General features: G+C 32.4%; 6 protein-coding genes, 2 long non-coding RNA genes and 1 other non-coding gene across 14 annotated transcripts; 6 read left to right on the top strand and 3 right to left on the bottom strand.

The window, feature by feature from the left end:
- The first annotated feature begins 2,604 nt into the window (after positions 1-2,604).
- Positions 2,605-3,617, top strand: LOC121118323 (heat shock protein homolog). Of its 2 annotated transcripts, none has more exons than XM_040712901.2 (3): positions 2,605-2,712; positions 2,779-3,073; positions 3,134-3,617. In XM_040712901.2, exons 2-3 carry the CDS (start codon positions 2,780-2,782, stop codon positions 3,422-3,424), a joined length of 585 nt encoding a protein of 194 aa, XP_040568835.1. In that variant the 5' UTR covers positions 2,605-2,712; position 2,779; the 3' UTR covers positions 3,425-3,617. The 2 variants fall into 2 exon arrangements, with proteins under 2 accessions (XP_040568835.1, XP_040568834.1); XM_040712900.2 differs by having other exon boundaries at positions 2,605-2,718.
- A 20,699-nt stretch (positions 3,618-24,316) lies between these two features.
- LOC121118045 (uncharacterized) lies at positions 24,317-29,110 on the top strand. Of its 2 annotated transcripts, none has more exons than XM_071888971.1 (13): positions 24,317-25,665; positions 25,990-26,073; positions 26,187-26,432; positions 26,502-26,701; positions 26,765-26,948; positions 27,003-27,189; positions 27,253-27,365; positions 27,427-27,529; positions 27,604-27,853; positions 27,919-28,163; positions 28,238-28,508; positions 28,572-28,728; positions 28,941-29,110. In XM_071888971.1, exons 3-13 carry the CDS (start codon positions 26,406-26,408, stop codon positions 28,950-28,952), a joined length of 1,749 nt encoding a protein of 582 aa, XP_071745072.1. In that variant the 5' UTR covers positions 24,317-25,665; positions 25,990-26,073; positions 26,187-26,405; the 3' UTR covers positions 28,953-29,110. The 2 variants fall into 2 exon arrangements, with proteins under 2 accessions (XP_071745072.1, XP_071745071.1); XM_071888970.1 differs by having other exon boundaries at positions 24,342-25,665; positions 28,572-28,724; positions 28,786-29,110.
- pAbp (poly(A) binding protein) lies at positions 29,107-32,968 on the bottom strand. 2 transcript variants are annotated; one of them, XM_040712582.2, is made up of 4 exons: positions 32,338-32,968; positions 31,681-32,256; positions 30,671-31,201; positions 29,107-30,502 (listed from the first exon to the last, which is right to left on the bottom strand). In XM_040712582.2, the coding sequence occupies exons 1-4, from the start codon at positions 32,503-32,505 to the stop codon at positions 29,789-29,791; spliced, it is 1,989 nt and encodes a 662-aa protein (XP_040568516.1). In that variant the 5' UTR covers positions 32,506-32,968; the 3' UTR covers positions 29,107-29,788. The 2 variants fall into 2 exon arrangements, with proteins under 2 accessions (XP_040568516.1, XP_071745070.1); XM_071888969.1 differs by having other exon boundaries at positions 31,681-32,272; positions 32,338-32,714.
- A 643-nt stretch (positions 32,969-33,611) lies between these two features.
- On the top strand, positions 33,612-35,587 carry LOC121118046 (uncharacterized). Of its 2 annotated transcripts, XR_011780440.1 has the most exons (4): positions 33,612-33,763; positions 33,857-33,925; positions 33,989-34,138; positions 34,211-34,863. It is a non-coding gene; the product is annotated as an uncharacterized lncRNA (long non-coding RNA). The 2 variants fall into 2 exon arrangements; XR_005864316.2 differs by lacking the exon at positions 33,612-33,763 and having other exon boundaries at positions 33,920-34,138; positions 34,211-35,587.
- Positions 35,588-41,789: 6,202 nt separating this feature from the next.
- Positions 41,790-43,401, top strand: LOC121118444 (uncharacterized). Of its 2 annotated transcripts, none has more exons than XR_011780379.1 (5): positions 41,790-42,455; positions 42,507-42,646; positions 42,709-42,861; positions 42,924-43,013; positions 43,216-43,401. It is a non-coding gene; the product is annotated as an uncharacterized lncRNA (long non-coding RNA). The 2 variants fall into 2 exon arrangements; XR_005864453.2 differs by lacking the exon at positions 43,216-43,401 and adding an exon at positions 43,073-43,206.
- Positions 43,402-47,151: 3,750 nt separating this feature from the next.
- Positions 47,152-52,110, top strand: nwk (nervous wreck). Its single transcript, XM_040712741.2, is given in 7 exon segments — positions 47,152-47,590; positions 47,685-47,959; positions 48,076-48,558; positions 48,956-49,155; positions 49,221-49,719; positions 49,882-50,676; positions 50,679-52,110. Coding segments are annotated over 6 exon segments (3,522 nt in total). The 5' UTR covers positions 47,152-47,590; positions 47,685-47,698; the 3' UTR covers positions 51,963-52,110.
- Positions 52,111-54,048: 1,938 nt separating this feature from the next.
- On the top strand, positions 54,049-60,601 carry CYLD (ubiquitin carboxyl-terminal hydrolase CYLD). The gene is made up of 9 exons (XM_040712579.2): positions 54,049-54,991; positions 55,051-55,327; positions 56,026-56,138; positions 57,295-57,709; positions 57,971-58,553; positions 58,629-58,825; positions 59,008-59,307; positions 59,361-59,681; positions 59,738-60,601. Exons 1-9 carry the CDS (start codon positions 54,602-54,604, stop codon positions 59,908-59,910), a joined length of 2,769 nt encoding a protein of 922 aa, XP_040568513.1. The 5' UTR covers positions 54,049-54,601; the 3' UTR covers positions 59,911-60,601.
- A 20,158-nt stretch (positions 60,602-80,759) lies between these two features.
- Positions 80,760-81,979, bottom strand: LOC121118038 (uncharacterized). The gene is made up of 3 exons (XR_011779943.1): positions 81,741-81,979; positions 81,479-81,670; positions 80,760-81,396 (listed from the first exon to the last, which is right to left on the bottom strand). It is a non-coding gene; the product is annotated as an uncharacterized protein (transcript).
- Positions 81,980-88,780: 6,801 nt separating this feature from the next.
- On the bottom strand, positions 88,781-90,670 carry LOC121118652 (uncharacterized). The gene is made up of 3 exons (XM_071888122.1): positions 90,665-90,670; positions 89,485-89,624; positions 88,781-89,360 (listed from the first exon to the last, which is right to left on the bottom strand). Exons 1-3 carry the CDS (start codon positions 90,668-90,670, stop codon positions 89,006-89,008), a joined length of 501 nt encoding a protein of 166 aa, XP_071744223.1. The 3' UTR covers positions 88,781-89,005.
- Positions 90,671-121,896: the final 31,226 nt, after the last annotated feature.

Raw genomic sequence — 121,896 nt, 5'->3', positions numbered from 1 at the left:
GTTTACGAAATGTTTAAGTTTACGCTCGAAGAAAATTGGGAAATACTGAAGACTTACTTCCAAATTGGAAGTCTTCAAACAAAACTGCAAGAAAATAATTACAATGGTCGAAATAAAGCGCCTTCCAGGCAGTTTGTGGATAAATTTGTGAAGCGTGTGCGCGAAATTGGTTCTTTAAAGGATAAAACAACGTGTTCCCGTGTTCGTCCAGTGCGCTCAATTGAAAACATTGCTGCTGTTGCCGAAAGCGAAAAAACGAGCAAGGAGCTGCCGTTACGGTCAATAGTGAGCACTATCGGACCATGTTGGAAGATTTTTTGTTTCCCCAAATGGAAAAGGAAGACATCGACGACATTTGGTTCCAACAAGATGACGCTACGTGCCACACAGCCAACGTTACAGTGGACCTTTGGCGCACTGCCTTCGACAATCTCATCATAAGACGAAACGGCAACGTCAACTGGCCACCTCGTAGCTACGATTTGACTCCATTGGACTATTTTTTGCGGGGAACCGTCAAAGATAAATGTTACGCCAACCATCCAGAGACAATTGACGATTTGAAACACGAAATTGGAGTCGCGATTGCAGCTATTGAAACTCACACAATGAAAAATGTATTTAAAAATTGGGTCGACAGAATTGACTACTGTAAAGCCAGCGACAACGGCCAATATGAATAAAGTGGTGTTCCATTATTAACCGGAATGTTGACACTTCCAAATAATAAAAAAATTATTGAAAAATATCTATCCGGCTTTTTTTTAAAGTGATATAAAAACAAAAAAGTTTCGTGGGCAACTCTTTACGACATACGTTTGACTTTTAATATTGACGTCATAGTAGATGAGTGGTTGCGTGTTTTGTCAAAATCTGTTTTTCCTCCCAAGTAGCCGGTACGATGCATTAAATTGAAAATTCTAGTAATAGTGACGTCTTAGACTATGAGTGGTTGCATGGTTTGTCCAGCAGTCGGTAAAATAAATTAGATTGAAAATTCCAGCAAGCCCGATTACATGTTGGTCTATGTTTGTATTACTTTTAACCTTAATAAAACCTTTGTACTAATATCGAGGTTGTGTGTTTCCGATTTCATAAAATTTTCCGTTGATATAATATTATATAGTATAAAAAATATATAAAAAATCTGCATTTTTCTCCGAAACGATGTATGAATGAATGGGTACTCAACATATGCTTATTAAAACACCATGTGTTTAATGAAGCATATTAAACATTGAAAGAAGAAAAAAATAATTTCTTTGAATAATGCACTTGAAACAACGTCAATAGTATTATTTTTGTTATCGCAAAATGTCTTCAAGACTTTTTAGGGCAAAAGATTTATAATAAAATTATATTTAAACAGAACTTATGTAGCCATGCTTCGTGCATCGTTATTGAAAGTGACCAATAACTAATTTTAGAGAAAAAAATTGCTGCTTTATGCTGGGTGACCAACCGTTCTCATTTCCTCATTTTATATCCTGCCCAAAGCGTCCTAGGGAATTTTGTATAAATTAATAAAGTGTACGATTTTTTATAAATTAAGTCCATTTTCATGGTGTAAAGAAAGAGAGCATATTCGTAGAAAAGAGATCCGTTGGTCTCCCTAATTTAATATACAATAGGGATTATCTGTCCAAAAGTAAGTTTACAAATAAAAAAAGATCATAATTTAACCTCATATTTTATTAATTTCAAAATTATAAATTATATACTTTCCACCTTGAAACGAACATTAATTAATTGTGCTACGTGTCAAAATATGGATGCCCTAGCTAGAAGATAATTGTAAATTCTTAAAAAGTGGTGTGGCCATGAGTCCTTCCCTACTCCTATTGCGTGGGGCCTTGACAGCGGAAGAATATTGAATTTTCCAGAACTTAATATTAGAAAACTATACCATTGATATCATTTCACCTATTCCACATAGCATAGTGTTTCGAATAGAATTAAGGACTTAACATTATGACGTCAGTTTGTATATTTATGATATGAACAAATGTTCCTTTTATAGCACATAGAAACATTTTTGTTTCTAGTATCACAATTACAAGGATCAAAGTGTTTGTATTCATTGATAGCTGATGACCATGAAGAGTAGAATTTTTTTGAAGTACCACGAGTTTATCGGAATGATACAAAAAATTTCTAGTCGTTTTTACAAAATTTAAAAAACTTTTTTAATAAAGTATATATATAAAAGAATATACTATTTATATTGATGGTTTCCTACGCCTATGCTGAGGATCAATTTCTTTTCTCGTCATTTTTTAAGTCCTATTCTAATAGAGAAATATTATCCAAGATACATTGGCTGTATTATATGAACTCTCATAATCATATTATATGTACATAGGTGTCATACATATATTGTCAAAATTTTAGAGTTTATAAGTAGAACACATCTTTAGAAATATATGATCTATAAGAATATAAAAAATACATTTGATTAGAGAAGGAGTCTTTAAAGAATTTTGCCGTGTAGGCATATTTAAAAAAAAGAAAAAAGACAGTTTTCAACAGTCCAATACTAAGTGTTTAAGGTAAGCCAAAAAGCGTATTATTGATGATGTATTCTATTCATTCTTTAATTTGCAGATTTGCAAGAGGAATCGTACTCTGACTGACTTACTCACTAACTGCCTTTGTCTATACATACTGCATAGGAAAGAGAACAGCTCCGAGTCTGACCCTCGTTTCATCCAGGTACAGGTAAAATTGTATACTTGTGTAATTAATTTGTGACTCAACAGTTGAGTTAATTGATAATAGAATGTCAAGGGATATGGTTCCAATTAATGTTCGAGATCCTTTTTGGAAGGATCCATTCTTTAGTTCGACATGGGATGAATTTGAAAGAATGAGAACGGATATGATGAACTCATCTAAAGATTTTTGGGGAAGAGTAGATGATGATTTCAAAAACTTCGATGATTCCGTCAGGAAAACTCATGAAGAAATGGATAGGCAAATGGCTCCTCTAAGGCCACAACTGCCAAACTGGGCAATTCCTGAAAAATCTAGAGATTCTTGGGCTCCAATGATTGCTCATAGTAAAGACGATCAGGTGAGAATTGACTACATTTCTATATCATTATATATAGGGTATATATTTACTATTGTGTAGGTTATTAAAATCAAGGATGAGAATGAAAAATTCGAGATTGCAATGGACGTTTCTCAATATCGTCCTGAGGAATTAAAGGTGACTACTTTCAGTGATACAATCTCTGTAGAAGGAAAGCAAGAACAAAAGACTGGTGATGGAGTGAATGAATCCTATGTAACAAAACAGTTTTCTAGGAAGTGGAGCCTTCCTCCCCAATGTAAATCTGATTCCGTTATTTCAAATCTCAGTTCTGACGGTGTTCTCATCATTACTGCCCCTAAAATATCTGCTGATAGAGCTCTCAAATAAATAATTTATGAATAAACTATGTAGATTATAAATATCCAAATATTGATTATGGATTTGCATGCAATAATTAATTAATTGTTACCTTTTGTTTTTCGATGTTTTTTCTCGGCTACCTTAATTGATGAGGGTCTCTTCTCATTGTTCATATTTTGTCTATGAAGGAGATAATAATAAAAGAAAGTTAATTATAGAACATATTATTAATTTTATATTTGTTTAATATTATATACAAAATACAGTATTACTACCTATCATTGTTTAAGATATCAGATTATACGCTTGTTTCAACAGTAAAAAAAAAATTATTCATTCATTAAAATCCGTAGTTGAATCTTTCAACGCAAACCTTTAATAAACATTGATAAATATGTTGTCTTCTTTAAATTCATACGTAGTCTCATCTAGTAATTATTGTCGCAAAGGAATTGGGAGATTAGTTAAATATTTGATAAAACATGTAAAAAATTACAAAATGTAAAAGCAGTTTTACAGAAAATTCAAAATAAGACGCAACATTTCTTTATGGAGAGTTCAACACAACCTTTTTCGTAAAAATTTATTACAGGAGTTAAACATGGATTTGTCAACTACTGGAATATCCAGACATCCAATATCCATGGATTTTGAAAAAAAAAATAATATTCAAAATTTCATTTTTGAATTTTTTTTCCAAAAAATTTAATATTTAAAATTTAATTTCTGAATTTTTTAATCGAAAAATTTAATTTTTTGTGAATAGCTATGGATTTTTTAAATTTTTTTCCAGAATATCAATATTTCAAATTTTGTTTCTAAATTTTTTTCCAAGAATGTAGTTTTCTGTAAATAGCTATGGACTTTTTGAAAAAAAAATTGAATTTGTTTTTCAAAAGATTAGATTAGAAGCCATAGATTTTTGAAATTTTTTTCACTTTAATTTCATAGTTCATCATTTTTAAAGGATGCTGAATTCTTCATCATTACATCAAAAAATGTATCCCCAATTCTAATTCTGTAAGCATAGTCTGAAAAATAGTTTGAGGAGACAGACTTGATAAACAATGTCAAGACTCAAGAGATAATTTTGTCTCAAAAATTTCATGCTTAAAGTTGAAACTGCGAAAAAGACAAGATGAACTAAATCTGAATGATAAAGCAGTCCTTTTCTAGAAACAACATCAATATTTTTCGATTTATTCTAAAAATTGTCATCTGTTAGGTCATTCAAAATTGATTTTTGGTTCATTTTTAAAAGTGATATACAATCATGACATACTAGATTTATTTGACAAGAAGTGATGGACTCATTGCATATTTACAACTTAAAGTCAAAGTAGATATATAAATATGCTAAAGGTGTTTCTATATATATATTTTTTTTTTTTAACTATTGAATTAATTATTTAAATGGATGAATTTGCCCTTCAAAAATAAAATATCAGCCTCAGTTCGTGTTTGTACAAGATCATTATTTAGTCCGTTTCATTCATATAATTAATTAATATAAAATATTATTCATCGATTGATTTTTCAATCATAATATGCAAATTTATAAAGTCGGTAGAGTCGATTGTGTTTGGACACAAAGTCAAATGGATTTGGAATCGCATAATTCAAATATGTTGGATTATCACTAAATATTATTCCAAACTAAAAATTTATTCTTAAATGTGTGTAGTTTTAATTAAATGGTTTATTAATTATGTAAGGGAACGATAATTTAAATTTAATTTCTAAGGTATGATTCGTACAGTATCTTGCGTTTGGATTTATAATATTTAGAGATCCGGCTCTGAATCTAACTATTTGAAAATTTGGGACTCTAAATCATAGATAAATATACTTATTCTCTATGTTTTAAATCCATTCGACTCCGTATGTAAATACCCGTGACTTTGCTTACTCCAAGATCACTCATACTTCATGAGAATAAGATGTTACTAATTACTAAAAATTAATTTAATTTGATCTTTTTGAGCTGCTCGTGAATGCTTACAATTGCTTCCATTTCGGTACGAAACATAAGAACCTTGTTCATCCGAATGATTTAGTTACATTATCAATAAAACATTAATGGAAGAGTATTTCGAGGGGGAAAAAAGTGACCAACTGGAAAAAATGGCAAAATTCTTATAAACGGATATTTAAAATCACCAATTATTATCTCTAATATTATATATATTAAGATAAAAGATAAGATATTATAATTGATAACGGAGATAAAAGTGATTATCACTTATTACATTCGAACTGCTGTCGTTTTCGTTTATTTTTCTTTTATCGTAATATATGTATATTATATTGGTGATGGGTATAAAAGTTTAAAAGCATTTTGTCGTTTTTCCACTTGGTCACTTGGACATTTTTTTCTTGTGGCATTTTTCCCGGACACCATTTAATTTAAAACTTATTCTAATTCCAAATCCATTCAACTCCATATGTAAATGTATGTGATTTTAATATATCCCGACTCAATTAAATTTAATTACTTCAAATTACAGGAAATAAAATGTATTGCAGAAGAAGGGATTCCTTGGTGCAGGCCTCTTTTGTTATAAAATAAGCATTTTTGGGTTTCATATTTGATCCACGTTCTAGTTATGGATAGGATAACGCCAACCATTTGAATAATATAGTCTCCAAACCCCTGTCTATAAAGCCCCTGGGTTATATATTTGTGAGATAAGGTATCAAAAGCTTTAGCGAAATCAATTGCCAATTTAATAGGCTTGATAAACACTACATTGTCCATTTTTTTCCATTTAAACTATACTAAGCCTATTAGCAAGGACATACATACATATTACATTGTTAAAGACACAAGTTGTCTAAATATGTACAATCTTTATTTGGTTTTGGAGTAGAAACAATATTTCTGTCAGATGCAAAACTAGGAGAATATCCAGTTGACCTAAACTTTTCATAAAAACAAAGAAGAATTGGAATCAATTGGTTTGAATATTTCTTAATAAATTCATAAGTAAATCAGGAGGCGTCAGGTGGTTTATTTAACTTAGCATTATTGACAATAACATAACATAACAATAACACCCATATATAGAATTGGATGGGTCCTATGACTCATTTTATAATCAGTTTTCATTTTCAGTCCGATCTTTTTTACCATGCATCGGTCCTAAGGTTACATACATCGGTCTTTCAGTCTTAAGGTCCTAGCTATCTTCTTATATTTTTCACTTCTAGCTAGAATTGAATAATATAAAAAACTAAGAAAATAATGCATGATAGCTAGAACGTATAATAATACGTTCTAGTTACACACTCCCTACTTTTAATTAACTTCAGATATATTTTCTCTCCATGAAATAGGTTATGAATTATGAGGAAACTTCACTGACTCAATAGATTCGCTAAAGTTTTATTATAATTCGTAGTAACTACGTAATTTCACCTATTTTAGTTTCTATAAAAGACCGATAAGACCAGTCCTAGGACTGACAAATTTTATTAGGACCAAACTGATAGGACCGCAGTCTCGTTAGTTTTTTGTAGACCCATCCAACTCTACACATTAAATGATAATGCAATTTTCACCGAGTTTTTTAGCCCATAACTTTTTTGATTTTGAATAAATTTTGAAAGTGTATTAATTCGTATAATTTTTATTTGAGACGTCGGTCGCTTTTTTATTTATAAATCAACCCCCTATTTAGTCTCCTTGACCTCCAAAAAACAATTTTCATGTTTTAGGTATGTAATAAGCCAGCCTTATATGACCCCCTCCCCCCAAATTCGGCACCCCATCTTAGCCGGACCAGTTTCAAAAGAAGCAACATTGCAAAGTTATGGCCTTACAGATTTGTAAGAGATAGAGTTCTATCAAATATGACCTCGAAAGTGTGGGAAACTGTTTCTAGTAGCAATCTGAATTTGTTGCCTTTTTTTCCAAAGCTGTTATAATTATTCTTGATGAAAGAATATCTACTTATAAAATAATCATTAGTGCATGGAAAAAGAGGATTACCACTGAGTATTGGTTGCAGAGTTAATAAGTGGAGACTCAGAGTAGATTTGAGGATTGAGATCGGAGTAATTCCAACATATTTCTTGTCTAGATACAGAGTAGGATTTATTTTTATTTCCTCCATCTTGTAACTGCTTACAGCTGATTTAATAAAACGTTATGACAGCTAAGCTACTCTCCTGCAAAATTTTCTTCAAATTGTCAGGATTACCACGTTAATTTTCGCTTTCTTTTTTACCATACCGGTGGATCATATTTTATTCAACTCTAAGCATCGGATATTGATGAAAGAAATATTTTTTTTTAGAAAAAAAACAATATATATCTCTTTTGTGATACAAATTGTATCACAAAAGAGATATATATTAGTTTTAAAAGATAATTGTATCATCTTTAAAAAAATTTGATAGCAAATATCTCAAAACTAATTCCTCGTAGATTTAAAAAAAAATAAAAATCATTTATTAAGTTCTAAAATTAACCTAATAATTTTGCCGGGGGAACATTTTTAAAATTCACTTTGAAACATTTTAATATATTTTGATTCTTGTTTTATTATTTAATAAATTTTGATTCTTGTTTTATTATTTAATAAATTTTGATTCTTGTTTTATTATTTAATAAATTTTGATTCTTGTTTTATTATTTAATAAATTTTGATTCTTGTTTGATTATTTAATAAATTTTGATTCTTGTTTTATTATTTAATAAATTTTGATTCTTGTTATATATTTAATAAATTTTGATTCTTGTTTGATTATTTAATAAATTTTGATTCTTGTTTTATTATTTAATAAATTTTGATTCTTGTTTTATTATTTAACAAATTTTGTTTATTGAATTTTTTATATTTTTAATTTTAATTGTAATCAATTTGAACATGACTTCACCGGGCTTGGATATTGATTGGAATATGAGCGTCCTTCATTTTTAACATCTTAAAACCTCTACAAAAATTAGTTAAACAATTAACAGAACAAATATTTAAAACAGTATTAATTTATTTCATCCTTTAATATTATTTTCCAAAGCTATTCTGTAACCCAGGACCAAAGCTAAAACCAAGTTCAAAGCAGATCAATGTTTGTTCAAATTTAATTGGGTACAAAAATATTTTTATTATTTTATAATATGATCATGAATCACACTATAACTAAGGACACAACCTCCACTCTTGAAAAGTGAAAAAAATGCATACGTTGCGACAGAAAATGAAAACATGAGTCATTTGTCACGTCAACATGATGACAAAAGGGATAACATGCGAGGAAAATGTATTTTTTCGTAGCCAACTATATTTAGATCAAAATTGATGGCGGGATATTTGTTTTGTTTAAAAAAACGGAAATAAATTAATGATTCAGCCCCTCAAAGAAAATTTTGCAGAAATGAACTAGAAAAGTCCAAGCCTAGACTTTTCCACAAAAATCGGGGATTTCAAGAATTTTTAAAAAAAGTCCCAAGACGTCCTGGGCAGGATATAAAAAGAGGATATGCCCGGGGCAGTGATTATAAAGATTATCAAAAATACATGCAATGTATGCTTTAATAAGAAAGTATACTCCTAAAGCGAAGTTTCTCTACAGCAGATAAATAGTTCTTTTAGAGAGATAAAATGAAAGCTCAAACATATATTATGTAATATTGATCTTGACAAACGAAAAGGACAGTTTTTCTTCAGTCTCTTATTTGTTTAATTAAAGATAAAGTTATTTGCCATTAAATCCTGCGACATATTAATACCCTCAAAAAAAAAAAACCTCATCAAGGCTCTGTATAGACTTATTTCCATAATGATGGACTTACTATTAAATAAATACATAGATAAAAATAAATGAGAAAGGCCTTTCTTAAAATGAAGCATTATAAAGTATATCACGTGGACATATTGATTTGAGAACATTCGGAGTTTCTGATCTTACATAACATAAGAAAATAAACTCTCTGTAATTCCCAAATAATAATATGTAGGAAAACAAAATTAACAAGTAGATGAGTTTGTTGAAGCATGAATATGTAGTTTAGAGAGGTAATCCTAGCATATTATATATCTAGCACGTCTTTACTTTTATTGAATCACGCAACCTTTTTTCTAAAAAGAAAGAGAGAAAAAAGGCCAAAAATCCTCTGGTAGTTAGCCAAGTAAGTCAACTATAACGTCTGCTATTTCTTCACAATTTTTAAAATGAATTACATATATACATTTCATAATATTATTATTCGATACTGTATTATAATATTACTTAGTAATATTTTTTTTTAAAGTGTAGCTATACATTTTCATTTGTGTATGATAGTCAAAATTTCTCAACAGAAATAATAAAATAGCCAATATATATGCTATGGACAATATGTAAAATTCCCGGGCAATCTATAAAATTTATAATAGAGTGGTAAATGGTAATTTTAACTTAATTTACATATTCTGGTATAATGAATGTTATATTAAAAGGTTAGACATTCCTAATGTTGGATGTATTATACTAGTGGGGTGTATTATAAGATAGTAAAGTGGGTCGTTGATGCTCAAAGAAGCGGTTGTAGTAGGTAATAATACACCTTTTGGACCAGAGATTCACTTATACAATATATGGGCCGAAGTGTATCAAAAGATATTAGAAAGGTGCTTGATACCCAGGATAGCGGCGGCGATGAATTTTGATCTCCCTTGTGGACAAGCGGTTAAATTGCATAACCCTTGGGCTGGGGTTTATTATAATATATTTGGAAGGGTCCTTGATACTTAGAATAGTGGTGGCGATAGAAATGGAGTCTCTTGTAACGATTTCTTATTATACTTTAATTTGATTGTCTGAATAGAATATCCATTTCAATATATACATACTAGATCAGGGATGCCTATAATTATAATATAATGGGCCTCATGCCACTTTAAATATTTTAGTGGTCTGCTGTACTTGTTAAGTTAAATTTCTTGGAAAATGGCTATATAAAACAAAACTATTAAATACAAATTTATTTCAATTTTAAACTAAATATAAACAAAGGCCAAATTTAATTTTTCAAGTCCAAACTGCTTTAAAAAAGGTAAACTGCCAACCAAGGATACAACAATATACCGTCAAACATTTTTCAATGATTATATGTATTATGATCCTTCTACTTGTTTTGACGATATCGCGACAATTTTGGTAAAAAATATTATTTGAAGTGAGAATGAGTAGTGGGCCGCGATCCACAGGTTTGATATCCCTCCAATAGATCCACTAGTATCTTAATCAAATCCATAATGATCAAATTGCTTGCAATGAATTGTTTGATAATCAAATTACTCACAATCATTTTACTCGACAATGTAAATGAAGTTAAAATTACCATTGACCACTGGAAATTTTATATACTGCCTGGGCATTTTGTACATTTTCTGGCTCTGGCGGGTATTTTGCAAAATGTACGATTTTCCACATTGCCCGTAACAAATATATTATATAAACGACTAGGGATCAAGAAGAAATTGTATCCTTGCCTCCTTTTGGGAACGGAACAAAAGTATAGAATAACTTATTACTTTGTTTATTGATCAAAAAGAATTTATTATGAAGTAGCCATGACGTATCAAGGGAAAAGAGGGAATCAACAGCTGACAACAAAATACTTGCGGTATTTTTGTGTAACGCCGTGCTAGGTATGTATTGGAAGAGATTCCCTACTGAGTTTATTTAGAACAATAAAACATAAAAACTAGGATTGTATCGGTCTTTTATATGGAACTTAAAATCATCTCAGCTTCGTCTTGGCCCTGTTATAAGTTCTCACAAATTGTTCCAAATTTGAAACCTCCCTCTACAAGGCATAATTACCTCCCCCCAACGAAATTCAACTGAGTTTATATTTTTTTATAAATTTAAATGTAAGAAAATCCTCTTACCGCTTGATATGCTAAAATATGTAGAAAATATCGGTTTGATTAGTTTTCTTTGGAGGTATTTTAATTTGTTTTTTTGTATCAAATGTTTATATTGTATTTACAGAAATTTAGATAATTAGAATAAAGTTGTTGTACTTCTGTACAAAAAAAAGGACCGACAGTTAAGGACCAGTCCCAATGATAGACAGTCCTAAGGACCAATAGGTCTGGTCTTAAGACCGGACTGTACAGGACCGACACAACACTACCCGCTTGTGTCTAGAGTTATTAGGGGTCGACGAACAGACAACCTTTGGTATAATATTATAAAAGATAACTTCTCAATAAATGCTTAGTGTTACTCACCTTTTTTTCATGAGGACGCTCATACGTGGTTGCCTAATAATAACAGCTTGAGAATTTTAGTTTTAGTTTTTAATATGACGTGATGATCTGGGAAGTATTTTAGTCTAGAGACTAAAGTACTACTAAACCCTTACGAGATTTCCAGAATTTACGTTTCGTATACAAATATACATGTATACAAACTTTCCTATACGATTATTCTGATATCATAGAATAAATAAATCAGGCTAAAAATATATTTGAATTCTGTAAGATATTCATTCCGCTATTTTCCTGCTCTTTAAAAAACTCACCATTAGTTTTACCAACTAAGGGCTTCAAAAAGAAAGATAAAATGTATGCATCTTTCATATATCTATAGATTATTCCTGGGATGGCTATAGATACCCAGGAATGTTAGCTATAATCTGCAAGGTGGACTGTAGAAAAATGTAAAACTCATAGAGGTTTAGAAATATCATTGTAAAAAAAAATCGTGATACATTACTTAATTATTGATGAATTGTCAATAAAAGTTGCATAACACATTTTTGGTGATATTTTACTCACAAAAGAAAAGAGGGTTTTTGTATCAAGTTTTTATGCTGATGCGAAATTTATCAGACAAAAAATATCAGGCTTTTGCCACAAAAAGAAGTGATTCTCCTCGTAGAATCTACTGAAAGCAAAAACCAGAGTCCGGGACAGTATAGGGTACCATCAGCAGGTCCAGTAATGCGTTCGTTATCTTGATAACTGTATTAAGTAACTAAGTATCTTCTTCGAGAAATGTTTCTTGCAAATGCAAATGCATATGCAAATTCCCACTACATAGAAGAAGCTTAGACCTTTCAACAAGATGCTGCTTCGGAATTTGGTCAATTTTGGAGGAAAGAGCCTGCAAGAAATCCCACCCAAACTTGTACAGGGTTTAGAAGCAAAACGTGGACTGAATGACTGATTTTAGAAAAATGTCAATAATTTTATTTTTTGATAAATAATTTTGAAATTTTTTTAACAAAACTTTGCGACAAGACCTTTATGAGCATGTTCACACAATATAGCCTCCCTCAGCAGCAATCACAGCCTCCACGCAGTGGTGGAAAGCCTTGCAGGAGTTGATGATGAACTTCACAGACAAGTTGTTCCACTCCTTCACAATGGCGGCCTTCAGGGAGTCCATGTTCGATTGAGATGTCCAGTTAGTCTCCTTCTCCAAAGTGCTCCACACAGCAAAGTCCAACAGGCTCAAATCCGGCGAAAATGATAGCCACATGTCGTTATATCAAAAATCAGCCTTGTTGTCGGCGCAGAACTTCTGGCATTTGGCCAATGTGTGTGAGTACCCTTGCATCATCTTGGGTCCGCACATAGTTGCCCTCTGGGTATGTGGCCTTGAGCCATGGCAGTATGGTGAAGCTCAGCACCTTGTAGTAGGGTTCCTGGCCAATTTTTTCCGCAAGCCTTAAAAAAGAAGGGAGGCATTTTCTTGCCGTCGGACACCACGAACCCCCAGGACCATTGTTTGGGCCGGATGTGTTGTACAAAACACCCCTTTGACTTCCTCTGGTGATCCCTCAAGCCAACAGTTGTTCTGACGGTTGTAGACCTGGTCTACTGTGAAAATCTTATCGTCAGATAATTTTTTTTTTTTTACATTTGCCTTGATCCACGACTAAATTTCTTGCACCTCTGCAGTCTCCTTTCCTTGAGAGTGTCCGTCAATAGGTGTTGTGGGATCCTTGTGTAAGAGGACAACCTCAAGTCCTCCTTTACAGCCCTCCTGATTGTCCCCTCGTCGACGTCAAACTTGTTAGAGAAGCGTTAATGGATTTTGTGGGATCCTCCTTGATCTTCTTCTTCAGGTCTCCCATAAACTCAGAATCCCTTTTCAAGTTGTGTCCCCCACTTCCTTCTTTCCTTGAGAGGTATTTTCCATTCTTTTTCATATTGGCCACCTTGAAAATTAGGCTTCTGGAGCACTTCACATTGTCCATAATCTCTGCCACCTCAATTTTGGCATCCAGAAAGTCTGAGATCCTTTGCCTTTTTGCTTCTAGCTGACTCATGATGAAAGATTTGAAATTTTATTATTATTGTTTACTTATAAAAAAAAGAACAAGAGATTCGGAAAATGCAGGGAAAATTACACAACCTGACTATTTTAATTACATAATTAGCATTTCTTAACAGTCCACGTTTTGCTTCCAAACCCTGTATGCACGCGAAGCCTCTCTAATTAGATAATTGGAGAGTATTATTGTTGAGGTTATTCGACGCCTACTTCGACGTCTACCCAAACAGACTCATACCTATTGTTTCTGCAAAAGAGGACAATTTTAAATAAATTTTATGTCAGGTATTGATATGATAACAAGGTGTAATCATACACAATTTTAGATTTCTAATAATAGAAATTATAAACTTATGTACGATTATTCAGGATCCACCTTGTAGAAGAAAAGGGTCAAAATTTGGGAAGCAAAGACCACTTATATATTTTGTAAGCTACTCAGTAAAATACTTCCATATATTTATATTTTAGTTATATATTTATTATATATATACCCCGAATACGATATCAGAAAGCCAACATTCTACACTCCCCACTCTACTCCACACCATCATAAAAAATGCCTAGCTGTACAACAATGTAAGTTGCGAGATTACTAATTATGTTTTCAACAATGCATACTGTCAAACTTTTTCCGATTTTTTGTCTGGGAACTACGGAGCACTCAGTACAGGTGTTTTTTATTTGCAAAATCTAATGTTCACTCATTGATTTTTTTTTTTTTTTTGCGTTCCACTTTTCATCAGCCTCCTTTTAGGTCAAGTATCATTTTGATCTCATTTAAAAACAAATTGTCACGCATTTTATTTGTTAGCCCGATTAGATGGGTGGGATGATTATCCAGGTTTCAGATTTTTCTTGTTTTATAAGTGTACTTAGTTTTATTCGTGTTTATACGTACGTAATCTTTTTATCTTTTAGTACTAAATTACTTTTATCTCGAGAATATACCCTATTTCTACATAATCCTTCACGACTCACGTTTTATTCATAAATTGGCGACGATCTATTTTACGATCCACCTCAATACATAACACAAATTAATGAAAGCATGTATCATATGATACCTCAATTGGAATTACCGTCAATCAAAAATAACTACATAATAAAGGATCATACCATTACTAATTAATCTAATAACATCAGTGGTTTTAAATTAACAACCAATAGCAACAATAAAGGTCAACATGTTGATATATTAATATCAAGTCTTCCGATATAGAATATTCAATTTACTTCCTCACTTCGTGTATGCCTACTTTGAATCTAGAGATAGGCTCTCCTATTATGCCCGAGGATCCTAAACCCTCAAACAACATAATGTGACTTCCCATTGGAAGCTTTTAGATATTAGAACAGATCAAATTGACATTAATCCATAATTGGAACAAAATATGCAATATTTTGATTAGGTTTTGGTAACTATGTGTCGTTAAATGGATACAACTATACTTTAGGTTATCGATATTGTAAATTAGTGCATTCCTTTATGTGTTAAAGTCAACCGAAATAAGGGGAAATTTTCATTGCGCTGAATACATCAGTACGGTAAATAAGCTGAGCTGAAAAAACTGCGTCGAAAATAGCCCTGCTGACAAGAATCTATTGGAAATAAATGAAGGCTGACAAATATATTAGAAAATAAGCGAAATTATAACTATAAGGGGGATACACCATATCATAGAAAAACCCTGAACAGATTTTTCTCTACCCCACGCTCTACTCTTTTCAAACATGTGTATTTCTTTTTTAAAAACCTTATGGAAAACTATGGTTGTCCGACAGAAGGAACTTTAATACTTCAAATTAGAGGCGTGCATCTAAAATAATAATAAAACTTTAGTTAGGAATCTGCATTACTCACTCAATCAAGAGGTTTCACTCATTAGCCGTGCCTAAAGGATTAAACCAAGTAGTTCATCGAGGACTGTTAGTCTGAGGAAATAGTATGGTCAATATTTGTCATAATATATTCCCAAGATATCGCTTTTTATGACGTCAATCATTTTTTTATTGTACGTACTACGTAGTATTAAAGCTTTAAACCATGTAGCGAAACGAGGACCCACGAGATCAATAGCTGAAAAATGTATTGGTGGACGGAAACTTTTTTCTTCGCTAGAGGTACTGTTTAGTTATTATTTGGAGATATAAGTAAGAGTTATGATGTTATCTGATATGTTTTACTTTTTAAAATATTGTCTTGGATATACTTTGTCTCTAAATATCTTGTCTATACTTGGGGCCAATTTAATGGGTCACTTGTTCCAGGCCTCACTCTTCTTTATGGCCCTGCATGAAAAACAAAACAAAAACCGTCCACAAATGAAGTATGAACATAAATTAATAAAAAAGGCCAAAGAAGGCTTGGCCTATTCTAAAAATTTAAAGGAATATTATTCTTCTTAGATGATTGCAAATCAAACAGTAATGGAGTGGAATGCAGGGCTCTAAAGTCTCATTGATTTCCATCTAATATTACGCTCTCATATCATACACTGTTTATATCCCACATGTCATCAATCTATTTAATTTAAAATGGTTGATTAAGAACTATAATGTGTAACACAGATCCGTTGTAAAAGGCTCAAAACAAGCCAAAAATGTCGTTTAATGTTTAATCTAAAGTCAATATATATATTGAATGGCATATATGATTCTTCAAAACTTATTTAAAAACTTGATAGCACAGTTGAATTAGATCAGTACACTAATGACGTCATGTAATGAGGTTCAAATTTAATTTTAAAACTTGAGAACTCCACATTTATCATTTTTGACTTTCGGACATTTTATCCAAAAATTACTAATCATGACCGATTTGAGTAAATTCAAAAGAATGTTGTTAGTGCCGGATTACAGGGTCTCACAGATATATTCTGACTTAATCAATACTGAAAATAACATGATCAAGGTCTACGACCTTTATTTAACAATATATGATATTAATTACATTTTATTCGTTTTGGCCGCCGTCAGCCACAACTAAGCGTTTGATACTGTACCTGAAGCTGGAACAGGCGTTTTGACGTGTGCAGGATCCAGTTTCTTGGCCTCATGCACCTTACTGAACTTCATGACCTTCAGGGAGGAGTAAGACTTGGCCAAGTCCCTGACCTCCAACTTCCCCTAAACCTAATAGAACTCCAAGGAGATCATGTCGTGGGATCTGGAGACAAGTCCAAGAAAACTGAAACTTTGGCTTGGAGCCAATCTTGGACAAATTTGATGCTGTGTACACTGCAGTCCTATTGGACAATACGGGACTTTGCTCATCCACAGGACGATAGTGTTATTGAAGAAGACTAATAACTATTTTAAATAGTCAAAAACTATTTATTTCCACAAAATGAAGCAAATTGTTTATTTGATGAATAAAAATGTAAATTTTAACATTCTTAATAAATAAATTATTTAGAGTAGTGATGTGCTGATTACTTTAATCACAAGCCTTAGTCTTGTTAACCTTTGGAGGCACTTAGTAGAATAATATACACCATTTGTGTTACTCGTTTATAAATGATTAAAAATCTACAACAAAAGGTTTACTATCGATATTTAATTTCACTGCTCAAGAGAAAATTGAAAGAATCCTGAAGAATTTTCATAATTTATCAATAAAAATTGAATTGGATCCTGACTTTCTCTGGAGCACTGTTTATTCACGCTGTACTCAATCATAGGACTGCCATACAAGGACCTCATGTCCCTTTCGTTCATTTCCTAAGGGATAAAACGAACTACGAATAGGAGACATAAACAAAAAATTAATTCTCAAGCAAATACACTTCTTGGATATTATGGACTTTCACATGTTACGGAGGAATCTCAACTTTTCCAGAAAGGAAAATTCTTCTAAAGTAATATCTTAGTTGTGGAAAATGCAAATCTCAGAAGAAGTATTCTTCATTTTTTCTAATATTTTCTCTTTTCAGATGCAAAAAAATTGATTTCCTAAGGAATTTTTGATTCGTCTATAATTTTGTCGAGAGATTCGTTTGCGTATAAATTTGACAAATAAAAATTTATATTTGACTGAAATATTTATCATTTTCTGAATAATTTTTCAGTTTCTTTTGTTCGAACGTAACTTTTTAAGAAGAAATGCCACAAAACGATCCATTTTGGAGACAAAATGGAAAACTTTGACTATAAATGAGAGTATTTTCAATTTCTGGAACATTTTTTACATAAATTGACATAAATTTTTGATATATTTTCAAAAACAAATCTCCTATCGAGCGTTATTTTTTCGACGACATTATTGTCCGTAACTTTTTTGTTTTTTCAAGTTAAAAAAAAATCAAGGTATTCCTCATTACAATGCAAATCAATACTATTCTCTTCTCGTTGCAAAATTAGTAATTTAAAAAAATTTGCCATTTTTCTTTGCCAATTTTTTAACAAAAATAAAAAAATTTCCAGGCATATATGACGGTATGTTATTTGAAGCATATAAAACAATTATTTGATTTAAATTCATAATAATAAATTTAATACAGGTGCAATATTATATATAAACCGAAGGGAACCTCAACATTAAGAAGAAATCACATGAGCATTGTCATGTGATTTTTTTCTCCCTCTGTGACCCTTTGCTAGTACTTCATAAAAATTAAAAGGTTCCATTAAGTATAAACAAAAATTGGTCAGGGAAAACCCGTTCACAACAACACTGGAAATTATACTTTTGTCTACATACTTATACAACATAAGATTTATATCTTCAAAAAATAACTCTACTCTGTTTGTTTCGGATTCAATCAATCAATGTTTTTCTATTGCATGGTTCGTCATTTCCACACACCTTTATGTAGTATTCAAATACACTATTATCATGTAAAACGAATACATTAATATTACGTAGTTCAAACAATCCAGAACAGTCTGGTATAGCCATAAAACCACCCATTACCCAAACTATTCGGAATAATGATAGACATACTACTAGAAATGTAGTTCTTGGGATCCAATAATAAAGTTTTTGGTCTTATCCTAGTTTCGACCCTTAAAAGGTCTTATCTTGTTACTGAGACATTAAAATTTTGTTTTTCCAAGAAGAAAAAATGAGGTTTTTCTTTGTATTTTCTTCGTCTTGACAAAAGATATAAGGCAAGTGGCAAAACGAAGACCTCGTGATGAATATTAATCGAAATATAGTTTGCTACGCGACTACTTTTTTGTTTGGGGTTCCATGAATATGACTCTATAATTACCTACACAACCTCCAAGAATTCATCATTTTAATTGAATTAACAAGATACATTTTGCAAAAGGAAGACTAGTAGCATAAAACAGGAGACAAATGATAAAGAATTTTTCTCACACAGCTAAAAAAATCTTCTAACCCTAACAGGTGCGTTAGTATCGATCAAAAAACTACTTTCTTCGCCTCTTTTGAAAATCCTCAGTCCAATCCATTTGATTTTTTTATGCTATACCCTCTATTCAACAAATATTTAAGCTATCAAAAAACTTTTACCAGGGGTATTCGTAGGATTAAAGTTTTAAAAAAATTCTTACAAAGCAATGATTTTTCTTGATCAAGACAAAATTTAATGATGCACCTGTTTACAGGGTGCGTGGACAAAATCTGTCGCTTCAAAAAACAACAACTACAAGCTTATTTTATAATATTTATTGATACAATAAAAACAAATATCTTTATTAGGATATAGAGCAGCTATCTATTCAATGTAGCTTCCGTCTGCGGCCAAACCCCACTCAATGCAGCTACGACACCGAGAATAGGCATTTTGGATCTGCACTGCTTCTATCTCACTGAATTTATCCTTGATGCAGGGGATGAGAGACTGCTTGGTGTTATGAGAGGAGCGGTTGGTCATATTCTCCGCGTAGGACCAGACAAAGTATTCCAACGGGTTCAAATCCGTTGATGAGGGAGGCCAAGAGGAGAAGTGTACGAACGTAAAAGCATTGCTTTTCAGCCATTCTTGCGTCTGCTTAGATTTTTGGGCCGGAGCCGAGTCCTACTGCCACCTCCACGGCCTGTCGCTGCCAACAGACTTGATCCACGAAGATGTGGGGCAGCATGACCTGACCCTCACTTGACACGACTCCAAAGACCATAACAGTGGCCGGAAACTTGGTCTTCATGACCCTGGGGACGTCTTTGTTGTTCACAGCAATCCAGCGATGGTTCTGGGAGTTGTGGATTTGATCCGGAACAAAATTATTCTCATCAGAGAAGAACCAAAGCATGTTCGGCGAATTTGGGTTCTTCAAGATGTTCAGCAGCCTGAAGCTTTTGAGCAGCCGCAACCCTTGAGTCTTTTCAGTCAGAAGTTGGGCTGTCTGACGCCTGTAGGACTTGCACCTTAAGTTCTCCTTCACACAAGCCCTCACGGTCCACTCGGACACTCCCAGGTCCCTCGCCATGGCTCTCATGGAACGCTGGGGGTCCTCGTCGATGATGATCCTGACCTTTTTGATGAAGGAGACGTCCCAGACAATCCTGGTGCTCTTCTCCTCCTTCTTCCTCCTATCAACAACGTCCATCGGGTCCGATGACTCCTCCAGCTGCTCCCTGAGACTTCTGACCGTTCTAACTGGCATTGACAGAAGGCCAGAGATGTCAGCATTGCTTAATTTCATGTGATCACTAAGCATAATCTGAATAGCAGTGCACCTACGATCTCTCTCATTGAACATAATCACTTTTCTTGGGCACTTAAAATGATGCCATCGCTACAAGTGGTAAACAATAACTGAAGCCTATGACCCGGGAAAAATTTTAACACCAAAAACAGACGGATCAGACATCAGCTGATGGAGTAATACCGTCTTTAAAATGTAGCAGATTTTGTCCACGCGCCCTGTACCTATAGTTAGTTTAAAATATTAGGAGTGCGAAATGGTGGAAGTGTATTTCTGCATGGCTAAAAATATCTAAGACCACGTTTAACGCATGGGCTAAAATGTCCCAGCCTTGACCAAAAAAACGGGTTTTTTCTTTTAAAGTTGGTTTTTTAAGTTATTATTGTTATTATTATTTTGCTTTATGAAACAGAGTCCCCATACCACTTTTCAGCTCATTCAAATCCATCAAAAAGCAATCTAAAATTAAAAGACGAAATAGTTTTTGATCCATTGTTTTATAAATAAAAAAAGTAGCGTCACAATTAGCAATTCTCTTGAAATTTGGACAGTTGTAATATGTACATTGGTATTTAAAAAAAAATAATGTCATATATGTGTGAAGCTCGATAATTTTCAGCCCATGTGTTACATACAAAGAAATTACTTTTATTGATTAATTATACTCGTATAATTACTTATTATATATTACTTCACTTAATCTGTCATTAAGTTTTTATATAAAATGTCTTAATCCGATCAGAAGAAGAGCAACAAAAAGTTAAATACAGATACTATATCATTTTGAGGGGATATAAGCTTATGTTTGATATATTGTAATGTAAGAGTCTTGGGTTGTTCTATAAACAAAAAAAAAACAGTCTTAAATTATAAATTATCTGTGAACCAGATAATAAATAATATTAGTGAAGAGTAAGTTATGATTGTAAATTCAACAAAGCACAGCTAGCGCGTTCATATTTACATACTTTATTATTTTTAATGTGGCAAGACTATGTATATTTTTAAGTAAGTTTATTCTGAGACACCAGACTTTAAATAGTTAATCAATGATTTGAACAAAATGATAATACAGAATATGTGGTAGAATTTAGTTTTTGAAGGGTAGGACTGTATTTTAATTCACAAATATGCATTTAAATGTAAAAATTTGGCAGTTTGAGTGTAGAATTAAGGGGATTTCAAAAATAAGTAATGTAAAATAAAGTTAATGAATATCTTTTATTCTAAGTAATATTTCCACAGAGTAATATATAATAAGTAACTGATTACTCAACTAAATAATATTACCCCAAAACTGCTCATTTTTAATAATATAACATGTTATTAGGCCCTCGTAGTTAACCTATAGACAAAAAATTAAGAAATATCTTACCAGGCTAAAATATCCAACAGGGATGATCAAATGTTCAATACACTAAATGAGTTTTTCTAAAGTACCTTTAGAAGGAGATGATACAATCATAATAGAAAGGAAACTACTTAGTACTCATATGGCAGGAAAATGTGAGGCTTTCACTTCTAAAAAGTCCCTTACCTGTTTTTATATACATGAAAGGTAAAGAACAATTGAACATTATTATTAAAGAGCACTTAACTTCAGACTATTTACATATATTTGAGCAATTCTGGCGTGTATAAGAAACTAAATCCACACATTGGATCAGTCAAAACGTGACTGACTACATAAATAAATAATGTTAAAATATATCTAAATGAAATTCGTATTGATTTCTTCAGAATAAAATTTAAAAAAAGATTAAGCAATTTGTGTGACTTTTTTAAGCATACATTTCTAGACATGCAATGTAATTTGGAAACGAGTAAACTAGTATTATCTTCCATATTAAATTATATTGTATATAAATATGTGATGAAATAACTCTTGAATAACGTTATGTCAATCTTTTCGGAGAACAAGATCTATTCTCGTTGTTTACATGACATTTTCCACCATATAACCATTTTTATTACATGTCTAAATATTTTTCATTCTCCACAAAGAGAATGAAAAAAAATTAAAAACTAACTAATAGCAGGTAGTTAATAACGTGTCACTCTGTCCAATTGCTTTACTATTCTTGTACGGAAATACCTAGCTGACACAAAAGTTTACACTCTGTTGTTTTGTTGCGAGATACAATATAGTTAATGACGTATTTCCTTAAGATTTTCACAGCTTAACAATATTGAATTCGAATTGAATAAATTAATGTATAGAACAGTAATTAGGAACTAGAGGCGACAACTCAACAGCTGACAAAAATAGATAGGATTTGCTGTTGTTTTAGAGATACCATTTGTCAGCACGACCATCAGTGCCAGTTTTAGGAGGCACGTTGGGTGCATTTTACCTTAAGCCCCACGCTTGATATGCCTATTGTACATAACATTGTTAATAAAATATTTTTTTTTCAAATTGATGTTGTCAATTTTTATTATTTTTGACAAAAAAGAAAGAAAAAATGTGGCTTTTATAAAAAGAAAGCCATCAAATAAAAAAAACAACATTTTGTATTGAAACAAAAGAAAAGTCATTGAAAGTTTATTCTGAAAATCAAACAAAAAATTTCAGCTCAATAAAATAAATGCACCCCAAAGAAAAATCCTAGTTACAAATCTGAAAGAAGTCATAAGTATGTCTCGGTAAAACCGACCACTAGCATAAAAATAAATACTGCATTTTTTTCAGCTACCAATTTTTCTACATATCTTCCCCTTATTAGTGTTACTAATCATGTTTATTGGTTAAATTTCCTAGAAAAAATAAAACAAAAATTAATATTTTTGAAAAAAAAAATTGAAAAATTACATTTTTTGGAAAAAAAAATCAAAAATCTACAGCTATTCACAAAACAATAAATTTTTTGAAAAAAAAAATCAAAAATCCGTAGCGATTCTTCAAAAATTTCAAAAGTCCACATATATTCACAAATAATTAAATTTTATGTAAAGAAATTTCAAAAATTACATTTTGCTGGCATAAAAATTGAAAAATTAATTTCTTTTGGAAAAAAAAATGAAAAATAAATAGCTATTTTCGAAAAAAATTTCAAAATTCAGAGTTGTTCACAAAAATGAAATTTTTTGGAAAAAATTTCAAATATTAAATTTTTTGAAAAAAAACTTAAAACATTAAATTTTTTGAAAAAAAACTTAAAACATTAAATTTTGTGGGAGAATAATTTTAAAAATCCATTGCTACTCACAGAAAATCCAATTTTTTGGAAAAAAATTTGAAAAATTTCAATTATTATATTTAAAAAAAAAAAATCTTAAATATTTTACTAAGAATTAAAAAATCCTTAATTTGGGCTACAGCCCCTTCAGCGTTCCCCTGTGAACGCCCCTGTAAGTTTATGATTCCCCCTTGCTAATTATCACCAGATTCGGAACCATTTATTTAATATTCTACAGTTAAGAAGAATTGGCTTACTACCAAGTGATTTTGAGCCTTTTTTCTCTTTATTTTCGGAAAAAGGTTACAAGATACAATATAGGTAACGACGTGTTGAATTCAACTTATATATTATGTCAGTAATTGCCATGAAGGTAAACAAATAAATCTGACACACTATGTAATACGCTATTGTTACAATGAAATCATTTGTAAGCTAATTCATAAGTATATAGAACCATTTATGTGCGTCCGAACCCATCCCTTGCATAAAAATTATTACAAATAACCAATCCACCGGTTGATTAACCTTCTATATAATATTATATTTATAGTATAGGGTCGGAATCATTATCATAATCATCATGTAAAAGAGAGGTGGAAGACAGAAAATAGATGCCAACCCCTATGTTCATCTACTGGCAAATGTGGCTCCCTTTCCCTTTTAGTTAAATAATGATAACTGTATGTAGTAGTATATAGAGGAGAAAGCAACTAAGAAGAGCTGTGGTGGAAGAATAGGGAAGAGGGGGAGGGGGATTTTCTCTCTCTCTCTCTCTCTCTCTCTCTCTGCTATTGAGTGTGTCTGTAAAGCGCTCTCTCTCTCTCCCTCAAAACACACGCACATACACTCGTTGGTTTATAAACAACAACGACCGTTTTGTTGTTTTTGTTGTAGCAGCAAGTATGAGGACTAAGTAGTGAGACAACTAGGAGTAGTAGTTATTAATAAGCTCCTAGGTTGTGGAGATACACTGCAAGAGATCTATTCCCCAAGTTTTATTTTTATATTTTATAATATTATTTGCAATGCTTGTTATATTATCTTCTTTGTTGTTGACATATTATTCTACGATTTTTGTTCTTCCTACAACTACTTTTTCTGGACATAAAGTTCGTCATTCCAGTTGTTCATAAGTTTTTCCCCCTCTGCCTTTACTCTTTGATATGTGTATTTATTTGAGAATACATACTATTTAATTAGTATATTAATTATATTTTTTTGCTCAAAAGATTATATGTTTTATGAGGATAGCATCTACAATTATCATATACTACAGTGTCTGGTCAGAATGTAGATACATTCGTTTTTATTCTAAAAAAGTTTTAATTGAGTGTTGGTGACTTAAAATTAATATAATATATTATATATTAATGGATTGACTCTAATAATTAATTAGTAGAATTTATTCTATAAAAACTAAGTTGTTACATCGAATCGGCCAAATGTTGTGAGTCAAGAACAAACCATGAAGAACTACTCCAAACTATCTGCATTCTCATCCCTATTCTTTTTTTATTCTTGTGACACATTCCATAACAGAAATATGCTCACTCCATCCCCCCCAAGCAAGAGTTAGACGATAGAAAAAGGATCAAATTCGGTCCCATACGTAGTCCGTTTGTCACAGACCTTGAAGGAAATAATAAAATAGCGAAACGACAACTACAACAAAACGAGGAGGCGGAGGGGATTGGAGATGACGGAGAAGAAGAAGAAAATGATGATATCCAAAGATCAAGGACAAATGTCCTTTATTTCTTTATTTCCTCCTTTGCAAATGCATCTGATAATCTCAAAACACTTGTTAATTTTTTGCTCACGTCGAATCAACTCATCCTTGTGGGATGGATTGTATTCATCATATCCATTTTTGTGCTCTCATATCTCATCACTATTAATCCCATTGGGAACTCGAGTTACACAAGTCCTTCTCTCCCTAGTTCTGTTTGTAAGGATGAGTGTGAGGAGGAAGTGGTTGAAGACATAAAAAGGGAGAAGAGTCACGAAATCCACCCTCATACCTTGCATCATGTATCTTCACAACAACCAGAGCTACGGTTACACTCAAAGTCTTTTGAATCCACTCTGACACGCCTAAATAAATCCTTGAAAAATATATTTGGATCACAAGGGTTTAGAGAGCGATTGGACAGGGCTCTCTATGAACTTATATCATCGCAGACTCAATTGGTAAGAGTTTACTTCATTTGTTACATAAATAATTATGAAGGGATCGTCGTATATGTATGTAAATGAACTCTCAAGCATTTAAAAGATATATGTAATTAAAATAATAGATTTACCTGCATATAATTTCCCCTGTAACTTTAATAGAAGAATCCTTACAAATAAAAGAAGGGAAGAAGTCTCCCATTAAGCTATATGAATATAACTACATGGGTAGAACAAACGATAACTAAATGATAATGTGTGTTTATGCAATTAACTCATTGAAAGTACTATTATAATTAATCAAACATTATATAACATTCATTTCATCTCTTCGTTTGTTAGAATGTCAAGATCTTAGAAAAGGAAAACGTAGTTGCAAATTTCAATGAGCTGTCTATCGATTATTTGTTGCCAGAGCAAAATGTGGTGAGATATATTTTGAATATGAATAAAAATGAATGATTTTAATGTACCTCAATTGAGATCATATCACAAGAGTGTTAAAAATATTAATGTAGATATATAAATGATGATCTTAGGTAATCAATGCGGAGGCTCAAGATTTTGAACGACATTTCCTTTTTGAGAACCATGAGACATGTACCATAAAAGGTATTAAATTTACTATTGAATCAATAAACGGCTGCCTTTGGCATTACGCATTCAAAGTACCATATGGTGGAATTGAGTTAAGCATTCATAATCGCGTTGGAACTATAGTTCAATCCACTCCACTTCACATTGATATTTCAGAAGAAATGGAAGTGTACTATACATGTCCCTACGTAAGCTAAAGTCCCATGCCTTACGAGAAGATAGACGATAAGATTTTATTTTTTTTCATTTCTTTTCAGAGACAGAAATCATTGCTTACCCGTAACAACAGGGATTTACTTACAATAGATGTTCTCAAGCTTACTAAGAGTCAATCAGAGTCAGAATCCCTCAATATATCATTACAATTAGATGAGCCTTCCCCACAGATCCTTCTGACAAATGTGTCTCCCTTTAAAACAACAGACTCAGACTTCATTTGGAATTCTCAATTTATTTTGTAAGTGTTTGTTGATTAATTAATGGATCAAAAAACTAATATATACTCATATCTATATTTTAGTGCAATCAACCCATCCAAAAGTAAACAACTTTTGATTGAGGTTAGAAAGGAGATTGAGGGGGAGGTCATTGGCATTTCTAGCATATGTACATCTGATCTTCATTTAATACCTAGTCAAAATCACGTTATACCTTTACTTCATCCTCAAAAATCATCTCCAAATCAAAGTTTTCTTTCAGTTCAAGTAGTTTTTACTTTTATCTACTTCTAAAGAGAAAATAAACATACTTATTTATAGCTTTCCTTCAATTCTTCTTCCACACTATCAAAGTCTATTCAAAATGCTCAAGAAGAGGGATTTTACGTTCATAAAATGCTTGAAACTACTTTAGCCGCGTATCAATTTACATGTAAGACTTCGTATCAACGACGACGAATAAAAATAAAAGGCCACTCAGTTTTATCGAATTCCGTCGAGGAAGGAAGTAATTACTCATTCTTTTTCATCAAATATTGATGGTTTTATTTACTAATACCTATTCTTATAGGTAAGGCATCTATGATAGTCAATGCTGCTCTATATAATTTACTTGGAATTACTTCCTGTGAGGCTAAAAACATTCCATTTAGAAGTACTATGCTTATAACTTCAGTGCAAAAAGTACAGCACATTGGTCACTCGTCATCCAACGTCTAACATGTTTTTATTTTTTCTTCAACAGTTTCCATCAAATAGAGTCACTGAAATCCCTGATATTCCGAGCCAAATACCTACAGTTTCACCACAAAATTCCAACTTGAATGGTTTTGAAGAAGATGCATCTAGTTAGTGTTTTAAAAAATATTTCGACTCTTAATTTTTATGAAATATAATTATCTAACTTCAATTAATTATTTAGAAACTAAATATTCAGAGAAGGAAAATGACGAAGAGCCTCCTAGTGAAACGGAGTTGTCTATTGAATCTATTTCTTCATCGCCTGTTTCAGAGAAGAAAAAGAGGGTCAAACCAAGTTCTTCAAAGAGCAACCACTCCAATCTTTTTACAATACCTAGTCCAATTAAAAAATCCAAGGAAAATTTCATTTCATCCCTTAAACGTATTATCTCAGGACCTAGTTTATACTCTCTCGATGTGTACTCCCCAAGGTACTTGATTTATTATGTAAAGTGCTCTTTTCATTTTTTATTATTATTTAATATTCTAATTTTAGACCAAGGGGAAGATTATATTCAAGTCCATCACGTTTAGGGAAGAAAATACTCATATCATCTTCATCTCAGTCATTAAAATCATTGAATCGTGATGTTACCAATTCAAAATTTGATCTAAGGTACAAGCATGGGAATAATAGCAGTGATAATGGCTATTCGAGTCATAGTGATAGTGAATTTAGTCTAGAACTGAAATCGGTTTGGAAAGGACCACGATCACTAAGTTGGGAATCTTGGGACTCTGGTTCGTTTTTTTAACTAAATATTTTAAATATACATTTAATTGATTCCAACATTATATTGTTATCCTCTTTTTAGGTGCGTCCTACCTCTTACTTCCTGGAGAAGGCGATGGATCATCTATGAGTGACGTTTCGGGCATTAGTGCAGCTTCATTTGCAACTGGAAGTAATGGAAACGCTATTAAAAAAGGTGGGAGGTCCCTTTTAATTTTCGAGACTAGGGAATATGGTCTTTTGAGACATTACCTTATCCCTCACAAAAAGGGAGGAACTCGGCTTGGTAAAAGACAAGGCTCTAAAATTCACGTTTTCAACAACCATTTATTTATCGCTAAGCATATTAAAGGGTATTCAATAACATGTACATATCATGTCTTCATAATGTTTGAGAAAAACCATATTATTTTTAGGGGTACAATTTGTTCCGTCTGTAAAAAAAGGATAATAATGAGACTAGGAAAGCAAGGATATGTTTGTCGGGACTGTGGAAAGATTTGTCATAAGCGTTGTCATGAAAAAGCTGAAGAAATATGTATTAAGTCAACATTCCCCTCGATGGAACTGTACGTATTATTAATTCCTACTTACATTTAACGAAATAACATGCGTATTTTTATTTTACAGATTTAGAGGTAAAAATAAAATTGAAGTTCGAATGGTCAGTCAGTGCCTTCTCACATTAGTATTATAGATCAAAATTCTAATAAGGCGATCGCCTATGTTACATGAACATGTTCGTTCATATCAATTAACTCTTCTTTTCCATCTTACCATTTCAGGTAGCACTATAATGAAGAAAAAGGATAAGTGATATAATTGCACCCAACAACGAAGGTCTGTGTGTTGGTAGGCCGCGAATTGAACCTAGTCATCATTCCAGAAATAAATTAGCACGGCTCATCATAAATTTTATCATAATAAACCAATAAAAAGACGGGATACATATAAATTTTAGATTGTGTTTATTTTTTTATTCCTGATAATTTTTTAATTTGGTGTTCATGTTATAAAAAAATTTTTCACTTTTTTCTGCGACATCAAACATTCAAGATATGACTCAAGATGCACACAGAAAAAATAAGTTTTATAATTTTTTTGAATATTTTGATGGATGATATTTTCACTAAATTCAACAATACGAAAAAGACGAATATAAGGAAAATATACATTATACTTTCTTATTTTTTTAAAAAATATTTTTGATGGTTTTTGAATAGGAGTACAGAGAGCGAAAAATCGAAAGATGTATGGATATATATATATCAATAAAATCAAATAATGATATATGCATATGTATACACCTCTTTCAGTAAGGTTTAACAAAAGTAAATAAAAAAAAAGTTTCATTTATTTTTATAGTAGATTTTTCGATTTTTTTTTCATAGTTTTTTATGTTTTTTAACAAACGCACCTCAAGGTTTGAACTAATATATAAATGATGTAAAAAGAAAAGAAAAAAAAGATGCTGGACTTTAATAATTTTTTTCACCTCATTCTGTCTTTATGTTTACTAAAATCTCCTTGCAAAAAAAATGGGGGAGAGAAACAAGCAACTTCTTTTATTTTTTTTGGTTATTTTTTATAATAAATTTTTCGATTTTTTTTTGATTTTTTAAAAATTAGTATTTCATGGTTCCTCTGGCTGGGACTCTTGAGCCTGGTGTAAACGAAGAACAGTTATAGCTTCATCAGCCTTTGACTTGAGTGACTCTTGACACTCAAGAAGATGGATAAGTTCAGAATTATCCATTTCAAGCAACATTCCAGTAATTTTACCGACAAGATCTGGGTAAATTCTCATGATCAAGGGGTATAATCTTTCACCAAGCATTTGCTTTTGCTCTTCAAGGGTTGCCGTTGTTAACATATTTACTGTAAGGGGCTCTTGACCTTGGATGAGCACAGCTTGTTCTTGTTGTTGATGCTGAATTGGCATAGGTTGTGCAACAGGTGCAACTTGTGGGGAATTTCTAACATTAGAAGCATATTTGAAGCCTTGAGGGCGAGCTGTCGATCCTGCAGCTGGCATTTGTTGAACGGCAGCGGCGGCTGCTGCTACTGCATTGCCAGGAGCCATTCCAGGTCTTGTAGTTATCATGGGAATCATTTGTTGTCCACCCATTGGTCTTTGGACACCATGTTGCATTCTCGGAGCACCTCCTGGACGAGCAGAACGGTATTGATGTTGTACGACACCGGCTTGTCCAGGAACTCCTCTGGGTTGTTGAGGCCAACGTGGTTGACCTGCTCCTCTAATAGGCGTTTGTCCAGGACTAAAGAATCTTTGTGGTTGTGCTGCCATCGCGGGCATGAAGAATCCTCCTTGTTGAGGGAAACTCATCTATAAGTAAAGGAAACAATTGTAACACAACGAACTTAAAAATTGCATACTAATCCGAAACTACATGATTCAGATTAAAGTTTAATCAAGTAATTTCAGGTGAAACACGGATAAAGTTTTGATCATCATATCTACTAACCGTATGTATAACAACAAAATTTCACTTACCGGTCCCATAGGAGGCATTCTCATTCCAGTAACTCTGTGAATATACTGAGATGCCAATTGAGCTTTCCGTTCTTCTTTTCTCTGGGCTAGAGCAACATATAACGGTTTGGCCACTATGATTCTTCCATTCATTTCAGTTACAGCTTTGGTTGCTTCATCAGCAGAGGAAAAACAGACAAATCCGAACCCTTTACTTCTTCCACTTCCTTCTTCCGTCATGACTTTGGCAGAGGTGATAGTTCCATACAATGAAAACTCTTGTCTGAGCTTCTCATCATCAATTGAATCGTCTAAGTTCTTGACGTATAGATTGACACCTTGGAATCTGCTCATTCTTTCGATCTTCATCTGCTCAAATTTCTTTTTCAACTCCATTTGACGTTCAGCCTTCTTTTGAGCTCTTCCAACGTAAATAGTTTTTGTGTGAAATTCGGTGCCATTAAGACAATCACAGGCTGACTCTGCTGCTTCAGGAGTCTCGAAAGAAACAAATCCAAATCCCTTACTCTTTCCATCTTCTCCTTTCATAATCTAAAGATAAATGAGGTTCATTGTATTGATTGTAAGTTATTTCATCTTTTTTTTTTATATATGAGGCACGGGCACTAGTATATAGAAGCAGCATGATTCAGAATAAAGTTTAATCAAGTATTTTCAGGTGAAACACGGATAAGTTTTAATCATCATATCAGCTAACTTCTTATATATGGATAGAAGAGGACTGCTCAAAGAGCAGTGAATTCATTTGAAGTGCGAGTTGAAGAAGTAATTTTATCATGCCACAAAAAAAACACTTGCGCCTTCTCTCTTATCAAGGTCGTCGCAATAGGCGTTGCCATAAAAGGCGCAGCAATGGCAACTCGAGAGAAGAACAAAGGTAAGAACCAATGTCAATGCACTCAAAAATGAACAAAGACGACAAGTAAGATTATGAGCGAGTGCACCAAGTCACAAGATGAGACAAAGGCATACATACATATAGCCCAAGTCAATAATAAATAAAATATTACCGTAAGAGAGGAAATTTTGCCATATTTGGAGAAGAGTTCACGGAGAACTTCTTCATTCACATCTTCTGAGATATTCTTGATATAAACATTGGTAAACTTTTTGGCCTTTTCTCCAAGTTCCACTTCACGTTCCTTGCGAGGAATGAAACGACCCACAAACACTTTTTTTCCGTTGAGTAACATACCATTAACCTTAGCAATGGACTGTGTGGCAGCTTCTTCCGTTTCAAAGTGTACGAATCCGTATCCCTTGGAGTCTCCCGTGGGATCTTGAGCCACTTTGCAGGAGAGAATGTTTCCAAAAGCGGAGAATGTGTCGTACATGGCCTTGTTATCAATGCTTTTATCCAGGTTCTTGATGAAGACATTGCCTACACCAGAACGTCGAAGACTGGGATCTCTTTGACTCCACATGATACGAATAGGGCGGCCCTTGAGAACGTCGAAGTTCATAGTATCCAGGGCTCGCTCAGCATCTGCTGGCTGTTGAAAGTTGACGTATGCGTATCCCAGAGACCTTCTCGTCACCATGTCCCTGCAGACTCGGATCGAGAGCACGGGGCCCGCTGATGAAAACTAAACGAGACAAAATCTTTCCTTCAGTTAAGCGAGAAACAGCAAACTAGAAATGGGTTCCGCCAAGGGGCAGCACCTTACCTTTTCAAACAGCATCGCCTCGCTCACATCAGAGGCCAAGTCTCCAACATATAAGGAGGCCATGGGATAGTTGGTCTGCTGAGCGGATTGGGACACAGCGCTGGCTCCCTGAGGAGCTGCTCCATTTCCTGTCTGGCTAGATGGTCCACTTGGGGCTGCTGCTTGCATTATGAGTGTCGGATGATGAGGATCTCAGTTAAGTTGATGGAAATACGAGGGGACGAAAGAAACAAGGGGATAGAAAATAAACCTTTTCTAATTTTTTTTTTTATGAATTTTATAAGTTTTTGTATTTTTTTGGTTTTTTTTGGTTTTTTAGAGAGACGTTCACTGAGCAACGCGACAGAAGGAGGTGAAAGGAAATGGGATGTGACTCCTCTTTTTATATACGCTCTGCCCAACAGCCCGCTTCCTTCTTCTTCCCCTCTTTTCTTTTCCTCGTTTTTTCACAGTTTTTTAGTATTTTTGACTACAATTTCTCATTCTCACCCCTTTTTAATTAAATTTCTCATTTATTTTCCTATATAAACTTTAGCACTACTACATTTTATCACGTTTTGTTCCATTAATTTATACAATTGCGCAGTTTGATATGATCATTTCCGGTTCTGCCCAAAGTTTGTCGCCATCTACAATAGAGATGCTACCTTTTTTCTAAACACAAATCGAGCCATAAAACACGTGGATAACTCAGAAAAGCCCTAATATAATCATTTAACATATATTTTATGCATCCTTATAGAAAAAAGTAGGTTTTCATTCATTAAGTATTTTGTATCCAGTATTACAGTCATTTTGTCATTTTTATCACAAAAGCCTTGAATACTGATCCTTTTTAAGGATAATAATATTACCTTCGATATCCGTTTGAGTATTAATTCAAGGACTTAAAGTATACCTTGCCCAAGGATTCATATAAATTAGTCCAAATACCTCATATTAATATATTTATCTACATGTTTGACTTCATATTCATGATAAAATAAGCCTAAAATACTTGATAAACCATGGCTCCAATATCAGCTATTGTTTTTTTATGATTAAATTGTGTTCAAAATCTGTAATTGTGGAGTGAGTCTTCACTTATTAAAGATTTTATATTGTAAAGCAAAAAAAAACTGTTACTAATATAGTAAATTAATATTAGAGGTGGGGGCATGGACTTGACAAAAATATTCAAGGGCTCTAGTCGTGCTCGATTAAATTAATCAAGGACTTGAATTCCAGAGTAAGGACTTTTCCTAACTCTGATTAATACTCAAAATTGAGATCATAGAGTTACTTTCCATATAAATGTATAACGTGTCATTTTCATCATATTATCTTTAAATAGTAAAATGATTCATTGTCAAAATGTGACACGCTCAATCCACCAAGAGCTGTTAGAGCTATGAAATTGCATGGTTTTATCATAAATCAATATTAGGTATACGTAAATTAATAAGTCAAATCACAGTAAAAATTCACGCTACAAATATTTTTTTTTATTATATTTTAATATAGCATTTATTTTCTTCAGATCTCCCGCGTTTTACAGAAACAAAATCACCATTTCTTTACATGTGTATCGTATTACAACGACACACGAGTACGTAGATTTTTTGTTAGTCATAGTTTTTTGAGTTGTCTACATTAATTATAATTTCATAAGCATTGGAGGGACTATCTACGTATAATATCTTGACAAACTGGATGCAGAAATGACAACAAAACGTTTTATTTGTAAATCTATATCTTTAACCAAATCAATGTGTTGTCCCACAAATTAGAAGTTGTTATAGCCCGAAACCCAATAACTATAGTATGGCTATCTGAATTTTTATTATGATTAATAATTATATATCTTCTAATAACTTTTTTATAATTCCTAAAGGTAAAAATTGCGCCTGGAAGATCGATATTTTCGTCAAATGAAGATACTATCCACACATTTATCAACAATGCTGCCTATTTCAGGGCCCTTGGAATAAAAGGCACCTCCAATAATGCAAACAATTCACTATTTCAGATAAAATATTGGGTTTTTATATTCTATACCCCTTCAGGAATGAGTATTGTTCCTCCACTGTAGAAGGGGGGAGTTTCCACATTTATCCTACGTGTTATTAAACGTTAATAACGTGCATAATTTTGGAACGGACAATTTATGATAATACTTTTCTAAGAACTTTTCATATGATAATCCTCAAAACTCAACAATAATCCCTTTCAAAATGAAGGAGTTCTAAGAATTACATTGTTTCTTTATGTGGGAGTGAAAATGTTTTTCCCAAATTTTGTCTGAGCCCCAGAAATTATGAGCTCCGTATTATAATTACTGACATAAATAGGTTAAATTGTATACATCTACATATGCAAGGTTAATAGAAATATTTATTGTTTATTTATTATAACCTTGTACGTATAGTTTAAAAAAAAGGGTTAGCAACGCCACTGTACGTAAGATAGATGTAGAAGCCCACCGTAAGGCATATACAAATTCTCGTTTATTTCGATGGGTTAAACTTAAAGCAGTCATTCCCAACCTTTTCATTAGTGCAGAGTCATATTGCATCTTATGGCATATAAAATATGGGGAATCAAATGTTTTATTTATTATGTAATCTCACACGTAGTACAAGGGCTTCAAGAAACTCCGACTGAGAATCATTGGGATAAAGAGTGGAATCATTGTTGGAAGTGAAGTATTTCAAGGAGACTGAAGTGAAAATAAATTTAAAATGTCTGGAATCATTGTTAGTTCGGAAATTTTTCAAAATACCTTCGTGCCCATTACAGTCACATATCAGGAACAAAATTACCGATTCTACTAATTGAGAATATTGTATCTAGTTTTGATGAAATACAATCTAGAATGAATATGGGAAGTGCAAAATGTGAGATTTGAGCAAATCTGTTTAGTCTTTCTTGCACCATTTAAGACATAAATTATTTTGAAGTTTAGAAAGTTATTACTCTGATTATGTCTTCAAATTCATTTTAAAACTGTTTAAAGTATATTTAAGTAGTTGAAAGTCTTATTGCAAAAGATCGGGATCATCATGATAGCCTTTAAATCTCCAACATCCATTATTGATTGTACATATATTTGTGTTTGAATCCATTTATTATATTCCAGAGTTTTATATCGTAAATATGAAATGTTTTGCAAATGACTAAAACAAAACTAATTTCGTTTAATGGATTAATTTTATCTATAATTGGGAGTACGTAGTAATAAATAGAAGTCACGACTTGAACATGATCACCACTCTTGACTTGATTTGGATTCGAAAGTTAATTTTTCCCTGGATATAAAGTACTCTTTAAAGTATCTTTTATTTTCTGAGGACGAGAAAATATTCCAAATATTACTTTTATTTAATTCAAATATCAGTTTGTATCATTGTCATCCATTAGCATTAAATAGCAGTGTTAAGTATATAGATTTCGTTAAGCTTTATTTGAATTTCGTAAAGATATCAACTTGGAGACCCCAAGATGGCGTCTCCTTCCATTATGATGCAATTTAGGATGCCAGTGAAGCACTCTATACTTTAACTAACATATTATATTATATATTATGATTTAATTATGTGTTATTTAATTATATATACAAGGAAAAATGTGCATAAAAGTTTTCATTGACGTCATAAATTGCTTCGTAATTGAAGGAGATGTCATCTTAGCAGCTCAAAGTTTATATTTTTACTACATAAAATGGACAAATTTCCTACAAATCTTGATTGAACTCCATCAAATGGCTTTAAAAATCAAGAGACTTAACATCTTGATTGAATTCTACTTTATGCCAAACAGTGGTATTTGAATTATGTCAAAGTAATATGTACTGAAAATCCTGATGAAATTTCTAAATGTGTACTGTGCTTTGATTTTGATCGATTAGGGGCGAGATAAGTTGAATAATTATCAACCATCCTGATGTCACATGAAAACGCTCTATAGTCTGAATAATGTAAATAATAATTATAGTTATCTCAAGATGGGTAACATCTTTGCTTATGATTTAACTTGTGTATTGATGTATCAAATTGTATCAGTAGGCTGACCTATTTGGATTCTTTCTTTCTGTTGTCATCCTAGATGATTACTTAGTTCATTAATTCAGGAAGTGCCCATTAACAGAGTTTGTGGTAGACCCAGGAGATTAGACTTCTTCTGATCCTCATGATTTATTATATTAAAAAAAACTTATTATAGTTAAAGTAATTAGGCCCCTTAGTATTAGTTTGATTTAAATCCAATTGATTCAAATGGAAAAATATATTAATATTTATGACGCTGACATATAAATATGTAATATCGACAAATATGCGCAAATAAGTTTGATTTTGACTATCACTTTGAAATTCGAAAAGGTATATGATTTTTACATTCATTTTGGAATGATCCGTTTTATAAATTTATGTCTCTTCCTATTATGGGACAACTTTGTTAAAAAAGATTGAATAAATATTAATAACTGAGATGTATAGGAAAGAGAGATTGTGTGTGTGTAGATGTCCTTTATACATTTCCACACCATTGAACCTAGGAGGCTGAAATTTTGCATGGGTCCATCTTTTGAGCTTGGACAGGTTAAGACGGGGCTGTTGATTTTTGGGGAGGTCATATAAGGGGGGCTTATGCTAAACCCAAAAGCTGTTCTTTTGCAGCTCAAGGAGACTAGATTGGGGGGTTGAGTTATTTATTAATAAGTGATTGGTATTTCAAAATAACAACTATACGAGTAACTATATTTTCTAAATTTATTCAAAATCAAAAAAGTTATGGGCTAAAAAAGAGATTGGTGAAAATTGCAATTTAGTTTATTTCAGTTGCAAAAAAATGAACTTCCATTAGAATATAGGATTATTAAATGGAATAAAGTGTGTAGACATTTGTCTGGAGATTCGTTTACATATAAATTTACCAAATAAAAATTGATGTTTAACTGGAATATCTGTCATTTTCTGAATAATTGTTTAATTTTTTCTTTTTTCTCTTTTTCTCCCCATTTTTTCATCATAGGTCAATTTTCAGTTTTTTAAGAAGAAATGCCCTAAAACGATGTTTTTTTGCGCAAAAAATGCCGACGCAACAACTCATATGTTGTATTTTCAATTTCCAGAACATTTCATTATATAAATTTTGCAATATTTGCAAAAATGGACCAGTTATCGAGTGTTATTTTTTCAACATCATTATTCTTCATAACTTTTTTGTTTTTGCAAGTACGAAATAAATATTGGTAGGTTTGTGTTTCTTTTACAATTCCAATAAATGTTTTTAGCTATTTTTTGCAATTTTCTTCACAAATTTCGATTTGGTAATTTTTCGAAGTAAATAAAAAATGTACTTCTCATCTAGACAATTTTTTAGAGTTAATACATTATTTTTTTCATATTCATGCATTCCATGTCAAGTGTACACACCCTTCTACCATCACCATCACCGAATTCGATCAATTTTGGTCAGGATGTTTAGCCCATCAAAGAAACAATATGTCTAAAATTTTAGACTTGTGGAGGTGCGAGGGCCCGTTCGGGAGTCCCTCAAAGTTTGGCCCCCTTCGAAAAACCTTAGTACTTTTGTGCAAAAAATTGGAGTAAGATCTCAATGGAATCACCTTCAGCAAGGTCTATATCTGGAAAAGGTCATAATCGCCAAAATAGTAAATTCCGTCTTTTAAAAAAAACAACATATTTGACCTGTTTTATTCTTCCTTTCTATCCCCTCTAACTTTTAAATATTAATATTCTTGTCATATATGTAATTGCTTCATGTATCATATTCTCAAAAATATTTTTAGCGAAAAAAAAAATGAAATCGATATATTCTAAATGGAGTTAAGGCTTACTCAAGTTCCAATGTCTTTTGAAGGGGGCCAAATTTTGACATGTTGTTTCATTGACAGGATAAAAATCCTCACCAAAATTGATAAAAATCGGTCGTGAACTTGTAAAAAAGTGTGTACACTTGACATGGAATGCCCCTAAGGTTATAAGTGGCATTAATAACAGTATTTTTTTTTTTGGTGGGGGGAGTTGCGATGATGAGAATTTGTAGATTATCTTACTTAACAGGATTGAAATAGTGCGAAGAATTCAAGAGAATTAGAATTAGCAGGATCTTTTTCGATAACAACGAAACAATTTTCAATGTGATTTCTCTCTCCCTTCTTATCCCGAGCAACGCCGGGTAATCTTAGCTAGTGTATAATATCTTTTAAAGAGTAAGTAAATTGACTATATAGTCTTTAATGGCTGATAATTTAGGTAAAAATATATTGAGATCAGGAGTCTTCTAGCACGTCGTTACCTTTATTGTATCACACAACCTTCCATTCGAAAAGAAACAAAAAATGAAGGTCCAAAATCATATCGTAGTTAGCCAAATAAGTCAATCACACCAACTGCTATATATTTCTTATGTACTGCCAGGCCCTGACCGTCATATATTATTTCTTCACCACTTTCAAAATATATTTTGTAATATTTAAATCTACATTGTATTTAATTTAATAGATTATTACTATGTAATACTATAATAATTTATCAAAAGCGTTGCTATTAATTTATATTACTATATGATAGCCAAAATTTCTTCATATAAATAATAAAATAGCCAATATATATCCTATAAAGGGTGAGGGCTCGGCGTCATCTCGCACAAAAATACCCTATTTAATTTTTTGTCTGCTGTCGATTCCCTCTTCCCCCTTGATACGTCATGGCTATTTCATTATTTATTTTTTTCCATCAAAACACAAAGTAATAAGTTATTTTTTACTTATGCTCCGTTTCCAAAAGAACAGGAATACAATTTCTTGTAAATCCCTTGTTGCTTATATAGTATATATATAGCCATTTTATTATTTCTATGAGGAATTTTTGGCTATGATACACAAATACAAATGTATAACTTTTATTTTAATGAAATATTACAAGGTAATATTATAATCCAAATAAAGTTATTTTTCTTGATAAATAAATATTTCATATATGAAATAGCCATGACGTATCAAGCGAAAGGAGGGTATCGACAGCTGACAACTAAATACATAGGGTATTTTTGTGTTAGCGGGGTAACTACGTACTAGAGTTTTCACATCCCGTTTTTGTAATCATGGGATAAAGGGAGTGAATAAGTTTAAAGTAGAACATCACATTAAAAACCAAATTCAAGAGAGGAATTTGGAAATCTATACATTTCGCATAAATAATTCCAATACCCATATTTCCAATTTTACTATTTATATAAGGGTAATTCCAGCTTTATGGATGTGACATTAGAAACTAAGCTAAGCCTTTGGGATTTTGAGAGAAGTGACAAAATACCCAGCGTTATGGATGCTACGGAAATGGACAAGCTTTTTGAACTCACTGAAGAACACATGATACAAACTCAGTGAATTTATCTTTCAAACATGTTTAATATCATTTAGTACAAACCTTTTTTTTCTGTAAAAAAGAATCACAAAACATTGTCGTTATGGATGTAACATTTTTGCATTATGGATGTTACACGTTTGAAATATGTTGGCAAAAACACAATCATAAATAGGGATTTAACCATATACGTTCAACTTCATTGGCCCATTTAACCAATTGGACCAATTCCACAACTGCCAGTTTGATCTGTTGGTTCTGAAATTCACGATTAGACAATCCCCTGTTTTATCAGACATGGGTCCTTTGGTATAGTAGCCATTTAGAAAGTAATACAATTTGTTCACTCAAAAGTAAATGTTTACAGTATTGTGTCTCCTTATTGTAGTGAGAAAAACAAGTATTTGCATGGATATTGTGATCAAATGTATTTTGTACTTCAAAATACCTGAATGATACATTTCAATTAGGTTTTGTTATGAATATGGGTACTTTATTTTTTCATGGTGACGTTGACATTTGCATGAAATTTCCATAATCAAGAGTCTTGTCTCTTGCAATATTCCACTCTATTTAGAGAAACATCCAAATTTTGTTAAGTTTGCATTAGAGGAAACTACAGAATCGACAACGATCCATGACTGCAGTCGTAGTTGATTCTTTAGATTGCCATTTTTTGGGTCTTCCTTATCTCATTAATTTGGAAAGTATACAAAGATTACAAGTGTTACTCTAATAAGCATAAAAATGTATTAGTGTAAGGGAAGGGAACTTGGCATAGTAAAGCTTAGGAAACTCCGGCTTAAGAAATATTATAGGGTCCCGACAAGCATAGTAGCGGGCATGGATCCATAATCTATCCCACCCCTTCCCTCTTTTATTTACACCGTCTGGTGCCTAAAACCACTTTTTCAGATTCATAAGAAGCCTTTGGCTATTTTGAACTCAGATACAACTGTATCAACCTGGTGACATAAAAAAAATCATTGGAAAACTCTGCAATTGCACGAAAGAAAAATCAGAAAATTGACTTATTGATTAAAGTTAATTTATTTTTTATAATATACATTGTATTTTCTTTATATATTTTATATAGGAACAAAGGCACAAGAACCGAGACCCATAAGCAATAGGTCTCGGCTCGACTTTATCGGCCCGGTTCTAGCAGTTCAAGAACCGAAACCACTTGAACCGCTATACTGATGAGGACACAATCTTGCTAGTATGAATTGACGGTATGGAGTAATAGGTTTTCCATATATATATTAAATAAATCCAAACGAAGCAGTGTCGTTACTAAAGTTGATAATATTGTAGAGAAAAACGCGTGCAAGGAGAACGGGGGAAAAATACATATGGTATCATTGTTTAAAATACTGATGTGATTATCATCTGCCTACTTTATTATGATTTTTGAGGGTACAACGAAAGTATTTATTAGCAAAATGTTTAATGAAGATATACTACGTATAATTGACTTCGACGTTTTTTATCCGTTACAGTAGATTTGAAAACGTCACACTCCATGAAATTGTAATTCATTATGAACCTTATTCTCAGAATAATAGCTAATGAAACGACAAAGTAGAGTATTTCGAAATATATTTGAAGTTCCAGATTTAAAAAAGAAGGCTTTAATTAAATATAATCTAGATAATAAAAAATATACCATCATACAGTTATGTTAAATATACAAAATTAAACAATTGGAATCATATGACTAATAACAATAAATTATATATAAGGGTGATAATTTTGGTAAGAATACAAAAGCGTGCGATGAGAAAAGAAAAAATACGCATGGCATCATTGATTGAATAATATAACTAAAATATTCTTCTATCAAAAACGTTATCATTCCCGCCATTGTTATTCAATATTAATATATAATAGTCGATAGAGAACTGAATAAAATGGCTAAAATAACGTCGCCTTCTGTCTGGATTTCTGAAAATGGTCGCCCAGGAATTTGGAAATACTTATCGGCCGAGAAACAGATGGCTTGTCGGATTTGTCGATATAAATGTGCCTTTAGTCACCTGTCTAGAATTCCACGCCACTATTATATTTTATTTTATTACGGATGGAGCTTCTAACGTTGCTGAACTTGCTCGTAAAGAGTTCCCTAGAACAAATGAATTAATATCCGAAATCAAAAAAATATTTTTGAACGCTGGACTAAGAAAACGTAGATTCGCTGCTTCTTACCAAATTCCCTTACCCCCAGCTCCAGTCATTACACGTTAGGGAACTTGGTTAAAAGCAGCAGATTACTATTTCAAGCACTTCATAGTAATCAGGGAATATTTAAGTAGCCTCCATGAAAAAATGCCTTCTATAATTAAAGCAAAGGAGATTATTACTGACGAATATATATTTGAAGAGTTGACCACTATTCATAATAATCTCAATCAAATTTCTGGGGCCATCACAGCTTTAGAAGGACGATTACCCTTACTTGTCAGCATTACCATCGTTGAACTGCTACGAAATGATATTAAGCTAGAGCCATTCCGATCTAAATTGACCAATTTCCTATCAGAAAATCCAGCTTACAATGAATTACGAGACCTAGCCTGTGTTGAAGATTCAATTTATAGAAATACCCCCATTGTAAATTGTGAAGTTGAGAGAATTTTCAGCATGTTTAAGAGTCATCCACACCAAATTACGATCAAAGTTATCAGTAAAAAGTATAAAATATTTACTAATTTCGAAATGGAACTCTGAATTTTGTACCATCTAACAGTAAGTATTCATTTTTTTTAAATATAACCATAAAATATGATTCTATTTTAGCTAAAAATATCAAGAATGATAATACACAACTCATTAAATGACAAAAACAAGTGCTTAAATGGTCACAACAACGGGAGTTGTAGCTTTGGATGGTTCGCAACTAGTTTTTCTGACACTAGTTTCTTCACTTAAAGACTTTGGTATGATCGTTAGGTTTTCCAATATTACATAGTCTATAAATATTACTTTTTTGTCACTTAAGGATTAGCTATGGTTCATAAGCTCCAAGAAATGATGTTCAAAAAACTCATAAAAAGCAAAACAACGGCTTAAATGGTCACAACTACGGGGGTAGTAGCTTTGGATGGTTTGCAACTAGTTTTTCTGACACTAGTTTCTTCACTTAAAGACTTTGGTATGATCGTTAGGTTTTCCAATATTACATAGTCTATAAATATTACTTTTTTGTCACTTAAGGATTAGCTATGGTTCATAAGCTCCAAGAAATGATGTTCAAAAAACTCATAAAAGGCAAAAACAACGGCTTAAATGGTCACAACAACGGAGGTATTTGTATTGGGTGTAGCATTATAATTAGTAATTGTGTGTATCCTTCATTATAATAGTATGTTGTTATACTAGCATAAATCACCAGGGGTCTTTTTTTGATGCTCTTAATAAGGAGTAATATCGCCGGATATTACTACATAATTTTTATATCTAAGATAAGTAATTAAGGTTTAAAATTTTACTGCATGGATTAACTTAGATAAACATGAAATAAATGAAAGTGGGATTCTAGAAGCTGTTCGTACTAAGATTGGAAGAAGATATGGATTTAAATCTAACATTATTTTATGATTTTGACATTTACTTTATTATTAATAATTAAGATCTTATCGGTAGAGATTTTTCTATCCTGTGCACAATTGTATATGCAACTTGCACATGAGGAAAAAAAATATTATTTGGGTGATGTTATTATTAGTTATATGATTCTAATTGTTTAATTTTGTATATTTAACTTAAATGTATGATGGTTTATTTTTTAGTATGTAGATTATATTTAATTTAAGCCTTCTATTTTAAACTTGGAACTTCAAATATATTTCGAAATACTCTTACTTTGTCGTTTTATTAGTTATTATTCTGAGAATATGGTTCATAATGAATTACAATTTCATAGAATGTGACGTTTTCAAATCCACTGTAACGGATAAAAACCGTCTAAGTCAATTATACGTAGTATATTTTTATTAAACATTTTGCTAATAAATTCTTTCGTTATACCCTCAAAAATCATATAATAAAATAATATATATAAATAATCATAATAGAGCAGGCAGATGATAATCTCATCAGTATTTAAACAATAATACCATATGTCTTTCTCCTCGCACGCGTTATTCTCTACAATATTATCAAGTATAAATTTATATATACAGAATATTGAAATTATAGATTGATCCAAATAATATTTTCTTGTTCTGACACTGGAATCCAGTTAAATATGTCATAACTTTAGGTTGCAAAACACAAGGGAGACGTGGAGTTTAATCAAAAAGATAATCACCCCTCTTCTTCATGTGGAAGTTGCTATATACAATTGTGCACAGGATAGATATATCTCTACCGATGAGATCTAACTAATTATTAATAATAAAGTAAATGCCAAAATCATAAAATTAGACAATAAATATACTAATAAAAAAAATGTTAAAAATAAATCCATCTTAAAGATTTAGAGCAAAAGCCAACTATGTAGTAATGTCCGGCGATATTACTCCTTATTAAGAGCATCAAAAAAAATATTTTCCCCGTTATTTATGCTTATATAACAACATACTATTATCATGACGGATTTACACAATTGCTAATTATAATGATACACCCAATGTAACTACCCCCGTTGTTGTGACCATTTAAGTAGTTGTTTTTGCCTTTTATGAGTTTTCTGAACACCATTTCTTGGAGCCTATCAACCATAGCTAAGCCTTAAGTGATAAATGAAGTAATATTTATTGACAATGTAATATTGGAAAACCTAATTATCATACCCAAGTCTTTAAATGAAGAAACTAGTCTCAGACAAATTAGTTGCGAACGATCCAAAGCTACTACCCCCGTTGTTGTGACCATTTAAGCAGTTGTTTTTACTATTTAATGAGTTGTGTATCATAATTCTTGATAATTTTGGTTAAAATAGAATCATATTTTAGGGTTAGATTTAAAAAAAATTCGAATACTTACTGTTAAATAGTACAAAATTCAGAGTTCCATTTCGAAATTAGTAAATATTTTATACTTTTTACTGATAACTTGATCGTCATTTGGTGTGGATGACTCAAAACATTTTTATATGTATTTCTATAAATGACATCAGTACCAACATCCTCCTTTAATTTAATGATGGTTTCTCGGGAAGCGATAGGTTTACCCGTGTATTTCCTCCATAAATTTTTTGAACATAGATGATTAGCAATGGATAAGTTTATATTACATGCAATAAGCATCTTTGTGAGATCAGAGTTAAAGTCTGACTTGATGTATTCATCATTAACTTGATTTTTTAGATGACTATCCATGCTCTTGATATGAGATCAGGATAATGAGTGGTGTGTTATTCTAGATAGGAGACCAAAGGCACATTTATTTCGACAAATCCGACAAACCATCTGTTTCTCATCCGGTAGGTAATTCCCAAATTCCTGGGCCTCCATTTTCAGAAATCCAGACAGAAGGCGACGTTATTTTAGGCATTTTATTCAGTTCTCTATCGACTATCAGCATCTAATATAATATTAATATTGAATAATAAAGGCGGGAATGATAACGTTCTTGATTGATAGAAGAAGATGTATATTATTTAATTAATGATGCCATAAGTATTTCTTCTCTTCTCCTCGCACGCTTTTCTATTCTTACCAAAATTATCACCCTTAGTCGTAACTGAAGAGAAGTAGCAGGAACCCGCGAAGTTTAGCGATTAGATAAGGAAAAAACGATTGAGCGTGTCCTCTTTTTTCTTTCATGTTCATTAATTAATAGGTAGTGTGGGTGTTAACATCACTCTCTAATAGAAAAAATATCGTCTATCTTTCACATTGTCCTCCTTTAAATGCATAATAAAATTAATATGTCCATTTTTAAATATAATTATGATATTTTCCCTCCACTATTTATATTTTAAATGAAGAAGGCTCTCTTCTCTAGAGCAGTAATTCATCCCCCTTCCCCCGCCCAATTATATAATAGGCAGCTGATATTAACAATGCTCATAATTCAGTAATACCATATGTCTCGCTCCCGCCTTCTTCTTACGCTCTTACAAAAAACCCATCTCTAATAATAACATAAATGATAAAAAATGTATATTTCCTTTTTTTTTTAAATCATATTTTGTGCCAAATATATATCAAATTTTCATTGAAGGTAAAATCTCCATGTAAATTATGCTCACTCATTCATAAATCTTCGATCAAAAAATGGCTATGGATGGGACTTTTGTAGTGTACTGGAAGAATAAAAAAAGCATCCTTAACAATGACCATAGTCAAAAAATAAGCATTGTGCACTTGGACAATTTTAATTCTACCAGAATTCAAAATGATAATTGTTTGCACCCTCTTTCCTAAGATTATCTTATATTCATGGCCTTGACAACTCTTATAATTAGGAGTGTCCTTCCTAGGATATTGATCTGGCTACGGGACTGACAAGAGGCATGTCAAAACCTAATTCAAGTTTAACTATAATTAATCTACTTTACAATGTTTAACAACAAGATCTCCAATATATTATCGTTAATCAGGTAAGTGATTCAGAAGCAGTATTAAATATGTACAACAAAATTGCCCTCCAACAAAATATAATTGCGGAAGCACATCCAGTATGGATAATGTCAAATATGATAAGTCAAAAATAATTATAATTTGAGGATGATGTATAATTATTACTTCTGAAAAATGCAAAACTGTGAGAAGAAGTTGCACAAAGAATGAAACCTACAACGATGCGACACTAATCCCCCTCCCCCCCCACCCACCTCCAAGGATGATTAGAGTAAGAAAAAATGGGATGTCAGTTAGAAAGTTTGGAGTAATTGTGGCTCTTAAAAAAAGCAAATTTGGAAGAATGCTTGAAAAAAAATTAAATATACTTTTTTATATATAAATTACTCTTTAGAAATAGTACAAAATATTACTTTCTAAAAAACCAAGTTCACATTAAACTAATTCTTATTAACATTGATATTAACAAAATAATCGGTACAATATCGATTTACTTTCGATATTATTTTTGACATCCCTGCATGGATATTATATATAGTTGACTTTTTTTTTGTTCCTTTAATTGTTTAGTTGGAGTCGTACTTGACTTTAAGGCAGCTTGATATTTTACGCACATACTAAGGCAAAAATATAGCCTACTCTAAATAATATTTAGGTGGGTTGTACACTATGCAAGGACAAAATATGTGTCAATTTCGAATATCCGTGTTGTAATAAATAATAACGTAAGAGAAAGTTAGTGAGTGCTGCCATCTCATGGAAAAGTTGGCAAACAATTTTTATTCAAGTGATTATAGTTTTTATACTAAATGATGAGCGCATAGCTAGGCTAGAAGAATTGGAGGTAATGTTAGGTGTAAATTGTCTTCCTTCCCTCTTTGATGACATTAATGTAAATAACCAGATATCCTTAGTTTTTTTCTAGGTTATCATTCACGAGTCCATTCGGAGTAGTCAATAACGAGTGTACGAGAGCCTTTCTCATTAGTAAAAATAAAAATAAAACTTTCTTCTCTACCATTGCAAGAACACTGTATAAGAAGGAGAAAGAGTAAATTCGACCCTAAGTAAACCAACTTTGCAGTGTAGTTGTTTATATTCCATACAATAATATACCACATAAACCAATGTAATTGATTCAGAAGTTAAGTTTGGAGGTTTGGGCAAATGAACTGGGTAGATCCAATAAGTGAAGATAAATGTAAATTAGTCGTGGTGAATTTACACACTGTGAATTGCTTATATTTATAAAGAACTTTGGCTTAAAACATCAAATGAAAGTCACATGATTACATAAATAGTCATCAGAGGGAGTAAAATAGTCAATAGAACAAAAGTGGAATAGTCTTATCCGTAATTATTTATAAACCATACTTATAATTGTACCTTCTTCCAAATTAACTATTACAATACAATCTAAAAATAACTCTTACTTAATTATTTCTAGAATTAACTATAAGAATGGCTCAGCCCCCGCCCCGAAAAGGTGCTTTTTCCAAGCTATGCCAAAATTTAAATAAAGAGCAACACTCCAAACTTCAAATAAAGATACAACAAGAGGGAGACCTTTTGGAAGATATCAGAACATTCGTCAAACAAAAAGCATCAATAGAAAAACACTATGCAGACGGCATGCTTAAACTCAGCACAACTTATTCCAATAGACGTATTGCCTCTTTGGTAGACATCAATGATGAAATGAGTTCATCATCGAATAATAAGGTAACTTTAATAATTATACAACATTATTTGTCATCATTTCGAAGATAAATCAAGAACAATAATGACTGTGCAAAAGTTATTGTATTCGATAATATTTGTATTCTTTCATTTTTTAGCTAGAAGAAAAGAATGTGTACACAGTTTGGAAACATTTACTTGATGAAAATGAGAAAATTGCAAAAGCAAGACTAGCTGCCGTGCAAGTTCTTCAGGAAGAGGTAGAAAAAGATGCCAAAGTTCTACGAAATTCCAAACAAAGCCATGCCAAAAAATCCTTAGAGCGTCTGGGAATTGTTCAAAAAGAAGTACAACAAACTGTTGCAGAGGTAGATCGAACAAAGAAGGCGTACTATGATGACGAATCATCTGCTCATGATGTTCGCGATAAGGCTAAAGATGCTGAAGAACGATCCAAAGGTAGGAAAAAGGACGTTATGAGCCTATTTCATTCAAAATCAACTTTAAGAAAGCATGCTGGAAAGCTATCTATTAAACAAGAGGAATGTGATATTCGTTCTACTGGAACTCGAAATGATTATATCCTAAGTCTTGCCTCTGCTAATGCTCATCAAGATTTTTATTTTAAGCAGGATCTTCAGGTAAGCAAAAAAGTTTTAAAAATAGGTTGACCATGTTATTTTGATTTCAAAAAATGAGAACATTTAGCTAGAAGGGGATTTTTTTAAATTCTCATTTTGGATTTCGTTAATAAATACAATTCATTTTCCATTGAAGTTGATTTTGAACCAGCACCATGCGTCCTTAATAAAGCCGGACATTTCACAAATTTATTAAAAAGTCCCCAGATAGAATGTAAAAAGAGATCATCATATCCGGGGAAGATGCTATCTAATGAGATATATCTCTATTGAGGCTTTTGCAAATGTCGTTGCTGAAAAAACAGTGGATCCCCTTGGATTTATTATGCACATTAAATAAATTAAAATGGATCTTAGTAACCATGTATGTTGATTATAATACCAATATTTATTTCAGGAATCCATACGAAACTCAGAGCTTAATTTTTATGAAAAAATATCCACTTATCTTAACACTGTCGCTCGGGCTGAAGTATTAACAACGACTGCTGTACTTAGTTCTTTTTCTAATATACGTGATCAAGCTGAATGTATTACTCGCGACTACAATTATAACTGTTATATGCAGGCCTATCCATGTTTAAGAGAACACACAAAGTAATGATTGTGAATATTAAAAAAAATAAAAAAACATGTATCTTTTCTTTGTATATTCGTTTTAGTTATGAATTCGAGGCTTGTGATGGTGATTCAACGACAATCATTACTCCATCTGAGCATGATGGTGGATACAGCTTAAATTATGAGGCCCGCCAAAATGCTTCAAAATTAAATCAAGCTTCTAAAACCATCAAAGCATACAATAAACGCATAAAAGCGTGCCATCATCACAAAACAAAGGGCCTGAAACAGGAACCTAATGATACTGGAGGCCCAGATCTTAATACGAAGATTATTGAATTACAAATTGCCATAAGAAATGCGGAAATGGAGAAAGCAAAAGCTGAATCTCGATTAGCAAAATTAAGAGAAGGAGGAATATCAGTTGACGAATACATCGATGCTTCCGTATATGCTCCAACTCCTCAGGAAAGTGAATATGAGAAACCCCAACAGGTGAAACAAGCAACGGAGGTGGAAGATAATAACCAAAAACAAATTTCACAAACAAATGAAAATGAAGATTGGCCAACCTCTGATACGAATGAACAAAAAACAATGGTAAATTTGATAAAAACTTATTGAAATTTTGATTTGTACAATCACGTAAGGAAATATGAGAGTGAACAACTTTAAAACTTATCGATTTGATTTAAGGCATTTTTTTTTAAATTGATGAACAATGTATAATTTATACTCTTAGCTAATTCGTCTTAATTTTAGGATAATGATAGCCTTCATAAATATGAAGAAAGTAATGAGATAGGAGCCGACACAGGTGTTGCTGAAACTACCGTCGATAAATCTCAAGGAGCCAATGAAGATTGGGCAAATTGGGAAGCAAATCCACAGCAACAATATGATTATAGTCAAAGCTGGGCTGATTTTGATAAAAGCCAGGAATCATCCACGCCACAGCAACTTCAAGAAGAGGAGAAGGTGTATGACACCTCACCAGTACCCGAACCCAACACTACCCCCACCTATCAGAACAATGAGCACATGGGTACAGCAGTAGTACTCTATGACTTTGGAGGACAAGCTGCAGATGAACTTACTGTAAGAGAGCAAGAAATTATACAAATTCTATATAGTGAAAGCGATGAAGAAGGTTGGGTCATGGCTCAGAACTCTCAAGGGCAAAAGGGATATGTTCCACAGAATTACTTAGAAATTAACGATGCACCAACTGAGAATGGCGTTAGACAAGAAGAAAAACAAGACGCAGTACCCGTTAAACATGAATTTATTGACCCAAATCCCTTACAACAAGTACCAGATGCTCCTACGAATGAGTCTTACGAATATTCACAGAAGGAAACTCCTGTATCCATCTTCTCAACAAATGATACTCAGCCTTATAATAAAGTATCAGACATGCCTGATCAATCTGAAGATGAATCCTCCGAAGACACAACATCCTCTGATGGTCCTCCGTCTGAATTACCTCCCCTCCACCACTGCCTCAATCTAGCCCTAATAAGAAAGCCTCAAGGCCATCCTCAATGGCAATTTCCGTGAGTGGCGTAGTTGAATACTGCAAGGCTCTATATGACTATGAAGCTACTGGAAGTGATGAAATAACATTTATCGAAGGACAAATAATTAGAATTTTAAATAAAGATCCAAATGGTATTAATGATGGTTGGTGGTTGGGAGAGCCTTATGATGGCAATGGAAAGAGTGGTCTTTTCCCTTCTATTGTCGTGGAGGAATGTTTAGAAAATGGAGAAAGTGCAGAGGAATCCGCAGAATCTGATTCTTCGGTTGGTTCACCCGATAGTAGTATGGCTCCTCCATGTTTTACGCCTCCGGGTATGGAATCCAATAAAAAAATGGTTCCTAGCCAACCAAGTATTGAGGTGCAAGAAATAAATAATGAAAAAGATGTAAATGTGGAAAGGAAAGAAGATCCTGTAAATCAACAAGCTCCGCTTATGCCACCTATCATGGTAACAAATCCTACACCAATCGATCCTATTCAGTCAGAAAGTTGTTGCAAGGAAGAACAAAAGAAACCAACAGTTTCTTTTAGTGTTGAAACCCCCGATTTTGAAATGAACATTTCCGAGGAAGCACATAATATTTACAATAAAACTGAGCCGGCTACTAATCCTCCGCCAATACCAACCATAGCTATTGTTGAGCCGCCAGTTCCGCCTCCACTTCCTTCGCCTGACACCTCACTAAAATCAATGGAAATCATTGTTACTGCTCCAACACCTGCTCGAGTTCAGTCCCCTGATCATTCACATAATAATCAGAACAAGAGAAATATAATCGAAGAATTGAAGCAGCATCCTGCTTTCAAAGAAAGAAAGGAGTCCGCTGACAAAAATAGCCAACTGGAATCCGTTGAAGATGATAAAAAGCCAGAATCTGTTGAAGATGAAAGCAATTTGGAATCTGCTGAAAATAATAGCAAGTCGGAATCCCACAAAGTATCTCAAGAAAGGAAAATCGAAGAAATACAAAAGAAAATTGAGCCAGCTGTACAAGAAATGGAGCAAAAGGCACTTTGCGTTGCCAAAGAAGCTAAGAAAAATGCAATTCCTATCATAACAACAAATTCTCCAGACTCTTCATCTGACGATGACTCTGAAATAATAGAAACAACAAAAGCGAATAAGGACTCTTCATCTTCGGAGAGTGAATCTGGACCAGATCAGATAAGTTCATCCGAAGGAGAAGAGGAAGACAAAAAGCCTAAACAATCTGAATCTGTTATTAATCCTCTACCTCCCGATGAACTTGAAATGAGACAATTAAAAAAATTAGATAAATTAAAGGAATCCACAGCTTAATTAGAGATAATTATCATTCCATACACTCATATATTATATACATTGCTCATGCTTGCTAAATATTTTGTAATCATGAGTTGAGTTTGTTTTTAAAATGTACATGCAATAAGTAAACATTGTACCTTACGTGTAAGCATAAAATCCAACTTCAACATCTTGAACTTACATGAAAACATAACATAATAAACTAACATCAGCCCCCCCCCCCACCCAAATTATGTTATGTCTACAAGAATACAAAATCCCAAGGTATATAATTTTACGTTTCGTCATTTAAAATATATATATAGCCTCATATTTATAATATCATATATTAAATTTATTTATTGTTAATCTCTGAAATATTATTTAAGTAAATGTTGATTTATTTGTTAATTAATTGTGAATAAGATAAAAATCGACATTTTGTTAATATATATTAAATAAATTTACATATTTTATATGTGTATTTAAATATAATATATACATACATATATGTACTGATATTTATAATAGCCCTAAATAATATAATTATTCTTATTCATTTCTAACCAGTCATTGATTGTATTAAATATCTCCTATTTATTTTAAACAAATACTATAAAAATACATATATAGGAACATACAACATATTATACAAGAATCTATTTAATGAAGCAAAAATTAGCTCATATCTAGTATGAATAGCTCTTAGCTAGCTGTATAAATAAAGGCATTAACTTTAAAAAAAACAAAAACGTGAAAATAATATTATAATAGTTTGGAGAAAAAGTAATTTCGTATTTTTCGCTTTATTAGATTTGTTACAATGATCCCATTGAAGCCAAGTATGTCTGTTCTGTTCGATAACTTGTTCCCAACAAGAATTCAAATTCATAATGCACTTTTCGTAGAAGTCCTTGTCCCTATTCGCAATAAACTATGACAAACAATTTTAGCAGGCCTCTATTGATGTCAAATTTGTAGCAAGCGCGTTGGCCATAAACAGGAACAGGTGGTAGTCACTTGTTGCCATGTCTGGATTGTAGGGTTGATGCATAAGAAATTCCATCAGAGCTCACGGAGCTTCTGACACGTCATCAAAGATGGCTGGTCACTTCAGTTCTATCGCCAGCTTCAAACGGTCGAGTTGTTCACAGTAAAGGGCATAATTGAGCAGAAAAATAACTCAAACCACTATTGTGCAACACGGACCCAAGGGGTATTGGCCCCGTATACATCGCAAATTTACTTGGTCGCCTTCCATGCGTTTTTCCCTTTCAGCTATTCAAAATGTAAAATATGGCGAATTTCTCTCTTGAATACCTCCATACTGGACGCAGGATAATTCACGACTAAACTGGCCAAACGCAAAAGTGTTTATAATATACACTTACACATTTACAACACCTTATTCCCAATAATGAACAAGATTAAAATATATTTCGTTCTTTTAAGGGCAGGAAATACGAAATTACTTTTGCCCCAGTATTTTTTATATGAAAATGAAATGTTTAAAATGTACATTGATATTGTATGAAAAATGAGACTTGATCATTCCATTTGGTCACATATTTAAAAGTTTTTAATCACATCATTTTATAATATCCTACAGAGCCTCATTCCCTACCAGTTATTTATTATAAATATAATCTAGCTATCTCTCAAAGTGCCCCAGTTGAGAACCACTGCATTGTATTAACTAATAAAACATTCAAACCACAAGCTTGCAAAGAGATCCTGCGCCAAGTAAGCAAAAGTGACAAAACGACACGTGGGTCAGATCCCATTATATATTATTAATTATTTAATTATCTTCCATTTCTACTAATAAACTATTTCATGAACCCTTTGAATGTGTTGCAAATGTTGCACTTAAAGCATATGAATCTATACCAGCAATATTAACATAAATCCCCCAATTGTTCTAAATTATATTAAAGTATATTTCATAATTTTGCGAAGAGAGATAAACTACCTATAATGAATAATAGGTAGTATCCTAAAAATAGTTTTTGGTATCGACGTGAGTCACTCATAGGCTCATATCGTATTTCCCCCACCCAAAAAAACAAATGACGTCATTTATTCCAAAATACTCTCTCTTTATATATTGTATTAAAAAATAGTCGCCGATTTCACATATCTTAGCAATGTGCAACCTACACACTGCTTGAATGCAAATTAATTGATAGCCTGCTGGCATACTGAGTGCGGATCGACTAGCTTAATAATAATAATATGAGTCAACAAGTAGAAAACGACGTATTTACTTATTTATTCAATTGAACTTACTGGCTAGATGTCTCTAGTGTTGCTTTTAGCTGCTGCTGAAAGCGCACGCCGAGAGAGAGGACATTCTGCGGCCTGTGCTGAATTAAAACTTCTTGCTACTAGCTGGAGTCAGAGGGAAAATAATAATTTACAACTTACATACTTTACTTTTATAAAAACTAAAAGGATGAATTAATAAGTGAAGTGAATTTATTTAATAGAGAATTTAATAATAAATAATAGTATCGTTATTATCATTGACTTATTACTCAAAAGATCCATCTTCAGGGTTATTTTCCAATTTTGTAAGTAATAATGATGGATGATGCAGATGAATGGATCTGATTGGATATTGTTATAAAAGTGTGAAGAAGGTTTAGCAAGATTGGAAAAAGGGAAAAGGCAGGATGAGTCCAACACCCACTTACTATATTCTGAAATCCTTTCGGACTGAGGCACGCGAGGGTACTCTTCATAAGGCCATTGGAGAGCTTAGGCACTCACATCTGGGGAATAGGATTACAACCCTTGACTTGGACGATAACGTGAGTCGGGAGGTACTGTTCAATGATCTCATTATCCTTACGAATGAGGTCTTTTGTTGGAAGCTTCTACCCATCCATCCCTCACGTCGCCTCAACTTTCTACAAAGAAAAGACATGATGGATTTAATGGATCTTCAGGTCGGAGACAAAGTATTGTACGAGGGGCACTTGGCAACGATTCTATCCATTGGATGTCATGGACCTTCTAACAGAGGATATTACTATCGAATCAAATGCAACGCTAATTATCTAGTACATCATATAAATCAATGCACAGCAATCCTTTATTAGTAATTCATTTCCATTTTCAGCGTGCATTTTCATCCGATGAGGCGATTGTTGAGATTGATAAATTATGTATTCCCTACTTACAAAGGAGCGAACTCATACAACAAAGAGCTCTATGTCGTAATATTATGACAACCACCACCACCAATAAAAATAATCATCCTGTCTTTTATGAAAATGGTAGTAGTTCGTATATGAAAAATAATATAGAGGAAAGGAATGGCTCGAAAGCCTTAATGAATCCGTCTCCTTTACAATCCTACCATAATTATTCCAATTCCGTACATTTCCATCCATTAGGCAAGTTTTAAAATGTATTAAGGTGTATGTAGTACACTTTCATTGAATGACATTCCGTCTGTTACAATCAATCAATCAATTACTACACATAATTCATTTCATGAATATGGACGATATGAATGGATATATTTACTATTTATCTTCAAAACATGATCCATTTCTCATATAACTATGAAAAGAAAGCTTTCTTCAGTACTTATTTTAATATAAGATTATAACTGGAGATAAATGAAAAGACCATACCATGAATAAAAAATATAATCATGTATAGTAGTTTCTCAAAGTATTCGCAAAGTCAAGTGCTTACTTTTTGTTGTTGTTTTCATACAAAATTGCTTATGAATCAGAGTGTTAATTCAACAACTTTAATCTAAGAAGGTCGTATTTATCTGGACATTGTTGTCACTAGGGATTAAATCCTGCGATATTTACTCTTTCATATCTCACAATGGCTCCTTCTGTTTTGAAACGAATTATTCTTCCATTTTGTTTGATTGATGAAGAAGATGACGAATCGCCCTCGTTGGAAGATAAATGTAACTTTTGAAGTCATTATATCACAATTATTTTGTATTCAATGAGAGTGTTCTATTAGGGCTCTAAGTTGTGCAGATTTTAATATATCTAATTTCATGAATTTTAAATTTTTTTTTTGTTGTTGTTCAAACTAATTTATTCTCGTCATCCTACAAATTTAGGCTTACCAAAGGAGACTGTTGTGAACCAGAATTTATATCGACCTCAGGCTGAAGGATCCCAAATTCATCGAACCAATCGATATAATAGTACTTTGATGAGCAAATCTGAGATAGTAAGCCAGCTTTGTTTTAAATTTTAATTAATTATATTTGCCTATTATATTCCATGTATTTACTTGGATATATCAAGGGGGTAAATAATGTTTGATCAATTAGTTATTTAAATTTCAAATGGATTTTGTAATGAATGCATGAATATACAAAAGTAAAGGAAGGGTAACTCCAACACTCTTTAAATTTAGATTTCATACTAAGTAAGTAGGGGCGAAATAAACAGTTGGTGTTTGATGCTTTCATTTTTTTTCCTTTAGCTCACAGTGTTAAAATAGCATTTTCTTGCCTTAGTTGATCTCTATATACAACGTACACAGTGTTTTTTTTTGTCAATTTAATATCCTCATTTGCTTCAAATTAAGATGGAGTTCAATTGGACACATGATACAGAACTCCCCTCTCCACCACTCATTAATTTTGAATCAGACATTACTACTGACATTCCATCATCCACCAGACCTTTAACTTTAGTAGAATATGAACAGAGTTTAAATAATGATAAGGGGCTTGAAGTAGATGATGTGCCTCAATCGTTTTTATATGATTGGCAGATACCCCTTCCTTATGAGGATTTTAAGGATTTAGATTATCGTAATTATATGTGGATCAAGGTAAAATTACGCTCAGATATGTATTTGTTGTTTCTCTATTAAATCAACCACATTGCAACATAAATGGAGTCTCTTTCGACTTTCATGTAGTTGTAGGTCATATCAGAAGGATTTGCGGTTGATCAATCAAAACACACGCTCACACGCACACGTATCAGGAAGACCGCTCTTCTAGAGTGTGATTCCAATGGCTTCTTTTCTTTATTTTAACACGCATCTATCCATTTGACTTATGTTGAAATGGCAAATAGTTTTTTAAGTATTCGGTTTGAGATATATACTCAAGTGAATCCGAACGTTCCTTTTTACTAACATAAGTATATCTGGAGTAAATCATAACCTTGTTTTAACTTCTTACATTTAATTCCTATTGAGAATAAAGATGTGAACATTTTTATACATTTTTCACCTTGGATCCCTGCCAATTTTATAAAAAAATGTGTTTGCAAAATATGTATGTTAAAATAAATAAAAGATCTTGTACGCAAGTACTTTTGCTGCTACTTTAAACTAATTGATTTTCTTCTTATTTTTCAAATTCAAGGATGGTCAACTCTCTTGTATCAGTGGTTGCGATAGATTGAATCAAAGACAACAATTACAAAATACACCAAACCATCGCCGAGCGTTATTATCTTATGAAACGTATCCACAACCATGTCATCAACACTTATCCACACCTAAATCCAACTTGCATGAAGACCCTATGTACTCAACTGTGATCAAACAGGACAATCGGAAATGCACGACTAGGTTTGCACCAAACATGTCTGCACCGACAGAACTCTCCTATTCTACTGCATTAAACTTTGATGACGACTCATCCTCAACCATGAGGGACTTTCAAACTGTTCATTCAAGTCATTCTAATTCTTCATTTAACAATAATGACACAGAAAATTGCAAATTTAACAGTGACAGAACAAGTGTGAATACTTCATATTCCTCGAGTGAGAAAGGTAATCGGGGAGTTTTTTATACGTCATAACCCTATTCGTTATTTTTTTTTAAAAGAGCTGCAGTCTCAAGTTATTTTTAAAGCATTTGGACAATTTATATCTAAATTACACTAGTATATGCCTATAATGTATATTTCAGCAATGACGAGTATTTATTTTCCTACTGTCCTTGGATAATGTCCATCTTACGAGACTAAAAAACACTTAGAATTAAAGGCCAAACTAGATTATTTTTTAATAAATTTTAATTCTTTCTAATAGCTCGTTCTCTTGAGAGTGAATCCGAAAAAGCAAGTGTCTTAAATTCAATCAAAACTCAAAATTGCGAATTTGATACCATTAATTTTAAGCCCAATCATAAAAAATTGGAAATTGGGTCGTTGGTCGAGGTTCATGTTCAAGCGAAACCACTGTATGGAGTACTTAAATGGATTGGCCGTATAGCTCCAAGTAATTTGGAATATGGAGGAATTGAGTTGGAAGAAAAGTTTAGTGGGGCCGGTAACGGAAGCATTAATGGGAAAAAAATATTTTCTTGTCCTGATGATTGTGGAATTTTTGTATCTTTCTCCAAGATTTTAAAAGATAAAAGGTTTATTGACTCTGAAAAAGTATTAAATGAAGAATTGTCCAATATGAACATCTATGATTATGACAGTAATGCGGATGAATCATTTTCCAGTGGTGACTTTGGACATTTGGACTGTCCTTCTGTATCTGGAATGATTCATCCAATGGGACTAAAGGAGTTTTATTCAATAATTGGACGAAATAGAGGCATTCAAGGCTTTAATAACTCATGCTATTTAGATTCTACTATATTTGCCATGTTTTCATTTACGAGGTATTTATTTTTCGTTTTATATATTATAACTAGTTTATATTCATCTCTTAATTATACAATATCTTTTATCAATAGTGCTTTTGATTTTTTGTTGAATCGGCCTCCAAATAGTGAAGATATTAGAGAATATACTGAGTTACAAAGAGTATTAAAAGAAGACATCGTCAATCCTCTCCGAAAAAACTTCTTTGTTCGTGCTGACAAAGTTATGAAACTAAGAAAATTTTTAGACTCTTTATCTAATGTTCAAGGACTTACTTCGGAAGAGAAAGGTTAAAAGTTTTTCAGTGTCATTCATGACTATTTCTTATTTATTTTTCACTATTGTAAGATAATTAATTAGTGGATTATAAGTTTTTTGTCAGTTTATCAAACATATTCTAAAAAGTGTTCACTTGCATACTCGTGAATAAAGGTGGAATTTTTTATTCATGAGAATCTATTTTACTTCTAGATCCAGAGGAACTCCTGAACTCTTTACTTTGTCAGACACTTAAAGCAGATCCTTTTCTCCATCTATCTTCTGGTCAAACCTCTCATTACTATCAACTATTCGTAGAGCGAGACGAATTCCGTACAAATTATCCAACAGTTCAAGAACTCTTTGAGCAATCATTTTTTACATCAGATGTTAAATTAAAAAGAGTACCTTCTGTTTTAATTCTTCAAATGCCTCGGTTTGGGAGGCAATTCAAAGTCTACGATAAGATTAGACCAACTCAAGCACTGGATGTTACTGATATAATAGAATGTGGTAATTAATGTCAAGTAATTAATAAATGTGTTGCTAACATTTTCATTTTGAAGCTCATCGACAATGTACTATTTGTGGTTGCATGGCTGCACTTGAGTGCCGTTCTTGCTTTAGACAGCATGGAAACGGTTTAGATTCAACGGCTTTTTGTAGAAATTGCCATAAAAGAACGCATAGTCACAAGAATCGTGATCATGTAGCGAGAAATTTGAAATTACCGGAATCTATGACCACAAATAATACCTGTAATAGGCTTTTTATGAAATTATTCGCTGTTCTTTGCATAGAAACCTCTCATTACGTTACCTTTGCTAAATGTGGAGATGGAAAATTGGCTCAATGGTGCTTGTTTGATTCAATGGCGGATAGAAAAGGTTTAGTTTATTTTACTCATACATTTAAAACCTTCGTATATGTATATATATTTCAGGCGAAGCAAATGGATATAATATACCTGAAGTATCTCGCGCATCTAATTTAGGGGACTATTTAAGAAATTCGGAGAAATCAGATGAATCGGAAAATGAAAAATCTTTGTCACCGCATGTGAAACGTCTTTTATGTGATGGATATATGTATTTTTATCAGTCCATGATATTGTAATGATATAACTATAATTTTACCAAAAGCATGTTCTCGTTTAAAGTCAATAGCTCTTATATTCTTATTCATTTTCGTAAGGATTTTGAAGAAGAAAAGAAAAAAATCCACACAAATAGAACATTAAAGAAAGAGATAAATACCACTCAATGTACTCTTTATAATCACTTTTGAATCTCAGCTAGTCAAATAAGTTTTTTATTTTTTATTTTGGTTGTTAGATCAATTTTGCTTTTGTTTGTTTATCCGTTAAATGATAATATAATTAATCACACTTATCTCTTATGATAATGTGTGACTTTAGTATAACTATCCCCCCCCCACCCCCCACTATTAATTGTAAGATCCGAAAAAGTAGAAATTGGATAATAATTAACGTATCTGTTTCTTTATGTTAGTAAGTTAATATTCTTTAATTTTTGTAAATAAGTATCTTTCGGTGCTATGGTGATTGTTTTGTTGTTGGAAGTTTAAAAAAAGGAAAAAAAAATATTGTTATTTAGTGGAGCTTATTTTGCCTAGCAGTTAACTTTTTATTTAAGAAATCACATATATATATTATACAGAGGTTATATTTATGCTATGAAAATGTACGATAGTGTATTTTTATTGTAGCTTAAGAAACATATGTGTATTACATGATATATATATATTATAAATAATATAGTGTTCTAGTTTGAATTCATTTTAAAAATCTTTTTAATCACATTCTTTATTGGTACATAATTGCTTTCAATGTAATTAAGGATCTAAATCCTCGTCATGGTAAATCAAACATGAAAGGAACGACTTCGATAGATGAAGATGACTAGGACTGGTCGTGAGACATATGGTACGATTGATAAAAGTTTATTTAAAAAAAACAGCTGCCTATGATGTAATGGCTTTGGTGGATCACGTGATTCTGGTATATACATATATGAGAATCTTCTATATTATAAATAAGACTACAAAAGTTAATATAAAAAGTAGTTGAAACTATTCAAATTCAGGAATACCTGATTTACTTAGTGGAAATTAAGAAAAAACTTCCAAGTTTCTATATTTTAGATCTATTAACAAAAATTTATAAAAGTCGATAATATGATATGTCATACAAAGAGTAATCAAAAACTTATAATTATCACTTCACCCGTAGCAGTAGATTACTAGATAATTTCTAAATTAGAGTATTATAAAGTGTATTTGTGATATTTAGTTAAAGAAGGAAGGTTAAAATAAGAAATAAACGATTAACTATAACAAAAAATATTAATAAGAATTTGTCAATATGAATGAATCTAAAACTAAAGAACAAAAAAAACAACAACTCCCGAACAAGTTGGAAAGTAGGAACACAAATTCAAGCATAATTTATACACTTTATTTCTTTTAATTTATTATGGAACATATATATCCTTTATCTTAGATAAACTCAAAAAGCTAAATAAATTCCGAATTCAATAACGGCCTCTTTGTGGTCCTATCAATCTTTTTTGCTTGTAGTCCAGGACTGCCGTTTGCCCTCTTTTTTGTCTAAGATCCCTTTGCAGACCAGTATTGAGCTGTCCCAACTTCCGATTTAACTTCAGGAATTTCTATCAATTTCTCCACCTCTGGAGATACCCAACAAATTCTTGTATGAAGGTTTTAAAGATGGAGTTTTTTTTAGCGAAGAAAAAAAAAGAAGAGAAAATAAGACAGATAATTATAATATAATTGTGCGAACCACAGTTCACCTTGAATGGTTTTTCTTCTCTAAACCTTATAATCTGCTTTAAAAAAGTTTGCAAAGATATAAGGTTATGCCATATGTAAAGTTGATAATATTGTAGAGAAAAACGCGTGCAAGGAGAAGGGGGGGGGGAAATACATATGGTATCATTGTTTAAAATACTTATGTGATTATCATCTGCCTGCTTTATTATTATTTTTGAGGGTATAACGAAAGTATTTATTAGCAAAATGTTTAATGAAGATATACCACGTATAATTGACTTCGACGTTTTTTATCCGTTACAGTAGATTTGAAAACGTCACACTCCATGAAATTGTAATTTATTATGAACCTTATTCTCAGAATAATAGCTAATGAAACGACAAAGTAAAGTATTTCAAAATATATTTGAAGTTCCAAGTTTAAAAAAGAAGGTTTTAATTAAATATAATAACAAATATACCATCATACATTTATGTTAAATATACAAAATTAAACAATTGGAATCATATAACTAATAACAATAAATTATATATACAGAATTTTGAAATAATAGATTAATCCAAATAATATTTTCTTGTTCTTACATCGGAATCCAGTTAAATATGTCATAACTTTAGGTTGCAAAACACAAGCGAGACGTGGAGTTTAATCAAAAAGATAATCACCCCTCTTCTTCATGCGGAAGTTGCTATATACAATTGTGCACAGGATAGATATATCTCTACCGATGAGATCTAACTAATTATTAATAATAAAGTAAATGTCAAAATCATAAAATTAGACAATAAATATACTAATCAAAAAATGTTAGAAATAAATCCATCTTAAAGATTTAGAGCAAAAGCCAACTATGTAGTAATGTCCGGCGATATTACTCCTTATTAAGAGCATCAAAAAAAATATTTTCCCCGTTATTTATGCTTATATAACAACATACTAATATCATGAAGGATTTACACAATTGCTAATTATAATGATACACCCAATGTAACTACCCCCGTTGTTGTGACCATTTAAGTAGTTGTTTTTGCCTTTTATGAGTTTTCTGAACACCATTTCTTGGAGCCTATCAACCATAGCTAAGCCTTAAGTGATAAAGAAAAGTAATATTTATTGACAATGTAATATTGGAAAACCTAATTATCATACCCAAGTCTTTAAATGAAGAAACTAGTCTCAGACAAATTAGTTGCGAACGATCCAAAGCTACTACCCCCGTTGTTGTGACCATTTAAGCAGTTGTTTTTGCTATTCAATGAGTTGTGTATCATAATTCTTGATAATTTTGGTTAAAATAGAATCATATTTTAGGGTTAGATTTAAAAAAAATTCGAATACTTACTGTTAAATAGTACAAAATTCAGAGCTCCATTTCGAAATTAGTAAATATTTTATACTTTTTACTGATAACTTGATCGTCATTTGGTGTGGATGACTCAAAACATTTTTATATGTATTTCTATAAATGGCATCAGTACCAACAACCTCCATTAATTAAATGATGGTTCCTCGGGAAGGGATAGGTTTACCCGTGTATTTCTCCATAAATTTTTTGAACATAGATGATTAGCAATGGATAAGGTTATATTACATACAATCAGCATCTTTGAGAGATCAAAGGTAAAGTCTGACTTGATGTATTCATCGTTAACTTGATTTTATAGATGAATATCCATACTCTTGTTATGAGATGAGGATAATGAGTGGCGTAAGTGGATACTAAAGGCACATTTATATCGATAAATCCAACAAGCCATCTGTTTCTCATCCGGTAAGTATTTTCCAAATCCCTAGGCCTCCATTTCCAGAAATCCAGACAGAAGGATACGTTATTTTAGGAATTTTATTCAATTCTCTATCGACTAGCATTACCTAACATTATATTAATATTGAATAATAAAGGCGGGAATGCTAACGTTCTTGATTGATAGAAGAAGATGTATATTATTTAATCAATGATGCCATAAGTATTTCTTCTCTTCTCCTCGCACGCTTTTCTATTCTTACCAAAATTATCACCCTTACATATGGCATAACCTTATATCTTTGCAAACTTTTTAAAGGAGATTATAAGGTTTAGAGAAGAAAAACCATTCAAGGTGAACTGTGGTTCGCACAATCATATTATAATTATTTGTCTTATTTTCTCTTCTTTTTTTCCATCTTAAAAACCTTCATACAAGAATTTGTTGGATATCTCCAGAGGTGGAGAAATTGATAGAAATTCTTGAAGTTGGGACAGCTCAATACTGGTCTGCAAAGGGAATGCTCGTTATTTCATTAAAATGCTAGGAAATGATTTAAGAACCTTATGGATGGCAAACATATTATACAGCCTAATTTTAAGGAGGAATTGATAGACGGCATTGGATCAGCTTCAATAGGTGCCCATCCTCTGTACCTCAGGGTAGTGTACATACCCTTTTCTCTGTCTATATTAATTACCTGTGTGACAACCTCAGATCCCAAAAAATAAGTATGTATGCTGACGACACAAGGCTTGTTTGCCACTCAGAAGAGGAGGCCAAACATTACCTCAGAAGAATTTCTGAGGTAGAGCAACCAATGGAGAGTTCCTGTAAATCTTGAGAAGAGCTCTTTTATGATTTTTCGGAGCGGTCCTATTGATCTTGGAAAGATGAAGAGTGTGGGTGTCTTTAAGGATCTTGGAGTCTTTATGAAGCATATGTTATGCCTATTTTAAACTACGATTCTCAATTGTGGAATCCAATGTATAGAAAGGAAATCAGAGCTCTTGAAAATGTACAAAAACGCTTTATTAAGATGGTACGCAGCGATATATCCTATGAGGTTGGTTTACATTTAGTCGGGCTATTGTCGCTTGAAAAGAGGGGGAAACTTCAGGATGTGGTTATGATGTTTAAAGTTATTGATGGACTGACTCATTTTAATACCAAGCCCAAAGTATGCAGTAAGGTGTACAACACCAGGTTGTCATCCGATTTTTACTTTGTTCAGCCATTGGCAAATACAAATGAACTCCAACATAGCTTTTTTAATCGAACCATACGGATATGAAACAGCCTTCCCGAAGAGGCGAGAAGAATGTTTTCACTTTGCAGTTTTAAGAGACTTTTAAAAAATAATCCACATCTACTTTAATTCCACACCACATTATATCATTCCAATTTACCATATTATTTCATTAGATTTGATCATATTGTTTTATTATACTTAATAATTAATGTTATATTATATTTATCATGAGTCGACAATATTAGGCTTTTTTTTAGCCACTAGTCGAAACCAACCAAATAAATAAATAAAAAGATTCCACAAACTCGATCAATTTTCACTTTGCAACACATTTCCTTATTAAATTCCACGGATGTTTTAGTCGGTTAATGTTCGAAAATTGTATTAAATTTATAAAAATTCAACGAAAATCAAGAAAATATCTGAACAGTATTAGATTTTGTTTGCTCTTCCTTGAAAATGACAATGATCCTAATTTCAGAGAAACATATTTAAGTAAGTAAGAGTCCAGTTTATGGACAGTGGAATCAAGAAACTTTTTTTAGCCTTTGTTTCTAGCGGTGAAATTTCAGAAATCCATCAAAATATTAAGAAAAATAACTGAACTTTTTCGAATTAAATCTCTCAAAATAAAAATGGGTAGTTAATTGTAGAATAGCTAATATTTTGACAGACCTATAAGGAAGTTAAAAGAAAATCAAAGATAATTATAGTGTCAATTATTGATCTTTTTGATCCAATTAGAACAAATTAGAAATATAATTTTTATAGCTTGAGTAGATTCGTCAGAATTTGATGGGGTACTCGCATCACTTTGGTTGTAAAAGGTCATTTTTTATCATGTACCGAGTGGTCCATAAAAATCTGAATACTTTGAATTTTAAACTTCAACAATATATAATTTATGAAGTAGCAATATAATTTCAACAATATATGAGTAGAACATTAGAATTTGCAATATAATTTCAACAAAATTAATATTATAAATATTGCGTATCAGAGCTCTCTTAATCATTAATGTAGACGTCCTTAGCGGTAATGATAGCTTCCAGGCAGTGGCAGAATACCTGGCACCCACTGCGGAAGTAGTCATGGCGTCCCAGTGCGGGCTAACAGTGTCATTGAGGTTCTTGTTGTTTGGATTATGGACAATACATGCCTCCTCCCACATATGCACCTAAAAGGCGTAGGCTTAGGTTGGCCTCAGGACTGTAGGAGTACCAAAAGAAAGTTCAAAAGAACTCAAAAGACTCATTTGCAACTAATTTGAAAGAGCCTTGCTGTGGAGGAGATGGGTTGCTGGTGTCAAAGGTGGCCTCTACACCCTCACAAGACTCTTTTAACCCAAATTTTTTATAGCTCTTTTGGACAGTCTGGCGTAAAACCCAAAGATCTCTTGCATGGGCCATCATCGACTTGAGGGATTGGCCTGGCTGTTTTCTTTAACTCTACTAGTTCCAGTTTGGCCTTTTTGACAGACCTCTTCTTCATCTCTAACGTTTAAGCTAGAGAGACCATGTTTAAACATATTTGTAAATAATTGTATATGCTTTAATATATCTAAATATGAATTAATTTCAATCACTCAAACTCCATTAGTACACTTGAATTAGTAAGTCTTCAGATTTCAATTGACCATCAAATATAAACAAAATAGAAAAGTTATGCTATCGGGTTGAATTCTTTACATCTATTAATTCTTTTGATATACTTTTTATTTCTAATTTAAATAAGTAATAATTCTACGAAGGAAAATTGATTAATATTAACATAATAAAGGTTTACATGTGAAGCAATTCCTATCTATTACCAACCATGAAACGAGATTACAAGCCATAAAATTGATATATTTTTGCTTGCATTGTCATATATTTTTCTTTTTTGTTCAAAGTCCTGTAAATGCTCATCATGATTGCCATTATAACGAATTTTTTTTTTGTTGGCCTTTAGTCTAGAGCAGTGGTTGTGAAACAGGGATAAATTACCCCAAATGGGGTAATTTAGAAAGTTTTTGGGTAATGGGAGTACACCTTCCTAGTGCTAAATGAAATAATCGTATAAACAACTAGTTTGGGGCAAATTAATTTTACCACAAGTTTTTTTGGGCTAACGCGAACCCCTGCTCAGACGATTGAATTACTCTATGACACCTTTCATAATAATTAATCAGACTCTTGACAATTACAACTTTGTAGTCAAGAAGCAATGATTTATTTGGATATTTAATGTTATAAATAATAAATCTATTTACGTATGCAATATCCTGAAGATCAAATAAGATTCTTAGTTAAAATCGTGTTGATCTAAAGTATATGATCAGTTCTTTATTCCATGAGATCGAATCCCCCTCATGTCTTACTTGTGGAGCTTTACAATTGTATGAAAAAGAAATTATAAGCCTTTTGTTTAGATAGTCTCTATGAGATTATCATCAAAGTGAAGATTTTGAAGTATCATTTATAACGACGTGAATGATTGCTTCAAGAGTTAATGAAGCATCTTATGCGTTTGTTTCTGAGGTAAACTCTTCATCAGTGAAAAATATAGTATCATTCCTTTAATAAATTGTGAATGTCCTCCTCTTCATTGCACTGTCTACTTTGACTAAAGTGCTATAAATTTGGTCATTAATAATTTTGCTGAAAATAGAACAAATATATTGTGTTCTTTGTTTTCTTTCCATTTATAGTTTATGAACAATACATTCAATAATGAAATGGTTCTAGGAGAATTCGCCGAGGATTTTTTCTCGCATTGCACGCTTTCGCCGTGTGACGCTTTCGCCTTGATATTTTTCGCCTTGATACTTGAGGCGAATAAGTAGAAGGCAAAAATGTAAAAGGCAAAAATGTTAAAGGGGAATCCTCCTGACACGTAATGAAATATTCATAAAAATATACTTATACAAACATTTGTTGAAGCTTCTTTTATGTTTGTAGATGTTTTACTTACTAACCTGTCCACTAATGAAGTGTACTTTAGTATGAATAATCTAAAAGAACCAGAAATAAAAGATACGACTCTAATCCTGAATAAGCATTTACATTTGATAAAAAGTAGGGGTAAAAATGATCTTTCAAACCCAGAGGGACACCTTTGTCTCAACGATTTTAAACGTCTATAACTTTTGCATTTTACAGCAAAACAGAGCAAAATGTTCAACAATAATTCCTTATACCATAATTATATTTTTTATCATTAAAAAATTTAAACTATCCATACATAAAAAGTAGGTAGAATATTATTTTATAGAATTCCTTAAAACGACATAGTTTGAAGACTTATTTAGCACAAACATAAAGTCCTATGACAAAATGTTTTTTTTTAAATTTTAGAGATCTACTATTATTATTTTTAATTTTTTTTAAATATCTTAAAAATAATTTATTGAATATTAATCCTTTTGTTAGTTTTTTAATAAAAATTAACTTTATCAGAACATTTCAAAAAGATGTGATCCAAACAATAAAACATACTGAAAAGTTCAGAAAAGATCATTTAGATTTAGAAATAAACCTATCACCAAAGAGCCACATCATTATGTCATGACTTGTAAAGAGTAAGAACCATTTGTTCCTGCAGAGGTACGAACCTTTAAGATGATTTTGGGACAAAATTGCATCTTAGCTAATGACACGTAGAGTGACTACGTTTAAGAACAAGAGTACAACCTGGTGCAAACCGTTATTGTTCATTTTAAGTTTGTAAGTTTAAGATCTAACTTGCACTTAGTACTAAAATTCATTTTTTTAAAGGTTATCCTAGAACAAAAAAATATAAGCATTGAGTTAAGTAAAGGTTATAGATAGAGGGACTGTAGTCAGAGAAAGCATCTAAATCCTCTCAGAAAGATTGGGCCAACTTTCAAAAACAAATAAACGTACCATAGTCAGCTGAAAAAGGGGAAATTTTGCGATAATATTTGAAATCCCAAAAAATGGCGGTGCGACTTAATGTACGCAATTCGAAATTAAAGAAGAACAGGGCTGACTATAAAGTTCAATAATCCATGGTTGATAAATGATAAGCCAATCATATTCATGTCATTTTCCTTTTTACTTTTTTTCCTAGCTCTATATTTTATCTGATGGACTTAAAACAGTTAAGTTCGAACCGATAATATAAAAACATAACAATGTGCAAATATGTCATGTGGCAAAATCACTCAAGGAAAAATTATCAGTGTCAAAAAATTTCGTGGCAAAATGATCTAGAACCGATTAGAGGGAAGAAAATTAATTACTGCTATATGGAGGAGAACTTTCTACATTTAAAATAGCATTAGTCTAATAATAATTTTATTATGCATTTATATTATAATTTATACCAAAAATAGACAATAATACTTACTTCAGAATGAACAAACATTTGTTAATGTACAAAAAGAAAAAAGGGTACACGCAACAACCGTTTTTTGTTTTTTAATTTTTAACGTAGTTTTTCATTACAAACATGTCAATTCTAGTCATATGTACTACAGGGTAGGGCAGCAAAACGTGGACTATTAATTAATGTTTATTTTCTTATTACTATAGAAGTTTGACTTGTATGGATAATATCAATTGTTTTTGATCGTTCCTTGTTTTTCTTTTCTTTTTCATGAAGAGGAATTATCATTTTACTCAGTTGAAATAAAGATATTTAAAACTTAACATTGGTGATCCCGACGTGATATCATGCCTCCAAAAAAAAATCTCATTCTGATGGTCAAGACCATGCAGACAATGTCCCTCAGATTGAACAAAAGTACGTGGCGGAAATGGTCAGCAACTTAACTCTTGCCGTAACAGAACTACGTCTTCCAAAATTCTCATTGTTGGATCTGGAAATTGGCTTCGATGAATTGAGCAGGATTTTTCGATGAGGAAGATCCTTGTAGATCAGACCAAATATAGTTTATAGCTTCAACATTACCTGGTGAAGTTTTTAGGTCTATCCCTATAAAGAAGAAAGATCTCATGTATGATGGTGCAAAAAAAGGCAATTTTATAGAAATATGGTCTCTCACCTTCAAATAGAATTTAAAAAATTCTGATATGCTATGCAATTCATCGGGGTATTCCCCTGGGGAAGTTATAGATGAAGTTGAGCGTCTCCTTCACGAGGAATTCATGCATAATTTGTGTCATCATTTACTAAGGGAGGCCCTCATCAGAAATGCGCATAAAGACCAGCAAGGATACTTGAGAGCACAATCCCATTCGATTGAAAAGTTGAATCAAATGTGTGTTGCAGCCAAATAACTTAGCGATATACATATTTCCACTGTTGAGGACTCGTCTGCTTCGCCTCCTATCAATCATGTTTTCAAAAAACCTCTTCATAACACGTCCAAATTTACTAAATCTAAAGAGAAAAAAGATATCTGCTATTATCATTCTAAATTTGGAATAAGCGCAGCTACCTTTTCAGGAGCTAGTTGCCATTTTTATGTACTTGTTGAAAAAAACTAAATTGCCCGTGGTTGCACGGGACTAAGGTTGTAAATAAATCTTCAAACTTCTTTGCATCAATGACAATTCAAATTTGATTAACTTTCTGGTAGATACAGGACCGCAAGTGTCTGTTATTCCATTTTAAAAATGTAAAAGTCTTGTTCGAGAAAAACTCTCCCCTATTATTGGATATGGAGGAGGCCTTGCTGATGTTATTAGTACGATAACTTTAACTAACTATCAATCTAGAAAATCTAGGAGATTTCCAATGGAAATTTATTGTGGTACAAAGTGGTCGTCCAATTTTGGGTGCAGATTTTTTATATAATTTCAGATTTGGAATTGATATCGTCAATAAGAAGTTATTCCCAGATGAACCGTTCTTCATTACAGAACTATCAAAGACTCAAGAAATCAAATTGAAATATAATGATGTCTATGAAAACAAAAGTTTCACTTAAACTTATCCAGCTCACGGAGTTGAACACCATGTCAAGAGGAAGGGTCTTCCTTGCTTTGCGAAATCACGCAAGTTGGGAGGTGAGAAGTTAAATTTTGTACGAGACGAAATCAACAAATTGTTGAAGAAAGGAATCCTACGATCGTCTTCTTCTCATTTTTCTTCGGCTATTCACGTCGTTCTAAAACCGGAAGTAGGCTGGCGAATGTGCGGCGACTATCGTCAATTAAATAGGATGACGGACCTTGATCGGTATTCCCTCCCAAATCTAAAAGAGTTGGTCGTTAGTCTAAAAAGTATGACTGTTTTTAGTAAAATGGATTTACACAGAGCGTATAACCAAATACCTATGAATAATTCTTCTATAAATAAAACGGCAATCATTACGCCATTTGGTTTATATGAATATTCGAGGATGCCTTTTGGTTTTAAAAATGCTGCTCAAACATTTGAGAGACTCATTGATTAAATTCCAAATGTGTTTGTGTACCTTGACGACATCATTGTCGCTTTGGAGTCAATGGATGAACATTGGAAAACGTTGAACCTGGTTTTATCAAGACTTAAAACAGCTGGTTTGATCCTCTCTTCTGAAAAATGTGAGTTTTTCATGAAATCTGTAGACTTCCTTGCACCTTCTACTTCATCAAAAGGTTTTAGGCCTCTAGAATGTAAGATAAAGACAATCCAAAAAGTATCGACTCCAAAATCAAAAGATGAACTGCATAGATTTTTAGGCATGGCACAATATTACTCCCAGTTCATCGAAAGATTATCACAATGGACAGTTCATTTGTACCCCCTGTTAAAGAAGAATGTAAAGTTTAATTGGAATACAGAACATGAACACGCCTTTCAAAGTATTAAGAATAGTTTGTCTAAAAGTACTCAACTTGCATTCAGAGATAGTTCATTGCCTTTAGCTGATGCATTTGATACAGGGAGGGGAGCTGTTCTCGATCAAAAGGTAAATGGGAACTGGCTATCTCTAGCTTTTTGGTCTCGGGCTCTTTGAACGACACAACAGAAATATTCTACGTTTGATAGGGAATTATTAGGTGTTAAGGAAAGCAATTTCCTATGGGCTTTGGATGGACAAGTTTTTAGTTTTCATGGATCGCAAACTTTTAGTCACTGCAATTGCCATTCGCAATCCCTCCTGAACACAAAGACAGTTCCTTACTTTTGCATTCATAGCAGAATTCAATTGTGATATCGAACAGGTTTCTGGAAAATGAAGTTATACTGCAGACATTCTTTCTTGCAGTATAAATAACATCACAATAAGCCCAACCCTCATTGAAGATATAATTGAGGATCAAAAGAAACGGGATCCTAATTTAATTAAGTTTAAAATTAAACCATCTTTAGATACATTGCAGGAACCCTACTTGCTGGTTTTGGCAATGTTGACGCATTCCGTGTTGCTGTGTCATCTCCAGAATTTCGTCAAATAATCCTGCATTCTCTACACAAGGACAATCATCCGGGATTCAAAGAAACGTTAAGGGGTTTTTACTTTTTCATCCGCTGCCTAATTCGCGAGCCGACGTCAGAAACTTCACTAGAGAGTATTTAGCGTGTCAGAAATTCTTTCAGGACATCAAAACCAACGTTGTCTTTCGATCCTCCATTTGAAAGACTTTCCTTTATTCACCTAGTCATTGGTCCATTCCTACTAATTCAGGGACAGCGCTATGTCCTAACTATTATAGATCGTTTCACAAGGTGGCCAGAAGTGATACATATTCCAGATAGAACCTCCTAGACAATAGTTACAATAATTTTTGAGTGGTTGGATTTGGAGGTTTGGAGTTCCAGAAACCATTGTGTCTGACCAAGGAACACAGTTCACTAGTTCATTATGGATAGGTGTTTGTGGGACACTTGGGATTGCAAGCAACAACACAGCCTCGTATCATCCAGAGTCCAACAGACTCATAGAGGGTTTTCACAGATCTTTTAAGACCGGGCATGTAGCATGAATGCTGGAAGAAAAAGAAGACTGGATAAATGCACTACCTGTAGTTTTATGGGGATTGAGGAACTCATTACCAATAGACCCGGGCTCTAAATATTCACCTTTTCAATTTCTCACAGGTCGCTTGGGATCCGTGGACGTTAATTTCTTTAATGCGTCCAATTTTCATTCTTGTAACCGTGACGTCGAAAGTTTCTTTAAAACGATGGAGAAAATAACACATGTTCCTCCGAGACACTTTAATAAAGGAGCCATTAACAAACAATTAAAAAACCAAAAACGTTTTTGTTAAAAATAATCCCATAAAAGAGTATCTTTCTCCAACTTTCTTGGGCCCGTTTAGAGTGATTGAGAGACTATAGATTGGACTTGGGATCAAAAACTAACAATGTCTCGATTAATAGACTTCCACCTACATTTGCAGTTCCATGTATCCTTCCATCGTCTCCGCCTATAAGATGCACAAGATCTACAGCTCGGGAATGATAAACTTGTTTATTTATCAATATTATTTATGAAAAAGTTTATTCTGTATTGGCTATTACTAACTAGACGATCTCTTTACTCACTCTGTCGTCTAGTGGGAGTCCTGTAGAAGTTTGACTTGAATGGATAATATTAATTGTTCTTGATAGTACCTTGTTTTCCTTTTCTTGTTTTTTCCTTTTCTTTTTCATGGAAATCAATTATCATTTCTGGCAGTAGAAATAAGGATATTTAAAACTTAGATTACAATGAAAAGATTCAGTTATTATTTTTTGATATTACTAATCATTTAATCATCATGAGCGAGCAACAAGCAAAAAGGCAGCACATCTCAGATCTCCTAAATGCTGGAGTTGATGTGATATAGATTACGAACATTGTTAATTGTCCTAGGTGACTGGATTTTAAGTTGGCCAATATAAAAAAAAAAAAACTGGAGAAGACCCCTCCATGATATCAGGAAGTGGAGGGCATAATTTAAAGAGTAATAAGAAGTTCTTGTTAAGTTTGGAGATAAATATAAAGGATGATCCCACTAAGTCGATGAATCGCCGCGCCAACTACATTTATGTGGCTCCTAGGACCATCCGGAAGGCTATAAAGCAAACTTTGGGATTAGTTTCTTTCATAAGGACTCCATGCAACCTTTTGACAGAGGGCCTGAAAGCCAGGATGCTCGAAAGATGCAAGAAAATCCTCACATGGATCAAGGTTAATTGTGAAAAATTTCTCGTACAAGAATATTTTTATAGTTGATCAATTTCACGTCCGCCGGAACGATGGCTGGCTTGCAGAAACAAAACAATAGGTCCAAGGTGTTTCCACACTATATATCCGATCAAACAATGGTCCTCAGCGTTTTGGCTTCCGATGGGAAGAAGATGCTCTGTTTTTTTTCAAGGCTGGACAAAAAAATCGACCGACTATAAGATACTGAGGTACATCATCTTGCCATGGTTGAAGACCAACTACTCATAGTGTAACTGCGTGTGAACTAAGGACGGCGCCCCTCTCCCACGGCCGCCAAGTGCTAAAAGTTTTTACATATAACATTGCTCAATTCTGGTCCAAAGAGATATGCCCCTCTTTTTCACCAGATTTGAACCCACTTGACTTTTCCTTATGGATCACAATGGAGAGGGAAACCAACAGGACCTCACAACCAAATGTGGACTCACTGAAGTCCTCCATAGTGGCTGCATAGGACAACGTGACGAAGACGACGTTTAAAGGCCTTGATTCATAATGAAGATGACCATATTGTGTGATTTTTTTTTACATGTTTTGTTAATACTTTTTTGCTATTATTGAAAATATAAAATTATTAATGCATTCTAAATCCATCTCTCATGTCCACGTTTTGCCGCCCTACCCTCTATGTACAAAGATTTAAATAATATGAAAATTGATGATAGCGCTATTACTGTAATTGCAACATTAAAAGATTTTTTTAATTATCAAAGCTGTCATCATTATTCTTTTATTTTTGAAGAGAGAACAATCAGTATAAAATCATCACTAGTATGTGAAAAACAAAGAGTAACTTTGTTGTAGAATTATAAGTTTAAGTCTTTTGTAGACTCGGAGTAGATATGAGGATGGATATCGCTGTAATTCTTGCCCTTAGCATTCCTAGATACGGAGTGGGATCTGTGGTTATTTCCTTCATATCATGATTAGAGGCAGCTAATTTAATGAAACGTCACAACAGTTATGCTGCTTTTCTCCCAAAAAATTATTGAAATTGTCAGTGTGACCATGTTAATTTTCGTTTTCTTTTCTTTTTAACTTACAGGGTGTCATATTATTTGAATATTTGTGTATGTATATAGATATGTACTAAATGGTATGTAAATATGAGTTTAAGTTAACTCATATTCTATACAATATTGAGTATATACAGAAAGAAAGACATATAAAGTTTCTTTAGTTAATATAGATAAATTGATTAAGTGTGAGTGTACACATGATAAACGTAGACTAGCACCAATGATTTCTTGGTAAATTATCTTCCATATTAATCTTTGCCAAGCTCTTATATTCATCCACGCCTAATATTTCCGACCAATGCCCTGTACTAGAGCTAGAAATAAATATAGATATCTTTAAATAATTTATAATTAATCAATTATCATGTTTGACACTCGAGTTACAGGACGTCCTTCTGCAATTAGATTCTGCTGAAGAGCAATTTTATTGTAAATATTTATTATTTAATAATGCTTATTAATCACTTTACTGATTAACGATAATATATTTGAAATTTAGTCGTAGAAGAGTAGAAAAATAGATGAATTATAATTAAACTGGAATGAAATTGTGACATACCTAACGTTAATCTCGTAATTAGATCTTGTTACAAGGATTTACAAGGATCCAGGTCTTGTTTAGGATTTTTTCGTTGAAATTCACTAAGGAGACTCTAACGAAAGAGGTGACAAACATATCATAGGAGGAAAAAATATCTTTTCGAATTCTTTTAAGTTTTAAATTATGCAATTTGCTACTTTTCAGAATTAGGTCATGGGATTTTTGTAGAGAAAAGGTACAGTTTCATTTTCCTCGCGCTCCACAAAAATACAATTTATTTGGAAAAATTCATTTTTTTTTCATCTGTCGATTCTGTTGATGTGACGCCAGTGTCTGTTAATTCATAGATCGAAAGAAGCAGTATCAATATCTATTTTAATTGACAAATGTTCTTGTTTTAATATCAAAATTTATATCACATGGTGGAGATACAAATTATGCCACGTAACTTATAATGTATAAAGAATGGACAATGATGTATATAATAAGAAAGTAAATTGTACATATATCGACTAAGAATGTGCTATTTCATTTTTTCTTAAAATTTTATTTTACCCACCGATGAGGTTGCGTCGTTAGAGTTGGTGCTTCTTCGAATATTTATATAACTTAATTTTTATGTTTATAAAATCTTTAGCTTTTTTTTACTTCTGATATTCTTACGCAAACCTTTCCTTTTTAAAGGAGGAAAATTCAAATTATTAATTAATTAATACAAATGATACTAGAAAAAATATATATAATTTAAATTTTTTGTGGCTTCTCTATATGTTAGAAACATACAGACAGTGATGCCATATGTATTTTTAAGCTTTTGCTAATCATTTATTGTGATTACTGATATAGGAGAAACCATATTTTTGGTACTTTTTTTTTACCTAACTGATAGAATTTAATGAAATTTCTCTTATTGACAGAAAAAAACCACAAATAAAGTTTCCCAGAAAATTCGTAGTGGACCAAAAGTGTACAAAAGTTAACGAAAATTGGGTATCCAGTACAACTTGGCCCACACGTCATACTTTTTCTTTCTATCCCCAAATTGGATACAGCGATAGAGAATAGTATAAATTCAATTCTCGCAACCTTTTAATAATAACAAAATAAATTCGTTGCGTCCAGTGTAGGGAGGTGAAGTTTAAAAAAATAAAAAAAGTACAAAATGCACCGAAAATCAATATTTAAAAAAAAAAATCATTTTAAACTCATATTTGGGTGGTAAAAGAGATTTACAAAGTGATTATTTGGACCCAAAAATCCAATTTTTTTAAATCAAAATTTTGCTAAAGTTAGTTTTATGTTTGTCCCCAGTACGTAAGGTCTGTGTGCAAAAAACAAAACAAAAAATTAAGCCGAAAGCGGGTTAGTCTGGTGGAGCATTTTTCAAAGTTGTTTTTTTAGTCAGGGTATCTGTCAAAAGTAAATAAAATCATATGACACCTCAGTATAAAATATGATTAAAAATACAACTGTTTAGCCTAAATGCAAATGTTTTGTTTATTAAGGCGAGATAGTAATGAACGGAACATACTACGTACTCTGGATAATAATAATAAATTTAACCTTTAAAAATACAAATTATCATTCTTGATTGACCGCCCTAGCGAAACAACAAAACAAGAAACCAACGAGAAGTAGTAGTGTGGGATGGAGGGGATGTAGCCCCTCCTAAATTAAGGAATTTGATTTTTATTAGAAATTTTAAAATAAATTTTTTAATTTTTTTTCCACAAAAAATTTAGTTTATTGGAAATAGCTGTAAATTTTGGAAATTGTTTTCCAAAAAATTTGAAATATTTGAAAATTTATTTTCTTAAAAATTTAATATATGAAATTTAATTTTTAAAACTTAGTTTTGGATTTTTAATTTAATTTAATATTTCAATTTTTTTCGAAATAATTTAATAATTCAAGTTTTTTTTTCAAAAATTTGATGTCAGAAATTTAATTTTTAAAATTATTTTCCTAAACATTAATTTTTTGTGAATAACTGTGAATTTTTTAATCTTGTAAATTAAATTTTTGACATTTATTTGCAGCTTTTTCCAAAAAAATTGTGTATTTTCAATAGCTTTATTTTTAATCAATTAATTTTTTTTAAAATTTACTTTTCAAAAAACAAGTCCTGCCCAAAATATAATCCTATGGAGACTAGAGTGTCCCGTTAATGTATTTTTTTGAGCTATGCAAACAAAAGGGCTTCAACAATTGGATAATTTTATACAAATTATGAAAATAGTAAAAAAATAAAATTGATTATCGTTTGGAGGGCTCTATCACTCTTCAAAGTTTTGTAAAAATTTACATCTTCGCAGATTTAAACCGTATCTCTAAAATAAAACGAAAATGAATTTTGAGAGTTGTTTTATGATTAAAACAAGAATGGGCATTTGGTAGAGCACAAAACCTCCCTTTTGCTTATTTTGTCCGTGTAATAGTAATAACCTCTTACTGTGAACATATATAATATACGTTTTTCCATAATTAAACTAATTGCCTAAAATAATACAAAAATGAATATTGAAAGGAATTTTATTATTAAAAATAAATTATCCAAAATATTGAAAAATAATATAAGTAAATTAGAGATTATTATCCAGACAAAACTCAGAATTTAAACTAATTTATGTTTCCAAAGTTGGTCATTTCTGATCAAGCCATCTTTAGAAATACAGGGCGTCCACGATAAATTGGAACTATCTTAAAATTCAACCTGCTTTATAAAAATGGAATTTGGAGTGTATTTGTTAATATGAAAAAGTAACACATGATATTAAACAATAAATTTATTCAACATGTCCTCCCTCAGCAGCCACCATCTTCTCCATCCTGCCCCTAAAGGATTTGCATGCCCTGAGGACTTCGGCGGAATCGACAGCATTCCACTCCCTCGTAATGGAGCCTTTCAGGGCCGCATTACGCTCTTGTGGCTGACCTTGCACACCTCCCCCTCCAACTTCCCCTACCAGTAGTAATCATACGGATTGAGGTCGGGTGAGTTGGAAGGCCAGGTGTTGCGATCCCAGAAAGTGATGTCGTGGGAGTTGAAGAAGTTAGTGGTCCTCATGGCGATGTGTTGTGGTGCTGAGTCTTGTTGGAATATGAACTCCCTCCCAGCGGCTGTATCCTTCATCCAGGGGATGACGAACTCCTCCATGACTTCGCAGTACCTTATCGCGTTAACCCTTTCATTGGGATTGAAGAAGAAAGGAGGCATCAAATCACCAGTGCTGCAGATGACACCCAGGGTCATCACAGACGCCGGGAACCTTGTGGGGAAGACCGCAGGGACCTCTTCTCTCTCCTCGGCAAGCCACCTGTCATTCTGGACGTTGTACCTTCTGTCGACAGTCCAGTTCTTCTCGTCGGAGAAGATGATTCTTCCTCCATGGCTCTTCAGGTCATTGAGGAGACGCTTACTGTTGGTGAGCCTGGTGGTCTTCCTGGATGGCGTGAGGATGTGTTGTTTGGCCATTCACAGCCTTGGAGACCAGCTGCTTGCTCACTCCACGGTTCTTGGTCAACCTGGGCAAGGAAGTCCCTGGCGAAGCCTTGATGGACTTCCGGAGGCCTTCAAGGAAGCGGGGAATGTGGATTCGGTCAGTTCTCATGTTGTGGGCCTTGCGGCAGACCTTCCCGTCAACCTCCCAGGCATTGAAGACCCGGTACACCGTGGTCTTGGGGTAGTTAAGAAGCTTGTAGATAGCAGAGGGCTTGTGAGCCCGCGCGAGCCAATTCCAGGATGGCGTCTCTCCTTGCTTGTTCCATGATGACTATTGTTTGTTGTCAAAACAATTGTGGTGGAAGTTATAGTCTATTGTTCACGCAACCTTTTATATTAGTATGATTTAACCCTGAATATCCACATTATAGATCTGGATGAAGTTTAAAGTAGTTCCAATTTATCGTGGACACCCTGTAGTGTTACTTACACTTTGTGAAGCATCTGTTACCAGTTTAAGACACCTTTCCACTGATTGCGTGTGACAAGAAAAATCAACAATTTTTAATCTCTTATTTTTGATCATGATTTGAAGGTCCTGATTAGAAAAATTTCGAAGAACAGATGGTGCTGTAACTTGACGTTCATGCCAAACAATAACTTCGGTGTAGTCTCTTGCATAAAAGTTTACTTTTGGTGGTTTAAATATTCTACATTTACTGTTAATTTCAGTTTCCCTAGCTTTTATTATTCTTCGCAATGCCAACTCCCGAATATGGTCCTGCTCATAAAACAACATAGTGACAATTAGGTTTTCTGGGTGTGCAAAAAAAAGCATTTCTTTCAATAAAAGGGTCCATGATAGACCTAAGATTTTCTTGTAAAAATCTAGAGCAAACAATCAGTTCAGATAAATGCATAAGTCCATCTTTAAAAGACGTTTTTTGCTTGATTAGGAACCACACTGAATTGTAGACTTTAAGCACGTAGTTGACAATCACTTGCAAATTATTTGATGGATTATAAGTGCTTGCGTAAAGTTTGAGTAAACGATTAGCAGTAGTAACCCATTTGAGTGTGACGATTTTCTAGGTCTACAGTTTTCCAACTCAGAAGTACAGGAACCAGTTGAAACAGCTTGACATATTTTATACATATATTTTTTGATCTGTACTTAGTTGATCCGGCACATTCTTCGACAAGTTAAGTAAATTACCAGTCACTGCAGAAAAAGGAACGATAGTTTCATTTTCATAGCCAAACAATTGCTTTCCAATTGGTCTGTAATGTTATGTTGGACCCAAAGTACCACTATTTAAACTAAAAAATGAACGACGAAGGGTAACTCATTGGCATGAAGCATATAAATGCACCATTGTGATGGTCTCTCTATATAATTCGCTAAATATTGAATGGCACCACCTTTCCAACCAGTGTTAGTTGCAGTTACGTCACATCTAACTAAAATCATGCCATCTAAATTCCAACCTTGTCCCTCTAATACTGAGTCGATCACGTGATCGACTCACTTGGTCAATCAAAAAAAAAGAAAAGAACTAATAAAAACCACTGGGTCCTGCATCTGTTTTGCGGACTGAAGACGTAGTCCACAAAAAAAAACTATTCAAATTATACAACCGGCCTGCTGAGACATAGTAATGCCATATTTGTAAATAGCAAGGAAATGAATTATCATAATTCACGTATATTATTTTTAAAAAGGTGTCTGACGTCACATGTTTTCTAATTTTTAGGGGTTCAGACCACGGTCCATCGACTCAGTCAAGGATTATTCAGTCCAGTTCATTCACTCCAAACCGACCCAACACTAGTTAGGCCCAACAGTTTGAAAAATCCTGAGTAGAGATGAATTATATTTTAGCTGTGCTACTTAAAACAGATTTAGTTCGAATAGGACTTAAAATGGATTATATATATATATATAATAACATATAATTATTTTAAGCGGGTAAATAAGATTTTTATAAAATCAAAATTAAGAGGTTTTCTCAGATCCGGAATAAAAAAATAAATAAAAAAAATATATATACAAAATATATTTTCAGAGCAAGTATAATGTGGGCCAATACATAATTCTATATTTTCATTTATGAATGTCCTGACATATATCGAAATATTCCGTATCATCATACTGAAATAATTTGAAATCCAACTCGTAAACCTTTCGCAGCTTATTTAAATCTACACAAGACAATTTTGAATAATATAAACGAATCGGTTTTTGAATACTGGAACCTTTTTTCTCATTAAATTTTGGTATTTTTTCCCAAAAACTTTTATTCATGCCAGACTCTTTCAAAAGCTCCTTTATTTCATCCATTTTGTAGATTCCATCAAAGTCGATTAAACAAGGGGAACAAAGGTTATAAATTGGACGCCAGTGATCATTTATGTAACTCGCACTTATTCTCTCCTGCTCTATGATTAATCTGACGAATTGTACAAAACTTGGTATTTTGGGAATGCATGTCCCATTCAGTTTTTTTGTAAACTCCTTCGTAGGTTTCTTTGGCTTGATAACTACAATTGTTATTTACAATTCTATCTAAATATCCTGAAATAAGTCTTTCATATGGATGTCGGTGAATTAAATAGGTGTAATGGGAAGAGGATAATCTACGAACATCTTTTGATGGTAAACTTAGTTTAAACTTAATCCTGAAATGCATATAAGGAAATTAAAATTAACAATATTGATGGGAATTGAATATATTAATCATGGAATATTATTTTTACTTACATAAATGCTATCTTCTTTTTCATTTTGATTTCATGTAAAAATTTGGAGTCATTCTGAATATGGCTGTATATATAGAACATGGAGGATGTGGCTACTTTATGGGCAAAGCAATAGATTGTCTTTGTTTTTGTCTCTCGAATAAAATTATCTCCGTTTATACTTTGTCTGACTGAGGTTTTCACGCCCTTTCTTCTTAACACATTCAAAAACAAACAGGTACATCCAAGAAAAGCTGAATGATAATGAAATATGTAAAACTTACTCTCGAAATTCAAATAAACCAATTTCTTTCCCCAAGTCCTGACAGGTATCCTTAATCCATTGTCTTCTTTGAGTCATTTTCGAGACACGAGGGGAAGAATGAGGTATTTGCGTTTGAAAGACATTTTGAAGAAATGTCTTAGAGTATAAAATTTTAAAACAAATCCAATAAATAAATAAAAGAGCCAGAATTGAATATATTTTTGTACTTCCCTTCATGTTCATTTCAACTAAAGTATCTTTGACATACACATACATATGTTTCAAATACAATATTTTTTTTATAAAATACATACAGTTCACGTTACACATACATATACATAAATTTTAATCGTTCACTCAGAAATACATACCTATAAGGAATAAAACTTACTTTTCTGTGGCTCGCTCCTTTCATTCGGTAGACACGTTGTGCTTCAGGTGCTTTGATTCTGAACTATGTAGAACTGAAAGAATTTTTAACCTACATATGGCCACCAATTTGAGCTCTGTACCTCAATAGGTTCCAAAGTCATATTCAATTGGTACTAGAGCAATTTGCCTGCGAGGAAAATTGCCCGTGAGAAAATTGCCTGTATTTTGTTCAAACTTCCGTATGAATGATTACACATTATACATTGACTTAATACTATTTATGACACAAATCTAAACATATTTGTTTGCTCCATCCCTCAAGGGAGTACCTTCAAGTGTTGTGAGTAATATTATTACAATACAATTTCCTTGCATTTTTTAAAATTCAATCCAATCTTCTAAGAAATGGATCGAGAGGATTGGAAGGAGGGAAGGAGGAATACTTATCTTAGGGCCGCTTAAAATATAGGTTGAATAACCTCCACCCTCAAATTGTCCAAGGGATAGTGTGGGCCTGCTAAAAACCAATGCCAATTCAACCAATACATACATGTAACCCCTCTAATACCAAAAATAGTTCAAATGCCAAAGCTCTGCTAAAGGATAGAGAGTATTCAACCATATTTTAAGAGGCCCTAAGCTATTTAGCACCCCCCATTTCTTCCTCCTATATTGCAATAATACTACTCACACTTGAAGTTACTCTCCCTTGGAGATTCGAACAAACAAATATGTTTAAATATTTGTCACAAATAATGTATAGTGAATTTATAGCGTGATATCATTCATCATAAAGTTTGAACAAAATACTGACAACCTTCTCCTGGGAAATTTTCTTAACTGGCAGTTTCCCACCAGGGCAGTTTTCCGCGAACGGTTCAATTATGCATGTTTAATTTAAGCGTTTTGTGATACCTTGACCTTGGATTCTTTGCTCTATGAAGCATCATTATTTAACATACATAAGAACATCAATTTGAGCTTTTCTGTTTCTCAATATGTTCTTTAGTTATTCATTTTTAATTATCGTTAGGTGATACTTTGACCTTGACCTCTTCATTTTTTATGGCTTCTTACTGTGACCATATATCTATTACCTTCGTGCCAAGCTTGATTCAAATAGATGAGTAACTTTTGCCGTAATCCTCGTGACTAACAAAAAAGAGAGACAAAAGAATGGCCTCTGTTCAACTTCGTTGCAGAGGTAAAAAGTTTAAAATAATAGGTACTTATAAAGTATTGGAGAAATTAAATAGGCAAATATAAATGATTGACTTCATCTCCAGTCCGGTCAAGCAAATTTTTTTTTATAATTTATTTTAAAGCCTATATAAGTACTATTGAGTCATTTGAGTCTAGATACTAAAAATATAGATCTAATCGATAGAAGTAGTAGAGATGTGTGAAGATTGGAAAAAAGAAGACTAAAGTCGAAGTTTACAAAGATGATATGACAACATGTTCTCTGGGATAGTGGAGTAAATTGAACAATATATGTATATAATTATTACACATCAAATTAACTAAGAATTCACTTAGGCCTCAGGTCTGAGAGTTAAGTTTCAAAATGCAATTTTTTTGTCCAGCTGTGGAGGGGAGTTAAGGTGTAAGAACTTTAAAATGGTTCCGGGCCTTAAAATATTGGAAACTGTGGTAACATTAGACGAGAGGTACACAATTGAGACTCAAAGGGAAATTGAACACAGAATAATGAGTGGAATATCGAGGTATGCAACTCTCATTCGAAGAATATCCCCGCTAGAATTTAAATATGGAGCACGCTTATTTTACCAAAAGTCATCCATATTTTGAGGATCACTCCCTTCTCAAATAACTTTTCATTGAGGACGGAACAAGTCTGTAGTGGTTTTTATTTATAACCGGTCCATCAAGGATAATTATATTGAAGAGGACAAAAGCTCCCAAAAATTACTGGGGATTGGGATTGATCTCCTTCAAAGACTTTTGGAAGGTCATGCCATTCTATTGGACCAGAAGATTAATGGAAAAGGACTCGGTGTGTGGTAGGATTTTTCAAGAACAACTGAATATTATAATAGGTCCTACAATTGAAGAGATGGAAAGTAAAGCCCAAACCGATTAATTGTCATTTTGAGGGAAATAAGACCCTTTTGAAAGACAAACTCAGAGGTAAACTGGGAGTTGACGATGAAGGCCCTACCAATTATGGGATGTTAAAAACCGGTAGAAGATAATGGAAGACATACGTTCTTAGCTAACACGTCAATTAAAAACAAAATAGATTTTTTGAGGAAGATCATTAATGACATATCAAATTATAATTTTAGTAATTAATTAAATTTATCATTAACAAACTGCAGAATATTTATATAAGTTTAGATGTTGTTAGATTGTGATAGTAATATGAATTTAGGAAAATATATATGTGGATGTACGCTCATACAAAAAAAATAAAAATAAAATGGATTAACATCTATCAATTTGCTAAACATAATGAATGTAATCGTAACAGCAGTATAAACAACCGCTCAGAGCAACGTTACTTTTTATTCTGATGAGATTGACATTTACAACAACTCTACGAGCACTTAATGTACTCCTTAGATTATCAATAAGTTTTATTTAGATAAACAATAATAACTTTTGTAGCCAAAGTGGGTACAATTTATCCAACCCCTCACTCCATCTACACCAAAAAAAGGAAAAACCTTAAATTTTACATCTCAGCTAATGCTTCATATATATTTACATGTTGTGAAGGTTTCTAAACAGATGTAACATTCTAATAATACCTTCTCAACAAGGGCTTGGACACAGAGTACAATGTATGTAAAATAAGTATTCCTCGCTAAATAGTGAAAAAATATTTTTCAAATAGAAAAACAATTGTTTTATCCACATTGCAGTCCCACCGGCTTGTTTTTTTGTTTTTTTTCAAATGAACAAAGATGTGATGTATTTTTGTTTCAGCTGTTTTCATTAGTTTACTCTTGCATGGTTAAATTAAGTAGCTGAATTAACGTATTATGAACTCAAAAGAGGTATAAAATAAGATTTGGGTATGTATTTATATCAATAAAGGGCCTCCGTATTGAATTCCTGTTATTTCACACTCTTTCTTTGATACTTATTTTTCAATATATAACATAATTAATACCTATTATTTTCATCTTAATTAAATGTCTTTTTCTTTTTCTATTGCCAGTCGAGGTTGAGAGAGGATAAAAAAAGATGGTCGTGTACCGCGGTTCGGTTGGGCTACGTTTTTACTCTCTTGCCTCTATCAAATTTTAGTCATTATTTATTTAATTAATTTAAAAAATTTAGATAGTGCGGTAAGATTTAAATTCAAAAGCATATTTTTAGACAAAAATAGCTTTTGTGCTTGTTTATTAAGAAAAGAGGTAATGCCTTATATAAAAATACATCCCAGTAGACAGATAACCCAATGATATGTTTAACAATGTTTCCAAGTTAGCTTCGCGTCACCTAACTGTATAAAGAAAAATAATTCTTTATACAGCTGGTGATACTATGATTGCTAGTCCGTCTTGTTTATTACCATAAAATATAGACAAGCTCATCGTTTTGCAAAAAAATTATGGATTCATGAATAATATATTATTGTATAGCCTGTGTATATTTTATATCAACCCTTGATTTTGAGAGAAGTTAAGTATATTTAGGAATAATTTCTTTTCATAGCTAAGAAATTATTACACAATAAAATACGGAAAAAACTTGAACTTTATTAATTATATTTATAAAACCATTTTGCTATTACGTTATACAGTACCAAAATTTGTACCGTAAAGGGTGTACCGTATCGAACCGTGGGCTTAGCGACCCGTCCCATTCCTATTCTCTATTATATTACAATATCCTAGGTATTTATTTTTAACAACTGTGGATTTCTATTCTCTTCCACGACTAGTATTCTTTAAATTAGCAAATATTTTATATGTTTTCATAAGTTGACACTTGTAGGATTTAAAGCAGTTGACTCTATGTATTATGAACTCAAAAAGAGTATTATAGCAAAGTTTTTTATTTTTGTGTTTGCCTTTTTTTTTTGTAAATCATGTTTTCAAAAAAACAAACAACGAAGCTTTAAAGGGAATTGAAAATTTTAAGTGTCATTTTTGTATTCTATAGCTTAAATATATGATGTTTTTAGCTGACGGGCGTTCCTAGACTTGATTTTTTTTTGCAAAGTAATTATCAATCATTGATTTTTATATTAATAAAATATTATCAGTTCAATTTATATAACTATAACTAATAATTGACAGGTTGCAATTCGAAAAGTAAAGAAGGCTACACCATTCAAAATTTCACTTTTTTATGACAGTCGAGGTTGCAAGGGGAATCAAAGCATCCGGGAATTCATTATTTACTTGTTTTCTTTAACATTTTATAAATGTAAAATCATAATTTAAAAAAGTAGTCTAAAATATTATTACATTTTGTAGACGTTGGAAGATAGATGACACAGTGGAACACTAATTTAAAAAAAAAAAAATTCAAGCAAAAAAGGGAATCTATCTTTGAGCTCAATATCCAAAACTGATTTTAATTTTTCTTTAAGCCATCTGAATTCTGAAATATCTGGTATTATAATAATTTGGGTCTATTATCGTTCCGTGTCATTTGATACCCTTAAAACAATCCCCAAATTAAAAGTAGGATTAATAAAACTTATGTAAAAGTGTTTTTATTGATTCTGAGTATTGTTCTGAACTCGATATATTTCGCTTTTTGGGTTAAATATTGATGAAAATCGACACTCTTCTTTAGACCCTAATAAATAATTCATAATTCATAGTGATGAGGAATATCATAGTTCATATTAAAGAAAAATATTCAATTTTAATTTAAAAAAAAAATCTATTTAAAAAGTCTCCAATGATTTATGTTTCATTTTTTTTTATTTTTTAAGTGATCTCATTTTGACTACTCATCGTGAATTAAAAAAGGTAAAACTTAAATAAATAAATTAGATCCATGTGTAGATCCAAATTTCACCGATTTCTGAGCGAAATTTCTCATCATTAATGGGATATACATGATATACAGGATAGTTGTATAAAATATGAAAAGCTGGTTTGTAAAAATGAAGGAAATTTCACAGGCGTTTAGGTCAACTCATAACTCATATTAAAAAAGAAGAAAAAGGGAAATTCTTTAAAAAATGAATGTGACTTTAGATAGGATTTAGTAACTCAAGTGTAGTACTCCTTGGCTCATCAAATTATATTAAAAAAAAACTTTCTCAAGCTATTGCTATTCCCAGCAGTATAAAAACTAATAATGTGACCTTCTTAAATTACAGTTTTGAATAGGTGTTGTTAATTAAATCTTAAAGTTCCGATTATTTTTGAATAGCTTAGATTCTAAGCCTTTGATTGATAAACAAGTTGTAAAAAAATTATTTGTATATGTTGCGATGGAGGCAAGAAGTCGGGAGGACCATCTCGGACATCACAAGTCACAGTCTGAAGGATTAGAAATCGTTTGACTGATGGAGACAACCTTAAGGACAAACCCAAGAGTGGAAGACCAACCAAAGTGAAGCCTGAAGACATCATGGAGGCCTTTAAGGTCAACCCAACGATGAATATGCCAGAGTATGCAAAGAAGAAGAAGCTGCATCGGTTAACTGTAGGCAAAGCCATCTGAAAGGCTGGAGGAAGGTCGCTTAGAAGAATTGAGGGGCCACTCCTGCCCCAACGTCATAAATAACTCCGTCTTCAGCGATGTCAACTCTGGAATAATCTGAAGCACAACAGTAACCGGGCAATTTTTTTCTCGGATTAAAAGACCTTTACCGTTGACCCCGTCTACAACAAGCAAAAGGATCTGGTGGGATGCTTTGACAAGGCTGGCAACAGCATCAGAACAGTCACCAAGAACAAACATCAAACAGCTGCAATGATGTTGGGGTTTGTGACATCAACTGGAGTAAAAAATTATATACAATTTGGTTTCCTGTTTGAAACCTGCTACCTGCTGCCGACTACTTGATCATGTTTAAGGCAAATGTGGTCCCAAAGATCACAAAGACCATGATGAAGTCCAACAAGACTGCTACGTACGTATTTTAGCAGGACGGGGCTCCGGCCCATACTACTAATATAGTACAAGAGTGGATGGTAACCTTTGCCCCCTCAGAGCCCAGATCTGAATCCCCTTGATTACTCCATTTGGTGGCAAATTGAGAAGAATGGCTGCAAAGTCATCTACCTGAATATTGATGTGCTCAAGATCTCCATTAAACAGCAGTGGAGGAACATGAAAAAGGACTAAGTTCACAATATATGCAAGGGGGTTCCGAAGGTGGTTGGAGGCTGTATTGCGGCTGATGGTGGTTAGATTAATAATTAATGGGCATTGTTATAGGAAATAAAATATTATAAAATAAAATTTTCTATTTTATAACAGCATCCTGATCAATTATGTGTATTTTAATGACTACTTAGAGGCAGGTCTCAGTACTTTTTCTACAACCTGTATTTTACTCTTGAGGAGAGAACGTCTAAGTAATGAGTAAATACGTGTGATTATATTCATGATAAGCGGAGAGTAACACCGATGATTTTTTGGGGGATACCTTTTATTATTATGACAATAATATTAAGCAAAATTTATCGGTTAATCGGCACGGAGTCTTTGGGGTAAAGAAACACCCCAGTGTAGTAACAGAGGTTTACATTTTGTGAAAGAGTTTATTTAAAAATCTTTATAAATCTTTTTTTCCATAAATACATTCATATACAATATACATTCATAAAACATTTAATATAAGTACTCGTAGGTTGAATAATTTGATATGACTGAAAAATACAATTTTCCATATCTGAAGTGATGTAAATTGATTTGAAATATATTTGAAGAATTGGGTATAAAAATAACACACTTTCTGATGCATGCCTAAGAAAAAAAGTCACTAAGGATGAATAGTACAACCAATGTAAGAGCATTTAGAATTTGAATTGGTAGCTGTAAATGCGATCCTCGAGATCCATTACAAAGTTCTGCTGAGCAAAGACAAGTAGATCCATGTTCGTCATTCGTATAACATACTCGAAATGCCTCTCCGCCAGTATAAAGCTGCATACAATCCCGAATAACTTGTCCATTCGGTCGATCAATTTTGGAACAAACCCATTCCTTCATTTCTGATACAGAACGGCTTGTTTCTCGGGGATCTAATTCATCCTCTTTCGGAACACCTCTTTTAAGGCAGTCCTCCACAACGGTATCATGGTTAAAGCCCACAAAACACCTGGAAAAGAGAGTACATAGTTATGGCAATAGAACTATTTACGTATTGTAAATATAATTATATTTACAATTAATTTTGCCACAAATATATAATGTCTATGATTTAACCTAATATTATTACTCACTTAAATTCCTTCTTTCGAGGAAGCTGTACAAAACATTCGACTTCATCACTCCCATCTTGACAGTCGTGTCTTCCATCACAGCGGTACGAGTGAGGAATGCACTCACGCGGACGACGATTCCAATCATTGATGGATAATATCTAAGGGTTCAGGAGAACAAACACCCCCATAAAGTTATTTTTTCTTGTCTTTAAAAAAATGATAGGATTTTCCGTGAATCCGATTAAAAAAAGATTATGAGAGTCGCTTAAAACTTTTGTCAAATCATTCATCCACTCATTTTGTTTTTATTTTCTTCTTCTCATATCTACGTTTTGCTAATCTAATGAAATCTTATGACAACTAAGCTCCTCTCCTTTCAAACAATGACAATCATGCCATCTTTTTATACGGCAGGTCATATTTTTTACAAATCTACTAATTATTAGTTTTCATTTAATAAAGTAGGAATATAGTAAATTAAAAAAAAAACAACAACTCTGTAAAGGATATATAATACTTTTGCCCTCTTGGGCTAAATGTATTCGGCTAATCTATAAATACAATTTGTCAACAACTTCATGCTATAATTTTGATGAAAATTTGCTTGTACGCAAAAATATATGTATAATATATGGGCAACCTCCATGATAAAGAGGGCCAATTTTTTTTATCACTATCATTGGTGGGCCACATGGCCACGCACTTCAAATAACTTGATATGACAGATGCTACAAAGGATTCTCAATCAGAACACATAGTATATGTATTGATATTTATATCTTTATTGTACCAACTGACGTCCATTTTCTGTATATAAGTACATTTTTACATGTCCTTGATAACACATTGGTTTAGAAGTGATGTGTTTTAAACTTGTAATTGAGTTAAAAGTGCATAAATGTCTTCTTAATGACACATTTTAGAGGGAATGAGGCATAACTTTGTTCATATATCGATAGGCCCAAATGATCTACTATGGGATAAAAAAGCTACATAAGTACAATTGCACAGTATACAGTATATCAGCTGACATGATGTCTCTAACGCTTACTATATATGTCAAATACATCAGTGAAAAACTATCAGTTCGATAAAAGAATAACAACTTATTTTATCACTTTTTAAAGATTTATATTGAAAAATAAAGTAAGATAGAAACACTTATTAATCTTCTCTCCTCTCTGTCTTTTTTTTCTACCTTCATTCTTTGTTTCTATTCCCCTCTGCAACGGGGTACCCTCTGCTAGTATATTTATATAAAGGGTAGGGCAGTAAAACGCGGACTGTTAATTAATGTTTACTTTCTCATCAGTATGAAAAGGTTTAGTGATTATTTTTTGATACTCTGTTTCCACTGTTCTTTTTACAAAAACAAACTATACTAATCATTTGGTCATTTCATCATCATGAGCTAACAACAAGCAAAAAAACAGTACATCTCAGATCTCCTAGATGCTTGAGCTTATGTGATGAAGATTAAAGAAATTGTTAAGTGTCTAGGAACCTGAATTTGAAATTGGCCAAGATAAAAAAAAAAAAATGGAGAAGACCTCTTAACGATGTCAAGAAGTGGAGGGCATCATTTAAAGAGGGATACACGGTTCTTGTTAAGTCGGGAGAAGAATTATAAAGCAGGATCCCTCTAAGTCGAGGAATCACCTCGCCAACGAATTCTCTGTGACTCCTTGGACCATCAGGAGGGCTATAAATTACAATTTGGCATTAATTTCTTTCACAAAGACCCCACGCTACCTTCTGATAGAGGCATGAAAGCCAGGAGGTTCAAGAGGTGCATGAAAATCCTCACAAGGATAAAGGCAAATGGGTCATTTGTGAAAATTTTCTTGGAGAATTAGATTTTCATAGTTGATCAGTTCCACAGCTTGCGGATTTAAAAGAAAAGGTCCAAGTGGTTAACCACACCATATATTTGGCCCAAACAATGGTCCTCAGTGTCGTGGTCTCTGATGGAAAGAAGATGCTTCTGTTTTTTTTCAAGGCTGGACAAAAAATCGGCCAGGAGATCGACTATAAGGTGTTTAGGTACATCATCTTGCCATGGTTGAAGACCAACTACTTCAGAGGGTAACTACGTGTGGAATCAGGACGGGACCCTCTCTCCCACGTCTACCAAGTGCCAAAAGTTATGTGCAGATAACATGGCTGATTGATCCAAAGAGACATGGCCCCCTTCCTCACCAGATTTGAACCCACTGGACTTTGGAGAAGGAAACCAACATGACCTCACACCCAAATATGACTCACTGAAGTCCTCCATTGAGGCTGCATGGGACAACTTGTCAGATGAGTTGCTCATCAACTCCGGCATGGCTTTCTGGCGACGTATAAAGTCTGTGATTGATTATGAAGATGGCCATATTGAGTGAAAAAAGTTATGCAAAAATCTTGTTTACATGTTTTGTTAGCATTACTTTTTTGCCTATTATAGAAAATATAAAATGATTGATGGATTTCTAACTCCATCTTTCGAGACCACTTTTTGCTGCTCTACACTGTAGTTGTGAAAAATAATCTAAGCATCAGCTCAACAGTCAAGAAGACAATAATTTAAAGAAGATATCACATCTTTTATAGGTGGGTTTAAAATCTATGGAGAGTATATTTATGAATAAGCAATAGCCTGCCTGTTTTTTTAAAAACTATTCTTTTCTATTATGAATATTCAAATAACATTAGTAGAGTAAATATATCTCTGAGTTATCATATATTTAAGGCTCAGACCTTGGTTTCTACTCTCACTGAAATTAGTCATTTTTCCCAATTTTACACTAATTCAAAATAAAATTTTACTATTTCTAATGCATCTCATTTTTGTTTTAATTAATTTTTTTACTCATCTTCAGAAAAATATCAAGAAGTATATTCTTAGATAATCTTGAAATAAATCAGAAGTCATTAGAATTTTTCGTATTTTTGGAGGCTTGAGAATTGTGCATTACTTTATAGCAAAAATGCATTTTTAAAAGAAGATAGTTATAAAACAATGTTCCCTGAAGAATTTTCTTGCAGATATGATAAGAAATCGTATGAGATAAGCAAAGATTGTTAAATACTTAATACTTAATCTGGGGTCGCAAAATACAATGAACGAATTATTTATTACATTTAGTTATTAATGATTCAAATGAATAAATAAAGACCTTAATGAACGTCAAAATAATGACATCGCATCACATACATCTGATGTCTTTTGAATAGTTCGAAAGAACACATGTTTAGTAATTCACAATTCTTTGGAAAAGATTATTCTTATATAACGGATGGGTAAACTACGGAATATGAACCGCATGTGCTTCTGCAAATAACAAAAAAATATCTATAAAGTATTATAAATGCGATTGATGTGAAGTTTGTTACTTTTAACAATTTAAACTATAAATCCTATGGTAATATTCTTTGTATCTCTCAACCTTTCCTTCTCAAAAAAAAAAGGTGAAAGAAACACTTGAAATGAACAGGCTGTTAGTCAATTTTTCATAACTATGGGACTATTCTTCATTTAATAGTAATAAATAATAGAAAAATAAGTTGTTTTTTTCTTAAATTTTTTATTTCACTTGCTCCGTATAAATGCTCTGAACAACGTTGATTGGCTGAACTCAAATGACATTTTGTTCACGTGTGGACAAGTTATAATTTTGTACCATCATTACCAAGGGATTTTGGGGGTTTAAAAAAGGTTGAGAAATAACCATGAGGATTACTATGTCAGGGCATGAACATAAAAATGTACAGATTAATTTTTCTCCTTCTTTAAATAATCGTATATTAATGAACCATTAATTATAATTTATGATATTGCTTTTGTTAGTGGGTACGTGTAAAAAAAGGAACAAAAAAATGTTCTTAATTTAGTGTGTAAGAAAGATTGAGTACTTGGATACCGAGTAATTGATTTACTGTTGTACAATTTATTTGCATATCTTTTTTGTATACATGCTACTAATTAATGTTGCCGTATAATTATTATTCATTCAAATGAGGACAACCTCATTAATTATAATTTATTGTGTTCATTCAATTTTTGTCTATAACAAAAATCCTGCAGTCTTTTGTTAGACTATGAAATGTAAATAATGAAAGGGTATGGGAATACTACACATTGGAGACAATCTATTTAAATTAAGCGAAGTTTGTACCTCTAGGTTTTCTCTTAAGTCATTTAGTTGTAAATCCTAAGCACTTTTTAGCAAATGAGTTTTTCTTTTTGATTGCTTACAACCTCTACAAAGTTGTTTACTTTATCAAGCTGTTATCAATATTCTTACATTCTTGAGGAAAAGAAGTTCTGAGTAACCATGTATGTGTGAGTCTGCTCATGAAAAACGTAGAATAACACTAAAGATTTTTTGGGGAGTCATAAACTATATGACTCAATGCATATAGTTTGTCTGTTCGTCGACGCTTTATAGCTCAGGGCAATGCCCAGTACTACTGCTAGTATCGTATAAAAACGAAAAAATTCTAATTTTATAAAATGTTTTCACTTTTGTGAGCAATTGCATCGTAAACCAAGTGAGGCCATGTTGGGGGTCTAGAGTAGGGGGTTTAACGCGAGCGAAGCTTGGGAAAAAGATAAATTTGTACAGGTATTTTCTTTTCGAATATTTTTACTTTTTTAAATAATCTGCGGGGCCTAACCTTCATTTTTTTCATGTTTTGACGTTTTTTTATAGAAAAAAATTTGTATTTCTATTTTTAATAAAAAAGGTCAATCCTCCTTCCATTTGCATGGTCCTTTTATAATAAAAAAATATTGGTGTACAAAGTTACAAATTATGTTATATATTTATTAAACATAATGGAGCAGTTTCCACCCAAATGTTGAAGACACTTCATGAATTGGATTTAAAAACAAAAGTTGACTTAACACCTCAGCTGAATACTACTTGATGCCTTAGAAAAACTCTGATAAACTCTGCACTTTTAATACAGGCACCCCCATACAGATGATGGCACAAAAAAAAAAAAGTAATTCTTCTTGAATTATAGTCGTAGGTTTATTTTGAAGCATTTTTGATTGTCATCCATGTAAAAGATAAATGCTTCAAAAAGTACTTTAGCCTTTTATCTAATATTTGTTCAAAAAGAAAGTATTTGTACAAATCCTTTTTCACCTTATAAAGAAGAGGAAATAGAGAAGTCAACAAAGTGAGGGTTGGATGTGCATTATCTACTATTTTTCTCAATAAATCCCAATATATAGCTACTAAAGATGTTATGAAATAGCTATATTTTTATAATTAATTTTGTTATGGATCAAGTAACGAGTAGCAAAGTCAGATAATTAGATAAACATATCGTGTCCTATTGAAACAAACAGCTGTGTAGCAATAATCTGCTCATTTAAAAAAAAAAGAAAAAGAGGAAGACAGTACATAGCAAAGTAATCAGAGTAATGGCTTGTAAACCTGTTAGTAGTATTATAAAATGGTTGTATTTCAGAAATAACCTTTACAAACCTTCACTCTACATCTTTTTCCCTAAAAAATAACATTAATTTGACTTATGTTTCCCAATTTGTTCAGAAGTTATGATCGATAATGTATTTTTAACATTTAGTGTAACTTTGACCTCTCAAAATTTAATGGTCTCTTATTGTTAATATATATATTTCCTTCCTACAAAGTTTTACCAAAATCAATCCCTAACTTTTCCGTAATACTGCTTACAAGCAAACGAAAGAACTAATCGAGGCAAATCGATACTATCTTGGTGGAAGCAATAAATAACAAATTCATGAAATAATTTCGATTAAAATACATTTCAAAAGTCTTTGTATAGTGTTAATACACGGTCCAGTTTTTTTGAATTTGGGCATAAGTGATATGTAAGACCGATTTGGGCTAATCAATTAAAAAAACCCAAATTATTTCGGTACAACAGAACACTCTCAGACCGTTCTAAGATTTCCAGATTGAAGCCCAACACTACTTTATATGACCATACTAGCAAAAAGTTACCCTGCTTTACAAGGGTACAAGGAGAGACCAGGAAATCACATTGTCTATACTATTTCTTCCTAACATTTAGACCTCTTTAGTGCTGGTGAGCATTAGCGTAATATAGCACCTGTATATTATATGAAATGTATTAATACGAATTTAAAAAAATATAATATGTTATTTGCAAACTTCAAATAAAATACCAACATAAATATGCATGAAGAAATTTGTCTAGATGAGAAGTCATCTTTTATTTTGTAAAAAAATTACCAAATCGAAATTCGTGATGAAAATAGCAAAAAATTGTTTTGCACTATTCTTGCAAAAAAGAAAAGAAAGGTAGTTAATAGCATTTATTGGCATTGTGAAGAGTTATACTCGAAAAAGAATCCTCAGTAACTGGCGCATTTTTGCAAAATATTGCAAAAATTATATAATGAAAGGTGGGGTAAATTGAAAATAATAAATTAGTAAACATCTTTCTTCCTAAACTTGTTTTTTTGAGAAGCCAGTCACTTTTTGATTTATAACTCAAATCACTATCTGGTCTCCTTGAGCATCAAAAACAATTTTTGTGTTTTGGGTATTGAATAACCTCCTCTTACATGATGCCCTTTTAATATAGGCACCCCCATACAGATGATGGCACAAAAAAAAAAAAGTAATTCTTCTTGAATTATAGTCGTAGGTTTATTTTGAAGCATTTTTGATTGTCATCCATGTAAAGGATAAATGCTTCAAAAAGTACTTTAGCCTTTTATCTAATATTTGTTCTAAAAGAAAGTATTTGTACAAATCCTTTTTCACCTTTTAAAGAAGAGGAAATAGAGAAGTCAACAAAGTGAGGGTTGGATGTGCATTATTTTCCTTTTTTTTACTTTATCAAATGTAAATTAGGGATGTATGATACCTTTAAATAACTGATAAATTGGAAACTTGTTGTTTCACTTTGCCTTATAAGACCTACTAAGTTAGTACGTTGTCAGAATGGTCTATTTTTTTAAAATTAGAACTCTAGTCCATTTCCAAAGAACAAAAATGCTCCTGTAATTTTTTTGCAAATCTATAAAAATTGAAGATTTTTAAGTTTTTAGTTAGAAATGGAAAACTATTTTTAAACAGTCAAAGTACCTCACTGTACTTTTCCGCTAATATTTATGAAAAAGAATATTTTTCTCTTAAAATCCCTCCTAACTGACATTTCTTAGATTTTTAATATGTCAAAAACACATGCTTCTCTCACTCTTTTGTACGTTTGCAACACTACAAGGTCATAATTTAAAAAAAAAAAAAATCTCTTTTTTTGCTGTTAAATAATCCATTAATGAATACATCTTTGAAGTTTTTGAGGTAAAATATTGTCAAATTACTCTAATCAAAGGTTTATTAACCTCAAGTATCAAATATGATTGATAAAAATGATTATTTTATACATAATTTCTCTATTGAAATCATAAGAGTAAAAAAACTTTATTATGGTGCAAGTCCCTGATTTAGATTTAATTGAAGACATTGGAACTCATGTGGAGAACAGTACTGTCCTTGATCAAAGTTATGAGGTGTTGGAGGCGGAGGAGGAGGTGGAGGTGCTGGAATGTAGTCTGTGTTGGAGAATATATCGGAGTCCGGACTTCCATATTGCTTAGCTGAGTTTGGATAACAAATACCTGAAAAAAGGGAAAAACATTGTTAAATATGAAGTGCAATTTTGAATATATTGGTATATATCAATCGTAGTTTCAAGGGGGGGGGATATTAATAACGGAAAACAATATCAGCCAAATGGCCGCCATAGCTACGCTTACAGTACCGAAAAAATCCTTAATCATCGTGTTATCTCAAAGAGGTCATCGCAGTTGGCCACCAATATCGTGTGATTTAACACCTTGTCTATGCCAACATCCCAGCGTCGATTAAAGACCTCAAAGATGGAATTCCTGAAGCTATTGAGGGCATACAACAGCCACTTTGCGATTTGGTGATGGAAATTTTCATAAAAAGGATACGGTTCTGTAAGTGTAGCTATGACGGCCATTTGAAATAAAGACATGTTCTTAGCGATAATCATTTCTAGCGTGTGTTATATCCACTTATTTGAAGTGCGTGTTCATGCAGTTCATCAATGATGGTGCTGAAAAAAATATTGCCATCTTTATCATGGAATTTGCCCATCCCTGAGTTAGATTATAGCTCAAACTTGAAAACATATTAAGAAAAATCTTTAGAATTATCTTGGAAGATAGAATATAAGGCATATTCCTAAAAAAGGACAATTGCTCAACAAATGATTAGTGAAAATTTAATAAGGTTCAATTATGGCTATTAAATTACAATTATAATACTAATATTTTAATTGTAAAAAATATATAATTCTAAATTAACGCCAAAAAAACAACAAAAATAAAAAAAAATTGAGTGAGAATATATCTTAATGACTTTACTCCAAGCTAAGCCACATCAAATTTGTGATTGGGCAATTAATTTTTCTTGTATTATTGTAAAATATATACTTCTTTTGTTTAAAAATATTAAAGAATACTGTAAAATATATATTAATTAAAAAAATCGTTGTTTAGACATTTTTAAGAACATAATGTTTCAAATATGACTGTTAATTAAATGATTTATTTGAAGTACTTAAATTACAAGGAATAAGGGAAAAAAAACCTATTTAATTGCAGATACATAAAGTATAATTTTATAACCGAGGTTGACCAAAAATGCATTGATCACAAATCCGCAATTGGCACAATTGTTTTCCCCTATATATTCGAAAGAAACTTCAAACACTTAGATTATAATAGAGAATCTATGACAGAAATATATGACTAATTTCCGAAATGAGCTACTCCAATGCTAGAAACCAATGCAAAGCAAATCTCTTATGTTAGCTTGAAAAATTTCCTTGGGCATGTTAAAACTTTTTTATCGCAATTTGTTAGTGTTGTGATACTGAAGTGAAGATTTTTTTAATGCTTCTTTATTTGGTCAGAAGGAATTGCAAGGATTATATATAAGCAAACATTACGTTATTACAATTACTCCATTTGACTTAGGAATACTTTTTGAAGTCCATATCAAAAATGAATAGTTTCTTCTCTAGGAGCAAGCAAGTATCGAACCTACACCAAGGATAAAATCAACCATCCCATCGTTATTATGCTACGTAATTCCCTTCTAAGGGTCTTCAAACCAACCCAGGAAACATTTCCTCTAAAAGAATAGGCCTAAGTATTAATAATAAAACAATTAAGGAGTGAGTGAGAAAGGGAGATCCTCCATACGATCGTTACAACATTCTAAAATGCACAATAAAGGATAGAAGGATCCAGAAACAATACGTGAGGTAAATGTTGATCCGTTTCTCACGTCTAAACAGTCCTACCTGAGATACCGGGTCACCTTTGAGTGTATTATGTATATATAGAGAGAGAGTCACCCTGTAAGGACTGCAACAAAAAGAAAACACTCGTCCATGTCTTTGGTGACTGCACTATCTAGGGAGAGGACCCCCCAGAGGAAAAAAGTTATGGTTTTAACGACGTGGCTCTTCCGTTCAGAATTTGATTCAAATCAATTGCAAAATATGATTGCAAGGTCCCCTTTTGAAAATATTAAACTCCTCACAAATATAGCCTACATTGCTCTTAACGAATTTAGTTTTGTGATTCCTTTATTGTTTTTTATTTTTGGGTTAGATGATTATTTTACTAATTCGTCAAATCCTGCTTTTTGATCATGTTTTTTTATGAGGTGAGGTTTTTTATTTCTTTCTCGCCTACCTTATTTCTTTTTTTGTGAATGTTTTATTTATTATAGGTAGTGTGGACTTTTTTCTTTTACGTTTATAATACTCTGATTGTGTAATAATAATGAATTGTCCCCCCCCTCCCCCCCTCCCCAAAAAAGTATCGAACCAACACACATTGAGTTCAAGAGAATAGTTTCTCCCAATTGCAGGGTTCATCGAATTACGTAGTTCCACTACTCCTTCATTTTAAGTTGTGACATACTGGTTCATGTTTGATAAATACCAAAGAATCAATTAATTTATATCAAGATCGAATGGAATATTGATATGTATTTTCAATATTTTTTTTAAGCAGGAAAAACAAATTATTTATTTAAGTTGATGTTAAACAGCTAATTGAATAGCTCTGTGCTACATGATTAAGTTAATTGACGTATTGAAGTTATCATTAATCTAAGAGGATCAATTAATACTTAGTGTGATTATATTGTAGACAATTATTTTTTAATACGATCGAACATACCAGGTGTACAGAAAGTAATGATACCTTCTAAAAATACAGGATTGAATAGGTTTTGTTGATTAAATCTTAAAGTTCAGATTATTTTTGGAACAGCTTAGATTCTAAGCCTTAAGATTAATGTACATGATATAAAAAAATACTTTGTATTTGTTACAATAAAGGCAAGAAGAGCCATGACAGGCAATTTAATCTGCCCTGGGAGGACCACCTTGGACATCATGAAGTCCTTAGATGTCAGCAAGGCCACACTCTGTCGGATCAGAAATCGTTTGACTGATGGAGACAACCTTAAGGACAAACCCAAGTGTGGAAGACCAACCAAAGTGAAGCCTAAAGACATCATGGACACCTTTAAGGTCGACCTAACGATGAAGATGTCAGAGTTTGCAAAGAAGAAGATCAACGGTTGGCAAGGCCATCAAAAAGGCTGGAGGAAGGTCGCTTTGAAGAATTGAGGGGCCAATCCTGTCCCAACGTAAAAAAGAACTCCGTCTTCAGCGATGCCAACTCTTGAATAACCTGAAGCACAACAGCAACCGGGTAATTTTTTTATCTGATGAAAATAACTTTACCGTTAACCCCGTCTACAACAAGCAAAATGATCGGGTAGTATGCATTGACAAGGCTGACAACAGTATCAGAACAGTCACCAAGACCAAACATCCGGCCACGGTGACGATGTGGGGGTCGTGACAACAACTGAGAAAAAATCCCTCCAATTTGGTTTCCTATTGGATACCAGTTACCTGCAGCCGACTACTGGATGGTGTTGAAGGAAAATATGGTCCCATAGATCAACAAGACCATGAAGAAGTCCAACAAGGCCACGTACGTATTTCAGCATGACGAGGCTCCGGCCCATACTGCTAATATTGTACAAGAGTGGATGGATAACTACATAAAATTCTGGTCTGAGAACTTTTAGCCTCTCAGAGCCCAGAAATGAACCCACTGAATTACTCCATTTGGTGGCAAATTGAGAAGAAGGGCTGCAAAGTCATCCACCTGAATATTGATACCCTGAAGAGCTCCGTTAACCAGCAGTGGAGGATCATGAAAAAGGACTACGTTTCTAATACGTGCAAGGGGTTCCGAAGGCGGTTGGATGCTGTCATTGAGGCTGATGGCGACCAGATGCATAATTAATGTGGATTGTAATAGTAAACAATACTATAAAATAAAATTTTCTATATACAACATCATCCTGATCAATTATGTGTATGTTAATGACTACTTAGAGGCACGTCTCAGTACTTTTTCTACACCCAGTATATTATTTTCCTCTAAATGGTTGACAATTATTTTTTATCCAATAAAAACATATCTTATACTTCAGAATGCATATATTTTGATTTTTGAAAAAGAGGACACATGGTTTAAGTAGTAGAGAGTCAATATTTTGATATTGATAAATTTATGAATAAAATATCAATGAAAAAAAAAGCCTCAAAATAAGTTGGTAATTAGTACATTATTCCCAATTATAGCATTATTATTCAATAATTACTGATAGCTTATTCAAAAACAGCCAATCAACGCTCAGAACACTGATAAAGAGGGGAAAAAGAAGAAAAATCATCAGTTGACAACAAAGTACGTTTTTGAATTAAAGAGGTGAGGTATTGTAGTGAAGTTATTTTGGATCTTGAATTTTTTTACAGAAATATATTTTGGATTTTTATTTTTAAATAAAATATTTTTTGTATTTTTCATCTTATTACTAAATAATAATTTATAATGATTTCTTTTGTAGTAGATTTTTAACATCTACTAAGACCCAGTTGCACCAACTCCATTTAAGTTTTGGGCAACTTAAAAGTGTTTATGTCATAAGATCCTTGTTTAAACTTAAGTCGAGTTTGTGTAACTGGGCTGTAAATATATTTCATGGAGCTGGAAGTTAATTCATGAATGAACTAAAATGCCCCCAGATGCCCATGAAAGAATTAAAAAGAGGATAATTGGTCGCTCTTGCAATGAAAGTATTTTTATCTCAGAATCTTCATCTTAATAGAAAACTGATTACAATATACTGAGTGATCCATTAAAATGTGACCACTTTTTATTTCAAACTTCAACAAGGTATAATTTATTAATGAACAGTACAATCTCAATAAAATTATTAATATATGTGTGGCTGAGTTTTCTTAAACATTAATGTAGCCGCCCTTAGTGGCAATGATGGCTTTTATCCCAGCCTGGCATCCGCTGAGGATGTAGTACTCTGTCTTGGTGTCCCGTTGCTGGTTGACAGTGGCTTTAAGGGCTTCAGTGTTCGGATGACTTTTATATTCATCCTAATTACATGTTGTTTGAATACCCATTAATTAAAAAGATGAATAGTTATTTATATTTTCTAATTAGGAAATTTCTTAAAAATATTATAAACTGTGGAGAAAGGCAAACGTAGGCTGTTTTGAATATAAAATACATAGCTAATCAGTTTTTTTTTACATTTAAGATGCGGTGTATAAGATTAGTTAATTACTTTTTTAATGGGTATTTTTACCCTATGGATACTCACAAAACAAACAGGGTTACAAGTAGAATTTCTATGAGATTCATCTAGATAAAAGAAAACTTGTATAAAATCAACTTTTCCTTAGACATAAATCTTTTACTTCAGGTAGGGACAGCAAAACGTGGACTGTTAATTAATGTTTATTTTCTCATTACGATGAAAAGGTTAAGTAATTATTCTTTGATATTCGGTTTCTGCCGTCCTTTTTACATCAAAAAATAAGTTAATCATTTCTTTATTTGATCATCATGAGCGAGCAACAAGCAAAAAGGCAGCACATCTCATCCCAGATCTCCTAGATGCTGGAGGTGATGTGATGACGATTACAGACATTGTTATGTGTACTGGAAGCCTGGTTTATAAATTAACCGAGATAAAAAAACGGAGAAGACCTCTCCAGGATGTTAGAAAGTGGAGGCCATAATTTAAAGAGGGATACCAAGTTCTTGTTAAGTTTGGAGAAGAATATAAAGGAGGATCCCACTATGTTGATTAATCGCCTCGCCAACGACTTCTTTGTGGCTACTAGGTCCATCAGGAGGGCTTTAAAGCACCACTTGGGATTAGATTCTTTCACAAGAACCCCATTCCATCTTCTGACAGAGAGTATAAAAGCTAGAAGGCTCAAAAGGTGCTAGAAAATCCTCACATGGATCAAAGAAAGCGGTTCAATTATGAAAATTTTCTTAGACAAGTAGTAGTAGATATTTTACTTTACGCTGAGGTATCCCCACTCTGGCATTAAGAAATACCACAATAAAAGTGAAAATCTATCTCAAAATTTATAAAGATATAACTACTAAGCCTCACCAGGAATGGAGAAATTTTTTATACGCATCTAATGCTTATAATTATTTAATGTTTGGCACTGACCTTTCAAATAATCGCATTCTCTATCTATCAAAAGAATGGACAGCCGCTCAAAGAATCATCTCGAAAAATACTCCTTGTATAATTCAAATAACACAATCGACATCATTCGTCGAACCCTGAACAAAAAATCTTTTTTCAAGAATCTTCGCCACCCAAGTGAGCTTGAAAAAATCGCTACAGACGAAAACGTCCTTACTCTCCATGACCTAAAATGCAACCCAATTTTTGATACAGAAAATTCTTCGTTCCTTTACAAAGAATGCCTGTATATCATCTTCCACTAACTCCCTGGTGCCTAAAATTGAGTTAATTATTCGACAAAGCACATTAGTGGATGATGTTATCCTTTAGAGAGTGTTTTATGCTATTATATATTATTTTATGTTGTATTATTGATGTTTTGATTGCTTTTATTTTTTTCAATGAGCATTTTACTTCATTTTTGTTATGAATAATGAGGTTATATTTAAGAATATTAATTTTAAGCTATAATGCTTAATTATGTATTTTTTATATGAACGAAAATATCCTTGAAATAAAATCCTTGCTGCCGAGGAAAAATAAAATAAAAAATTATTTGTCTTGATATTGAATCTAATACACTCAATTTTGGTCTTGGTCTCGATCCTTATTTATGTCGTGGGAACTGATTTCGGCGGATATTTATAAATAGGAATTTTTGGCACTGCAAGTACTGAAGATTCATTTTTTCACCAAACGTCCCAAAAAATGAATATGGGCAAGAAGGACTCTGAAGGTCTCTTGGCCTACGGGAGGATCAAACAGGTATTTCAAAGATACAATGTCGTGCTTCCCAGTAGATCCAGTAGCAAACATTCGTTCTCCAAGGCCAAACTGATCATTGGGATGACTAGACAGAGACTGAGAGACAACGACTTTGAGAAGCAGCTCCTGTTAATGTCAAATAGAGAGCTAGAAGTGAAATGATTTAAGAAAATATTGTATTATTCGCCGGCAGACTAAATTTTAGTTCTTTTTTATCTACCTATATCATATTCCATATATATAATAAAATGTTGTTAATAAATACATTTGAAAAAGGTGTATACAACGATAATTTAAATTAAAAAGCTATACATAGGTTTAAAGAAATTGTATATTTGAATAAGATCGCAATTAAATTGATCAGATCGCGGATCGTTACATCGCTATCTCGCAGTGAATTAACGATTGCAATTTTTTATCTGATCGCTCATAAGCCTGTTTATATTAATGGATTTTATTCTTTTAAAATGATGCATTGTGTGTCAACATAAAAACAATCTTGAACCAAAATCATGTAAACGAGAAAGTCCCCTTTTATTTTTTTCATTTCAATTATAGGCTTGGTGGTAGTCAAAATTATTTGTTGGATGAGTTAGGATACTCAAGAAGTTTAGCAATAGTTGAGAACCATTCATTTATTTAAGAATCTTCTATTGGCTTTTTTGGTAAACATTCATTTTGCCTACTTTAAATATTCAATTTGCAACACCTCCAAAGGGTCTTGATAGAAATTGACGATAGTTTGTCGCAGAATACAAACGTAATCCACACTCCATTTTGAGAAAAATCCTTCTAGCTTCTTGCTTTTGTTCTGATAGAACAAAAGTTTTATTTTAAAGCCTTTAAAGTGAACTTTTTTAAAAAGCATTATTGTAGACTTTTTATTTATTTTTGTCTCTTCAACTAAGTTTTTGTTTATTCACACACATTCACATTGCACACTCAAAAAAATAATAAAGTGTACACAATAGTAAAAAAAATAAAAGAAAATTTGCTTTTAGAATCAAACATAAGTAAACATTATAGCTTCAAATTAATTTTCTCTTAAGGACCTCTAACATCCAATAGATCAAAAATTAACAAGCACTTCAACAGGAATAAGAAAACATAAGCATAAATAAAATAATATTTGAAAGGCCTCATTGTGAGACAAATATAAAATCCCTACTTCTCAACCTCCAATATCCTTACTGTATCTTTTCTAAATGTTAACAATGGTTGGTTTTATGGAAGAAAATGGGTAGTATTTAATCAGATCCAAAGTAATTCCAGGATATATAAGGCAGTTTGGGAATCTTCAATTAAAAAGCGCCATATCTGGGAGATGTAGATATCCCTTACATCCATCCCATCAATCACTTGATCCTCTGTAAAACACTGAGCTCTAAAAACTTCACAATGCTGACGGGGTTTTCTTCTTTTTCTGAATGACGCAACTGGTGAGTAAGAACATCAAACAGAATAACAGCATTCACAATATTGGGTACAAAAAATAAAAAAACTGTCCAAAAAGACGTGTTTAACGTTATTAAAAAGTCCACCACAGTGTATACAGGGTAGATCACTTTATAATTCCAGCATCCAACGATTCAGAAATCCGAACGTAAATTGTAGAAACCGCAGCATCAGGGGAAGGTGTGAGTTCGACTATCTACCAAGGGGGAAGATATATATTCCTGTATTGAAGACAGATTTTCTATTAAGGTCATGGAATTATAAGATATTATCCGGAATGGTAATATGTTCTAACTCTACTAAATCTCCTATATTCTTTTAAAAAAGGTTTCCTGTGAAAGTTTTGGGGAATGATGTCTACTGTACTATTAGAGTCAAAAAATTATTTTACTCTTTATTATTCTTTGAAAAGCCGCCCATTCACTAGATAAATTCATAGTTACATCATTTGAGTGATTTTCAGAACCGGAAATAAACATTTTTTAAACAGGAGAGCCCGCCTTGGGGCCTTTTTGAAAGAATTTTAATCATATATGTCATATCATTCAGGTCTACGCGGGTTCCTTTGCTAACGAGGATGGCCTTAGTTTTAGGACTTGACACTCCACTACTTTTTGCCTCAACTTTTAGTCCTTTCGAGGCACTGAACGATTACTCTATAACTAACTACGTAAACTTCAGGGTGACCCTTGAAATTTTCCCATATTTTGAAGTTTTATATAATATTTTATTTACGATGATTCTAGGTTTTGATAAAGGTGTGGTTTACTTTATTCGACTTGGTTGAAAAGTAAGGAGTGAGAATAATTGATTTACGGCCTCATTGTCTATTTTGCATAAGCAAATCGGGGTTCTGAGCCTAAAAACAATACAAAACATCGGCGATCAGGGAAAGAGGATCTCTTTTGAAAGTATAATTCGGATGATTCAAAACTCTTTAACCGTGGACGGGGCAAAAATAAACTCCAATTTCTACATATGGATCCTCTGATAAGTAGCTTTACCCAACATTATTATTATCCAATAATGATGACAACTGATTATTATCTTATTTACACAACTGTATAATATTGTATCATTACTAATTATCAGCACATTATACATCCAACATTATAGTAAATCCCAAATTAATCATGATTCTTCTGTCCAGTATCTAGTGCTAGCGAGAGCAACATTCTAACCTGTTTGGTAAACTAATAAAATCCCAACAGAGTGTAATTGAGATTAAGATTTGTCAAGTCCTTTATCCCAATATTGACGTTGTCAAGGCCTTCATTAAGCATGATTGGAGGTTAATTTATCAAGAAGAAATTCTTGGGGTGAGTTCAAGCTTCCACTCTAGGCTAAAAATTGTGTCATCACCGGGGGCTCTAACTTTTAATGATTAAATCTTCACTAGTGTGGGATAGGTCTTAAAAAAACTGCAGTTCTATCAGTACATCTAAAAGAATTTGTCAGTCCAAGAACCGGTCCTTATGGGTATTTTATAGTAACTACAACAGCTGAAATGACGTAGTTACTTATTATGTCATATCAGCTGTTGAAGGAGTATAGTAACCTTTTTCAAAGAGATGACATACCTTAATTTTAATGTAAGATGTGTGTGGCTAGAAAATATTATTATGAAATATCTCAGTATTCTGACTTACGTTATCAATGTTTCAGATTGAATCATAGAGAAAAAAGGAGTCAATCCAGACAGTAAAATAAAAGCCACTAAATCTTGTTATATTGACATATGTATAGGAAGGGTACTATGTAATACATTGAGCCAATTAATTACCCAGAAAACAAATACCATCAATGACTAATTATAACATTAATGTATCAATTGATTAAGGAATCAAAAGAAATGTATCAAATATGGTTAATATGCAGGTCTTTGATTTTTTTCATTAATGTAATTTATGGATGGACATAAAATTAATTCAAATAATATTAATTGACTACTCAAAGATTTTTTTAATCTACCTGCTACAGTCCTCATGGATTTAATTCTTTATATGTAGATAAAAGTTTTTACCTATTACACGTTAAAAATGTCTTTTTTTTTTGTCATGAATATGAGAAACAATTTGCAAAAATTATATTTTTACAAGTTTATAATTATTCTCTTTAGGGCTTATACCCGTTCAAATCATAATGCAAAGCTTTTTATACACTCTAAAATACATTTTGTTGGAAAGAAGAAACAACTCTTTGTAAGTTATAAGCATTTTTCAAAAAGATATTTTTTGCTGAAAAACTTTATGTTAATTTGTCATATTGTATAGTGATTTTAAGAAACTTTTATTTTTAACTGGACTCTTTGATTAATATAGAAACATGATTTTATTGCCAAGTGGTAAGAAATCCAACAGATTTTAAAAAGTTAAAAATAAAATTGAATATGTTTATTTATATCAAAATAAAGAGTGTTAAATTGTTCAGGAGTCAAAATTAATATCCCTAAATAAAAGGGATTTATGTTATAATTAAAACACGAAATGGTTTTTGATCATTTGGTAAAAAACAGAAAATGTGAAAAAGGAAATAGCGCTATCTATGTGTGAAACCCGGTACTTTTTATACGCTGTGTTAATGTAGATTATTGTTACAAAAATCAGACATTTTGTAAATTATTCTTCTCTCCCCCTTGTGTCAATGTGTTCTTATTGATAAAAAAATAGATATTACTAAATTTGAGGACGATGAAGAAATATTTGGAGGTACAAGAATAATCTTAAAGTTTGTTTTTATATTCATTTTTGGATAAAGTAGAAAAATTTCCTTTTTAAATATCCATAATATGTAACAATACATCACTTACAATAAAATAAGATATTATCTTCATCAAAAATATTTAACAGCTATTATCTTAAATCAACATTTGACTATCAGAAAGGAATAAGAAGCTGTTGAATATTCATTTCAGAAATATTAATCTCATAGTATTGAAATATTATTTTACCTTATTGATATTTTAAAAATGTAAAAATACTGAGCTCGGATGAGTAATTAGAATGATTTTGCATTGAAAAAAATCTTTATGAATTTAAGCGTAAGTACCTGTTTATTTTATCTAGTCAATACCCTTCTCGGAATTAATCAACTGTTTACATTAAAAACGTTATAAATTGAGGGATTCCTAATTTCCATTGAATTATTTTCCTCCATTGAAAAGTTGTCTAATTTTGAATCCATAATATATCACCTTCACGAATCCCCTGTGAGATCTCTGTATATTTATGGAACTTTTTGGAGCAAATACCTTCCTTATCATGTCTGAGAAAAATATATTTTATTTCGGGTTTTATTTTTAATATTGATGTCTTCTTTATTTTTTAAACATAAAATAAGGTCACATCACCCAGCGATGAGCAAAAAATTGCTTCCTACGGCAAAGCCCAATTGCCCAGTTCTCAGAGCCAATCTGTATCCTGAAGTTATGGATCTAATTTGCCAACTTCCCTCGCTTACATTATCATATCAACCGGATCAAAGCCCTCACGAAAGATAAAAAAAAAAAAAAAAAGGCCCAAGGGCCTCAGATTTTAATGTCTTATCTTGAGTCAATAAATAATAATGATTACGGCGAATTAATTTAAAAACTCAAGAACTCTGTATAAGACTTTGACAATCTTGGTAAAATAAATTATAATGATTCTTTTTGTTCCATAATAAATTATAATCTATTTGTAATCCAAAATTCAGTAACGATTTTGGATTCACTTTTATATTTCATTGTTAAATTAAAATTTAAGTTATACACATCGTCTGTTTCATTTCTACACATTTACTACATTAAAAAAAGAAGTTTAATATTGTCATGAAGTTGATTCCTCTAAGATTGACATCCACTCTTAAATACTTGTTCTCAATATCCGGACTTGACTCCAAAAAAACACAAGCATTTCCTTTCCTTCAATTTCGTTTCTATACATTTCGTTTCCTCCTGTCAGGAGTTTGTCATCATGATAAGAATAATAGCCATTGTTCAAAAATAAATTTGTGGAACTTCAAATACTACTCTCATAAAAAATATACCTTTATTTTCTAATTCCGAATTCAATTATCTGTATCTTCTCAGATTTATTTTTTAGAAAGGGGTTAATTTTGAAGAATTATACTATCTATCAAAAGTTTTGTAGAATTTTCCCTTAAATTGATTTTTTCTTTCCGTTTTTTCAGTAATAGAAAATCGTCGAAGCACACCAAAAGACGTTGAATCTTTTTATTGGTCAAAAACAAACTCTAAATACAAATGGCTGATTTTATCAACATAAGTTTTGAACACTTGTTGCAACAAAATATATTTTTTTAAATTACCAATTGAGAATTGAATTTGTAATAAGAAAATAACCCTTTCTTTTTTGATCAGAGTAGAATACACTCAATTATGTATTTATATTTATACAACAAACCAAACCCTATTTTTCGCCCAAGCTCATATTTTTGAATGTAATTGAATATCTTAGAACTGCATGACTACTTGATCCAAGAAATAACAATCTAACAATGAACGTGTAAATAAAAGCGCGAAATATTAAAAAAAAAAAAAAAGAAATGGGAAGTACTTATCGATAATTTAAATATAATTAAAAATACAGTATATAAATTAAAAAAAGGAAAAACAGTTGTTTTTTCTTCATTGTTCATTTTTTGATAGGTCTTTGTCATGTTAATTTCTCCCTTTGAAGTAAGCATTCTCGCCTATTTCTGTGTGTAAATTGTTTTTAAACAATAAATATATATTTTTATCAGCTGTAATATTTTCCTGCATAATGCCATGTTTTAAATGTCGAAAGTTCTCCTCTTTGTTGTAGTAATTCATTTTCTTCCCTACAATGATATAACAGGCAGATGATTTTAGTAAAAATCTTAATTCAGTAATGCTATAATTATTACTCCCCCCCCCCTTTCCTCACTCTTTACAAACCCCCCATCCCTCATTATAATTTGCTAAAGTTACACATTGATTTTCGGCCTTTCTCCTTCGTTTCTTTTTAGAAAAAAGGTTGGAGGTAGAATAAAGGTAACGATGTGAAAAAAGCAGCATATTTCTTGCATGGAACAATTGAAAAAAAAAAAAAAAAAAATGCATGTATAAACATTGAACATGCAAAATAAAATAATTTTTTTCCTTCTAAGAATTAGTAATGATCTTTTATGGTTTGACTTACCACAAATTTATATAATTTAAGTATGTAATTTACAAGTACATAAAGTATGACTTTATACAAGCTCACTCATAGTTACTTACAAGTAAATATATGGAGAAGGGGGCTCGCGTATTATCCAGAGAAAAAACTATTATCAAGACTATACGTTAGGATTGATCTCCTGATCACTTGCTTTACACCTACAGAAGAATTCACAGAAAATTGTGTATATAATTATTTCATAATACATAAATATCCTTCTTTTAATTATTAGGTCGACTGAAGAGTTCGTAGACTGACACAATCATGGCACCACTGCCATATAATTTTATGTTTTTAACCCTTTTTTAGTGAACTGATTTTGAATTTTAATGCTGGAAATAGGATTTGATATGCTCTTGAAACATATTTCAGAATGATTGCAATTCGCAATTTTGCAATTTTTCATCAAATTTGTTCACTTTTAAGTCTTTCTTTTACTTTTTGTCCGTTTCCCATTTTTTTCAATTAAAGGTATAGGCATTGCTACAAATGTAATATCAGATGCTATCCCAAATATCAGACTCAATCTCATCTTCTAAGCTAAGGAGTATATTTTTTATTCCAAAAGATCGTTAAAAGTAATTAAAAATTCATAGAAGTTTGTATCGAAAATGAAATTAAGTATATTATTTCAACTATAATAACCACAAAATAAATATATTAATGATGCTCAAATATAATATTGCTATGATTTTATTTAGCGTAATTTTAAGTATATGTCGGGGGGGGGGGTTAAAGTAGGTATCAATCCTCCAACTCTACGTGTAGAAGCTTATCAGCTGTCAGACAATTCGTGACATACAGAGTATTGTGAGTGAAGACACTTTTGTGTTTGTTATACATCCTGTCAAATAAGTACCAGGAATTGTTAAATAAAACACAAATTTCACATTTAATCATGAAAGTTTATTTCGTTGCCTTCAGTGTAATCTCCATTGGATGGAATACACATATGCCAACGTTTTTTTCTACTCCTTGAAATATTTTTTATAGGGACTTTTTGGCGTGGCCTTAAGCTCCTTCCACGAATTTTGTTTTATGGATTCAATAGACTACAAATGGGTTCCACGGAGTGGGAATTTAAGTTTGAGGACAAAAAAAAAAGTCATAATCAGATGAATATGGTGGTTGATCGATGGTATTTATTACATTTTTAGGTTTGAATTCGCTCACAATCGTAGCTCTGTGCAAAGGCGCGTTATCATCGTATATAATCCACAAGTTGATCTTCCAATAATTCCAGCCGTTTTTCTCACGCAAACGCATTAGTACACCCAAATAGTACTCTTTATTAACCGATTGTCCCTTTGGAACGAATTCATGATGCACCAGATCACAGATATCAAAGAAAACAATGACCATCACCTTGACTTTGTCTTCAACTTCTACCGTCCCTCCTTGAACACTTTGTACTACTCATATACTAAAAGCTTTTTTTACATTGTCAATGCGTCAGCACATGAAATTTAAGGCAAACTCTTTTTTGAATAATTTCGTTCATTATAAAAATAGCGGAGCACTAGTGAGGTAACGATCATGAGTCTTCTTTCTAAGTGCTCCAGTCCATGAGACTCCTTGAAAACCTTGGCAACTTCGTTAACTCAATATTATTTGGCGTGGACCAGGCACGGAGGCACACAATAATAGGGCCACAGAGTTCGTATTCGGAAGAAATCTCAAGGTTTTTGTACTATTTTTTAATATATGTAGTTTTGTCAGCATAATCTGACCAACAAACTTTCATAAATGTAAATCTCAGGTTTCCCAAGATGTTGAGGTTTAAACTTGTTCCACATTTAAAATTCACAGCCTGTATCTGTAGAGCTAGCATAGAATTTATGATTTCTTTTTTTAAACATAAAAATAAATAATAAAATTTAAATGTAATTATTATTTATCAACATGGATCCCGCAACTTACAGAATTATTTCTCCGGAAATGAGAAACCTACATATGTATATAATATCTAGGCAGAAGTTGAGTCATGATGATGATTTATGACTGCGGAGTATACATGCATATATAAAAAAATATTACTCATGATTACTTTTTCATATTATTATTATTTTAATCTAACGTACGCTACTACCCATATGACTGGAAAAATAGTATGTCGTTTCTTCACCGTCTAATACACATCCACAGGCAGTTGAAATTTTTTTTCCTGAAATGTGCAAGCACACCAACTCACTCAATTCTTCCCGGCATTTCTGGAACGGCTCTGTTTGTGGACACCTAATAACAACAACCAATATCAGGTAATCCTGTTCGTCTCTAATAAATGATCAAATTATCCCATTCATTTATTTGTAAGTTTAATAAATTGATTAAACTAGACTCCATTGTCTTAGCCCTATTTCGGATCTATTAATAATTCAAAAACAATACTAAGAAAGAAAACAAAAACCACTTGAATAAAAATCAATAATAATTCAACTCTACAAAGAAGATATATAGCTTGATAGTCAATACATATATTATAAAGAACTTGAAGGTTCTTTAAATATATTAGTTTCTTAGCCAAATGCAAGGGTATTTTTTCTTATATATTCTATATGAATCCTAGTTCAATAAACAATGCTTAACTACTTATGTATATTCCGTTGTTACTTTTATTGTATCACGCAACCTCCCCTCCAAAAACAAATAAAAAAGTGACAAAATCAGTTGGTAGTTCTTGACTAATTCTTCTCAACTATGAAAGTATTATTTCATAAGGACTGTTCACTGCTTAAAAGGTGATAATTTCTAATCAACGCTTAAAAAACTGATTAGGAGCAGAAGTATCCACAGCTGACATCCCAAATTCAATGTATATTTTTATGCTGGGGAGGTATCACCGGGATTTACAAAAAAGCAAAAAAATCTTATTTACAGGATGGTCCAGATAAATTGGTTAAATCTAGAACAAACTACCTAGATGGAGTAAAACCATAATTTGTGTATCATTTGTAAGCTACGTTTAATGACATTCAATTATTCATTTTGATATTTGAATCTTTGGATACCCTTGGACACACGGCGCCGGAGGTCTGGCAGGTCAGTGCAACCTTGGACAGATCCAGGTTTGCCATTGTACTGGTTCTAGTTTTGCACTCTTAATCTACATTTCCTTGATTGTTGGAGTAGCCACAGGAAGATATTCCACCTTCCAACAAGACAGTACAGTGGCCCACAAGCACAAAACAGTGCAGGATGTCTTGTCCACAAAATGTCCTCATTCTTCGATCCACGATTTTTGCCTTGCAAACACCCCCGACATGAACACATGTCATTTCTATCTCTTGGGGAGGATCGAGCATGAGGCGTGAGCCATGTATCATTCATCTTTAGAGACCCTGAAGAAGTCGATTACACGTACAAAGCTGGATCTGCACGAGGTGGCCCGGGCCTGCCAATGCTTTTGGAACCATGTGGCGGATCTAGTTTATCTGGTTCATATGTTATCAGCCTTTAAAGAATTATATAATTTATTTGGACAACCCGGTACATAATTTATCACTTTTTTATTTCAATTTTGTTGTTAAATATAGACTTGAATTTTATTTATTATGAAAAGTTTTTTACTTTAAATGATGGATCCGACTAATATTTTAATGAATTTTAGGACTATTGCATAGGTATAATTCGTTGTATCACTACTTTAAGTATAAACAAATTACCTACTTTCGTACACTATTCTGAAGAGTATTTATTGTTTTCCAAATCTGTGATCATTTTTCTCTATGAAATAATCACCATTGTGTGTTTGTTCATGAAAGACAGAGATAACAATGATGATTTCTTGTAGAGTTATAAATAGGGCTGTAAATCTTAAGTATTTTCGGATTTAAAAAATATAAATAAGGTAACCCTGTCAATTTGACGAATGTCTGAGGGAAGAGCGGCTAAGCTGTCAAGAAGTTTCATTGAATTAGCTGCAAGCAGACATGATATGAAAGAAAAAAACACGAACCCAACTCCGTATCTAGCAATGCTATAGGGAGAAATTAATCCCATGTCTATTCTCCATTCTATTTTGAGTCCAACGAAGACTTACCATAAAGTTATTTGTGTTGATGAAAGTTGTGTGTATTTTGGGCATTAAAAAGAAAAGAGTCCGAAAATCAAGATGATAACCCTCACCATTTGAAGAATGCCTTGATGGAGAGCAGCATAGATGTCATGATGTTTCTTTATACACATGCTTTTGAACGGTGTTCCATAGAACGTGTGTTCAATGAACGGAACGTATTTTTTTTAATTTTGAACACTGAACGTTCTACGCTAAAAATCAGAATTTAGCGTTCTGTTCTAGTAATACTTACAAAAAATTGAAGAAATCAAAGTTTACGTATTTTTTTTAGTTTTTTAAGTATGATTTAAATGGCCTATTAGGTAAAGACAAACACTTGGGAGACCTATTTAGTGGGAGTGCTGTAGGGGCACTTTTTAAAGCCTCTTATTAAACATGAAAGTTTCAAGTATAATACCTTAACTAGAACATATGTTCTTGACTTGTTCAATAATTCAGAATCATGGCCGAGGCTCATCATTTGGCTTGAATGTCAGCAAGTGTGCCACTGAAAATAATAAACTATGCTACCTTGTGTTGCGAGGGCCGCAGTATAGTCCTGCTGGAACACATAGTGTCTTTCTGGGTAGTTATACTTCATCCAGGGTAAAGTCACTCCCTTGAAGACGCTCTGGTACTCCTCGGCCCAAATTTGCAGGCCTTTTGGGAACCAATAGGGGGAGAATCGTCTTCCCATCTGATGGCATGATTTCCAGCATCAACACTGAGGCTGGGAACTTAGTCTGGTGAACCAGCATAACCTCATTGATCACGAAGGCGTGGTAGCATTCGCTCCTGGAGTTTCTCGGCAAGTCCATTGTCCAATTTTCTTGTTTTACTGGGAACGAATCAAATCGACAATGAATGAACCAATTTTAGTCAATTATAGCTCATATGAACGCTATTATTCACTGGATTATTGTGTTAAAAATTATTGAAACCTGGTTCTCAAATGAAGCTTCCCCTAATACTTTCAAAGTGGGAGTTGTGATTTACTGTCGTACAATATATTTAGCAATACCTAATGATTCGAACGTGGAACGGAACGGAAATCATGGCTGAACGATGAACGAAGAAAAAAAAATGAACAGAACGGAAGAATATCGGAACGCTTACAAGCCTGATTATGTTTGCTACAATCAGCTGTGATAAGGGAAGGAGAAGAGATGGAAATAAACTAACACATCTGCAAGAATTACTTCGATGTCGACCCTCAATTCTACTCTGATTCCAACAAGGACGTACAATTATAAATCCATAATAAATATCTACGTCTTTTATTTGCACACACAAAAACTCATTATTCAGATTACCAATTAAAAAAAAAAAAAAAAAAAAAAATCAAAATCGGCCAGCTAAAAATACATACGATTTACATCACTCTGCAACAAATCATCAAAATTACAATACGTCATGCATGAACACACACACTCGTGGTTACACTTGATAATACGAAGTTATCTTCTAAAGAATGAAAAAATAATGCTTAATAAACAGCTTTGGAAAAAAAAACATTGTTCACATTGCCAACAACAACAAAAACTCGAACGTTAGTTATACGTGTAAGTCCTTGTTGGACTCTAAGTAGAATTCAGGATCGACATTGGATAATTTATGCATTAGTCCTTGAAAGATATGAAGTGTTATTTGTGTTTATTTCTCCTCACAAAAATGTATCCCATTTTTCTCAAGGTTACTTATTACATTATGTCAAAAAAGTACTGGGAATTGTTAATTTAAATTGCCCGCTCTGAAGGGATTTAAAAACACTTTTTTTTCTAGGTCTGTAGCACTGTCTTTTATTATGATGCCAAGTTTTTTTTAGCGCGATCTGTAGAGCAGTTTCCTTGCAACAGCTGTATAAGTCAGTCAACCTCACTATTGCTCCAACAATTTTTAAAATGAACGAAATTATGCAACAAAGAGTTTGACTTAAACTTTATGTTGCGAACAAAATTTCATGTGATGACGCGTTGAAAATGTTAGACGAAGCTTTGGGTGAATCATTTTATCAATAACCCATGCATATGAGAGTTGCAAAGTGTTCAATGATGACCATGAGATCGTCCAAGACATGACACTTTCTGGACGAATATCGTCCTCTACCACCGAACTGAACATCGACACAGTAAAGGAAATTGTGTCGAAAAATCGTCATACCAGCTTATAGAAGTTATTACATTCAAAAATGGCCAGAATGATGGTAGAACAACTCGTGTATGTCACATGATAGTAACAAACCATCGCACAGAGCCACGATTCTGAGCCAATTCAAAGCCTAATACGCAATAAATACAATCGATCGACCACCATATTTACCTGATTGAGCTCTGTCTAACTCTTTTTTGTTCCCCAAACTTAAATTGCCACTCCGTGGAAAGCGTTTTGAATCCATAAAATAAAAATTGTGGACGAAGCTAATGACCATGCCAAAAAGTTGCTATAAGAAGGGGTTCGAGGACAGGAAAAAATGTTGTCAAATTTTATTGCATCCAATGGAGATTACTTAGAAGTCGGCAAAATAAATTTGAATGATTAAATGTAAAATTTGTGCTTTATGTAACAATTCCCGGTACTTTTTCAACATAATGTATATCATTTTTCGGTTTCTTTTATTTCTACATACCATCAGCTCATATTTTATACAATTCTACACAAGACTATACAAACTTTATGTACAAAGTAAATAAAAAGGGTCCGTCGAACAATATACTAAATAACATGTGGAATTTATATAGTACATATTGCACATTTTGTATATATTATGAGGAAAAAATAATATTTAAAAAAAGCTAAATATTCTTGATTGAACAACAATTTTTAACTTGAAAAGGTTGAATTAATGTTGCATTTTAAAATACATATACATAAATCTAAAAGTCTTTAATTAATCATTCCAGGTATAAGTTTTAAAGATTAATAATTACTTTTGAGCAGTTTATAATTAAAACTATTACTCTTCATTTTGATGGTTAAAGTTTCACAAAAAACAAAGACCATTAACCTATGTTAAACAAATAAGATCATGGTTAACTTTTTTCATTTATAATAAAGATTGAAATGTAGGGTGCTTTTCAGCAATTGGTTAGCTTTTTAAGGATGTTTACGATATATCAATAATCAAAAATTTACAAAATTCTAATTTCTTTATCCTGAAAACATCAGAGCTCAGAGTTTGATTGAGTTATGAATCCCATATTTTATTTTTGAGTAGGACTACTATCAACATTATAACATACTACATTTGTCGTGAAATTATCCATATAATATGTTGGGGGAAACGTAATTTCGTATTTCCCGCCTTTTTTTTTTAAACTGAGTATATTTCCTTCATCATTGGTCACATCGGATCATACAAATAATAAGTTGTAATGATGTGAGTGTATACTACAAAATCATTTGGACAGTATTGCACTTGCCACGTTCAGTCGGGAATTATCAGGTGTGTTAAGTATGGAGGTCTCAAAGGAAGATATTTGCCATATTTTACATTTTTACTACCTGAAAATGATAAACACGTCGAAAGTGACAATGAAAATTTGCAATGTAAACAAGGACAATATTTTTTTGGCTTGTGTTAAACATAGTGATTCGAGTCAATTCGTTCTGATGTACTTGAGGGGAAGGATGCACAATGGACTAGCAGGCCTGTCGTCGAAAATGTACATAACATTATGAAAAATATGGAGATAGATCGTCATGTTAGGAGTCTTAGTATCACCCAGGAACATAACATCGATCATAAAACCGTTTTGAACCATTTACAGAAGGGTGGATACAAAAATAAAGTCAAATAGAAGATACATATTGTTTCATAGAGACAACACCAGGCCGCACACATCTTTGATGACGCGCCAAAAGCTCTGGGAGCGCGGATAGAAAATTCTTATGTATCCACCTTAAAGTCCGGACCTGGCGCCAAGTGACTTCCACCTGTTCCTATTCCAATGCGTTTGGGGGTAAAAATATGGCCACAATAGAGGCTTGTGAAAATGTGTTGTCCGAGTATTTGTTTTTTTGCCAATAGGAGCAAGGCCTTCTACTACAAGGGTATAATGAAGTTGGATTATTGTTGGCAACAAGTTATCGAATAGAACTGGATATATTTGGCTTAAATCAGATGATTGTAACTTCTCATAAACCATTGCAAAAGAGCGAAAAATACGAAATTATTTTTTACCCAACCTAATATAAGGGATGGGTTGGAGTATTTTTGGGAACTGGGTAGACATGGGTTATCAAACTTCGGATTGGGGATGAAGCAGGTATTTTAATACCATCTATTAATTTGGAGCTACATATACCTAAAGCCTTAATTACTGAAACATTTTAGAAGTACGTATTAATAATAAACTAATCCAAGTAGGGCGAATGTACTGATGAGTTATAGAACCCAAGGCCAAGAAGACTAGAGTTCAATTGACCCACCACTTTTTGAAAGAACTTAAAAATAAAAAGTTGCATGTTAGTATCAATATATGATATCATTTTCATAAAAGTACTTCTATTTTTTCACATTTTCTCACGTTTGAATTGATTCCTAGCCTCCCATGATGATGTGTGAGAGCACTAGAAATAAAAGATAGTCAGTTTCACATGGTATTTCAAGTGATGATTGATCTGAGTAGTCTGTTCTAGCTATATTTAAAACTTATTCACTCTTAGCTAGGATTGAAGAATATAAAAAAATAAGAAAATAATGACTGATAGATAGAACGTAAAATAATACATTCTAGCCTTACCCTTCCTACATTAAACTCCAGGTATCTCAACTAGTTTAAAGAGGTTATGATAAAACTTCAGGAGAGGAAATGACTTGGTTAGGAACTACGTGATTTCAGCTGTAGAAGTTACCATAAAAGGCCAATTAGGATCAGTCCAAGGACTGAAAAATTTTAATCGGGCCGGACTAATAGAGCTGATGTCTTTTTAATATTTTTAGACAGATCCTATATTAGTACTCATAAAGAAAGCAAAAACTCAAAATGACCTGTCAATAGGAATGAATAAATGACAAATACCCCACGTGAAAACTTGTATCCCGCAATTTGTGCAGGTAATAGGTGAATATTTTGTACATTTTTGTTCTGGGTACGATGTACAAATATTACTCAGACCCATTCCTAATCCATAAGTATCTTAGATTGCCAATCCAGTTGTTGGGAACCTTTTTAATCTATTTTCTTTTTTATCTTACCCCTGAACTTTTCATTTGTTGTGTAAACCAATTTATCAGTTGTATATATTTACAAATTGCTGAATGCTTTACAAGTTAATAAAATTAAACAGTTTTTTGGGGAAATTTAGTTGTTTAAAAAAATTAGAAATTCCCTTTTTTAGACTTGACCTTTGGATTTATTTCCCTCTAATTTATTGAATATTATTGGTTGCTATATGGCATGAGATGTACTTATCATAGGTATTACAGTAATTAGATTATAAATCATTCAAGTTATTCATAATTAAGTGCATTAAATTGTGAGGTTAGAAAGTCAACTAATGATAAATACAGACCCTGGTGAAGGAAAATGAATGGTAGATATTGATATTTATTGAGGAGGAAATTATGGGGAATTCCACTATTGGAAATATAGAATGTGAAAATATATGTATGTAAGTCAAGCTTAGTCACATTTCGTCCAGTCGTTGTCGGATTTAGTCTCGAGATAATTTCATTAAAAAATATTTAATCAAGCGAAAAAATATAATTGTTTCATTTTGTCTTGTAATCGTCACGTAAAAAGCATTCCTTGACAATTACATTTTGTCTAGTCATTGTTGACAAAATTAACACTCCTAAAGGAGTAGAAATTAGTCATTATTTTGAGCGTGTGTGAAATTTACTGGAATGTAGATTTGACATCCAATTGATATACGAGGGTGGTCTGAAAAGTTTCCAACCTGAACGTGAAAATGGCAGCACTCATAAATATATGCTACTTACATCTATCTAGCATCTGTTGACAGTTACTACCCAAAGTTTTAGACATTTTAGATGTGCAGTTGTTAATTAACAGTCGTTTGAGTGAGTTGATAGAGTGTTTTTGAGTGAAAATTGACCAAATCGAGTATGTCAATAAATGCTTGTTTTTGAAAGTGTTACTTTTAAATATATTCGAACAATAAAAAATGAAATGAAGTAAAGTACTATTTTAAAAAAGGGGAAGATTACCCTGGCAATATATCAAGTGAGCCCACCCCGTCTTTAGATAATAAGCGCACGTTCAAAAATAACTTTACAGCAATCATCCAGACAAACTTTCCTTTATTAGTATTAATAAAAGAATTGTTAGCTTATATCTATATATGTAGGAACATCGTAAATACCTATGGAACATCACCATACCCCAAAAAAAGGACATGATGAAGGGAAATGTCAAAATACGAGACATATTCTGTTCTTTAGATATGATTACATTTAAAAAGAAAAATGAAAAATTTATGAAAAAAGCATTTAAGAATCAATAGAGACAAGATTTGAATGTAAGAAAATATATAAAGGGTTGAAATAACATATCCTTACAAACATTTCAAGGCTCAATGCTAGCGTATAGTTACCTAAATTATGTATTCCAAGTTTTTGAAAGGTGATTTACTGAAATCTACTTGATGGTATTAAAAGGCTAAGAAAAACACTAATCATTAGTGATGTCCAAATTATGTAAATAAGATTTATTTTTATATTTCAAACTTTACATAGTATCAGGCCTGTTACAAACTCTCTAAGTTTTCCCCCTCCAAAACAAGAGAGATCTGTCTCTTAGGTTCCCTAATTCCGGTTTATCCTATCCATCTTGCCGCCAAAAGCTATTGAAGTTTTTACGATCCATTTTTTCTCTGTAAATATTAAGTGCAATCATTTTTCTTTTCATTACCGATAAATAACTCTATATAGAAAAAATTTGCTTTTATACAGTCTTTTATTAAATATTAGGTGTTAAACTGCAAAGTATTTGACTATGGCAAAGATTTTGGAACCCTCAGTCCTCATGAAGGAGCTTGGAAGCACCAAAATATGGACTTAACTGAGTTTGCTGCCTTTTTTAATGTTCCCCCATCAGCCAAAGCCAGTTGTTAAGTGGTAGGAAACATGGCTTGGAACAGCCTTCTACTACAATGAAAACTTCTTCGCCGTTAAAGAGTTTATTGAGTAAATGCCTGACGACAAGAGCCGGACCATTGAGGAGCCCAAGAAAGCTTTTTGAGTTTACCTTTCTTGCCCAAAACCTTGCCTTAATAAAGTCAAACTTCAAGATTCTAAAGGAGAGCATCCCTCAACTCGAGGAAAAGTTTCCTTTTGTCAAGACCTTGTTGATGA

Source organism: Lepeophtheirus salmonis, chromosome 5 (genome assembly GCF_016086655.4).
Source record: "Lepeophtheirus salmonis chromosome 5, UVic_Lsal_1.4, whole genome shotgun sequence".
In the NCBI taxonomy this organism is placed as follows: Eukaryota; Metazoa; Arthropoda; class Copepoda; order Siphonostomatoida; family Caligidae; genus Lepeophtheirus; species Lepeophtheirus salmonis.
Note: the sequence above shows the minus strand (reverse complement) of the source record. Positions and strands in the feature narration are given on the sequence as shown.

Excerpts from the sequence above, each read along its gene's own strand:
- LOC121118323 (XM_040712901.2), top strand. The coding sequence starts at position 2,780 with ATGTCAAGGGATATGGTTCCAATTAATGTTCGAGATCCTTTTTGGAAG. Across the intron at positions 3,074-3,133 it reads CTCATAGTAAAGACGATCAG|GTTATTAAAATCAAGGATGA; the intron begins GTGAGAATTGAC and ends ACTATTGTGTAG.
- LOC121118045 (XM_071888970.1), top strand. The coding sequence starts at position 26,406 with ATGGAAGTGTACTATACATGTCCCTAC. Across the intron at positions 27,190-27,252 it reads GAATTCCGTCGAGGAAGGAA|GTAAGGCATCTATGATAGTC; the intron begins GTAATTACTCAT and ends CTATTCTTATAG. Across the intron at positions 27,854-27,918 it reads CTCGATGTGTACTCCCCAAG|ACCAAGGGGAAGATTATATT; the intron begins GTACTTGATTTA and ends TTCTAATTTTAG.
- pAbp (XM_040712582.2), bottom strand. The coding sequence starts at position 32,505 with ATGCAAGCAGCAGCCCCAAGTGGACCATCTAGCCAGACAGGAAATGGA. Across the intron at positions 32,257-32,337 it reads AGGCGATGCTGTTTGAAAAG|TTTTCATCAGCGGGCCCCGT; the intron begins GTAAGGTGCTGC and ends TGTCTCGTTTAG. Across the intron at positions 30,503-30,670 it reads GAATGCCTCCTATGGGACCG|ATGAGTTTCCCTCAACAAGG; the intron begins GTAAGTGAAATT and ends CTTTACTTATAG.
- CYLD (XM_040712579.2), top strand. The coding sequence starts at position 54,602 with ATGAGTCCAACACCCACTTACTATATTCTGAAATCCTTTCGGACTGAG. Across the intron at positions 56,139-57,294 it reads TGATGAGCAAATCTGAGATA|GATGGTCAACTCTCTTGTAT; the intron begins GTAAGCCAGCTT and ends TTCAAATTCAAG. Across the intron at positions 58,554-58,628 it reads GCCATGTTTTCATTTACGAG|TGCTTTTGATTTTTTGTTGA; the intron begins GTATTTATTTTT and ends TTTTATCAATAG.
- LOC121118652 (XM_071888122.1), bottom strand. Across the intron at positions 89,361-89,484 it reads CCTCGAAAGAAGGAATTTAA|GTGTTTTGTGGGCTTTAACC; the intron begins GTGAGTAATAAT and ends TCTCTTTTCCAG.